Source organism: Diadema antillarum, unplaced genomic scaffold (genome assembly GCF_040938485.1).
Source record: "Diadema antillarum isolate AM-2024a unplaced genomic scaffold, OU_Dant_1.0 seq00000389_RagTag, whole genome shotgun sequence".
NCBI lineage: Eukaryota > Metazoa > Echinodermata > Echinoidea > Diadematoida > Diadematidae > Diadema > Diadema antillarum.
Window position 1 is genome coordinate 809,635 of NW_027271386.1, and position 144,179 is coordinate 953,813.

The 144,179-nt window shown below is 39.1% G+C and overlaps 3 protein-coding genes across 4 annotated transcripts in view; 2 read left to right on the forward strand and 1 right to left on the reverse strand.

The window, feature by feature from the left end:
• Nucleotides 1–23,915: 23,915 nt before the first annotated feature.
• On the forward strand, nt 23,916–25,709 carry LOC139731955 (uncharacterized). Its single transcript, XM_071642826.1, has 2 exons — nt 23,916–24,783; nt 25,444–25,709. The coding sequence occupies exons 1-2, from the start codon at nt 23,916–23,918 to the stop codon at nt 25,707–25,709; spliced, it is 1,134 nt and encodes a 377-aa protein (XP_071498927.1).
• Nucleotides 25,710–36,167: 10,458 nt separating this feature from the next.
• Nucleotides 36,168–84,041, forward strand: LOC139731956 (uncharacterized). The gene is made up of 12 exons (XM_071642827.1): nt 36,168–36,733; nt 48,406–48,605; nt 71,121–72,287; nt 73,563–75,665; nt 76,655–76,816; nt 77,541–77,636; nt 78,699–78,809; nt 79,624–79,808; nt 81,424–81,569; nt 82,163–82,392; nt 82,924–83,059; nt 83,941–84,041. Exons 2-12 carry the CDS (start codon nt 48,599–48,601, stop codon nt 84,032–84,034), a joined length of 4,437 nt encoding a protein of 1,478 aa, XP_071498928.1. The 5' UTR covers nt 36,168–36,733; nt 48,406–48,598; the 3' UTR covers nt 84,035–84,041.
• A 25,056-nt stretch (nt 84,042–109,097) lies between these two features.
• The window catches only part of LOC139731964 (regulating synaptic membrane exocytosis protein 2-like), a 207,513-nt gene continuing 172,431 nt past the window's right edge, over nt 109,098–144,179 (reverse strand). For both annotated transcript variants that reach the window (XM_071642836.1, XM_071642835.1), the window contains 4 exons: nt 115,440–115,669; nt 114,424–114,559; nt 113,478–113,695; nt 109,098–112,874 (listed from right to left, as the gene is read on the reverse strand). In XM_071642836.1, the coding sequence (XP_071498937.1) occupies nt 112,528–112,874; nt 113,478–113,695; nt 114,424–114,559; nt 115,440–115,669 (931 nt within the window). In that variant the 3' untranslated portion in view covers nt 109,098–112,527. The remainder of the gene's footprint in view (nt 112,875–113,477; nt 113,696–114,423; nt 114,560–115,439; nt 115,670–144,179) is intronic.

A 144,179-nucleotide genomic window follows, 5' to 3' on the forward strand; every position in this document is an offset into this window, starting at 1 on the left:
TTGCCAGTAATTCTGTCTTTAAGCAACCGGGTAAGGAAGCAATCAAAAATTCTGGTTTCATTCCAGGAATAATCCTAAAAATGTTGAGTTTCTTGGCAAAATCCGGAGCTGCACAACACCCGTTCTACTTGAAAAACAACAAAAACAAAAAGTGCTTTATATTTTTGCCTATTGTCAAGTGTGCATATTAAAAGCAGAAATCAGTCTGAAAAAAAAAGCTGTAATAGGCTAAGAGAGAAAGGTATATATGGAGAGAGAGAATAAACCCACATAATATTTGTCTCCATTGTTTGCCCAGCAGACTAAAAGGAACTGTACAGTATTGGTTGAGGTACGGATTCATGCTTTGAACATTCCTAAGTGAGATAATGAGAAACCTCTTATGAAATATGAAAGAGCATGTAATTTTAAGAAGGATTCAACGTTTATTTGATGAAAATTGGTTTTCAAATGGCTGAGATATCCAAAAAAGTGATAAAAATAAAAGGCGACAGGCCACGCCTTTTATTAGGATCTCTTTGTTTCACCTTGTTTTTGGATATCTCAGCCATTTCAAAACCGATTTTCATCAAATAAACTTTTGATACTCCTTAGAATTGCATGTTCTTTGAGTGGTTTCTCAATATCTCGCAAAACGTTAAAAGCTAAATCCTCACCTCGACCAGAACTGTACACACCCTTTACAGTAACAGACATTTTACTTGCCCTCAATAAAATTACTAAAAAGAAGCAATTTTCTTGACTTTCAAAAAAAAACAAAAACAGAATCAGTTCTATTACTCTATTGGTAGGCCCTACTGGACAGAGAAAAAAAAATCTTGTCCTTGGCTATTGTAAATTTTTCAGAGAAATGAAAAAAAAAAAAACTTGTTTTTAACAACATGTGATCTGGGCCCCATTTCATAAAAAAGTTGATATGATAGCAACTCTTGCTGCAATAGCAATTGTCATGGTAATGACAAGAATCCTGCTTCCTGATTGGCTGTTGCCATCCTACCAAGAGTTGCAATCCTACCATCTTTTATGAAATGGGGCCCTGATGTTTGGAAAAATGAAATTAAACATTACTTTTCCCAGAAATGTTCAACACCCAGTCTGTAAAAACTTTCACAGAAATGCTAACAGCCAAATCTTATAATAACATCAAGTAATTCCAGCAAATTCTCACACATTTTTCACATAATGTGACGAACTCCGATTTATCTACAGGTGTCTTGTTCCTTTCACTTCCCCTAGCTGTCTGTAGCGATGCAAAGTAATAAGACTGTGATATCCTCAGGAATGTAGACACAAAGGTGAGAGTTTGATGTGGGCAAACACATCAAACCTTTGATAGTGACCTATAATTGCCTACTGATCACGAATAGGAAACATCGTAGCTTTTGTGCTTTTGTGCTGATTCACTGCGAATATCAAAACTGGGTCGAGGGATGAAAAATCAACGGCCATGCCTGAGAGAAATCTCAATAGTCAAATATACCTGCATGACTGATGCCCCATGAAGCCTCTGTTTAGCTGATCATAGCTACATATCATACATCAAAGAGTGGTTTTCATTGGATTAGATCAGCAAACATATTACTGCATTCAATAGAACAGGATATTTTTTTTTAAAAAACAGTCACAAAAGAAGAGGAAGGAAATTTATTAAATCAGCAAATAAAGGAATTTACAGGAATTCCCCAACCAAGACAGAGGGCCAATTCACACACAAGCATTTAATCGACTGCAATGCAAATATCACCTTTTATTTGCTGCTGTCCACACATTGCCTAAAAAAAAATTCATTCGGTGGCAAGCAAGGCACGTAAAATCTTTTGCTGCATTGATCAACTTTCCCATGTTTGAAAAGCGGTTCAATAACCACTATCAAAATGAGTGTGCAGATGCCTTTCGGATTGCGTTTCTTGAGTTGCTACATTTAATATACTCAAAAGCTGCCAACTCTCACACATTGAGCATGAGACTCAAAGAATTCAACCAATTTTGGCTGTCTCACTCTGATTAAAACAAAATCTCACGCTAAACCCCAAAAACGGAATGTAGAGACTGTACATGACTACAAAAATATCTCTAAATTCTCTGATATTCCAAATATCGATATGCCCAAGCCCAAAATTTCAAGATTTTCCCGCGCGGGTGTAAAGCTTAACCAATAATAATCGTTTTCGGTTCGCGCGCAAAAACGAGCTATTGGATTACGATTGGTTTCTACCTATACCACGTGAACGTAGCTTGTACTTTTGGCAAGTTACAGTTACTGTATGGCTACAGTATAACGTGTGCTTTACATCGCTTTACATACACTGACTGTGTACGTAGTACGTACGTACGTACGGCCACACAGCAGGCCGCCAGGCGCTAGCGAGGTTGCTCCGCTCCCTCGCAGTGTCTCATGCGAAACTCTCACTCAAGGTTGGCAGCCCTGTATACTCTATAATCGTGAAGGCGATTGGGAAGCCCTGTCACTGCACAGCTCCACTGCGCAGTTTGACCCAGGAGGGGAGATGTGCAGTTGGCAGGTCCGAGCTATAAACAACTCTCAAAACAACTAATACCCTTTTCATAAACTCATCCTCTAATTATCCGCCTAAGAATTATGCGGACATTTCAATAAAAAATGCGTTCACAAACTCTGAAAATTATCCACACTTTTTTTTACGAGCGCCCGTTCTGAAAAAGGCAGATAATCGTCATGGTGACTGCACACGTCCTCCCTGTGACCGCACCCCGGCAATTATCCGCATAACTTTGGATTTGCGTTCACAAACTCCAAACCTGGTCCCGATGCTGCTATTATGCAGATAATAGAAGCGTCGAAAAAAAGCGGAGTAGGAGTATCTTAATAATTCTACTCTCTAAAAAAATGGAGCGAAAATGTTTACTCTTGAAGGAGTGAATATTTAACAGAAAAGAGTGAACATTTTCGCTCCACTGTTTTTTTAGAGAGTATGCCAGAGGTGCATCAGTAAATGCACTCTACATGTAGGTTTTTTTTAATCCCATAATGCAACTTGCCATAGTAGGACCATACTTGGATGCCTGCAGTCCGGTCACTCTTAATATTATGATATTTTTTTTTTTCATATTCGATCTCACAAGTTTGTCCAGCGCAGCGTATGTTTATACTGTATGTAGCATCATAGTGACACATACAGACCGATTCGGGTTCGTTGAGGGCAGCAGACAATTTGTGGCACTGGGCGCAGCCATGAGCTCATTTTGCGGTGTCCGAGCCGACCCCCCCCCCCCCCTCTCCCCCACCCCCCGGGCAACATGTTTATCGCGCACTTGTAGGTTCGCCCACTAAGCAAGCATTGGCGCACCCAGTACGAGACGCCCATTGGCTAAAACAACCATGCATCAGTTTTTCATTCCGTGTGCGGAAGGCGGTGGGGGAGAGGGGAGGGGGGGTTGGCTGAGACACCGCAGTAATGGCACTGCCCATGCCAAAAATACACATAGCGCGTCACAGAATCGGTCTATATACACACACAAAAAAAAATGACTTTTGCATTGTGAAGCAAAATGCAATAGCTCCTGTGTGTGAATACAGTACCATCTGACCAGAGAGTGCAAGTGTCTACATGTAGGTACCAGCTATCAACACAAGGTAATCTTTCTCCTCCCTTACATTAGACAAGATCCTCTTTGATCACTTTCCCAGAAGTAACATCCTCTGACACCCGCAGATGACTCCTCATCCTCCTCCATGCCCAGTGCTACATACGTACAGAAATGTTATAACCTAGCCTGGTTCCAAGGCTATTGGTTGTTTTCTTGGTTACAGCTCGTTATTCCGAAGGTTCGTTATTCCGAAGGCTCTTTATTCCTAAGATTCGTTATTCCGAAGGTTCATTGTTGCTTGAATTTCATTTACGGATTAACCAATCTTCGGAATAACGAACCTTCAGAATAACGCCACAAATTTTCGGATTAACGAACCCTTTTTCATTTTCGGATTACCGAATCTCTAGGTATAGGGAATTTGCATGTTTCGGATTAACGACCCTTCAGAATAACGCACCTTCGGAATAGCGAACCTTCGGAATAACGAACAGCACCCGTTTTCTTTTCATCTTTGATAGACTGTAAGACCCTTGAAACAGGGGGTGCAGTAAATGCGGTGAAACAGCATATTCTGCGAAGACAAAACAAGTCTATGTATGCCAACGGATGATCAGTCATCCTTTCAGGTAACAGTACAATGTTTTGTACATGTAGCAGACATGCAAAAGAAATTACTCTGGAGCATCAATGTGGTACAACAAGTAATAGTTAATATTTCTGATTTTGGACGCTCAGAACGACAAGCCCTTTTCTATGTAGTTTCTGTCTAGATCCAGATCACAACACAGTACACTTACTCATGACCAAACTAAAACACACAAACTACAACTGTAGAACATACTCTTGGTCCAATAAAAGTTGGGGAGTCCTTCAAAATCAAAAGTGTTTTTTACAACAGGCATCACAAGTATCGACACTTTTGTTCTTTTTATTTTTCTTGTTCTTTTTTATTGGTAGGTTTGTTTTGGTCAAGAAGCTGACCAGAGGCTAGGGGTGCAATATAATCAACACATGGGTGCAGTTTAATATACGATGACAAATTCAAAAGTCTTGAGTATAGGCTAATCCATTATATTCATCATCATACCACGTGGGATCAAGAGGGGTTATCACTTGGGTAATGTAAAAAGCATGGTCTACATTCAAGATAAGATTTGTTTTTAATATCAAATAAAAACTGTTTAAAATAAAGAAATCACAAACTACACTGCAAACCTGACAATCCCTTATACAAATCTGTAAAGCATGCCTCGCAAGCTTGCCGCAAGCTTGCGGATTAGCTTGCCACAAGCTTGCGGGCCAGATCTTGGCAAGCTTGCGGCAAGCTTGCGGGAAGCTTGCGGGCCAGCCTGTGGCAAGCTTGCAGCAAGCTTGCAGGGTTCCAAATATTTAAATGAGCTGCCGCAAATTTGCATACTAGCTTGCTGCAACCTTGCAGGGCTAGCTCACATACCTGCAAGCTTGCACAAAGTTTTTAGCTTGCCGCAAGCTTGCCGGCCAGCTCACTGCAAGCTTGCGGGCCAGCCTGTGGCAAGCTTGCAGCAAGCTTGCAGGGTTCCAAATATTTAAATGAGCTGCTGCAAATTTGCATACTAGCTTGCTGCAAGCTTGCAGGGCTAGCTCACATACCTGCAAGCTTGCACAAAGTTTTTAGCTTGCCGCAAGCTTGCTGGCTAGCTCGCTGCAAGCTTGCGGGCCAGTCTGTGGTAAGCTTGCGGCAAGCTTGCAGGGTTCCAAATATTCAAATGAGCAGCCGCAACCTAACATGCTAGCTTGCTGCAACCTTCCAGGGCTAGCTGACCTGCAAGCTGGCACAAAGTTTGAAACCTTGCATATTAGCTTGCCACAACCTTGCAGGGCTACTGGTAGCTGACCTGCAAATTTGCAGCCTTGTGTATTGACTTCTGGCAACCTTGCAGGGCTAGCTGACCTGCAAGCTTGCAGGGAGTTTGCAACCTTGTGTGCTATGCCACCAGTTCGCGGAATGCTTGCTGCTAAGCTTGTCGCAAGCCTTTGCAAGCTTAGTTTTTTAAAGAAATTAAGAAATTTGATTACTATAGAGCGCTCGCACAGGAGACCCGTTCGAGCACTTGAAGAGTTTGTTCGCAAAAACCGATAAGTCCATTTTTGAAGATTTTAAAGTACGGTTTCTGTTATAAAGTACAAATTATACCCTTAAAATGATATATTGGTCCTTACATATAAAGGTACATTTTTGAAGTTACGGTCAAAAGAAGCAAAAATTTCCTTATTATTCTCTTTATTTTTCTTGACCTTTAATCGCAAATATCTCCATTTGGTAAATATGGACTTATCGGTTTTTGCGAACAACTCTTCACATACATTGTATCCCCTGAACCAATCTCCCATTCCCCATCTGGATTACTTTAGGCCAGAATGTTGTATAATATGGCAACTGTCGCAGGATAAAAATCTGACGAGAAATGAGGCTGGTATATAGCACATACAAGGAATATAACATGTCATCCTATAAAAGTTTGAACAATGAGAGCACTGGCAATGAACATTTTTGGTACCTAGAATAACTCCCCATAAACCTCAATAGCAAGTTTGAACAAAATTCAACAAGAAATGTGGCTGATAGAGCATGCACAAGAAATGTGACTGGCATCTAAGTTGGAGCACTGAGGGCACCACCACCACAAGCTGTTGTGTCCTACATGTACATGTACAATGATCATTCGTTTACCGATCCTTAGCAAGTCTGAATAATTAAATCCCATAAGAATTGAGGTTACATGTAGTACCATACAGCACATACAAGAAATATGACATATCCTTAAAAGTTGGAACAATGAGGACGCTGTCAATGAAAACTTTTGTTACCGGTACCTAGAATAACCCCCTACAAAACCTCCATAGCAAGCCTGAATAAAATCTGACAAGAAATGTCGCTTCTAAATAGCTTACGAATAGAGCATATACAAGATATGTGACATGGCCTCCAAGTCGGAACACTGAAGGCGCTGTCACCACAAACTGTTATGTGTCCTTCATGTACAATGTAGATTGACCACCCGCACCTCCTTTAAAATAGCAAGTCTGAGTAAAATCCAGTGAGTAACGATCAAGTCATTGCATAAATATTTAAGCATTTTTGCAAATTTTGACATGGTCAGGGTGACCTTTGAACCTGTAAAAGCTAGAACAGTGAGGGCAGCATTATCAATACACTGTAGGTATAGGTGTATAGATTTGACTATGATACCTTTACATACCAAATTTGAAAAAAATCGGTCGAGAAACAAGGCCAGCATCACACACACAAGCAGACCCTGTTGAATTTACCTTTTCATGTATAAAGACGGAACAAGCGAGGGCACCACCACCAAAAACAATAGGCACCTTGATTTCACTATGATGCACCTTTTTGCCAAATTTGAAGAAAATCTAATAAGAAATGTGGCTGATAGAGCACACACAAGAAATGTGACATGGCATCCAAGTCGGAACACTGAGGGCGCCATCACCACAAACTGTTGTGTCCTTCATGTAGAATGACCACCCATACACCTCCTTAGCAAGTCTGAATAAAATCCGTTGAGTAACAATCAAGTTATTGCATATATAAGTACATTTGCAAATTTTGACATGATCAGAGGGTGACCTTTGACCCTGTAAAAGGTGGAACAGTGAGGGCAGCATTATCAATAGGTATACACGTAGGTGTATAGATTTGACTATGATACATTAATACATAGGCCTACCAAATTTGAAAAAAAAAATCGGTCAAGAAACAAGGCCAGCGTACGTTGCACACACAAGCAGACCCTGTTAAATTGACCTTATTTTCATGTATAAAGACAGAACAAGCGAGGGCGCCATCACCAGAAACAACAGACATCTTCGTTGTACCATAATACACCTTCATGCCAAATTTGAAGATGATCTACGAAGAACTGCAGCCAGTAGAGCGCTCTCACAAGAAAATCTCTGTGGCGGACGCGGATGCAGCGGACGCAGCGGTGCAACGAGGCCAAATCCATAGTATCCTCCGAACTCTGTTCGGGGGATACAATTAGGAAATTTAATTGAAATTTGCACAAAAGTGAAACATAAAAAAAAAAGGATGAAGTATAAATAATACACTCAAATCTGTTATACATTCATTTATTTTACTATTAAAAAAAAAAGAGAGGTATGCAGAATGTACCGGTATTGAGTTATAGGTAACAATAAAAATACCTGTTAATACACACACAAATTACAATGGGTGGGACTGTATTGCACATTTAGGGGAAGTTACTATGATTACTTTGTTAAAATGTGTAGATTATTGAGGTTTATGGGGAATGAAAATATGGTGAAGTTATTCAGCATGTTAATGCATGCAGTTAGTTATAATAGTATTAATCAATTTCATACCTTTAACAGAATTATTGTTCTTAAATCTAAGCTGCACACAGAAACAGTCAAACCGCCATTTTGAATTTCAGAGTGAACAAAGTAACTTTCTTTTTTGTAACTGAGAGGGCACCAGGCAATTTTCTCTATCAATTAACCTATAAGCTTGCGACAAGCTTGCAAAGATTTTGATTGTGGCCATACAGTTGCAGTAAGCTTGCGGTAAGGTTGCAGAATTTGCTCTAACAATTTACCCACAAGCTTTAGCTTGGGACAAGCTCACAAAGATTTTGACTGCATTTTGCATGCTTGCGAAGTTCTAACCCGCAAGCTTGCAGCAAGCATGCAAAGATTTTGATCACAGTTCACAAGCTTAAGTAAGCTTGAGGAGTTTTCTTTAACAACCTGCAAGCTTGCGACAAGCTCACAGAAATTCTGATAATGGCCTGCAAGCTTGTGGTAAGCTTGCGGAGATTCCTGCATTACTTGCAAGCTTACGGCCAGCTTGCAGAGCTGTTAGTTGTCTCACCGCAAGCTTGTCATAAGCTTGCACAGCTTTCATATGGTCTTGCAAACTTATCTGCAAGCTTGCGACACAATCTGCAAGCTTGCGATTATTTTTGCAATCATATCTGCGACCTTGCAATCGTCCACAAGCTAATGGTAAGTTGCTGCAAGCTTACCGCAAGCTTGCAGCAAGCTTACCAGGAGATGCCAAGTTTGTATCATGCTTGCAGTAAGATGGCAATAAGCATGCGCAAGCTTGCACTCTTTAATACAAGCTAATTAAGGTTGCCGCAAGCTTACCGCAAGCTTGCTGCAAGCTTGCCGCAACCTAAGATTTTTATAAGGGATAGGCCTTAGATGTTTTTCTAACCATCTTTTTTATAGTAAAAAATGTTGCATAACACTGAAAACAAACAATTCAAGATTAAACAATTTGTTGTTGATTTGCTATCTTACTATATTTTGGGGACCAAAATCACAACAATTCAAGCCTTCCATCAGTTTTGTAGTGCACAAGTAGGCCCTATATTCTGTATCAAATCCTAAACAGGTAATGCCTACAAGAAAACAGCTGAAAGCTTAGGAACAAGGCTAGAGGTATAAAAAAAAAGCATGTATACCTTTTCACACACGATCAAAGCCTTTAAAAGGTCTCAACGGACAGTGTCATCTTCAATTCTTTATGCGCAAGCCTTCAGCAAGAAGAATGGCATACAAGTAGAAGACATACACACTGTACAACACCCACACTCTACATAACACAAACACACACACACACACACACAGATACACATATGATCTAGACAAATCATGTCTAAAATATGCCTCTGGTATTATACATCATTAACATTTTCTGCCATGTGTAGGTGTATGCTCATAGCAATGCATTGTTCTTTTGTCTTGTACAACTGATCTGTAGATAGAGAAAACATGCATTTGATATTGAGGGTCTAGATGGGAAAGCAACATTAGAATTATAGAACACCCCCATTGCATTCAGCAAGGCATTGATAGCCAAAATGGAGATACAGCACTACTGAACCCTTGTACCAAGTATGTAAAGCCCAAAATAAAATCTGCAAAAAAAAGCATATACAATATATTCACATAATATCTACAGACCTGTGTCTTCAAGAAGATGTGTACCTATTAAACACAAGCTGATACAAATTTGTGAATGTTACGAATGGAGCACATGCAAGAAGGTTATGACAGGTCATCTCATATGAAGTGACTATATCTTTGGTAAAAAAAAAACAATACATAGCAACATGTAAAGGGAAAAAAAAAAGAAGATAATTCTACTGAAGTGCTGTTGTAGAAGACTAGCTAAAATAACACTCTTCAACAAAAGAAGGACATTACAAAAAAAAAAAAATTATAGACTAAACAATTAAGTTTAGTGGTACAATGGTTGTGGCTTCCAGTGAAGACCATTTCAGTTTGCATGGTATTTTTCTATGCATAAACCATATTATGCATACTAAAAGGAGCAGAAATGGCAATTTTTTATGCATGTCTTTCTTCCAGTACACCAAACAAAAGGGCTTTTTACACTTGTAAATTTTTGCTTAGCCCCGGACCAACGGTGGGGCTAAGGGGGGGCCTTAGCCCCACCGTTAGTACGGGACTATCCTTAGCCCACTTTCTGTTTACACTCGTTTTTGCCAAAGTAGGCTAGCCCCACCGATAGTACGGTACTATCTGGCCCTGCAAAATAGCAGGGGTTAGCACCGCAATTGCGGTGCCAAGCAAGTGAGTGTAAACAGAACGAAAAAATAATCCTGGGCTAAGCGACGGAGACGAAGTCCGACCCTCACTGACCAATCAGAAACGAGGTAATCAAGTGCTGCCGGTGCGTGCGTGTACGTGTACAGTACACAGCGTAATTATGAATATTCATGTAGTTTGGAAAGTCCGGGGCTAAGAAACACAAGTGTAAAAAGCCCTAAAATTCTCACCTCAGGGGATCTACTCAAAACTTCGTGAGTAATTCAAAGTCTTACTACAACAGAAGATTGGCAAGCACTCTGGGAATCTGAACTTTTGAAAATACTTAATTTTCAACCAACAATATCAGAAAAGCCAAAAAGGAAGACATTTTTACTAAAAACAAACATACAAACTAACAAAAGAGTGCATTTTCACAAGCCCAATTAAGAACATTTGATATAGGCATCATAATCAGCACATATTCTTATGTTACAGGTCCCGTTTACCTTTCTGAGAATTGATTTAAAAATGTTCAAGATATCACAATTGATATACATCATGTACACGTATGTTGTATCGTAGAACATCCTACCATTTTATATAAGAATTTTGCAATTTAGAACCTAAAATATAAGGAAATATCACTATTTTTCTCAATGACCCTGTAGGTAACTGTACACGGTTTAGTCTGAAAACATTTTCCTAATTATAACCACTTTTCACATTTTATGTAAACAATACTTAACATTGATTAAATACTACCATTTAATTCAAATTTTTACATTCGTTGTTTCTATCCGTAACTCACATTTTGGAACTATTTCAGCATTAAGTAAATGCTGGGTTTTTATATCATCTGCAAATGGTAAATTATGCCTTTAAGGATATTTTTGCATCATTTCTCATACCTCATCTAGCAGGATGCTTCATTAATGACAGCACAATGTCATTCTGATATCACTTTTAATATCAGACTCTGCATTCACATGAAATCAGATCTTGATGTTGGCAGAGTCGGTGATATGAGGAGCACAACGATCGCTGACACAGGCTCATTGGAGGCAGGAAGGAAGCTGGTGAGCCATAACAAGCTATTAGCGGTACCATAGCTCAGACAGCTTAATTTTCAACACAATCGCGCTTAAAGGTCCTGTTTACCTTTGGGAACAGTGATTTTAATAAAAAATGTTCAAGACATGACATTTGATGCAAAAATGTGTAGGTCTGTTGTACCACAAAACATCCTATCATATAACATTTTCGCAATTAAAGCCTAAAATATAAGGATAATTCTTTATTTTTCTCAATAAACCGTAACTGTAGATGGTTTAGTCTGGGAGCATTTTTATTACAACTATTGTTTACACTTTGTACATTTAACAGTACGTAACATCAATTTTACCAATTCAAATTTTTATGTTAGTTGTTTCTATCCCTAACTCACATTTTAGAACTACTTTTAAAGCACTAATGCTGGGTTTTTGTTTCATCTGCAAATGGTAAATTATGCCTTTAAAGGAGACCATAGGGCTCAACAAGACTTTTCCGTATCAAGTCATTATAGCACGGATACAATTTCTATTTGCAAAGAGAAAACCAAGAAAATTGATGGCACTTACAGAATTTGTCTTGTTCATATCAAACTTCCATATATGTGACAAGTGTTTTGATGCACATTTCAATGGTGCACTATTGCATTGAATGATTATTGGTTTTTAAATCATTGATAATTCAACTGTTTTTGTAGTAATACAGCATCACCAGCATGTCCAAAAAAAAAATCAAAGTACATATTGTCTCATGGTACCTTTTAAATGGTTGTGTCACTGTATTGGACATGAAATGGTAATCTTTTTGTTCAAATGCAAATTATGCCCTGGCCAGTCTAATATCCTAATATATCTGACTGATCATTATTTTGAAGTTATTGAACTAGGAATAACATTACGTTTTATACTTTTGTAGCAGAAAACTGACGTGTTTTTTTTTTTTTTTGTAGGCCTACATTGTACATGATCAATGGAAACTTGTGAGGTGATGACATCAGCAATTTACTCATTTGCACATCGACCGTGTGAAAACTGTTTAGGAAAAATTGGCAAAATGTCACAATTTCATAAATTCCCTCATTTTTCCCCAGACAGGAATTATTCTGCAAGCATACAAAACATAAATACAAGGGATCAGATTGTAGGTCTAAGATTATAGGCCTAAATGTCCATTTTATTATAAACTTTTTAAAATACTCTGAAAGTCATTGGTAACTTACTCTCCATGGACCATATCAATCACTGATGACACAGGTATTATGTAATTAATGTGATTCATTAGCGACACTAGATCTGAATCCCAAAGGATGATTTTTAAAACCTTCTAATTTGGCCTATTGCCACTCAAGGCATCAATCCAATCACAGTTACGAACTCAATATGAAATCGCGTTTTTTGGCAAAGGTGGCAAACTGTTTACATGTACGGCATCAATTCTGCAATATGAGACTGCGGTTCTCTGAAAATCACTTGACTCATTATCAAACTCCTTCTTGGAGTCTAGGACAGCATAGAGCTCTGCAAGCAGCATTTTTAGGGCAACATTTTAGGCCCACATCCCATCGGACAAAACATAAACAGCTGTGGACGTTGACAGGCTCATAAAAACTACATGCAGTCTGCAGTGTACAATTAAAGATTTTCATTGGATCCTATGGGAGCCACAGAATTTTTTTAAATGGACATTAAATATCTTAAAACTGCATGCGAAAGATGCATTCGAGCTCCAAATAAAGCATTAGAGGCAAGCCCAGTTTAAGAAATAAATTACATAAATTCCAAGTTTTTATAATGAAAAGTATATTCTTTGATTTGTTATGGGCCCTGACATGTTAAGAGTAAATTGTTCCCTCTGCCTTCTGAAAGAAGCAAGTCATGTGCTCAGGATTTTAATATGCTGGAAAAATTAATTTATTTTAATACAAATTCTCAGTAAGGATTATATTCTTTGCCAGGGTATGATCACCATACTGTGACATCACAACAGTTCTTATTCAGGGATGACATCACATGGATTGAAGCGCGAAATTCCCAGGGTTCTAGATGCTCTCTGGTGCTATCTAAGGCTTATTTTTTCAACATATGATAGCAATAAGTAAGAAATCCTTTCCAACGGGAGACACAAAGCCAGGGCAGGAGAAATTAAATCATAAGCGGGAGAACGGGAGATTTTGCAAAAATGGGTTTTCGGCGGGAGATCTCCCGTCGAAAACGGGAGAGTTGGAGTCTCTGATTTTACTTGTGTGTACGTACCATCAATATCTCTGCAATCACTGTATCTACGCATGTTTTTTGTATATATTGAGGTAATATTTCCTGTAAACAAATATCTGAGCTACATGCATGGTCCTACAATGTACATGCTACACGTGTGATCTTGTGCTGTAGTATACAGGCACAGAATAATTGTTGATGAACATGAAAGCTTTAAAGGGACTGTACAGTACTGGTTGAGGTAGGGATTCATGTTTTGAACATTCCTAAGTGAGATAATGAAAAGCCTTTTATGAAATATGAAAGAGCATGCAATTTTAAGAAGGATTCAATGTTTATTTGATGAAAACTGGTTTTCAAATGGCTGAGATATCCAAAAAAGGGCTAATGATAAAAGGCGACATGCCCCAACTTTATTAGTATCTCTTTGTTTCACCTTGTTTTTGGATATCTCAGCCATTTCAAAACCGATTTTCATCGAATAAACTTTTGATACCCCTTAGAACCGCATGCTCTTTGACATCTCATAGAGTGGTTTCTGAATATCTCACAAAACGTTAAAAGCTAAATCTTCACCTCGACCAGAACTGTACACACCCTTTAAATACTTCCAAAAGAAATGCATTTTAATAAATTAACTCTTGTATTATCAGTAATGAAATCCATCATGCCTATATACTCTACACAACATCTTGGATTCTTTCCCTCTAGTAAACAGCAGGTATTGTTCATTTTTGTGGATGGAAAGAATTGTTGTAATGCTTCCCTCTTTTATATGTGTAAGGGTGGGGGTGGGGAGGGGGAAAGGTAGTGGGTACTGAGCAAGTCTTCTCAGTACCAACAAAAGGGTGTACCCTCGAAGACACAATGGCCAAAGGGATTTGGGTGTGTGCTCCCCAAACGTTTGCGCTCTCCATCGTCCTATGCACGGTGTTTGTGTTCACACTTTTCACAGGGGATGTAGCATGTTACCATACTTGTAAGTTAATGCAAACATGGATACTGTCTGTTCATCTGACGGATTGACATGACAGTGCGAAAGGGTTTCTTTTACTGTCGCAAGCTACAACACTCTCATGTATCACTACCAGTACATAATTTACAAGATGGGTTTGCATACTACTGTGATTGCTTTGAAATAGAAGTCCACAATTCTTGATGGATCCAATCTGCCATGAAAAGTGCTTTAACTGAAACTTTCCCTAATAGAGTTAGAGACGAAGGAAACTAGATATTTTCCTTTAAAAATTAATCCTACACTGTATATTTTCAAGCTTCTTGTAATGAACTGTTGTGATGAAAGATCATTTTCCTATCTTTTGTCCTGTCTTCTATTAACTAAAGCACAAACCAGTATCACTGTATGCCTATCCCATTGCTATCTCTGGATAGCATATACTGCCGAGCAGTGCTCAACAGGAAAAGAGACTATATTTCTTTTTCTCTTTTTTTCCCCCCTTTTTTTTTTTGCTTTCAAGTATAATGAAAAAATCATGACAGAGTCAGTCAACGATCTTAATTCATTTGAAGACGTTGTTCGCAAAGACAAAGTCCATATTTGCCAAATGGAGATATTTGCGATTGAAGGTCAAGAAAATACAGCTAGAATAATAAGAAAATTTTTGCTTCTTTTGACCATAACTTCAAAAATGTACCTTTATATGTAGCAACCAATATATCATTTAAAAGGTATTATTTTGTACTTTATGACAGAGACTGTACTTCAAAATCTTCAAAAATGGACATATCGGTTTTTGCGAACAAACTCTTCATTTGTACAATAACTGATCAAGCTTGTTACAAGGGACACAATGGTCTTAAATTTAATTATCTTTTTCTCTTTTTTTTTCTGAGGAGCCAAAAACATATATGAGAACTAGTAATTTGATCAATGTTCTTTTGACTACATTCAAATACTTGGAATCCAACTGATGCACATAATTAGTGTTTGCTGTGGAAAAGGATAAGCGTTAATGACACAGCTGCTTGTTAGTGATCAACATTTATACTGCAACTCCAAATATGATAGTATACAAGCGTAGCTGGTCCGCCCTTTATCTGCCTTTTATTCAAAGTTTAGTCGAATGCTGATATAGAATGTAAGTTTTTTTTTTGCACACACATACAAAAAAAAAATAACAGAAACATATAACATTTATCATCCTGTCCCTGTATGCTTTCAGGGTGAGAGCAATTTAAAGGGATAGTACAGTATTGGCGGAGATGAGAATTGGGCTTTTAAGTTTTTGCAAGATACCAAGAAAACACTTACGAAATAGTAGAGAGCATACCATTTTAAGAGGAATTCAAAGTTAATTTGATGAAAATCGGGTTTGGAATGACTGAAACATCCAAAAATAAAGTAAAACAAAGCGATCGTAATAAAGTGTGGGTCCCACACTTTATTAGAATTGCTCTGTTTTGGATATCTCGGCCATTTCAAAACCAATTTTCATCAAATAAACGTTGAATTCCTCATGGAATCCCATGCTCTTTCATATTTCATAAGAGGTTTCTCATTATCTCACAAAAAAATGTTAGAAACCTGAAATTAGGTCTCAACCAAAACTCTACGATCCCTTTAAAGTCCTACAGTGGCATAGAGAGTAAACGCCATCAGCCGCTGCTTTTCTAATCATGACAAGTATCCATTACAGCCAGCTAAAAACCAGTATCACTGCACTGAAGCACAACACTACACATCTCCTCGCTAATAATGATATGTGTAGAAATAGTCCCCTCCATCCGCTGCGGCTGTTAGTGTTTGATTGGTCCTGTGTGCTGCATGTGCAATGGCTAAAGATTTCTCTTTCAACTGATCTGACATATCAAAGGCCTCACAGCTCATTTGCCCTTGGGGGTAAATACACCAACAACTCTGACTCAGAGTAAGGTCTGGCTTTGGCAAAGGGGCTCTTGGAGCCATACCAGTCTGAGGGACATCCCTAAAAAAAGAAAAAAAAGCTACACAAACAAAAAATAAAAACAAACAAACAAACAAACAAAGAACACAACCACATAAACAAACAAACAAACAAACAAAAACACAGGTTGAAGCTTACAGATCACAAACACAGTAGGTTACCTAGCTATTCTCATCACATTACATCACTCAGCAATTAAGGGAAAAGTAAAGGTGGACAATCAAATAGGAATTCACTGCAATCACCTGATAATTGATCGCATCACTATTACAAAGTCAAGTGTTGTATCATGCCATTCTGTGGGCACCACAAACAGTAGCCCGACCAGATGCCGTGCTTTGCACGGCGGCCCCGTGCGACACTTGTGTACAGCGACAGGGCTGTGTATAGTTACACAAAAAGATGCATGTGGTCACATGACTGTAACATCACTCACAAATTACTTGTCTACGAACAACTGCACAATACCCCGTCACCCGAAGCGTATAGGTATAAAGTGTGGATTAAATTTTTGTATTCACTTAATCTTTCTCGTGATTAGAGCTTGTATATTACAGATTGTATCAAAAATCAATATTTTCGAGATCACGCAAGGACGATCAAGCATGTTTTAATATTGTTATTCATTGCCTGGATTTGTTTGTGTCAAACTTCAACCCCCTCCTCCCAAACAAAAGGGAATTACAAATCATCATCTCACGACCTGGGAGGTGGGAGTTCTCTCTCCAACTTTAATGATCACAATCAAGTCATAATCCATTTCCATATCTTTTGACTTAGGAGGGGTACAAACCACACCCCGCCACACACCCATGGGGCCTACTACCACCCCGACCCACACACCCATTCTGCCACCACAGCGGCACAGGTGTACAAAAATACATAAAATACACGTAGGCCTACACACACATGTGCACGGACCACTTTCTCCCCCGAGTGTGATGTGGGGGTGTATTGGCAGTTCGTGGGCAGTGTTTCTACCACCAGCGCCCTGCCTCCGTGCAGCTCCTACGCGGAATTCGCAGTCATCACCACCACACACAGCCTAGCCTAGCAGCCAAACGTACTGGCGCATCCACCTCAACAACCAACCCACGTCACCACTGCGAGGCGCTCTGCGACGTCGAGAAGGCAAAGGTAGCGTTGTCGCACAACATTTTCTGATGCATCCACAAGGACACCAGTGGAAAAAATAACGTCTCCAATCATAATCACACTCACCTCCTTTTCCGCGGCTTCCAGCGCCATTTTTGGCCGCGTTTTTCCGCTGCCTAGCCTCCCCGCCCTTAGCCATGTTACACAGAAATCCTAACGTCTGTCCTCCAGTAGAAAGGTATTGAGTAGAAGCTGATTAATCCAAGCAGACGTTGTGCTGGGTCTCAATCTTGCTCTACGCCAGATTGAGATCTATGAGGAAGTACAGCGTGGCAAGCACAGTAGGCTAATCTCGCTGGCATAGCAATTGCATGCGTATATCCAGGGACGCGACGAAATTCCCACACGCAATCGTCAAACCGGATACATTGGTTCCGGGAAGCTCCTAGCTGGCGCTGTGGCGTATGCCGCGACTCCATGCAAGCAAAACCAGGGAGGTGGAAAATTATTCCACCTTCCTGGCAAAATGGAGGAACCACGATTTGAGATGTGATTCCGTGTCTCTCATCACCCCTCCTCCCTCTTTAACCTCCTTCTCCTCTGCTTTTGCCATCTCTATCATCTTCCTTCACATCACACCATCTTTTCTCCTCAATTCTATTGCTTTTGCCATTTCGCTATCAGCTTTCTTTACCATCGTACCATCTCTTCTTTTTCCTCCTCCTTCTCCTCCTCCTGCTCCTCCTTCTCCAGTTCCTTGTCTAATTCCTCCTAGAACTCCCTCCTTCTCCTCTTCCTTCTTCTGCTCCTCTGCTTCCGCCATCTCTGTGAACCATCTTCCTTCACCATCATAATCACCTTCGTTTCTCCCTCCTCATCTTATATAATCTCCCGTGTGTTATACTTCTCCATCATCATCTTCCACCATCTTCACCAACCATCACCTCCATCATCTGCCAAAATCATCCTCTTTTCTCCTCCTACTCCATTTCCGTCACTTCGTTTGTTTGTTTGTTTTTATTTCCGTCTTCATATAAAAATACACACATTACAAGTTGCATATACATTGCATATACGTACAGAAGGAACGGGGGATTGCCTGTTCAGTCATATTTTCAAAATATGTCTGTTCTTCCACAGGGTCCCTGTCTTCCTATTTCACATTATGTCTTCCTATTTCACATTATGCGCTATTCTCTCTGTGCTACCGTTCTCCTCCAACTCTTCCTCTTGCTCTTATCATACAATCTTCATCAGATATCCTCCTCCTCGGCCACCATTATGATCTCACATTCCTCTCATCCAATCTTCCACCACCAGTCTTTCAATTCCACTGGGGATACAGATCATCGTTTTTTTAACATAAGGAAGTCTGACTGGGACCAGGGTCCCTATACATAGTCGACTTGAATTATTTCTTAAACCCATTACGAACCCAGAAACCTGGAACAAATTTGCTCCTAATCAGATGCAAGGATTTCAGTAGCTTGTAACAGTTTGTCAGAAAAATATCCGACCAAAATGCTTCATGAAATGCCCCCCCCCCCCTGATTGTCATCATTCTATAAAGTCTATATGACAATTTCATGCAGTATCTCGTAAGAAAGAAAGAGAACGGGTCACTATCGATATCCGTAACAAACATGTGTTATTGGAAATAAAATTTCAATTGAATTGAATGAAAAATTGAATATTGTCAAGTCTCAAACGACTGATTAACGGGTTTCCGTTTGAAAGCAAAATAATCTCCTCTGTGTGCCATGATTGTAGTCATGGTGATGAGAGTCTGGAACGAATATAATACCGCTGCAGTGTTGAATGACAGTTGTCGTGTTTAATGATTTATGTCACAACTTTTCACGAAAAACACGTGACTTACCTGACAAAAGAATGGTAAGGTTTCTGTCGAGGCATTTGATAAATACAAATTCACGGGAGGGGGGCGGGAGAAAAGATATGATCAGTTCTCCTAGAGAAACCCCTCAACATACCAAAAGCTAAGATTTTCACAAATTTCACACAAACTTCATTTGCAAAAATACACATCGGTTTCTTGTTATAGTTATGGCAAATATATCACATCATTATCAGCAATAGTCTTGGCAGTATCTATATTAGTGTCAGTTATCGTCGATTAGCATCAGGAGTATCTTTATTTTTCTTTTATTTATTGCAATTCGCTTTCCCCTCATTTCCAAACATGTATCAATCTAAATGACTTAGATACAGTAGTGCATATGAATTGTAATAAAGTACTTATTATTAAACTTGATCAGATTAAACATGATTAAAGATATGCTGGTAACACCATGAATATTATTATTGTATCATTGCCATCCATACCGGAATGGCTTGATGACGAAGTATAGGTTGCTTACAGTCAGTTTTACATTAATCCATGCTGGGTGCAATTCCTGATGTATTATTCCAATTATGACGTCATGACGCAAATAAAGGGATCCAGATAGAGTACGAAGACTTTCAGTGGATCACTCTTTTTCTTTGCTATACATAGGCTCTAAATATTTGTTTGCTTTTTCTATTTCAATTTAAATTTCAATTTCAGTTTAGTTTCGCATTTCTCAAATAAAAAACATTTATGAAATATAACCAAATATGATGATACTTAATATCCAGCCTGGATGTACAATAATATATTACAAACATAAGAACATGGCGGTCCATGTGTCAGAGTTTTGATCAATGTAAAAATGCTATAGAGAAATGCGATGGAAGCCACACTTTAAAGCGAGGTTCCAACAAAAGCCTACTTATAAAGTATGAAGAACAAGATAAGGATCATGGTATAGTATGTTACAATTTAATTATTGCACAGTGTGCATTGCTTTCCCGTTGCATTATTATTTATAGCATTACATACTTTTTTTTGTTCTTCTTTCAAATTGTTTAAGAGAATTTCAAGTACAACAAGTACAAGTGTGTCACTTTATACTATGCATTTCCTTTTATTGATGGGAATAAATAAATAAATTTAATTGAACTGAAGTCAAAAGGGTGAAAGAAACTCTATGTGACATTGATATATAAAAATTACCCATTATGGGGCTTTGTCAAGCTATTGACATGATTTACTTTCAGAAATCACGAGCGAGGCACATGTTACATAATCGATAATGTCAGTAATGTGAAGTATGAACAGAGAATGTCGAGGAGGATTGAAGAATAGCTATAGATATGAATTCAGAAAAACTAGTTTAAGTTTATGCTTAAATGAATAAAGAGACTGAGATTGGATTATTTCTCTATCCAACTCATTCCAAAATTTAGGTCCTGTAGTGGTTACTGTTTTTAAAGCAGATACGGTTCGTACAGGAGAAAGATGAAAAGAATCTTTTTGTCTAGTAGTATAGGGTAAGAATGAACTTCAGTATTTTTGACAAACATCGAAGAAAACACATCAGGGAGACCACCTGAGTTTAATTGATACATAAGTGATTTAATTGATACATAAAAAAGTGCCTCGCTCGTGATTTCTGTATTATCTCCTGAACTTCCTTTGTACACATTTGGTATCTCTGCTATTGTACACTGCATCTGACTTGTACCTCGCTCGGGTGATCTCGCAACTCTCAAGAAGTCTGTGCCGCGGACATTGTTTTCTTTGTTTTTTCTTTTTCTTTTTACTTTTTGGCGTTTATATTTCTCCAATTCACAAATTGTCATTCCTTTAATTACATAACCAAGTAAGAAATAATCTCACATCCGCATCTGGGAATCTACACCCTACAAGCAATACTTCTAAGTAGATTCCTCATATTTCACATGTTTTATTGTCTTATAAGCTGTACTTGACAATTCATCCAGGCTTTTGTATTGTGATGTTTATGTTTTATGTATTTGTTGAAATGTGGAATATGGAACAATAAAAAAACAAAAACAAAAAACTTTAGCAATTGTTTAAAACTAGAATAAGTATGTAGTGATAGATACACAGATAGATAGATAGATAGGTAGGTAAATATATAGATAGATAGATAGACAGATAGATAGGTAGGTAGACAGACAGACAGATAGATAGATAGATAGATAGATAGATAGATATAGATAAATAAATGATGGCGCTAGACTAGATTAATACACTGAGTCATATCGCTTTGTTTTGATCTGTATCATCACAGCGTAACTGAAATGACAGCCGTGTTTGCAAAATAAAGTCTCCTTGTGTAGATTGCAGTTTGCTGCATTTTTTTTTCAAGCTTGAAAGAGAGCTAAAGACGGACAAGGACGTAATGCAGCGCCCACCAATAAAACCTCCCACTCAATATAAGCAATCAAAAGAATAATTCTTTATACAGACCGTCTATCAAACATGTAATGTCGTGACAGACAGTGTAGTGTGACGGACCTCTTTATCTTTGATTGAGATCAGTGACCCCGAACTGGACCAGGTTCACGTAGGTGCTATAGAGTGATATTTTGTAGACTGCACAGGACAAAATGACGCATTAACTTAACTTCAATAAGATCTGATCTGTTGGCGAAAATGAAACCACTGTGTGAACAAAATGTCACGTGATTGCAACGTCACTTTTAAAGTAGTCACGAATAGTCTTGTACATCTTAATCGTCCATTCTGATTGCTCTTTTCTTTTATTCATGTCATTTCGTTTATTATATCATAGAAGATGAAGATAAATCGATGCGATAGTACATTGCCTCTGAATAATTAACTGAACACAAACAAAATAATGATGAATGTAAGGCAACATTCTGATACAAGAATTGGTGATGATGGGGTCTAAGATAAAGCAAACTAACTACAGGTTCCCGCAATTGATGCTGCTAAGATAAGAATGAGGAAAATGAAGAGGCAAGAACAGAAGAAAGGAAATGTAGGACCTACCTATTAATCTCTTTCTGGACAAGCGACGTATTGGCTATTCATGAAATGGAATGAAAGTTTATGCAGGCATTTACTTCCTTTCCTTTACTGAGTGTGACCAAGAACAATTAAAAACGAAATATCTGGATATATATCAATAGAACAGACCATATACTTGTTTTTTTTTTTCAACAAGACGTGTAATGACAATGTATATCTGTCAACCAAATCATCATTCAATGCTACCTCAGTCCTTTGACTTTGTTTCACTTTAACTCCATTTTCCCATTGCCTCGGAAATGAACTTACATTCTCCGGCTTAAACCCGTGCCCCTCCCCCTTGCCCCTTCTTCTACACCCTCGTCCTGACCCAAGCCGGGCATTATGACGACACACTGTCACAATGCCCAATTGTCCGTTGATATTGATCTGTAGTGCAGAGGTGATCACTGGATATTCATTGGCATGCTTTGAGAGAAAACCCTGGATACCGGGCATACACCTTTGAAAACTGTGTATCGATTTGGTTCCCCTTACCCCTTGACATATCAGTGCCCTCCTGGTACTGTTTGTGAGCGCTTTAAAAGACCTATACACCTTGGCCGTCTCTGGCTAAGTATAGCTCTTCTGCAGACGACGGACGTGAATTCGTGCATTTTGTTCAGAGTTTTATGTTTTCAAACAGCAAGCCTTCTAACTCTTCTCCTCTCACAGGTAAGTCAGAGCCAGTCCAACATTGGGTCTGGCATTATGTGTTATTATTTAGCCTCTAATAGCCAATGAATAGTGGTATGCTGAGTGTAATGATGCTTTCACGCCAGAAGACTGTGTTGGCCTGTATACTGGACAGTTAAATTGACAACTCGTTGGTTTATTATCTCACAAGATTCAATGTACGATTTACAAATGTGTGTTGTTTTCTACCAGACAAGTTGAACATAATAACTTTTCTGCATATGCAGACGAATAAAAACTGAGCAATGAGTTTGTCAGATTCATTGGACTCGGACGTCATTAACTTACAGATCTTTTAATATTTAAATGCCACTACATATCACAGAGCACAAATCATCATTGTCTTCATCACCAGCATTTCAGGGCCCTGTTTTATGAAGAGTTATATAGTTGATTTCTATCATAAGTCTATGGCAGCCTGAGTGGTAAGGAAATTTTATAATCGATTATATCTATTGATAAAACGGGCCCAGAGTTGGAAAAGAATGATATTCTCGTCGAACATTGAGATAATATTTTTGACAATCTATCATTTATTGCCAATAAAAATATTTTGCATTTATCAATTGAATCACCATGGAAACAGATTGAGTTGAATTAGATTGAATTGAAAATCAAATTGAATTGTGTACCGACCCTCCATAATGTATTTTGTGTATTTTGTTATCATCTTTCAGCTTTAAGTATTGCGTGTTCCATTATTTGCAGTTTCGTATTCAATGCCATTCACCTCTCAAGCGTGTGCTACTAGTTTCGTGAATTCAACAAGATACTCTGTGTAAGCTGGTGTTTCGTATATACACTCCGTGTATCCTACACCTATACTCTGTGTATTATATTTCCTCACATTACACTTCCATGTAATCATATATATACCACATTCCGTGTATTAGGTTTAACATGGCTGTCACCGATCTCATCTTGAGTAGTTTCCGGCGATGCAGCCTTCCGCTGGTCCTGTTCCTGTACGCCGCTGGTATCGGCATGCAGTTCCCCGTCTCTCGCCGCCTGATGACCAGGCAGCTCTGTATGGAAGTGTTTTCACGAGACACCTGCGAAAACCTTGCGGACTACCCCAAGATCCAAGCCCGGGTGCAAGGTGTGTCGGCGAGCGCGCAAAACCTCCAGGGGATGTTGACGGACATCCCGGGGGCCCTTGCGATGCTGGTGCTGGGAACCCTTAGTGACAGGATCGGACGCAAACGTGTCCTCTTGGTACCCTGCTACGGCTCCTTGATTCTGGCGGTGGTCAGTATTCTGCAGTCGCTGATGACCAAGGTATCGATTCCCTTGACGGCCTTAGGGGCACTAGTCTTCGGCCTCAGCGGTGGTCTGCAGACACTGTTGATGACCATTATCAACATCATTACGGATACCACGCCGGAAGAGAAGGTAGTCCTGACCATTGGTCGCACACTTCCGGTCATGGCGTTTGGATCCCTCTGCGGGGGACTTTCGGCCGACATCCTCCCACAGTTCCTCGGACCGACCCTCGTCCTCGTCATCTTCGCCATCTCCCAAATACTCTCGATCGCCATCGTCAAGCTCTTCGTCGAAGAGAGCCTCCCACCCGTCGAGGCAGACGACAGCGAATCGGCGGCGAAGGATGGCGGGAAAAGGCGAAGCAGGATTATGACATTGCTTTCAACTCTTTGGACGCACCTCACTGAAGGATTTAGAGTCGTAAAATCCCAAAAGAGTTCACTGGCTTTCCGACAACTTGTGATCTTCCTCGTCGCCAGCATGCTGAGCAGCGCTTCAACCTCATGTAAGCAATGCATTTAATGATTATGTTGCAAAATTGTTGTGCCGTCCATGCGGATAAGTGTAAATGAGCAATTCAATACATTTGTTATCACACATGATATTGTTACCGTTTAACATTTCAAAAGTAAGAAACATAAGCAATATTGTCAAAGTATCTGCAAGGAGACAAAAGATGTAATCAACATCACACCTTAACTTACATACCTTCTATTGTTGCTTAGCTGCTATTTTAACCTCAATGGAGATTTGTATCTTTATTTTCGACTCTTATGAACGTAACAATTTTAAGGGGTTCGCTTTTGTTTTCATTTTTGGTTTTTGCACTCCTTGTCATTAAATTGTTAATCTAGGGATTAGGTCCATCTCCCTGGTTACACATCTTGAACGAAATGTCTACTGTAATCAAAAGTTAGTAGCAATTCTGAAAGAAAAAATACTTTTGATAATTAGAAATAACCATGAGAAAACAAGAATGGCATCTGTCTTGGTTGCCTATAAACCGCTGGGATGACAGTCACATCAAGGAGCGATGAATGTATGTACATGTACCTTAAAATCTTTTAAAACATCGCTGCGGGCGTTGGCATTCTGATATTCAGCGTGCATTGTTCAAATGCCGTTTATTTTTTATTCCTTTGCCATCCTTTTGCAAACTGTATAGTTGAAAACACCCTGGTCCTATTCTACACGAAGTTGCCTCCCTTTGGATGGTCAATACCAACCTACCGTGTGTATACCACGGCGAAGATGTTCTTTGGTATCATCGGCCAGGCTCTAGGGACACCAGTATTCCTGGGAATGCTGGGGAAAGCGTCGCTTAGAAACGACTTCCGCCTGCTGCAGTACGGAGCGCTCTTCGCAGCCATCGCAACCATGGTGACGGCTTTAGCGCACTCATCGTTGTATCTACTTTTCGGTAAGACATAGTTATCTATGAGAAGAGTGTTGTAGATGAACTATAGATGTTCAATAGAAGCCTGGTCCAAATGTGCGTGTATATTCTGGTGCTGTTCGTTATTCCGAAGGCTCGTTAGTCCGAAGGTTCGTTAATCCGAAACACACAAATTCCCTATACCTAGAGGTTCGTTAATCCGAAAATGAAAAAAGGGTCCGTAAATCCGAACATTTGTGGCGTTATTCCGAAGGTTCGTTATTCCGAAGGTTCGTTAATCCGAAAATGAAATAGGGTTCGCTATTCCGAAGGCTCGTTTATCCGAAAGTGAAATAGGGTTTGTTATTCCGAAGGTTCGCTAATCTGAAAATGAAATAGGGTTCGTTATTCCGAAGGTTCGTTGATTCGAAAATGAAATAGGGTCCGTAACAAACCTTCGGAATAACGAGCTTTGTTTCATTTTCGGATCAACGAACCTTCGGAATAACGAACCTTATTTCATTTTCGGATTAATGAACCTTCGGAATAACAAACCTTATCACATTTTCGGATTAACAAACCTTCGGAATAACGAATCTTCGGAATAACGAACCTTCGGAATAACGAACCTTCGGACTAAAGAACCTTCGGAATAACGAACCTTCGGACTAAAGAACCTTCGGAATAACGAACCTTCGGAATAACGAACTGTAACCGTATATTCACTCACTTTCAAAAGACAAGAGAGGGACAGTCACTGTATGTTGTTTTAATGACTAATAACAGTATAATAGATCATGGAGCCAAAGTTCATAATAGACATTGACGGAACAGGATTTTGACAATAACAAATTCAAGACATAATGCAAACTCAACTTTGGTACACGACCACATAAATGTGAAATATTTGCTTGTATCATATACATGATACATTATGAATAGACCACTAATGACTGTCAGTTGTCGATGGCGACGTTTTGCTTGGTAGATAGCCATCAGTGAAGATGGCAACCAATTATTCTGGCTAACTGTGAGTTCTTAAAATCTTGAGCAAAGTTTGAATGCATCGGAATACACATTGTCTACTGACACAGTCGATCTTTGAAAACTGTATTGTGATGAAGTAAACACTAAAGCCATAAGTTGCATCTAACAATGCCTAATGGGAATACAAATAAAATATATCATGCATCATTCTTTTCTTACCGAACCTGTCTGTCTTCCTTTGTTTCCAGCTACTTCTTTGGCGATGTTCGTTTCTCCCAGTCGAGCAGCAGGCGGGTCAGTCGTGGCGCGCATAGCCACTCCTCATCAAAAAGGTGCACGATATATCTTCGTCATGCCAACATTCCTCTCCAACATCTTAACTGTCCTTTCTTCTTTCCCTCTGATATTTCCTTTTTCCTTCCTTTCTTTGTCTCCCTCCTACTTTTCCTCTGAGCATGCCTCTCTTCGTGGAATTTTTATAGTTCTCTTGGTTCTTTTTATTCATCTTGTGTCTCTTTCTTAATCACCATCACCATCACCATACACCATCATCATCATCACCATCATTGCCATCTCTATCTCCATCAACGTCACCGTATACCATCACTATCACTATCACTATCAACATCACCATCACCGTCACCGTCACCGTCAGCATCACCCTCACCGCCGCCACAACCACCACCATCACCATTATCATCATCACCACCATCACCACCATCACCATCACCATCACCATCACCATCACCGTCATCATCATCACCACCATCACCACCACCACCACCATCACCATCATCACCGTCACCGTCAGCATCACCGTCACCGCCGCCACCACCACCACCATCACCATTATCATCATCACCATCACCACCATCACCCTCATCATCACCATCACCATCGCCATCACCATCACCATCACCATCATCAACATCACCACCATCATCACCACCACCACCACCATCACCATCATCACCGTCACTGTCAGCATCACCGTCAGCATCACCGTCACCGCAGCCACCACCATCACTATCACCATCACCATCACCATCACCATCACCATTACCATCACCATCATCATCACCACCGTCACCACCACCACCATCACCATCACCATCATCACCGTCACCGTCACTGTCAGCATCACCGTCACCGCCGCCACCACCATCACCGCCACCACCATCACCATCATCATCGTCACCGTCACCGTCAGCATCACCGTCACCGCCGCCACCACCATCATCACCATCACCATCACCGTCACCATCACCATCACCATCACCATCATTGCCATCTCCATCACCATCAACGTCACCGTCATCATCACTATCACTATCACCGTCACCGTCACCGTCACCGTCAACGCCACCCCACCACCATCATCATCATCACCACCATCACTACCACCATCATCACTATCATCATCATCACCACCAACACGACCACCACCATAATCAACATTACCATCTTCTCCTTTCTCGTGTTACTTCTCTTCGTACTGTCCTCCTCCTTGTCTCCATCTTCACTATCTTTTCCTTCTTTCATTTCACCGTCATCCTCCTCCTCATTACCTCCTCCTTCTACTTTTTTCTTCCTCTTTCATGTATCGCACTATTCTTCTTCGTATCTCGCTCCTCTTCTTCTTTATCTTGTGTGTTATTGTCTTCGTAATGATAATAAATGCATCAATACCGTCCCACGTCTTCACCCCTCTTATCCTCTTCCTCCATTTCCTCCTCTTTGTCTCCTCCTGCTTCTCTTTCCTCTTTTTTGTTGATATCTTCTTTCTTACCAAGTTACTGTACGTTGATGACGTTTACGCTTACAATAATACATAATTGATAATTATTTTGCAAGTATATCAGTCAGATATATTATGCGGCAGAGACGACTGCACAGAAAATTTTACGTAAGGAAAAATTGTTTTTGCAGTATATGTTATCTTCGTCTTAGATACCTGAAAAGTACTCAAAATATATGAAACATTGAGGCGAAAAACGCTAAGATGAAGCATTCATTGAAGTGGGGACATACTCTCAAAAGACCATCTAAGCAAAATCGCATGAAGAGTAATCTTAATCTATACATGACATGTCGTACTTTGTCTAAACCGTTAAAAAAGGCTTAAGGTTGTATTTGTATCAATCATTTCTTGATTCTGAATAGACCTAACTATTCTAATTTATGAACATGTTGCGTCCAAAACACAACATGGTTCTTCGACGTTCATATTTTCAACTCACTCCAGCATTATTTAATTTTCTAATATAGAACAGGTTGTTGTTAGATCGCGCAAGCCGACGGGAAGCCCCCCACAAGCTCCCGATGTTCATGGATAAACTTGATGAATACATTATTTTGCATGACAAAATGAGCCTATTTATCCGAAGCGATCCCACATTCATCGAACCTTCCTGGTTATTATTTTGGTACAGGTGCCGTTATGTCTTTGGGATCATGCATCATTACCCTGGCCACGCCCCTTATAGCCATGATCTACAGGACGCTGTTCGATATGACGTCATCTACCGCCCCTGCCACGGTGCTGGTGTGTATGGCACTGGTGCACGGCGTGGTATTTTGTGCGTTCAGGTAGGTGTGAATGTCTGCAATACAATGCACTGTATTTCAAAATACCCTGTGTTAGTTTGTCCCCTTTTTCACAGTCAGCAGCAACGCCATTTATGAATAAATTTTTGAGATTCCTGATGATCAACTCTGTTCTGTTCCTCAATTTGAATGATCCCGTTATGGTCATTTTTTTCATAACTTCTTTTTTTTTCTTTTTTTTTCTTTTTTGAAAAGAAGAAGCAACTGGAACTTATTGTATTCTTTAAATACAGTGCTTACATTATGATATACGTACATAATGATACATAATTATGTATGTTGATTCAAATTGCATTATCATTGGCAATAAAGTGTATGCTTGTGTCACCAATATTGATCGTAAAACTATAAACAATCTTAAAGCTTGATATGGTCTTGTTTTATGTCTGGAGATGTAAGACAAACGTAACTCTGGTGTTTTCTTCTTTTTTTTTCCTACCTTGTCTTTCTCATACAGGTACATCGTCGGCAAGACCCCCAAATCCAAGAAAGCCCTAAAGGATAAATAAAACATAATCAATTTGACTCCTTGTCATCTCCCTACTCAACGTCAGTGTCGTTATCGTCAAATCGACTGTAACGATGCCACCCAGATCCATCTGCTCTGCAATTGAATTACAAGATCATCACATTGACCTTCAACATATGTGCAAAGGTGAAATGGAATACCAAAGAGCGAGGACAAACAAAACAAAACAAAACAAAACACACACACATAGAATTCTTAGTTTTAAAGTGTCTTTCGTCGTTGCCATGGATACAAATTAGATGAGAAAATAATCAAGGTCATCGTTTCATATCTTTCTAATTGGTTTGTAGAATATATTGTATGAAAAAAAAAACCCTCACGATCTTTTCGATGGAACTGTAAGCAATCCCTCCAAACCTCAGTGGTTGGTCCTAAAGCAGCGCAAACACAAACACAAGCACACACCACACACACACACACACATAACGGTGCAAAAACATAAGTAGGACCTACTTATTTCTAATTTCCTATTTAAGGTCTTAGAAACTATACATTTAACAGACTCGGTAGACAAATTTTAAATCCATGTTAAAAACATATTTGTTTATTGAGTAGTTCTATGACTATGACTCATGTCTTACCGTCTCTGAAACTTTATACCTTCTTCTTCTTTCTCTCTTTCTTCCTTTCTTCTTCTTCCTTTCTTCTTCTTCCTTTTCTATTTTTTTCCGTAGCGCTTAGAGACATTTCATGTGATAATGCGCTATATAAATGCTGTGAATTATTATTATTATCATTATAATTGTTACAACCAATATCACGTATTCCTAGAAATGAATATAGATTTTGAATTGAGTTGCAATATGTCTCCAACGCGAAAAAAATTAATAGATACAAATATATTTTGCATACATTTTCTTTTCTTTAGCATTGCTAGATATTAGTAGTAATTATTCGTTCATAACTCCTTTTTATCTATTGTTTGTAATTTGATTAACAAATTCTATATGACTCAAATTGGAGTAGAGAGTGAGTAAGCATCCTAGATCTTTGTAAGTGTGAAGTTATGGCATATACATTTGAATACCTGAAGATAAAAACAACCGAAGTCCAAATTTGGATATCGTCTTTGGAGATCCTTTACGAAGTCATGCAAATATAGATGAACAGTCAAATGACTGTTTTATATTCAAATTTGTATAACCAACATTTCACTAAATGAAAATCTAAAATTATTAGGAAATTATTTAATGATTTCTTTTTTCCTAAATTTTGTATAGTGGACTTGGGTTGTTTTTATATTCAGGCGACATTTGATTTTCAGCGCTCAAAAGACGTGCGCTAGTTAACAAAATGAAATGCACATGGTGTTACAGTACATTGGAAATAGGTGCCTATATTTCACAGCAGTAGTTCTTAAAGCAAGTAAAACAAAAGGACAGAAATATGCATTCCATTTATAGCGTGAATTTTACCTCATGTAGACATTTACATACCGTAATTTAAGATTTTAGTATCAGAAAGTGCTGACTTCAAAGCATAGAGAACCATTTAATGACTGCTTGAAACTTTTCCCGTTTAAAATTAATTGCTGATAATGGCGTGATGAACGTCAATGTTGTGACGTGTCTAATGAACCAGAACCCCGGAAGGGCGCCATCTTGAGGTCCGCCATGGTGAAGAAGCAGCACTGGTTCACGTTAACTTGCGTCATGGTATAAGCAAGGAGGTATACTAGGCGATCTCGCCTAGTACCTCCTTGGTATAAGTTTAAAGAAGGGGTCAAGGTACATCGCACGCTGCCATCATACAATGTAGGTCGTGAAAGTATGGCGAACGATGCGGGGAGGGGAATGAGAAGGATGAAAATAATGATGACTGACGGAGAGAAAGATTAATAAAGACTAAGAAAGATTGAGAAAGATTAAGCTTAAAAAAGATGAAAGGAAGAGGGAAGAGAGAGAGAGAGAGAGAGAGAGAGAGGGTGACGGGGGGGGGGGGGGGAGGGGGATAGAAGCCACGGCATGCAATTCAAATCTAAGTGCAAGATATTATTTCATAGTAATTTGGTATTTATGGTTCACGTATACTTGCGTCATGGATCAAGATACATCACACCAATTAATAAGCCATGTGACTGGGGTACCATTTCGAGAGTTGAGAGAGAGAGAGAGAGACAGAAGAGTCGCTGTATATGAGAACAAGATATTCATTGCAATGGTAGATATTATTTATGCTATTATCAATAATTATAATGATGTAATTATAGAGAGTTTGATAGATTATATATTGTACAGAGTTTATTCGTCAGACTCACACACGTTTAAATGAAAGCAACTGTACGGATTATATGGTGTTTTTTTAATTGTCTCCCTCTGTACAAATACAATTTGTAAGATAGCAACTGGCCGAAAAGCAGTATACAGGTTCGATTCACGCTGCTTCCTTTTTTCCAACATGTTTCTTAAAAATGTTGATCAGCAGCGGTGGCGATCTTACAAATTTGATTTGTGCAGAGGGTGACCAATTGAAGAAAACTCGCACCTCTAACGTTTCTTTCATTATTCTCAAGTCTCATCAGATGATGTGTATACAAAGCAAAACAGTATTCCACACACTGTGGGGGGGGGGGGGTAATTTGATGACTCAGAACCATACAGTCGTTAATGTGTGCTTCACACATTGTGTTTTTCATGATTAGCAGTAACTAGAAAAAGAAAGAAATAAAATATTAATCCCGCTGCAAATCAGGGGTGCACGGCCTTTTGTCATTTGTTTGTTTGTTTTTTTTGGCGTCATTTCACCCTTTCCTATCTGCTCTAACAACAATACAGAGACTACACTATTTCTATCACACATAGCCGTTCAGGAGAGTTCCAAACAGTATAGCAACCTCCTTCGTCTTCAACGGAATTGATAAGTCAGTTCGTAATTAGCTCACGTGCAATGGTACCAATGACCTTTCATAACATGGTTCCTCGGTTGGTTGGTTAGGCACTTCACTCGTTTTAAATGTATCTTTGCATAACCTTGCCCAACGTAACAATTTATGGAATTCATTTCCAAAGAAAGAATAAACTTGCGTATGGACCATGCAGGTGACCAGTATAGTCTACTTGGGGAAGCATAAAGAGTTTGTTCGCAAAAACCGATAAGTCCATATTTGCCAAATGGAGATATTTGCGATTAAAGGTCAAGAAAAATAAAGAGAATAATATAAAAAAAAATTGCTTCTTTTGACCATCAGGCTGACTATAACTTCAAAAATGTACCTTTATATGTAGTGACCAATATATCATTTAAAAGGTGTTATTTGGTACTTTATGACAGACACCGTACTTCAAAATCTATTGACTTATCGGTTTTTGCGAACAAACTCTTCATATCCATTTCGTTGAAGTTTTGCAGTGCATGCTTTAACAAGCTTTTTCTGTCAATCTTGCAAAATACCAGACTTGCTGTCTGGTGGATGCGCTTACAAGCATCATTTACAAGGATAAAATGAATAATCATTGCATCACAGATGTTTATCTCAGTGAATTTAAAAACTATCATTCCTTTACTTCGGTGCAAATTACCTTTTTCTGTCATGCGCAAAGTGGAACTAAAACTGGCTTACTCTGTAGGCCTATAAAACATCATTAGTGATTGAATCTAATACAATGATATCAATATCACGCTGTGTGCTACCCTCACTACTGCACTACTGAAAACTGCACAACAATGATGTAAAAGTGACAGAACTATAAAGAATTTTAGATAGGAGCTTTTACAAAATTTTAATTTTTCTTTATCATCAACAGACCACTATAGACCCTATTCCAAGTACTATGTGTATGTACGTCAGTATCAGGTCAAAGGACTTTCCAACTTTTCATGACTCAGATCAATGATTTGTTACATTCCTTTGATATCTTTCATTTCCATCGTTCTATACATCGTAAAGTGACGTCACGAAGGATATTGAAAAATTCCAAGCCAAAGAGGGCAGCATGCATGTACTATACAAACCTTTAAAAATCCACAATCTTTGAAAACTCTACTTGCCTGATTTTACTCAAACCTCCAGCAAGGTTTCTTTTTTTTTTCTTGTATTTTTTTTCTTTCCGTATTCGCTGAGTTTCCCTGAAATGTCTCGAGGGGAATCTTTGTCGTGCTGCCATGCTAAAACTATTTCCTCGCCGATACATAGGCCTACATTTGATAGAATTTCTCTTGCAAGTTCATGGTATTATTCTCACGGTGCGTTGCTAGGCATTATATTGTTGCAAAGCAATCTTCTTTAATTGCTGTCGAACAAGTTTCCCATATCTTTGCGGTCCTACTACTCCCGTAGCCGTTCAGATGTTGTTTGTTGTTTTGCTTTGCTTTGTTCTATTTTGGTTTTCTTTTAAAAGGAAAGAAACCGAAAGTAGGCAGGCAACATTTGATGCGACCAGATGCGATGAAGATCGTTGCACATAGCGTACTGCTTTCAAATACTCTTACGTTATTAAGATGCTGGCTCGCTCGGTAGCCACATAAATTAGCACATTTTAATGAACAGTGGATATTTTGTCCGATGGTTGCATCAATCAACCTTATAATTTTATGGCCTCTGTATCATGAAAGCTTTAAATAAATTTCGATATGATCAACTACGCGATCGACACCCGGTTCCTATATAGGCTTTCGGTTAATCAAAGTCACAAAAAAAAAGTATATCAAGTAGGTGCTAGGGCCTAAATATAAGGCAATGCATTACCCAAAATGAAATATGAGAGTGATTTCAATATGATGTAAAAAAACCCAAAAAACAAAACAGAAGCATTAGGCCCTATTGACACCTTAGAGGGATGGTATAATACTGGCGGAGGTGAAGATTCAGCTTTTAACTTTTTGCGAGATACTGAGAAACCACTTTATGAAATGGTAAAGACCGTATTCCCATTCTATAAGAGGAATTTAATTTCTTTAATGAAAAATCGGTTTTGAAATGGTTGAGATATCCAAAAACAAACTAACAAAGCAATCTTAATAAAAGGTATAGGTCCAACTTTATGTTAGGATCGCTTTCTTTTGGATATCTCAGCCATTTTAAAACCAATTTTTATCAAATAAACTCTGAATACGGTTTTAGAATTCTCTTTCATATTCTAAAAGAATTGTCTCATTATCTCAAAAAATCATCATAAAAATCCACTGGAAACCTGAAGCCCCATCTCGACCGAAACTGCATCATCACTTTAACACTTTATCTAAGAAAAGAACCACCTATTGATTGCTACGTGTATTCTCTTATTATTAAACAGCGTCCTATTGTAATAAAGCTAGGATATTTCTTCGATAATATCTCTAGTAGGCCTACATTGTTCTTTCTCGCGTCACTCTCTCTCTCCCCCCCCCCCCCCCCCCCCTCTCTCTCTCTCTCCCTCGGCATACTTCCGACGAGATCGCTGTTTATGCTAAACGTTTTTGTCTGTTTTGTTTGTTCCGTTCTGTTCTCGAACTGTTATGTTAGTTTTGTCTCATCTCGTAGTCAACTGTCTGTTGTACTGTTACTCCTTTTCAGTCCCGTTTCATGTTTTTTTTTAACGTGTGTACATATGTCTGTCTTGTGTTTCTATAGTGGGCTTCCAGACCTTCTCTTTACTTCTAATTGATGTTTTTCGTCTGAGGGGCCCACATCCTACAAGACTTGTCTTTTTAGTGGGTCCCTCCATTTTTCGAATTATCCACAATGTTTACTTACTTCAAATCACTTGTGTTTTATGATAATGTGTAATTATTGCAAGGTGCTACAAATATCATTGTATATTCTTTTCATCCTACATAGTTTTACGCACCTGATTTTCTGTTACCAAAAAAAGAAGTGATGTTTATATGTTCTTGTCGAAAAATGAAATAAAACATTGAATTGAATTGAATTGAACAGCAGATTTCGATAAAATGACGTCTTATGCGTACTTTTGTGCATTCATAGCATACGCTTGTCTGAAGGTACCGAAAAATTCACTCGTTTTGCTGAGTTTCACAGAAACGATCGCGATTAGATTAACTATTATGAATAGGAATTACACTCAAACGCACCGTCCCACCGAACAAGGGTCATTGTTCAAAGAGAGAGAAAAAGATTTGCATAAGCGGAGCATATGGGGATTTTCCCCTCTACTTATTCTATCATTACCAGTCGCGATGTTGATTCTACTAGTCTTACCATCCAGCTGTTTCAAAGTTAAAGCCCAATCGATAAGCGTTGATGAAGTTTGACATGTCACTACTCATACTAGCTAGTAGTTCGGCGCCTGGAAGCTAAATATTTGGACTTTTCATCGCCGCTGACAAAATCAAACAAGGAGAGAACAAAACGAAAAGTGCAACAATTTAGTGCTCAAAAGGTTGTCGGCTATGCCTATGACAGGTACAATTTACATCCTTGAACACGATCGAACAAAGTTCGTCGCTATTTTAAACAACAAGTTTAAACAAACAATACAACAACTGCACTTTTCTTTGATTCTCCGCATTCGTAGCAAGAACTGCTCTATACGAATCATGATCAATGTAATGACGGCTGTGTGATTCCCCTCGTTTTTTTTACCTTTCGTTGTACATGTATTATCAAGCGGCGCCGAGTACACAAAACAAAAAGTGTCCCAAAGTTCTCGGGAGCACCACCTCTCTACTGTGCGCTGAAGCTTGACAAAATCTTTTGAAGAGGCAGCGGTGAGTTGTGCATTCGGAATGCTCGTCACACATACAAATAACTACTGCACGTACTCGAAAATAGTGAAGAAAGAGTTTGTGTTCAGTGCCCATTGCAGAAACGGAAGTAATATTGCATTAACTTTGCTATGGAGAGTGCAGTTTTCGCCAGCTATCTTTAGCGAGCATCGCGTATCGCTCACTTGGGATTAATTAATCACAGTCCAGGCGGCGACGGAATCACCCGAAACTTCCCGTGGACAAACTTTTCTACCGACACCCCACCGCCGCCTCTCTGAACAACGCACTGCAGAAACTCTTTTTCCACCAATTGTAAGTACATGTAGATGACAAGAAAAGGAAAATTGTACACGGAACTGTTTTATGTGAACATGCGTTTGTCTACAAAAACGTTTCCTGAGACAGGTCTACATCACGGTTTCGAACCATGAATGAATTATCGTACTAATTTACGGCCGTGTAAAGGAAGGCAGTGATCAACACGCAAGCACTGTGACATTTGGATGGAAGCAAAGTTGCATACTGTGTCATTCAGTGTGTACAACATTATAACCGTCTTTCTTTAATTATATATATCTTGTGATGAATCAGAAACTTGTGATCAAAACTCCATTGTGGTTTTGATAATGATAGGCCTAATGCATAGACCTCTAGTTTAGACTATTAGTATGAAACAGAGAAATATCACAGTGTGGTCTACTAGTCTAGTATAGTATTTCAAATCATTGATAAAGCACATATCAATATTCAGTCTGCGTCATATGGTCCACCTGCATGTACAAAGAGGTTACAAACTTTGCTATGCATAGTGTTACAGGCTCTTTTCAAAGCCATTTTTGAATGGGCTAGACACATTCACCAATAGCAAGAATTGCATACTGGTAGAGTGGTAGTAGTATTATGTACATTACTAAATTTGAGGAAGAAATAGATGTATAGATGTACATGTTTAGCAAATATACCATAATATATAACAGAATAAATTATATTGTATAGTCACCTTATCAACTATGGCAAATTCTATAAAAGTTTACAATTAGTATGTTCTCTTGTTTATAGGGATTGGCTTGTGGCACCAGTTTGGGTTGAGGTTGGAGGTAGAGTTTACACTGTGATAATAGTAGGCCTACGCTATAGACCTATAAAGATATATGTCCTTGGTGGGTTTTCTGTAAGTAACAGCTCTGCTTATATCTTCCATAGTATTCCAAATTGACAGAATGTTTGGGGAAAAATCTGAAAAGGTGCTGTAAGGGAGAGGTTTTACCCTAACTTATAAAACTCTTTCAACAAGTACACTTGGGACATGCAGGAATGGTTGGCCATTCACTAGCTAGCATGAATTAAGAAAATTGTGGAATTTTATGATATGACCCAAATATATTCTGAAAAGCATGCAGTGCTTGTGGTTGGAAATTCAAATATGCAAACTGCACTGTAGGTGTGGTGCTGATGTCATCATTTAAAGTTCTCCCATAGGTGTGCAAACAAAGAATACAAACAAATCATAATTTGGGTGATAATCCTGGATGTAATCCCATTCCCCCTCAAGGTCATTGTTGCTAGGCTGTTGCTAAGCGGTTGCTAGGATACAATGTTTAGGTGCAAATGACACAGAATATTCCAGTTGATTTTGCATCAAAAAATTGAATTTAATAAAGATATGTCTCTATGGCTGGTGGTCTCTATGGATGGTTGCTGCCATTTTGCAGTTGGTCAGACCAAGTAAAAGTACAAAATCCAACACTATCTCTCCTTTTGTCCTATTGTAATGAAACTCCTTCCACTTTGTATAAATTTGATTTTTTTTTTCTAATTTTCAAATTCAACTTGAACAGGGAGTGAGGGTTAACATGACAATGGGTCTTAACATCAAAAGTGAGACCTTTTCAGACCAAATAACATCTGAAAGAAAATACAAATGGTACAGAGTCCTGTAATAAATGTGTTTTAAAAGATCTTCCCTAATGTGTTATTTCACCTTGAAAATGATAACCTCTGTATCAGCTTGTGAAAATTCTAGGGTGGGATGGTAACCAGTGGCGGATCCAGGGAGGAGCGCTCTGGGTGCGCGCCCCCTTTATTTTTTGTTAAAACAGCATGCGCCCCCCTTTATTTTTGTTGAAACAAAAGAAATTTAAAAAATGGGGGAGGGGTGCATGCGCCCCCCTTTAATTCTGTAAAGGTGCTCCCTCTTTATGGAATTCCTGGATCTGCCCCTGGTAACAATTCTTTATAAGGGACTATCACCCACTGTACAGAATCACAGTGAAACTGGTCAAGATTGCTGTATTCTATAGAAAGTTTTCCAAATTATGCACTGGTTTACCCCCCCCCCCCCCCCCACACACACACACACACTGCTTTTGTAATGCTGTATCACAGGAACTTTGTAAATGTAACAACTATGTCCCTGTCATTAGCAGAAATAAATGAGTGAAGAGTAAAGGTGATTTTATATGTGGATATGGTTGTGCAGAAATAACAGAACACAGTGAAATTTAAGAAAAAGTTGGACAATCCCTTCTAAAGTTCTGGGAATTATCAAGGAAATTATCCATGTGTCATCATTACTGGATACATGTAGGCTACAATGTAATTTGTGATGTCATTGTTGTTGATCCATTTGAAGGAAATGCAGTGAGAATTCCACAAAATGTCATTTCTTATTAAGAGCCTACATTCCACTGACATACTGTACATTCAGGGCAATGCCTCCCCCCCCCCCCCCCCCCTCCTGCACCTTCTGAAGGAGGAATTGTATGCCGGTTGGATTGTTATAATGGTACAAAATCAACCTGTATATGTGGCATTTTCTACCTATCTTATTTAATTCCACTATACAGTAAATTCACAAGTTGTTACAGCCTCCATACAATGATAGCACACGGGTATATCCAAAACTGCGTAGATATAAACATTCAGATATTGACTTTTGAAGATACAATTATCCATTGTATTGTCTGATTTCTACCAAACTTCAATGACATGTTCTACATGTACGTTTTTAATATAAGGTAGTGTATTCACTAAGTTAACATTTATTTGTGATAAATTTCCTTTGAAATTCATTGATTATGGCCACTCCTCTCAGCAGTGGCTACTTAACTTAGTTACTGTGAAAGACAACTGCACTGCACTTTAAAGGGAAAATCCAGTCCAAATATACATGTAAGTTAGTCTGATAAAAAAGAGTAAAATCTTAGGAGTTCAACGGTAGAAATTTGACTGAAATCGGATGAAAAATAAGGAAGTTAAGACATTTTGAAGTTTTGCTAATTTCTGCAAAACAGTTCTTGTACAGTGGATATGAATAATGCAAATGAGTGAGCTAACCATGTCATAACCTCACAATTTTCCAGTGATCATGTACAAAAAATGATGGAAATCCAATGTTTCTGTCATTGAAGTTTGAAACAGGATGTTATTCCTGGTTGAATAACTTTAGAATAGTGATCAGTTAGATATACAAGGATTTGAGCCTCGGGCATAATTGTATTTGAATGAAAAAACTGGAAATTTCAAAATTTCATGTACAAACTATTGGTAAGCTGTGAGGGAATGACATGCTCACTTTGCCATTTGCATATATTCATATTTACTGTTCAAGACCTGTTTCCTGAAAAATTAGCGAAACTTCAAAATGTCGTTCCACCTGATTTCAATCAAAATTTTACAGTTGAACTCATAATATTTTATTCTTTCTTATCAGACTAACTTATATTTGGACTGGATTTCCCCTTTGATATGCCAATAACATTTCCCATTTTAGGTTTATTTGTTCACAGTTTGATTACAAAACAAGGTAAGCACCATTATATTTAATAAACATTTTAAGATAAAGTCCATCATCAGTTAGAGCAGTTCAGGGGTGATCCCTAACAAAAAAGTCCTGTGGTACTCCCTGTGGTACTTGTCGGTACCACACAATGTACCACACACTTGTAATGTTACCACAGGAACTGTGTGGTACTGTACCACAGGCTTGTAGGGTACTCCCTGTAGTACATTGTCAGTACCACACAATGTACCACATAAATAAATGTTACCACAGGAACTGTGTGGTACTGTTTTACAGGCTCATATGGTACTCCCTGTGGTACTGGTTGGTACCACACAATGTACCACACAAATATATGTTAACACAGGAACTGTGTGGTACTGTGTCACAGGATCGTGTGGTACTCTGGGATGTACCACAGGGCAGTACCACAGAACATTACCACAGGAAAGTTCCACAGGACAGTACCACAAGACAGTATACACACAAATTGTCCTGTGGTATTTTGGGATGTATACCACACAATAGTACCACAGGACAGTACCACATGAATTGTCCTGTGGTATTTTGGGACATACCACAGGAGAGTACACCAGGAAAGTACCACAGGATAGTCCCACAGGACAGTACCACACGACTTGTTCTGTGGTATTTTAGGACGTACCACAGGACAGTACCACAGGGCAGTTCCACAGGACAGTACCACAGGAAAGTACCACAGGATAGTACCACAGGACAGTACCACAGGAATTGTCCTGTGGTATTTTGGGACGTACCACAGGACAGTACCACAGGATAGTACCACAGGACAGTACCTCACGACTTGTCCTGTGGTATTTTGGGACGTACCACAGGACAGTACCACAGGGCAGTACCACAGGACAGTACCACAGGACAGTACCACAGGAAAGTACCACAGGATAGTACCACAGGACAGTACCACACGACTTGTCCTGTGGTATTTTGGGACGTACCACAGGGCAGTACCACAGGACAGTACCACAGGAAAGTACCACAGGACAGTACCACACGACTCGTCCTGTGGTATTTTGGGACGTACCACAGGACAGTACCACAGGGCAGTACCACAGGAAAGTACCACAGGAAAGTACCACAGGACAGTACCACACGACTCGTCCTGTGGTATTTTGGGACGTACCACAGGACAGTACCACAGGGCAGTACCACAGGAAAGTACCACAGGAAAGTACCACAGGACAGTACCACAGGGCAGTACCACAGGAAAATACCACAGGAAAGTACCACAGGACAGTACCACACGACTTGTCCTGTGGTATTTTGGGACATACCACAGGACAGTACCACAGGAATTGTCCTGTGGTATTTTGGGACATACCACAGGACAGTACCACAGGAATTGTCCTGTGGTATTTTGGGACATACCACAGGACAGTACCACAGGACAGTACCACAGGATATTACCACAGGACAATACCTCACGACTTGTCCTGTGGTATTTTGGGACGTACCACAGGACAGTACCACAGGGCAGTACCACAGGACAATACCACAGGGCAGTACCACAGGACAGTACCACAGGAAAGTACCTCAGGATAGTACCACAGGACAGTACCACACGACTTGTCCTGTGGTATTTTGGGACGTACCACAGGGCAGTACCACAGGACAGTACCACAGGATAGTACCACAGTACAGTACCACACGACTTGTCCTGTGGTATTTTGGGACGTACCACTGGACAGTACCACAGGATAGTACCACAGGACAGTACCACACGACTTGTCCTGTGGTATTTTGGGACGTACCACAGGACAGTACCACAGGGCAGTACCACAGGGCAGTACCACAGGACAATACCACAGGAAAGTACCACAGGATAGTACCACAGGACAGTACCACATGACTTGTCCTGTGGTATTTTGGGACGTACCACAGGACAGTACCACACGAATTGTCCTGTGGAATTTTGGGACGTACCACAGGACAGTACGACAGGAATTCCTGTGGTAATTTTCGATGTATACCACAGGAGAGTACCACAGGAACTGTCCAAAATCCCACGGGAAAATCATAATATGGTGCTATTCCACACAGAAGTACCACACAGCAAATTAAATTCGTAAATACCACAGAAAAATGCTACAGGATATTCTTTTTTTTTCTTAACATTTTATACCAGAGGACTATCACATCAGGAGAATATCAAACAGCAGGACCACACAGGAGTACCACACAGGAAAATTGTAAGGCAGAATCAACTGAAATTTATAACAAAAATACAAACAAAAAAGCACATATTAATATTCCTCAATTAATTGATAGATGAGTTATGCTGTGAATTATAACAATTGATTTGCCATTACTTATCCTGTCCTATACTCCTACAGTATTACCTATTTAGTGAAAGTGCTGATGTAAAGCATGAGAAATTTCATAAGGACTTCTGTGGTACTCCTGTGGTACTCCTGTGGTACTCCTGTGGTACAAATTTTTACATAGCTCATGAATATTCATAAAAAGCACTCTAGATTTTAGAAAAACTAATACATATATGACTTAAAAAGTCAAAGCATTAATGATGGAACTTACTTTGAACTTTATGAAAGATTGTCTAATTATGTTATGTTATTCCCAATATCATAGATATTGTTATGAAAGTGTAATTTCATATCTTGATAATAAAGTATAATCGAGTTAGTAACCATGCCTTAATGCTTTACGGATAGGCGGCCATATATATATGTACTGAGAGGGTCGATGGCTACCTAGGAATAGAATATGACTATATAGATCTATTATAGGACTAGATTGGCACTTGGCCATTAGACTCTCGTTTGAGGTTATATGTTAGGAGTAGGACAGGTTATTAAGTAGGGCCATGTTTGTCCTAAAATCCATCACTCACCTATCAGAAATATTCCTTGAAATGTGGCTAAAAGTCTCCCAGATTTTTTTTTTTCGATCTATCCTGTGTGGTACTCTCCTGTGGTACCATGGAAATGCTGTGTGGTACTGCCCTGTGGTAATGCTGTGTGGTAATGATCGACCTGTGGTACTGTCCTGTGGTACTGTCCTGTGGTACTGTCCCAAAATACCACAGGACAGTTCCTGTGGTACTGTTCTGTGGTACTAGTCCTGTGGTACTGCCCTGTGGTACGTTCCAAAATACCACAGGAATTCCTGTGGTACTGCCCTGTGGTACGTCCCAAAATACCACAGGAATTCCTGTGGTACTGTCCTGTGGTACTGTTCTGTGCATGGTACCGGTCCTGTGGTACTTTCCTGTGGTACTGCCCTGTGGTACGTCCCAAAATACCACAGGAATTCCTGTGGTACTGTCCTGTGGTATGTCCCAAAATACCACAGGACAATTCCTGTGGTACTGTCCTGTGGTACTGTCCTGTGGTACTTTCCTGTGGTACTGTCCTGTGGTACCGTCCTGTGGTAATTACCACAGGAGTACCACAGGACTTTTTCGTAAGGGATACAACTTTCCCAGTGATACCGAACTACTTTTTACCTAACAAGTAATATTCCTGTAGATGTTATTAAACATATCCCATTTTCTTATCATTTTCTTTGTTTTCAGCGGCCTTCATCACAGATATCTCAAAATAACAAGAATGGAGTTAAAGGGATCGTATAGTTTTGGTTGAGACCTAATTTCAGGTTTCTAACATTTTTTGGTGAGATAATGAGAAACCTCTTACGAAATATGAAAGGGCATGTAATTCTATGAGGAATTCAATGTTTATTTGATGAAAAGTGGTTTTGAAATGGCTGAGATATCCAAAAAAGAGCAATTCTAATAAAGTGTGGGACCCGCACTTTACTACGAACGCTTTGTTTTACTTTGTTTTTGGATGTTTCAGTCATTCCAAACCTGATCTTCATCACATAAACTTTGAATTACTCTTAAAATGGTATGCTCTGTATTATATCATACATGTAAGTGTTTTCTTCGTACCAGTATCTCGCAAAAAGTTAATAGCCCAATTCTCATCTCCACCAATACTGTACCATCCCTTTAACTCGTTCTGTGATCACAGTCTTCATGTTCCACCATGTCAAGCAGGATTCAATATTTTCCCCTTTTGTGAAACATATAATAGTTCCTTCTCTCCTTCTGGCCTTGTGGACATTTTCAGGAGATTTCATATTCACAGACTTATGTGTGCTTGCCCATAACAAAGGAGCATTTATTGAGAATATATAACCATTCACCCATGGTTCATCTTCCAGTGAAAAAAAAGCATTCTGATGCCCTGATCAAAGGAAGGTTCTAAAGCTTTCAGGTAAAATTTGCCTCAAATCCAGCCGTCCCGAGCATGAGTCCCCCCCCCCCCCCCCCCAACAGAACATGAAATTTGTTTTCAAAACCCTTCCCAATATACCCCTACCCTTTGTACCTAGAAACCACATAATATTGAACTTTGCACAGGAGCTTTTCTAATTAGTCATTTATGTGTGTGATCCTGTCACAGTATGATGAATAGACTCATGTTACCAATTCTTTATTTCTGCAAAAATCTCTTTGTTTCTCTGTTTTTGCTAATGTAGAATGAGGCACAACAAATGCTCCACCTTGTTCAGTTTCTCCCTCCAGGGTTTTATAAGGACAGAAACTTTAAGATTCACTGATTGGTTTTAATCACTGTGATGACCTAAATTGGCAACTACCCTAGTAGCGTTTGACACAGAAATTCATTTTCATTCCCATGGTTTCAAGTTCAAATTCTGCTGGAGTCATAGATTGCTGATAGGCCTATTTACTTATATCAAATTTGCTGGCACATTCCATCCAGTTTTTGAGCATATAGTGGTACAATGCACATTATGTGTGGTGTATTGTTTTAATAATGTTACGTTGGCATCAACTTGAATTTAGCAATCACTGAATGAGGAAACCTTTTATTTTCTTTCCTGTTTCTGCCGTTCATGCAATCTCCTGCTTTTAAAAGAATCTTCAATGAATGTCTTGTGCATTTTTGCTTAAGCGTGTTCGAGAATATTGTGACCCAGTGTGTTATTAGGTGAAAAGTGTTAGGACAGAGAATTTGTCGACTTAATGATAAAACATGTCCTACATGTGCATACAGCCACTATGATGTGACTGAGTCTATTGCAACATCACAGAACACTTGTGGGAGATTGATCGACATTGAGTTCCTGAATTGCAGTGACACCAATAATGTTTGTACCATGCATCAAGAGAGTTTCACTGATCTGTTTGTCGGCAATATGTCAAAGTGGCTATGACTGCAGTAACAGTGATGCCTGTGGCTGGATACATCAATTATGAAAGAATCAAAACCATGCCAGGAAATACAATATCTATTGACCAATATATCTTCATGCATTTCCTTCTCAATTCAATGAACTTATGACTCGACAGAAAGTCTAGTTAATTGCCTTTAATGTTCTCTGTCTCAAGCAACTATATGCACATTTTTTTTTTAAACACAAGAATGGAATGGAAATTGAAAGTATTTTCAGCTTGTAAACCCAGACTATAGGAGTTGGAAACCACTTAGAAATGCCCCTAAAGAGAGAGATAGATAGAGAAAGATAAAGAGGGAATGACCATGCTCTACTTTATGTTCTTTCCTGTCCCTGTGAAATAAGAAAGAACAAATCAAATAAAGTGTGCAAGTTGCATGAAGACTAATGATAGCACAGAAGTAAATGGGAATATAAGCTTGGCTTGGTTAAATGCATGTGTAGTACTGCCAAAAACATACAAGGTAAATCATATGAACTATGTAAAATGAAAAAGAAAAATAATTCATGATTAATGTCTGTAATGTGAGGCAAAAAAACACCCCAACAAAACAATTGCATAATTAATTCTCATCAGTATAACTGATTCCTTACTGATCTTGTGAACCTACCACTTGCAATCACATATCTCATAGGAACAATGGGATGCTTATTATGTCAAATACTTATTAAGATGCACAAAGCGTGGATCTGTCACAAACAACTGTCTGTCCTTGGGAGCAGTTTGTAACCTGTTAAGGATGGTTTGATCAGGGAGGTGGGATTGCTTTAACACGCATTTCCCGTAGATGCTTCCCTGAGTATACTCGGGACTTGTCCTCAGTGGGTTAAACAGGGAGGTGGGCTCACCCTCCTCTTTTGAAGTAAAATCTGCGTTTAATGGCAGTATACATGCCATTATAATTGAGATCTAATGCAGAGAACGCACACTCAATGATTTTACAATAGCTGAATATTAAAAAGTATGATGTTACTTGCATAAAATGTGCATCACGCTATCAAATTAAAGACTCTTTCGATCTACCACTCATATTCGATATAACCACACGTGTAGTATCAATTTGGTTTAGGAATTTGCACAGTGCGGATTTGCAGATTCCACTCCCTGATATTTGTTGTGCTTTTTGTAGGCAAATGTCAAACATGGGGCGAAGCTTCATATCTTTTAAAATCACAGCTCACTGCAGGTTTTATTTGCCTCTTCTAATGTACTTTGAATGCCATAGAAAGAGGAAGTGATTGCATATTTACATCATGCAACAGCACTGACATATATGTTCCCTTGGAATTAAAGGACAAGTGCACCTTCATATACATGTGGATTAAGTGAATGCAGCAATATTAGTAGAACACATTGCAGTGAAAGTTTGGGGAAAATCAGACAATCTGTTCAAAAGTTATGAATTTTTAAAGTATCTGTGCAGTCACTGCTGGATGAGAAACGGTGTACTACAGTGTATGATGTCACATGTGTAGAACGATATACATGTAAGGAAAATATAAAGAGAATTTCACAAAATTTTATTTTTTGAAAAAAGTACACATTTCCTCAATTTGTCACTGATGCATGTTAAGGGTAATATTATTCCCCCTGCCCTCTGAAAGAGGCATGTCAAGTGTTCTTTTATTATGCAAGAAAAGTGAAAATATGTTGAATTTCCTTTAGATGTACATTATATCGTTCTACACATGTGACAAGCTGTAGTAGTCTTCTCATCCAGCAGTGACAGCAGAAACTTCAAAAATTCATAACTTTTGAACGGATTGTCAGATTTTCCTCAAATTCTCGCTGATGTGTTCTAATTGCTGCATTCACTCAATCTACATGTCTATAAGGTGAACTTGTCCTTTAAGATACATTCATATACTGTACTGTATATAATATGTACACGTACGTAGTATACTCCAATCTGATTAGTCGACATTAAAGCTAATGACGATCAAGCTTTGCAAATGTGAGGGCGATTTTGTCCTGCAGAAGATATCAATAAAGCATTTGATGTGTTTGACCGATTTCATTTGATTTTATTTGCCTTCATGTATTCAAATATTGACTTAAACCGGAGCTTTACTGTCAGGCCAAAGTATGCTGTTTGAATGGGGCAAATTGACTTCAGTGACATGTGCAACCTTTGGAATGAATTAAGTCAGGTTTCGGTGAAATCCCCCCCCCCAAAAAAAAAAAAAACAAACAAACAAACAAAAAAACAAAAACAAAAACAAAAAAAACAAAAAAAACAAAAAAAACAAAAAAAACAGAACAAAACATCAATCTGTGAAACCAACTGCAGGACACATACAAAGTAGTTGCATGCTATTTGCAGCATCTAAAAATTATCACTTTTCTCTGCATTTCAAAAAAGTCTCTCTTGCAGTTGCCATTCCAGTGCAGTGATGAAGTGGAGGATGAAGAAGAAGAATATAAGAAGGAGGAGAAGAGGAAGGAGATGATAACAAGATGAAGAAAAGGATGGAGAGAAAGAAGAAAGAGAAGGGGTGAAAGTCTTCATGCGAAGAAAAGGTTTCGAGTCTGTTCAAGTTTTGAGTTTTGCCCCGTATGTAAAAGGCTGCATTTATCTAACTTGACAGAGAGAATCACGTTTCAAAACGCAATTGGAATGATGTTTGCGAACGTGGTTTGAAACGGCATTGCATTTACCTACTCGCAGAAAGGTGATCATGGTCTCAAACGTATTTCATAATGCCCTTTGAATGGCATTTTAAAACAGTGTTCCTAAATGCGTTTGAAAACACAGATGCATTTATCTATGTAACCCCAGAAAATGCCTCAAACATGTTTAGGATGGTGATTCTGCCTCAGAAAATTTTTAGATAAATGCACCCTAAGACAATACATGTACCTGACTCCTTCCTCTGTGAAATACATAAATGCCCAGCCTATTGTAAAGTGTGAATGTTTCTCTCTCTTTTCTTATCGCAGGCTAATTCCTGAAGTTGTGAACTTTTCCTGGTAGCTGCTTATCACTATGACACTACACAACTGACTGCACAACTCTGAAGGCGTGATACAGCCCTACAGAAGCTGTTTGTCAGTGCTTCCATGGTGTCAAACTACTGAAAAATTCAGAGGGCTTTGATGTTTCAGTGATCCAAGTGGAGGGAGAGATTCAGCGATGAACGGTAGGTGGAATAGTTATCATTCTCAATGTTTACAGCTGCAATATTTTTGTATTCCAATTTGGTTGCAGTGATAAACCATTTGTACAAAGACCTTTGCCTAGATACATTCTGTTGACTTGTAGTGAGAAGACATTTGGTGAAAACCTTGATTAAGATTTAGGTCATTTGCTGTAAAGTTTCCTGGTTCCATGGCACAATTTCCTGGAATGATTGCAAGTGACGTTGGAGTGGTGTGGTTCACAGTTTAGAAGATTGTGCTCTGAGAAGAAAGTTGCATGGCTGGCATGTGATTCTTCTGAAGAGTTCCTTCTTTGAAAAATGAATTCAAAATAGGGAAGAGTATTGTCCAGTTTTATAGGGTGATGGACGTAGCACTGGTGGCATGTTAATTGCAGTTAAACTTTGAATAAAAAAAAAGAAGTATATGCACTATAAGAAAACCTGCAAAACACTTTGATGACTGCATTCATCATTGACGTCATTTTTTTATGAATACATAAAGGAATCTAAATTTTGAAAATGTTCTTACTTTGGTCTGATCTTGTGGCATGCTCAGTGTTTTATTTGATTTTGATGTGTTCAGCTGAGCTAAACTGCACATGAGGACGATTTCTCCTTTAATTTTCTGATAATTGACTATTTGTATATATATTACATCACATACTGAGTATCTCTCTCATGGTGTCTGGAAAGGAGACTATTAGTATGCCACACCCCCTTTTTCCGGAGTGAGAAGGGAGGAGACCCACTTTCTCCTACTCTTCTCTGTGGTAGATCCATTCTACCCCCCTTGTTTAGACTTGTTTTCCAGACCCCATATCAGCTTACTAGACATACCTGTGGAGAGTCTTTAACAGACTTTTCTTTTCCCCCCCAGTGGCAGAAAAAAAAAGGGGGGGGGGTGTTGAAATAAAAGAAAGGAAAATAAAAAATGAAAGGGGTGCCTGCACCCCCTTTATTCTTTATTATTTTTCACTCCCCACCTCCCCCCCCCCCTTTCCGGAATTCCTGGATCCACCCCCTGTTTCCAACCCTCTCCTTGGATTGGAACATCTTCAAATTTGCTTTGCGAAGGATTCATCAGATTGTAATGAATGAAGAATTAAACTCATAAAGAATTCATATTTTTCTCCTTTATATATTATTCTTCTCATGGGTTTCAGGAATACGATAATACATCGGTTCAGTTTTAAACATGATTGCCCATCACTTTTGTGGATACTGTCTATTTTTCATCCACCTCTTCTATCATTACTGTTATTCTCTTCTTCATCATCATCATCATCTTATTTCTTTCCAGTACTTTTGGTGATGTTTGTCTGTTTGTTGGTCCACCTTCAATTTGATAGGACAGTCAATGGGATATCAGTCATGCCTGGCAACATTGTCACCCCCTGTGAGTGTGAGAATTCAGGAAAGTGTACGTGGCGGGCTAGACTACATCTCTGATTTTGCAGACACCAAAAATATCCAGCCCCAGGTATGAGGGGGGGGGGACTTCATCATGGACACCACCCACTCACTGGCACACACAGCCACACACACAAACCAAACATGCATCTACATTGTATAGCACTCCCAACAAGCAGGAGCTGGCCTCAGCATCAGTCCACAAACAAAGCCTGCCCCTGCACCACTCTCACTTCACTGATACCTATCTTTACACTAGCCAACCCCTGCCCTGTTTCATCAGGGGTGGCTAATTTCCCCCACCTCCCTGTTCCACGTACCACCAAAACCAGGCTTATGGTATGATATTAGCAGGAGAGATGGCCGATCTGTGAACGTTGATGTGAAAGGGACGTACGGAAACCCTGCTGCTACAGTCTGGTCAGCGTGTCTTATTTTAGATTTTTACTCCCCTCTTTTGGAAGCAGAAGGATGGTGGAAGCTCCCTTGTGACAGTTTATCCTAGGAGTTTTATCACGCACAGTTTATCAACAAGCTGCCAGCCAGCAGCGAGTGAGCGAAAGAACTTTACCAACACACCACACTACTGGAGTGTCCTACTCAAGCTCTGGTGTCTGGTTTTGAGCAATTTGAGGAGCTAGGAGCGTGAGTGGATAGTGTGTGCTTGTCAACTTGTACAACTAAACCTCTTGGGACAATATTGAGTTTCTCTCACTTCCCTGCATGGTAGCAGGTATCATCTGCTTACAGAATTTTGGATCTTCTCTTGTCGGACAGGTATGTATGAACTTCAGAGTTGCCAAGTTTCCCTGATTGTGCAGGAGGTTCACTGAAAATTGTTGTAAATCTCTCTTCAATGTTCTGGCAAGAGAAGTTAATTACAAAGCCTCCATGGATTGGGAGCTATGATTGCCCTCTGAGGTGCGTGTAAGAAAACACCAGGGAGGTGGAAACACCCTTACCTAGCTTCGTGGTTAACAAAAAGATTGGTCTGTATCTTGTCGTTGGGGATATATGTTCCGTGGAGACTCTGTCATGGAATCCCCTCCAGTTAAAGTAAAACAAAAATGATTTAAAAAAAAAAAAAAAACTCCTGACAGACAGATTTGTCTATCCAGCTCTCGGGTCACCGCTGGTTGACTGAAAAATCAGTGTGGGCCTATGTTGTTGGGAACATGTTCCGTGGAGACTACGTCTAGCTTTACGGATCAATCTCTCTTTTCAGAGGAGGAGAACCATCAAAGTCTGAAAATCTTGTTAAACTTCTATGAAATGTGCTTCTAAGTCTAAGGAGAATTTACCTTAGGGGGAAAATTGAATGAAAGTGCGTGGAAAGAACTTCTAGGCTTTGAAAGATATATTGAGCTGAATATAAAAAATAGTGAGAATGTTGTAAGTACTTAATGCAATAGGTAGTACATAAACCTGGTGTCCTTTCAACATCAGAAATTAGTTGTGGGTGTCATAAAACAGTAATGATCCCCTGTCATTTTTTAGCATTATTATAGTTTATTTTTTTTTTGTACTTGCTGTGTTTCCTTCTCTCCAATCCAAAGAAATGCTATCTCACCAGGCTGTTCCCAAATGACAGATCAAAAACTCTTTGTTTGAAGACAGTGAAAGCCAGTATACACTATCTCTCTGTGATCAATAAAAGAAATCACTTCCAGTACGTTGTGTATCCAAGGCAAGCAAGTAGGTCTACCCTTTAAAGGGATGGTACAGTATTGGTGGAGATGAGAATTGGGCTTTTAACTTTTTGCAAGATACCAAGAAAACACTTGATATAGCACAGAGCATACCATTTTAAGAGGAATTCAAAGTTTATTTGATGAAAATTGGGTTTAGGATTACTGAAACACCCAAAAACAAAGTAAAACAAAGCGATCGCAATAAGGTGTGGGTCCCACACTTTATTAGCTTTATTAGAATCACTCTTTTTTGGATATCGCAGCCATTTCAAAACCAATTTTCGTCAAATAAACGTTGAATTCCTCAAAGAACTACATGCTCTCTCATATTTCATAAGAGGTTTCTCATTATCTCACCAAAAGATTTTAGAAACCTGAAATTAGGTCTCAACCAAAACTGTACGATCCCTTTAATAACAGTTTGACTTTCGAGGATGACTGTTCCACCTTTGTATCCTGGTGTGACATTTTATGTCATAATGATTAAAGCATGTTGACATTCAAGAGGTTAAATCATTTCTTTATATGCCATCAGACTTTGCTCAGATACTATTTTAGTAGTTTACAACTTTTATGTCATTTATACTGTCATTTATAGCACCTTTCTCACTGATTATATTGTGTGGTGTTAGAGTTCAGGTTATTATATCTTTTCTGAATCCTCCCAATTTCTGCAAGTTATTTTTTTCATTTTTTTTTTTTGATTGGCATGCAAAATGTGAAAGGCAGGACTCTTTGAATAACAGCTCTGGTTTTCATTTGGAGATCAAGAATAGATAGATACACTGTAAAAACATCGGTGTTAGATTTAACACCACGGGTGTTAAATCTAACACCGATCAAACTTCAATAAAGGACCACACCCACAGGTGTTCAAAATGCACTGTGATGGTGTTGAAAAGTGTTCACCTGACACTTCGTGGTGTTAATTTGACACTGTACCTGGTGTTATTTTGACACTGTACTGGTGTTAATTAAAAAATGACACCACATGGTGTTGATTTGATATTTGTTGGTGTTAATATCAATGGTTTAATACCCGTCCAGCTTCAATAAGAGACCACACCAGCTGGTGTTACTGTGGTGTAAATTTATTTTCATTTTTTCAAAAATCTAGTATTTCAATGTAAAATTCTTGATCGTCTAGTTTAAATTAAAAATCAACAAGAAGTGCAGTTACTAAGAAACTCTTCAAAAAACAGTTTAAAATTGGGAAATGACACCAGGAGGTGTTAATTTAACACCATAAATGAGCACCGAAAATTGAACACCAGCTCGGTGTTCACTATTTAAACACCGGACTTTTTGCAGTGTATCCTGGTGTGACATTTTATGTCATAATGATTAAAGCATGTTGACATTCAAGAGGTTAAATCATTTCTTTATATGCCATCAGACTTTGCTCAGATACTATTTTAGTAGTTTACAACTTTAATATAATTCATACTGTCATTTATAGCACCTTTCTCACTGATCATAGTGTATGGTGTTAGAATTCAGGTTATTATATCTTTTCTTAATCCTCCCAATTTCTGCAAGTTATTTTTTTCATTTTTTTTTTAAATTGGCATGCAAAATGTGAAAGGCAGGACTGTTTGAATAACAGGTCTGGTTTTCATTTGGAGATCAAGAATAGATAGATATGTACAGTCCCATAAAAGTGATCAATACAGAATGATTCAGTAGTCAATTGAAGTGAAATGTTCATGTGGAATGTAGAAAGAAAACTTTAGTGTATAAACTCCTTGTCCCTCCACACTTGTGACTACATCAGTAAGGTTTTGTAAAGTCTGTTCTTTTATCTACATTGTATGTAGACCTACACTTCTGTATTTCAACACCCATACAATGTACCTGCACTTGTTTCATGTCAGATTTAACATTTACAACATTTTCAAATCAATTGAAACACGTAAACCAACAAGAAGAAATGTACCTTTGTTGTGTATGTTTATTCAAAGGTGTTGCATACTTTGTGGTCACCACTGGAACCATTGTATTTGAAAAATATTGCATGCATGACGTTTTAATTCATATTTGACAGCAAAAGAAGTCCGTTCAAACAGGGAACTCCCCCACAATATTCTTACCACAAACTAGTGTAATAATAAAACAACAACAAGTCCAAACTGTTTGCTGACCTTGATACAATAGTTGCTCCCAATCATAACAAAGGTAGATTTCTATGTTTTCAAATGTATTTTTATGGAATATAATTGCCATGTTGTCTTACATGTGATAATGAATCACAAAATGAGATGTCTAATATAACTTTCTACGACAATTATTTTTATTATGAGAGGTTAATTTCAATCACTGAATCAGGAGCCACAATGACAGAAGGAAAATTCATCATTATTCCTCTTTAACCCTTTTTATGCCAGGGACTTTGAATGGTTAGATAGATCTATGTATGCCTCCAAGGCTATGAGATTAGGCCCGTGCACACACAACGAAAATCGAAATTACAATCGCGATCCAAATTTCGATTTTTTTTTCCGACCGTTCATACACAAGGAAAAATCGCACTTCGCAGCAAGGAAAGAACGATCAGAGGCCAAATTGCGACTGCGCGAAACTTGCATGACCGAAGACTGACCCCGCGGTCCTAATAATGTTGACGTTCACGCGCTACGAATGATGGGATTAAAAATACCGATTTCCGAATTTCGATCGCGCTCACACACACGACGCTAGGCAAAATAATTGCGATTATTCTGAAAAATCGCACTAATAGTGCGAGTTGGATCGCGACTAGGATCGCGAAAATTAGTGAAATTTTTCTGTCCACACAGGAAAAAATTTCGAAATTTTGATCGCGATAAGAAAATCGATTTTTAAATCTCACTTTTTCCCTTGTGTGTGAACGGGCCTATTTTCTGTAACAATTGGCACTCAAAGTAACGAAGGGTTAAGAAGCTAAGTTTAAATAAAGGACAAGTTCACCTTCATATACATAAGGATTGAGAGAATGCAGCAATATTAGTAGAACACATCAGTGAAAGTTTGAGGAAAAACGGACAATCCGTTCAAAAGTTACAAATATTTTAAGTATTTGCGCAGTCACTGCTGGAAGAGAAGACTACAGTGTATGATGTCACATGCGTACAACTATATAAGGAAAATAAAAAGAGAATTTCACAAAACTTTACTTTTTGAATAAAGTGCACATTTCTTCGACTTGCTACTGACGTATGTTAAGGGTAATATTATTCCCCCTGCCTTCTGAAAGAGAGAAGTGAGAGTGTTCTTTTGTTATGCGAGAAAAATGGAAATATGTTGAATTTTCTTTATTCTTTCTTTATATCGTTGTACTCATGTGACATCACAAGCTATAGTAGTCTTTTCATCCAGCCGTGACTGAGCAGAAATTTCAAAAATTCATAACTTTTTAACGGATTGTCCAATTTTGCTCAAACTTTCACTGATGTGTTCTACTAATATTGCTGTATTCACTCAACCCACATGTCTATGAAGGTGAACTTGTCCTTTAAAGGTAGGGGATACCTTTTACAGACCTCCCAAAATGCAGCAAAACATTAAATATGAACCTCAGGAGACTTGCTTAGTCCACTGCTTAGAAATTTGGAAGTCAACAGTTATCTAAAATTTGAATAATGCACAAAACTCAACTTCTCAGTAGTTCTGTGTGTCAGCCACACTTAAGCCTTTTTGTTGCATTCTTCTGTATTTGTGATCTATAAACACAAATCTAAAAGTACAAGAGCTGATGTAATAACATATAGAGTGTGTGGCAAGAATGTATATAGAAATGTTAGTAAGTGTTGATGAACTTTCTTCACAAAATATACATGATGGACACACATGCAGTACATGGGTCTGCAAAGGTAGCCTAGTAATGTACTGGAATTTACGGTGAGCCCCGAAAACAATTCAATTCAAAATCTAACGGTCAAAAAAATGTACTAAATGTTACCTTCCACTCTCAATACTTTATGGGAGTTTCTAATATGATACTCTCTTCAACATACCACTGTATTTATACAACTCTTCATTTAAGGCGTGCAAATGGGATTCCCTACCTTTAAGGATTCCCTGTTGTAGAGGTAATAATATCAAATTGTGATTGTGTTGCTGGGGGCAACATTTTAGCATGTTATAGACCGATATTTCATGAATTGTATGCATTGTAGGTCAACTCGTTCACAAAATCAAACCACTTTGAAATTTATGGCATATGTTCAGTAATAGAAACAGGTGGACTGACCGGGACCAAGTAGCTTATTTAATATTGCCTTAGGTCCTTATGGAAAAGAAAAACAAATTTGAATACTATAGTTACGTTTAGACGACAAGCCTTAACCTCGAGGATTCGTCGTGTGGACGCAGGTCGAAGTTAGGGGGCAAGAGCTTAACCTCAAGGTTTCCTAACCTTGAGGTAAGGGATTTGTGTCTGAACGTAACTATTAACAGGATGGTCCACAACTTGAAATTTGAGCATGTTGCAAGCTCAGAATCTCAGAACATTGCAGAAATTGTATGAGCGCGGAGTGCACATCACGAACATGTAGTAAGCAATATTATTTGCAGCTTATCTATCTTTGTGATGCTTACATTCAATGTTCTCTCTCATGGTTTGCACACAAATATCACCAGATAGTTTGATGTTTTTGATATGTTTTGCACATGTGTTCCACATGTTTGAATACATGTTTGAATACATCTTCTATTGAGCTTACATCGCAAATTCTTGAGCATGTTGAACAGCATGTTGCTGGCTTTTTAGATTGTTGCACAAGAACTTGAGCATGTTGCAGCGACATGCTGAAACCCCTTGTGCTGTGGACCTTATCGCTTGATTACACGGCCACCACCTCACACTCAGTAGGTCTATGAGAACATAAATATTTACCACACTGTGGCTGTTATACTGCCCACACTTTCAATTACGTCACAGGTACACAGGTTTTCCTCCAGCTGTAAGAACTCCATGCATTACCCGCCCACTTTTCTCATTCCACACACGGTGATGTCATCAGCTTGGAACACAAACCTTGACATTCAAACAAATTCTGAAAGCACTGCCCACTTTTTCCCAGTGAGAGAAGCCGCATTCATACGCACCTGAAATGGATGGTTTTTGACAGTATTAGCCTTTTGTTTTTGTTATGCGATGAAATAACTGTTTGATTAGCTCTTCTTGTTTGTGGACACTCGCACAAAAAAAGGGGGGTGAAGCTTGGGTCTCTTGCTGAAATGTCCACATGGGCAAGTGGGAAGATATGATTTGTACGGTATGTCCTGCAACATAACAATGGTATAGGACCTAGGCCTATAGTCCCATGTAACTCCTGCAGTGTAACTATCACCACACTTCTTTTCTTTGGGGGCATTCTCTGGTCTTGAGTTTCTGTGGATTAAACAAAGAAAACACATGAAAGAGAGAGAGGCAGGTTTAAAGACACTCAGTCGTGGCGAGTGGTTTGTGCGGCACGGAGACGAACGCAACACGCTGCCTCCCCCATTGTGTATCAAATGTAGTGACCCCCGAATGAGAATAGCGCTGACTCAATGGGTCAGCGAAAATACGGTAGGCTACAAGAGAGCTCCCTGTGCTTATCTCCTAACCCAAAATGGCTGTCCCGAGAGCTTCCGAATGGACGCACACTCTCAGTGCGCATGCGCATGAAGAGAGGCCAAAAGAGCCACGCGTCTTCTGGCCTCTCTCCTCCAATCACCGCAGCTCGCGGTGACAATATTTGTGTATGATGCGTACACACACACGCACACACACACACACACACACACACACGCCGCAGCGTCTTCTGGCCTCTCTCCTCCAATCACCGCAGCTCGCGGTGACAATGTTTGTGTATGATGCGTACACACACACGCACACACACACACTTGTCTCAGTGGTAGCATTGTCCCACACGTTTATGGATATAGCACCGAGTCTGCCATTGCGCAATTGCACGCACAAACTTCGGTCGTTCGGAGTTTACGTACCATTAGGGATGGCGATCGGCTGCCTTTAACAAAAAATAATGCATAGGCCTACCTGTGTCTGCAAACACAGACTAGCCTTGTGTTTCCTGTGGGACCATGGGATTTGGCAAGAGGAGTTTCACACTTACACAGAACAGATTAGTCAATGTGATTTTTAAGGAACATTGCATGCTACTTCAGATACATAAATTTTGTCTTAATGCAAAATTTGATCATGATTCTTCCAAGTAAGTTCATAAAATCCCGTCGGGGCAAATCCAAAATCTTGTGAAACCCCTCCCACGTGGCGTACGATGAAAATTATTACTCACAACTTTGTTTATTGTTAACATGCATTGTAGGCCCTACTCATCAGCTTGTAGAATACATCTGACTCATTTTACTTCAGTGAACATGGTTGTACTTCCAAAACCCAAACACATGTTGTAGAAATGCTAATGGGAAATGTGAAAATTACCAACGAGTCTGCTTGTAAGTGTGAAACCTTCTCCTGGTAGGTTGTGGGCTGTTGTGGGACCAGAACTAAACATAAACACTCTTTTATCACCTCCCCTTTCACATCCACCCCTTGGTGAGCACTTATTCATGGGAGATGCTGTATTGTGTGTGGTCTGTGTTTTACCAGGGAGGTGGACTTGGAGAGAGATTCCACCTCCCTGGTTTTACCATGTAGGCTACAGGCAGTATGGAGTTCACTCTGTAAACTACAAAGCTGTATATTTTCACAACATACAATTGTAGATAACAAGGTTTATTGGTCATTGCCAACAGTGTTTAGCTAGCCACTGCCAACAATGTTTAACTAGCCACTGTCAACAATGAAGGACAGTTAATGTGTTTGCCACTGAAGGTAGCATTGGTAGTGACCAAGGCCCTTTTAATAAGTTTGGCATTCACCTGAGAAGGTCAACACCCCTGAAATAATAAGGGTAAAGGAATTAATGGGCAGTTGGTTTATTGGTAGTTCTCTGTCTCTGTCTATCTGTACTATACCAAATAAGCTATTTTTTGTATGGATTGGATCAAATGATTTGTGATCCTTCAGCAGGAATTTGTGCCAAGCAAAATTTCTGAAAATTAGTTTTTTTCCTCTTTCTCTCTTTAGTATGAAAGACAATATAGGCTAGTTCCAAAACACCTGAAAATTATCCTCTGTAAAAATCAATATTGTGCAATACTACCACCCCCCCCCCCCCCCTCTTTCCGCTGGCACTGTTCATGATCCCCATACCCTCTATAGATCAAGTTCACATGACTGGGAGCATTAATGTCCCCATCTCACAGGCAATTTACACCAGCACAAGGACATCAAGGCCCGAATTCACGAAGGTGGTTTAAATTTAAACCATGGTACAAATTTAGACCATGGTCTAAAATAAGCGTTAAATAGGCGTACCAATACTTGCGTGCATCAATGCACGTTTTTTTTACTGGATGGCTGTTAGCGTACGCAATCTGTCAATCATAAATGCGCAGAAGAAATATACGTAAACCATGGTTTAAATTTAGACCACCTTCGTGAATTCGGGCCCAAGGGTCCTGTTTACCTTTGGGAGCAGTGATTTAAAAAATGTTCAACATGTCACGTTTGATGCATAGGTCGGTTGTATCACAAAACATCCTACCATATATCATATTTGCAATAAAGCCTAAAATACAAGGAGATATCACTATTTTTCTCATTAAACCATAACTGTCGACGGTTTAGTCTGGGAAATTTTTTATTGTATTGTTCACATTTTGTATGTTTAACATCATTTAACATCGATTATACTTGTTCAAATTTTTACATTGGTTGTTTCTATTCCCCACTCACATTTTAGACCTATTTTGAAGCACTAATGCTGTGTTTTTGTTTCATCTGCAAATGGTAAATTATGCCTTTAAACTGCTAGCGAGGTGGGATAAACACCACTTATTTTGAGTGTGAAAGACGACTAAAGTTTTGTGGTGTCTTAGCCCTCTATAAATCAACTTCGCGCCACTGGGGAAAAGCGATTTCCCATCTCACATGCAATTTACACCAGATCGAAAAGAAGCCATGCCATGTGTTGCCATACCATGTTCAAGTTTAAGTTTATCTTGGAAGTAAAAATCAAAGATAATGTGTCCATTTAGAAACCCTGAATCATACGTATTTTCACTTGATCTCAATAGACACATGCTGCATAAGGCATGATCATGTTATGATTAATATTTTCAGTCAAAGTCAATAGAGTATTGCTTGTATAGAAGCCTTGTTCACACTTTATAGGGAATGAATCCTTTGACCATGATTTATTAATAATTCAAGTTTGTGTTTGTCTTCATCAAATTGATAGGTCCCTATGGACTTATCATAGACTGAATATCTGAATCTGAAATATTTGGGCATGCAACCCTCCTCGCTCTGAAATGTGAAACTGCAAAATGTGCGAAGACTTCCTCAATCGTGTGTACGGATGATAATTCTAATAGTAATTTTATTTGTAATTGTAATTCTGCATTGCAATCATTTTTCTTGACCTATAAGAAAACAGCTATAGGTTGTTGTTGTTGTTTTTTTGCCACTGCCTTGAATTCATTTGTAGTAGCTGTACGACATATCCAGAGGATATGAAGAGTTTGTTCGCAAAAACCGATAAGTCCATTTTTGACGATTTTGAAGTACAGTCTCAGTCATAAAGTACAAAATAATACCTTTTAAATGATATATTGGTCACTACATATAAAGGTACATTTTTGAAGTTATGGTCAAAAGAAGCAAAAATTTTCTTATTATTCTCTTTATTTTTCTTGACCTTTAATCGCAAATATCTCCATTTGTCAAATATGGACTTATCGGTTTTTGCGAACAAACTCTTCATATATATGCTAGGGTCAACATTGATATTTGACAATAACTTCCACAATTTGGCTGTCTCTTCTCATGATGCTGACTCCAAGACGTTTCCTGCATTCAATTCTTAAAAGGAAGATAAACCCCAAGAGCAATGTGGATTGAGTGAAAGCAGCAACATTAGTAGAACACATCAGTGAAAGTTTGAAGAAAATCGGACAATCGATGCAAAAGTTATGAATTTTTAAAGTTTTCGTGATGGATTCGTATGCAATCTCTTCAGATGGACACGTTGTTGCAATAAAAGAACAAAGAAATCCTCGGTTTAACGTGATGTGGGTTCTTTATTCTGTTACACAGCATTATCAGCGATATGTAACTGTGCATACTGCAAACTTGCGCTTGCTAGTGTGATATATTCAACAACTGTGTTGGAATGAGTGGTTCCTGTAAGATACAAGCAAGAAGAAAATTATCCATATAACACGCCATACAAATCAGTATACTCTATTTCAGCTCTACACAGAAATAGTAAGACGATAATGAATATTTTCTTTCTTTCCTGATAACGTAATTAAGGCCAGAATATTTAAACAACGTTTATATCTATTCTAACTAACTCATGAGAATGGCTGTGTTATCTATAATCATGAGTATTGCTGTTATGTATCTGGTATAATCTACAAGCAGGATAAACATAATAAACTTTCAATATTCTAAGTCAGACAAATCATCGTCGGTTAATAACCTATTTAACACAATCAATATATGTCTTGAATCTTATGATTGTAAACGCTCAATGCCACATCTCACATCAATGTCACTATAGGACGTCCTGTCACAAATTGTGCATTAATAACAACGAGCATTAGATTCTCCCTAGCAACCTTCTTGTGGTCTTAAATGAGACTATCAAAGAATCTACAGCTAGACATATCACTATAACTTCAACTTTAATATCCCTCCGCGTGCATGAACTTCGTGCGTGGAGCGTTCCTAACACAAATACCTTAATGATATACATACGCGAAAGGATATAATCCAACTTTTACGTTTCAACGTGAGCAATACATAATACCAGAAAATCCGTTTGAAACTCCACGGATTCACATTCACAATACTATCATGTCGGACCGTCCTCCGATAGGGAGAGGTCTTTACAAAGACCGTCCAAAACGTTCAACGTATTCTCATTAACACTTTCCACACCGCGGACCATGCACCACGCACGCTACACTGAACGTTAATGCAATTGAACAATGCACGGAACAAAAGACGCTAATACGTAGTACAGCGTATACGGCGATGACCTTGACCTTGACCTTGAACATACATAACCTTATTTCTCATTTACGGTTTTTCCTCTTATAGTCTTAACTCCCTGACCATGGAAGCTTTGTTTGTTCCTTAAATGATGCACAAATCATAAAGAAACGATTTATGACATACCTTGGATTGTTGGACTTCATCACATTGTCCAAGAAACCCAAACTGTAAGCAAACTGCTGTGGCCAACTGCTGAGCAAACTGCTGCTCTTGTGGAAGGACTGACCGGAACTCTTTGCTAACAATCTATAATTCAGACCCTAATTTTGAGACTCGTACTATATTGTATCATTCCATGACAGTTTTGGTGTTGGAACCGCTGGATGAGGAGACTACTAGAGGTTATGACGTATGAATGGACAACAATACCAAGAAAATATAAAGAAAATTCTACAAAAATCCATTTTTCATGAAAATTACAAATTCCATCAACTTGATATTGACATATGTTAAAGGACAAGTTCACCTTCATAAACATAAGGATTGAGAGAATGCAACAAAATTAGTAGAACACATCAGTGAAAGTTTGAGGAAAATTGGACAATCGATGCAAAAGTTATGAATTTTTAAAATTTTTGTGTTGGAACCGCTGGCTGAGGAGACTACTACAGCTTGTGAGTCATATGCGTACAACAGTATAAAGAAAATATAAAGAAAATTCAACATATTTTCACTTTTTTCGCATAATAAAAGAGCACTTGACTTGCCTCTTTCTAAAGGCAGGGGGAATAATATTACCCATAACTGCCAGTCGGTAACGAGTCGGGGAATGTGTACTTTTTTCATAAGATGAAATTTTGTGAAATTCTCTTTATATTTTCCTTATATTGTTGTACGCATGTGACATCTAAGTTTTTCACACACTGCAGTAGTCTTCTCATCCAGCGGTTACTGCACAAAAACTTCAAAAATTCATAACTTTTGAACGGATTGTCAGATTTTCCTCAAACTTTCAATGATGTGTTCTACTAATATTGCTACATTCTCTCAATCCTTATGTTTATGAAGGTGAACTTGTCCTTTAAGGGTAGCAATTATTCCCCCTGCTTTCTGAAAGAGGTTGGTGCATTGCTCTTTCATAATTCTAGAAAAGTGAATTTTTGTTGAATTTCCTTTATATTTTCTTTGTATTGTTGTCCACTCATACGTCATATCCTCTAGTAGTCTCCTCATCCAGCGGTTCCAACACCAAAACTTTAAAAATTCATAACTTTTGCATCGATTGTCCGATTTTCCTCAAACTTTCACTGATGTGTTCTACTAATGTTGCTGCCTTTACTCAATCCACATTGCTCTTTGGGTTTACCTTCCCTTTAATGCTACTTGCCAAAAGATAGATGACCATTTCCATTTAGGCAGCCATGAATGCTTAGATTAGATCTATATCAATGACTAAATGGCCTTTGATTGCGACTGATTAAATGAATGGTGACAACAACAGATTGAAGTCTAGAAGCCAGACTGGTGGTGTCAAATAAGGTCAGATGCTCAACTTTTCAAGGACACCTACCTGAATATCAACACAGACTGTTCATTGAGAATCGTAGTCTATTCCTTTCAGACTGCATGTATGATATTTTGCTAATGTGGCACCTGTGAAACTATAGTCGTATATGTGCTACATTAAAGATAGAGGAAGAAATATTTTGAGAGACTGTGAGAATCATCCTATTTCTTTAGTTGTATGAATTTGTGGTTTTCTTGTACTGTAAAGTCTGGGCATTCAGTTATTAGGCATTTTGATAATTGGGTATGCTTGATCTGATGACATTATGTGAAATCTACAGGAAATTTGATTGGATGTGGTTTGTCACAGAATGTGATAAGTTTATATATCAAATCTGGTTTTACCTTTTTAAAAGTTATCTAGAACACTTTTTTTTGTGGTCCAAATTTAGGGAACCTACATTTTCTAGAATTTAAAGATTTGCTGCACGAGAAACCCTGTAGACCTAGAATATGCTCCTCACTTTAGTTCTGGTAGCTTTGCAGTGAAAGTTGGTGTTTATACAATTGTAGTTGGAAAAAAAATCCTAGTAGGTAAGTGTGTAGAAAGTTGGCCAATTTGATAATTCCTTCATATTATTTGCTCTTTAGTTTTGTATCCTCTTCTTTGTTGAGACTCTACCGAGGCACATTAGTAAAATAACCTAATAGACACAAAACTTCTTTTCTTGGTAAACACTTTTCCAGAGGATGTACTTTCTGTTTTAATGAGGAATGTTATTCCATGTTTGTGCTGAATGACTGTCTGGGAATTTGGTGATGTATAAACATGGCTGTAGGGTAAAGGCACCCTTCACCATTTGCAGATGAAACAAAAACCCAGCTTTAGTGCTTCAAAATAGTTCTAAAATGTGAGCTAGGGATATAGAATCAACCAGTGTAAAAATGTTTATAATCAGTGTAATCAGTGTTAGGTGTTGTTAAAGGTACAAAATGTGAACTATAGTTTTCTTGAAATTATTTTCCAGAATATTACTGTCTACAGTTATGGTTTATTGAGAAAAATAGTGATATATCCTGACATTTTAGGCTTTAATGCTACATTTTTAAATGGTAGAATGTTTTGTGAAATAACTGACCTACACCTACATGTATGAATCTAATGTGATAATGAATGTTTTTGTTTTGTTTTTTGTTTTTTGTTTTTTTAATCACTGAACTCCCATTGGTAGGCCTATACAGTGGCTTGAAGTGTCCTGGGCATGCTTTCTGAGAAGATCCAGAAGTTCGAAGAAATACTTTGGTCCTACAGACTCACCTCCTGTTTAGACGCAAGCCAGTTTATATACCAAAACTTGATAAAGACATGATGTACAAAGAATCATCATATAGCCGACAGATCTTTCAGACGCTATTAAATTTCGAGTTCTTGTTCGAATGATGCTCTGACCATTGTTTCGCTATACGTCGTTTCATTATACGTTGTTTTGTTAGTCAGCATTCAGACATAATGAAGTTCATCGTTCAGCTATACCATTTTGGTATAGAGCACTATACCGTTCTAGTATAGATTTTTTTTTCTTTGCGTCTGAACACCCTGTCACTGTACAGACAGAGAGAGATAGAGGTAGATGGATAGATAGATAGATTAGATAGGTAGATAGATAGATAGGTAGTTAATTATATAGATAGATAGAGACATAGGCCTACATACATACATTAGAGGGAGAGAAAGAGGAAGGGAAGGAGAGGAGCACTTGATCCAGTAGCAAATAATTCAGACTTGCCTTTGCAGTACTGACGTAAAAATTCTTTAAAATATTTTGTCATGAAATAGACAAGTAAATAGGAAAGAAACAAAACAACTTTTTCATGAATTGGTACTTTGAAGGAATGAAAATTCTGTCCTGTATATTATTGTCAGAAGAAATTCATTTTATCTTTTTCAAATATTACCCTCAAGTTATAGGCCTACTGGATGAAAAGTTGGTGTTCACACCTGTTCGGCAGAGATTAATGTGGCTTAATTCTTATGCTGAAAGCAGCTTAACCTAAACTCTCTCATGGGACTTGAAAAAACAGATGTAGGCCATGCAGCTTACTCTAGTTTTGTATTCATCTTATATAGTTTGACAGGAGACCTCTATCCTACCAAGGGGTCAGTTTCGGTTGCATCAAGAAGCTCCTTGGTTATATTGGCTGACCAATGCCACTAGCATTTCTTAGTGACAGTGTGACCCAGCAGTGACCTTGACGAAGACAGAAAGTAGATCAGGTCCAAGTTGCATGTGGACAATAGCCACATTTACACAGACAAAAAATAGTGGGGTAATGATTGCATTCCAAATAACAAGATTTCATTTATTTATTTTTTTGATGGCCAGTCAGATGGACAGAATTATCCTGCTTGTTGCAAATCACAATAGTTTGTCTTCCAAACTGCATTTGTCCAAACTCTATCAAAATGGCGATCATTGCTCCCTGTGTTTGTGCGGTTTAGACCGTAATGCAAATCCAAAAATTTGTAAGCTGGTAATTAGCCTACATGTATTAAAGTGTAAAACTAGTTTTTGTGGGCTCCTTTTTTTTTGTATATCTGTGCAGTGGGAGTTTTTGAGTACTAGTACCTCACACGACTGCCGGGATGTAATTATGAGTCTTTTGTTTCCTGTGTATAAACTATCGTCAAAGCAGGAGAAATTTCTTCTTTCACCTGAAAATGTCATTGAACTTGTGTACAGCTAAGTTGCTTTTCATAGTGGATTGGGCTAAGGGAAAGAGTGTTTGGGCTGTAATTCCTCTCCATGTCTTTAAATTGTCTTGGGAGTGAAATAGATGTTTTCTCTGTTAACCCATTGAGGACAGTTTGATTTTGCTACAACACGCATTTCACATAGACACCTGCCCAAGTATACTCGGGACTCATCCTCAATGGGTTAATACTGTGGTATTTTGAATTTCATGACTACTTCTGCTTAGCCTTCATGAGTAATTAGTACCGAGGCCCCAGCAGAACTTTTCTTCACAAAGCAAACAGCTCCACTTATTAGGTGATCCGAGTATCCTCTCGGATCACCTTCTGTATCTGTACTGAATCTTTCTTCTTTCTTTGTTTCTTTCTTTATTTCTCCTCAAAAGTTGTGCAGAGGTTAGCTCAGAAAGTGCATTGCCTCTCAATGTCAAACTTACACCATATATGTATCATGTCGCAAAGACGACAGCGCAAGTAAAATCATAGTGATCAGTCGACCGTGACGTCACTATGACGTCATTATATGAAAACACATTTTCATTCATATCTCATTAATGGAATGGACATTTTCAATGAAATTTACGTCACATATATTTCAAGTCAAGCACATTTTACTCATATTATCAAAATTCATATTTATTATTAAAACGTGCGCGTACGCGCGCGTTGAAATATTTGTATGCTTCAATCGAGCTCGAAATCTTTTTGCACACGTTTCAGACCATTTAGAGCATTTTTTGAAAAATTGAAAAAATTGGACGGACGCGTACGCGCGCGCACATATACGCACGCACAGGTTATATGGAATAGAAATTTCCCGTTTTTTCACATTTATCATATGCCTGAAATGTCAAGGAATATTTCTTCCAAGTTTCAAGTCAATCCGACTCAATATGACGTCATACGGGCCCGTCAAAGTTGAAATTCCGCGCGCGCGTCAATGGCGATATACAATGCAACAATGCCAAAAAACCGCCAATTTTAAATCCGATTTTACTCGTCAGGATGGACGGTGACCTCCCATTTTCTTTACATATTTTGAAAGCTGATGAGTTGTACATATCATTTCATGGGTTGGCGATACTGAAAAAAATGATTAAAAGATATCAAATTTCTTAATAAAGTAAAAAAAGTAAATTTTCAAAATGACGTCATCAAATTTCAAGTTCACTCGAGCGTATCTCGCTTATCCTTTGCCAATTTTCACCCAGTTTTCAGTATGTTGTAGCTTATTAAATGTACTTTCATATTTATAATAACAAAAATTTGATTGGATGACGTCATCACCTCGTAAAAATGGATTGAAAGCATCCTTGTAAAATTTGACCAGTTTACGTGTTATCTCTATGGGAGAGCAGTTTTTCTGGAAGTGAAAATTGACATGACTATCTTTTTCGAGCACTAGCACACTTATGCTTCGGTGAATTTCTCCCAGATTTCGATATGTTGTAGCTGAGACTTTGGGCTATCGTAAGTGTGCCCTTCATTTTTTCATACGGTGTCGGAATTACGTCCAAAAACGTGGTTGAAATTAAAGCTTATCTTCGATGTATTTTCATATTAATTTCCTTTTGCAACTTTCTTTGCAATAGCTCAAGAAAAACAAGCCCTATCTACCCAAAATTTCGCACATGTTTAGTTCATGTTACGTACATCATTTCATAAAATAACAATTACTTGATCGGATACAATCTTCGGTATGTAAATTAGGGTCAAAGGTCATAAATGGTTCATCCTGTATCTAAGTGAATACATGTCCTATCTCTCCCATATTTTGCACACGCAAAGATCATGTTACAAGAATCATTTCACAAAATAACCACTCTTTGCTCAGATGTCATCTTGTCTGTGCAAAGTGAGGTCAAAAGGTCATATGTACTTCTTTCTGTTTCTTCGTTATGACGTGTTATCTCTATGGGAGGGAATTTTTCTAGATGTGAAAATTGACATGATTGTCTTTATCGAGCACTAGCTCAATTACCCTTTGGTGAATTTTTCTCAGATTTTAATATGTTGTAACTTAGACTTTGCGCTATCGTTACGTGCCCTTTGTTTTTTCATATGATGTCGGGATCATGTTAAAATACTTGGTTGAAAGTAAGCTTATCTTCGATGTATTGAGATATTTCTATGTTTCTGCAACTTTCTTTGCAATAACTCAAGAAAAACAGCCCCTATCACCCCCATATTTTGCACATGTTTAGCTCATGTCACGTACATTATTTCATAAAATAACAACTACTTGATCGGACAATATCTTGGGTATGTAAATTAGGGTCAAAGGTCACATATGTTTCATCCTGTATCTTGGTGAATACATGTCTTATCTTTCCCATATTTTGCACACGCAAAGATCATGTTACAAGAATCATTTCACAAAATAACCATTTTTTGCTCAGATGCCATCTAGGTTGTGCAAAGTGGGGTCAAAGGTCATATGTACTTGTTGCTGTATCTTCGTTATAGTGTATACAGATTTGGTACCAAAGATGGCAGATATGACGACCTTTTCTAAATGAGAATCCAAACATCACACGGCCAATGTCTCTGAACACAGATGAAACCTGTCATGGTCATGCCTATTGCGATCAGGACTTGAATCATTGATTAAAAAAAAAATCGGATCACCTTAATTTGTCAGTGATGACAAATTACAATCTCTAGTTCCTTTGAAGTTTTGTTATGTGAGTAGTCTCACATACAAGCCCTGGTTTCAAGTTGACATTGTAAGATCATAATCACGCAGTCAGCCTTGGACATGATTCATAATGAGGTCTAGCCTGTGAGACTACTTTTAAGACGTTGTCCCCACTAATGTTGATGCTTAGGTAAACCATGAAAGTGGGAAGTGGCTAGTGTAATATAATTTTGTAATGGGATAATTTCTCATTGAGACCAGATCTGGAATTAGAAATCCCCAGTGGAACTTTGAGGTTGATTAGACGCACATTCCTGACATACCTCATCAATCAAATCACACTGCAGAATGGGTGTGTTTGTGGTGGTGGATGGCTGCAAAGTCTGCAAAGCCTTTTTTACACTTGTGTTTCTTAACCCTGTACTTTCTCTGACCCAGGACTATCGTTAGTCCCGTACCAATTTTTTCAGCTTTTTACACTCGCCAATTAGTCCCGTACTAAGCTCTTGTCCAGAGCTAAGGAGAAAATTGACCTTTTTACACTCGTATTTCCTAGACCGGTACTTTCCAAACCACATGAATATTCATGATTACGCTGTGTACTGTACACGTACACGCAAGCACCGGCAGCACTTGATTACCTCGTTTCTGATTGGTCAGTGAGGGTCGGACTTCGTTTCCGTCGCTTAGCCCAGGATTATTTTTTCGTTCTGTTTACACTCACTTGCTTGGCACCGCAATTGCGGTGCTAACCTGCTATTTTGCAGGGCCAGATCGTACGGGATTATCGGTGGGGCTAGCCCACTTTGGTAAAAACGAGTATAAACAGAAAGTGGGCTAAGGATAGTCCCATACCAACGGTGGGGCTAAGGCCCCCCCTTAGCCCCACCGTTGGTACGGGACTAAGCAAAAATTTACAAGTGTAAAAGGCCCTCAAGTGTATCTGTCATATCGATACTGGAACATACCTAGCTTCACTTCCAGGCTCTGTTATTTTTCTTCATATCACCCTCATGTGTCATTATCATGTGGTGTACCTCATGATCTAGATAGCCAAGTCTTTAAATTCTGTCTTTTTTTTTTACCTACACCGGTAAAAAGCATGAAAAAAAAAATGTCAGTGGTGGCAGAGCAAATTGCCAGTAAATATAACTCGGTCTGTCTTGGCATGACTTGGATCATTTTCCTAACCCTCAAATAAAAGAAAGAAAAGATATCTCAGTTGCCAAACTTTGTGACATACGTTCCAATTAGGTTTCTCTTTCTTGTTATACATTTATCATATCTTTTTATAACATCTTGATTCTTTATCATTTCTCATACTTTCACAATTTTCCTGCCCGTACATATTGACAAGAGGTTGACAAAGTATATAGGATATGATACCTTACTTGCCAAATTTTGTGAAATATATTCCAATTAGGTTTCTTTTTCTTGGTATGTATTGAGTCGTATTACTTTATAACATCTAGTTTCTATATCATTTCTCATACTTTAACAATTTTTCAGCCCGTCCATATTGACAAGAGGTTGACACCTGAAAAATGCACACTCAGATATGAATAAGCAATACTGGATAAACAATGAAAGACTATCACTCTGTGAAATTGAATTTGGAATATAGACCTGCTTCAAACCACTGTTTTCTTGAGAACCTGACCTACTTTTGAAATGCTAGTTTTGTGGTGCAAAATCAGTAAAACTCTCTCATTGACAATGAGGAAGTCCATATTACTGTTTGATAGGAAGGAAGATTTATGCTAATTTAACATCATGTCCACAAACAGACCTTGTCCTTTCAACCTCTCTTGCCTTGTAACTGATGAAGGAGAGGAGAACATCTGAGTCCTTAGCTGGAGATAAAGTCTAAAAGTCAATAGCTTCATGACCTTTGCCCAGATACATTGTCCGTGTTTCCAGCTGAATGTTCAATGTCAGATTGAATAAGGGACTGTAGCTGTATAAATGCATTTTGCATGAAATGTCACAACATTTCTTTCTACTTGTTCTACCTCAGGTTGTGATGTCTTCTGGATCTAATTTAGGTATGATATATCCCATAAAAAGTGTCAACACTGTGTTGGATCTTTTGTCTTGTCCTTCTGAATCCTCTCATCTTTTATCACGTGAAGGATGCTCAAGTTTTGTTTTGTTTTGTTTTGTTTACATTTAGCCACTTGACTTCTGATTACATTAATGATATCTTATTGTCATACCTCATCCCCCACTTGTTCTAGATGTGCTTGAGCATGAACAGCTGGGAGATGTGGAGGTATCCATAAAAGGTAGGATGTGCTCGATTTAGCCATACATGTTCCGGTCACATCATAGAGCTCTATTCATGTGTTAACCAACTTGCATCATCCAGCTTGCCCGGTATGTCACACCAGAGAAGAGCTGTTGAGTGTTTTTGCTCTTTCTGTTGACTGATTTGTCTGCATCTTTTCCCCGTCTCTTCTCTCAGGAGCAGCAGGCCAAGGAGGTGGAGGAGGAGGTCCTGCTGTCTCCACCCCTCCCAAGCCAGCGCCCAAGCCCAAACCCTTGTCCAGGATACCATCAGGTTCCATCACTCCCCCAGTAGTCTCCAAGGTGCCTCCGAGCCCATCAACAAAGCCCACTGTCCCGGGGAAGCAGAAGCAACCTCCACCTGTTCTGACGAAGCCCAAGCCAGGATCGGTGCCAGTGCCTCCTTCGCCGAAGCCAGAAGGAGCGATTGTGTCCCCAAAGCCCAAGGTGCCCCCACCATCGTTGAGCCCCAAGCCAAAACTGCCTCCAGCCAAGCCACAGTCACCAAAATCACCCCTGGCCACTTCCCAGGCTGGGCTGACAAATGGAGGATCACCACCACCGGTGAAACCAAAGGTTCACAAGCCTCCAGTCAAGCGGAAGTCGTGGATTACTTCTCCACAGCAGTCCTTTGAGTCGCCAAACTGTCCTCCCGAAGTTAAAGCAAAGCCAGACTTGAGTAAGGATCACAGTAATGAGCAAAATGGTGAAATTGACAGAGATGGCACATGTTTAAGTGATAACAAAGTTGAAGCTGCTCCAGTTGTTAAGCCAAGGACATCAGTCACAGCTGATATAGCACAAACAATCACCAAGGACATTAGTCCAGCTGAAGAAGCTGGTGCAGCATTAGGTAATGTAAGTTCACCTGAACGTGAAAGTGCAGGTAAGACACTAAGTGAAGAGGAATCAGTGAGTCAAACACCTCAATTAACTGAGAATACAGACTTGGCTGTTGGAGACGGTGCAATCTCAAGCAGTGACAGTCCGCAGGTTCCAGAACCATCACAGGAATCTGTGCCACAAGCACCTCCAAGGGACATCTTGAAAAGCAGTCCAAGTTCAGCAGTCTCAGAGGACACAACAAACTCGGCAGATCAGGACCATCCTGATCCAGTGGCCCTACCTTCACTTCCCCTTCCAGGCCAAAGCAGCAGACCTGGAGGCACTGAACCAGGTGGAGCTGATGCTGTTTCTGCAGAGGACACTGTGGAAGACTCCTTGACACCCAGATCTGAGGAATCCTCCGGAGATCTCCTGGAGACAGAGTCTAGTCTCACTCGAGGAGGGTCAGTGGCCAGCACCATCTCTGTGGCCTCTTCTGTGGACTCGTATGACGTTTTAGGTAAGTTATGCTTGAGAACCTTTTCCATGTTTGAAAGCATTGCATTTCAATATCAGTCACTGGCCTCTGCCAGGAAGTGTCCCAAGATATTTATGTTTTCAGGTTGTCTTTCTTTCCGTCCTTCCATCTTTCATAGACTGCCCATCTTCTCATCCTTCTGTCTATCCATCTTTCCATCTTTTCATCCATAATTGATTGTGTGGACAGCATTACTTTAAGATTTGTTTGAGATATCCTAATGAAACTTGGCACAATATATACATGTACATATGAGTGGGCAAAGTTGTGTCTATCAATTGTGCACATGCTCAAGATTAAAGATCAAATGTCAAAGTGAAGTTCTTAAATTTTCACTATTTCCCCAGTATCGATGCAATGCCCAAAGGTATTTACTTGAAGCTTAGCATAGACAAGTCTTACCAGATAAAGATTTCTCTAGGGAAAAATTTGGGCCATATTGGTTAAGGTGTTAAAATGTAACAATTTCCATATTTTGAAAATCGCTCAAAGTATTGGCATAAAGATCTATGTTACCAGTTAGAGATTACTTGAAGGATTGTGGCAATGGGGTCATAGGGCAAGGGTGAAAATGCTCAAACTCCTAAATAATTGCTCTTTTAAACAATTTTGCCATCCATCCAAATGAAACCTAGTTCAAGGAAAGTGAACACTCAACACATTTTTTACAAACATGTCATTTCAATTATTTGTGAATTTGTATGTGAAACTATTGGCTCACATTGTCAAGAGGTACTATTATAGACTTAGTGGGAGAACCATGCAATATGGTGGAGGCATACCAGTTGCCATAGAAACATTTCTAGTTTTATTCTGTTCTCCAGAATCAGCCTTTTAAACATTGTTCCCACTTTACGTAGAACTGTTAGCCTACCACAGTCGAGCAGGAAGGAGATGTAGCACACAAAAACAGTACTTTGTAGATCCATTTCAAATACCACAGTAACGTGCTTCATTAAGAATGAAAAGTTTCCTATTTTTGTAACTGTATAGCCTTTGAAATTCATGCAGGAGTTGGTTGTGGTATTTAAATTCTAGTTTTGGAACAAATACTAACTTTCCCTGTTTCTGTCTACAGCCTAATAGTAGACACTTTCCTGAGATTTATACCCCAAAATATACTTTGATGTGTTGCTCAGCTTGAGACACCAGTCAATTTTGTAACAACCTTAAAAGTGGTAGTAAGATACTAGATTTTCTAATAGATGGTGGTACTGATTCAATCTCTCCCATTGTTCCTCTATATCTATCATGAAGGTTATAGTAAGTCTGCCAGTTCATTCAAGAGTCAGAGGTCTTCGCACTCCGTCCGTAGCGTGGGCAGCAGCAGGCGAGGGTCAGACAGTGAAGACGAGTGCGGCACATTTGACATCAACCCCGAGATACCAGAGGAGGAGGAGGAGGAGGACGGGGAGGAAGAAGCAGAGGGCCCAGAGAGCCAGGAAGGAGGAGATGAAATTCGTGGAGTGTCGATTCAAGAGAGGGAATCGGTGCAATCCAAGGCTTCCCTGAGCAACGAGGAAGAGACGCAGGACAGCACTCCTCAACCTCCGGCTCCTCCACCAAGGCACAGTTTAACTCTTGACAATGCCAGCAAGCATGTGCTTCTCAGGTCTGTAGAGAAAGATTCAGTGTCAGGTGATGATGAGCAGCTGAGAGTCTCCGAAACTCTGGAGTCTTGTGATGATCAGTTCAAGAACATATGTGGTACAGCTGACCCTTTGACAGAATCATTCACTAAAGCTCATGCTGGAGAAGGGCAAGTGTCCCAGACGAGCAGTGAACCTCTAATCGCTGAGAGAGAAAACTCTGTCTGCCTTGCGATTGGCAGTGATACATCATTTCAAATCAACGGCGTTGTTAGTGACAGACTCGGCATCGATGACAGTGCAGAACCAGTTGGAGAGGATACAAACAAGTCTGAGGAAAATTTATCAGGGACACAAGAGGCAGAAGAGAGGGAAGTTAGAGAAGCAGTAGACAAGGAAGAAGATCCAGGAGAAGGGGAAGAATTTGACGAGATGGGAAAGCGGATATTTTCTTTCTCGAGGAAGAAGAAGAAGAATGCACTAAAGTACTCCGCTGGTGAGTTCCATGAGCAGTATGAGACATCCAGGAAAGGTGGAACATCGCAAGATGACACCAAGAGTAAAGATGTGAAGCAGAAGCTGAAAAAAGGGAAGAAATCAGAACCAGAAGTAGACGATATTCGTGATGAAGTTAAGGAGGAAATCTTTGATGAGGAAAGGCCCTGCAAGCCACCAAGACTGCGCCCCTCAGCCACAGCGGAAGAGCTTGAAGTTGGACGATCATCTGTGTCAGATGCGTCCACCAGCCCACTCCCAGGAGAAAGGGAGAGTCCTCGCCCTCATCCCCCACGTCCCGCTCCAAGGTTATCCCTCACAAACATCAATGTCACAGATGACAGTAAAGATTCCTCCAAAGATACTGCTCCAGTTCCTTCACCAAGAAAAAGTTTGTCATCAAGAAGTACTTCAACCAGTGAGATCTCTCTGCCAACCAGTGTTCTCCCTGGTGATAGAGCTAGTGTGGTTGGGGATGAAGTTTTCCATGAGGAGCAACCCGTGATGGCCGGAAGCGTAGGTGCAATTGTGACCAGGGTGGATACGGATGGTGAGGAAGAGATGGTCATTGGTGGCTTGCCATCAAGTGCAACACAGACTGCCTTTGCTGATCAGGATTCAGTCACCAGTTCCTCGGCAGCTGCCACAGAGGTGGAAGAAGCATCCAGTGCTCAGGTCAATCAGACCTTCCACCACTTTGCTACAATTGAGCCAGTTGTAGGTAATGTGCCAGAGGCAAGTCATCCAGCCATTGAGGCAGAGACCGAGACCAAATCAGCAACTCCAGTGTATTCAGATTCCTTGATGACCAGTGACAATCCATCCATCTCCATCAGTAATGCTGAATCGGAGCCCCGCCCTGATGATGCAGAATGTGGCGAGCGGCCTCCTGACCATCCGACAGAGAGTGCGTGGAATGAGATGGCCGCAGTCAAGGTCGGTGTGACAAGCATGCCGGAACCTCTTGTGCCTGAATTCACTCACATTGAAGGTGATTCCTCGACTTCCAGTACAGCGTCGTCAGTAATTTACGGTCCTGCCGCAGAACCCCTGGCTGAATCCTTGGCCAGTGCAGGCGATCAAAGTGAGAAAAACATTGATGTGGGAGATGCAGAAGATGAGGATGAAGACGATGATGATGAAGATGAGGAATTGGATGACACCAATCTGTATGACCAGATAGATATCTATGATGACAGCTACAAGAAGAAGGACTGGAAGTACCGCGAATCCGCCGAGGAGCTGTCATATGCAGCTCAGCCAGTTCCTGAAAATGGTGAGTTCACTTCTTTGTATAGGGGGAAGTTTCCCCAAGCATAGATGAAGATTCAGAGATTGGAAGAAATTTTGCAAACATTCTTTGATAATTTGAGAAAAATTGGACAATTACCTCCAACGCTTATGAATATTAATGACTTTTGCTCAATCAAATAAGGCAATGATTTACAATGATTACATTACAGATTTGACCAATAACAGAATAAGGAAGTCTGCTTTAGGGTCCATTAAAAGTTGTATACTGCAACGCAACCTGACAAGAGAATATAAACAGCTCCGTGATTTACGACATCACTTTGCTCAATTAAATGCATGTGACTTGCCAGTATCTTTGAGGTTGCTCCCTGAACCATTCCTAATGTGATGAGTGATTGTTGGCAACCCTGCTGAGATGCAGAACTGTGAAATTGGCCCCTCATAACACCAGTCATTGCTCCTTAACTATAATTATGCCATGATGTAAATCCCATGTGTGCCACATTATTCTGAGACACCAACATAGTCATGTTTTGAAGAAACAGTCTGCTTTTCAACTCTCTGTATAAAGTTAAATAATTTTTGTTACCCAAGACATGTAATGAGCAAAGTTGTAAAGAAATGCCAAGCTTTGCTTTGATTTACTATCACAAATTTATGATTGTGTTCCTTTCAACTGACCAGTATAGCTACATTATGGAAGAGGCATTTCTTTTGCACACAATACAATGCCAGAAACTTAGAATTTACTTGCAAATCCAGTAGGGGACATGGCTTGATCGCCAATCATCACATGAAATCAAGCTACCTGTGGCAGGAATGGAATCACAAGAAACACTATCATTGTACAGTAGCATTTGGCGATTTATTGATCCATTTGGATGGCTTTGTGTGTTTGAGCAGAATATGCAAAGTTGCATGCCGTCGACTGAGTCGGGCATGCGAACGTGGCACGTAAAGAGTAAACAGGAAACATTTGGTGACCCGTCTCTTGTTTTTCGGCTCAAACAGATGCAGAAGCAGCCGAGGCCAAAGACACGATCAGCGAGATCTCGGGATCGTCGAACTCCACCACCGCATCGGAGCTGGAGTTCCGCGCCAGCTTTGGGTCACGCCCACACCGCATCCAGAGAAGAACAGGCTCAGAGGACTTTGTCAGACTCTCCAAAATAAGTGAGTCCTTTGGAGCTCATCCGATGAGTTTACATAGCTTTGAATTTTGATTTTGATTTCCTCATTCCCTCTCCCAAAAATCATCCAGAATAGTAGCCATGCCCTAAAAGTTCTTCATCCAAGCTGTGGTATTCGGTGCGTACTTAAGTCAAGACTGTGCTAAATGTGACATACAAGAAGGAGAAGTTGGTCTTAAATCAAGCTGTTTGGGATAATTACTAGAACTGCAAAGTCAGATTCCTGATTTTACAGGAGAAACGATGACAAATTAGATATCTCTTCATATCTGAACAAGAAACTATGAAAGTCTCCCTAAATTGGGAATCCTTGTTTTCCGTGTAAATGCATCTGACACACAAGTATGGTTATCTCTCTGATTGCTGTTGGTAGTCTCCTTGACTGTTAACCCGTTGAGGACAGTTTGATTTTGCTACAACACGCATTTCCCATAGACGCTTGCCCAAGTATCCTTGGGACTCGTCCTACATTGTAAATGGGTTTAATGTGAACATTTTGACAATCCTTTGTGTATGATGATGATGATGAAGATGATGATAGTGATGATAGTGATGATGATGGTGATGATGTTGCTAGTGATGGGGATGATGATGGTAATGATGTTGATGATAATGATGATGATGATAATGGCGATGGTGAAGGTGATGATTATGATGATGATGGTGATGATGGCAATGATAATGATGATGTTTTGCTTACCTCTAAGGTCGAGAGCGCACTGTGACACTCTACAGACAAGATGGCACATACGGTTTGAGAATACAGAAGAGTAAACCTGTGGTAATCACCAACCTGGATCCAGGTGAGAGTGATTCAGCAGTCAAGGGAATTTCACAAAAATTCATTTTTCTTGAATATTCAAAGCCACTATAGCTAGCTCTTCCCAGAAGGCATAGAAAATGACATTTCCAAAATGACATTGACACATCTCAGTAACAGGTCAGGAGAATAATTATGCACTTTTGATGTTTGAAAAAAATATGTGTGAAATTCTCTTTATGTTTCCTCCGTATTATTGCACTGTTGTAATAAATAGCATGAATTATTGTAGAGTTTCCAGTTGTACCAAGCTTTGTATTTCATCTATTTCTCATGAATACATTTTCACAGTAAATTCTATGTTTTGTTATAATAGCCTTGCTATTAAGTTAATACAGAGCTACCAGTTATGTCTTTATAGTAATCACTATATTCATTCTGAAAAACAGAATAAGGACATCTTTCTTTTTTAAGAGAAATGTTTTCACTATTTTCTGAAATTCAGTTTAGTGTGCTGCAGTGAGCAATTTTCCCTCTGAAATACTGAAATGATGTTTGCATTAATATTATCTCCCCCCCCCCCCCCTGTATATCAGTATTTTTGTTGGTTTGTTTGTTTGTCTGCAGAGTTTGACTGCCCTGTATCATTTCAAAAATCTGTATCAAGTTTCGTAGTGATTGTGCACCTTAAAGGGATTGTATAGTATTGGTGGAGATGAGGATTGGGCTTTTAACTTCATGCAAGATACCAAGATACCCCTTATGAAATTATACAGAGCATACCATTCTAAGAGGAATTCCAAGCTTATATGATGAAATTCGGTGTTGGAACGGCTGAGATATCCAAAAACAAAGTAACACAAAGCGATCCTAATAAACGGTGGGTCCCACCTTTTATTAGGATTGCTGTCTGTTTTAGATATCTCAGCCATTTCAAAATCAATTTTCATCAAATAAACATTGAATCCCTCTTAAAATTACATGCTCTTTCATATTTCATGAGAGCTTTCTCATTATCTCACCAAAAAATGTTAGAAACCTGAAGTTAGGTCTCAACCAAAACTGTACAATCCCTTTACAGCTGGTTGTTATAATTTGCCAACAGGTGGTCCTGGTGAGAATGCAGGATTAAAGGTGGGTGACATGATCGTTCGGGTCAACGGCAAGGATGTGAGGCAGGCCAAGCATTCCGAAGTGGTTAAGCTCGCTTCAGAAGGTGAGAATTTCACCGAGCATAAAGTCAAAATCAGTCAAGAATTGATGTTGTTCTCAATTTCCTTACAGTGTGATGCTTTTGTTGAAATGTAAATCATTGCATCTTGCATCATTTTTATCATTGAATTTTCTGTTGTTTGTATTTTTAGACTTTGAGTTTGAATTTGTATGTCTGTGAATGCAGAAATATACCAAACCATACCAATAAATCATTAGCCGCATTCACACGCACGAGATAGCGGGTTACCAATTATGCTCAAAAACTTAGTTTTTTGCAACCATTCAGATGCTCCAAATTAGCAGGTTAGTGAACGTGCTCAGAAGCTATACTTTTTTTGCAACTGTTTACACGTACAAAAATAACTCACTAATTTGCTATCGACATATATGTAACTGCCAAACTTGCAAACTTGGGCAAGCAGTACACCCCACTGCCTGCGCTTTTCTTTGCCCATTTTTTTTTTTTTTTTTTGCGCTTCACGAGTGGTATGGTTTGCGTGCTGTTGTTGTGGTGCACTAAAGAGGTTATGGACCACTTCGTGGAATGCATGATGCTGTGATGTGTGCAGTGAATGATGGAATACAGTAACTCGAGTCTATTTGGTTGACTGTTCACATGTACCCGCGAGGCAAATTAGTCCCCTAATTTAGAAATAAGAGCATTTTTTTAACATCATGCTCATGATCGCGCTAATTTTGGGGTTTTTTTTTTGTGTCCACTCGTGCAAAAAACTCACGTTCGTAAGCGGCTAACAAAACTTGAGTTTTGTAAGCCGCTAATTTGTGTACGTGTCAATCTCTCTATTGTTTGACAGCTGAGGAGCCCCTGGTTCTCGTCGTCGGTACAGTGGTGTGTAACAGCCTGAACTTTGCCGGAGACAAGATTATCATGAGTGGCTTCATGCACAGACAAGCCTCCACAGGTGTGATCAAGCAGTGGCGTCGACGCTGGTTCGTCCTCAAACACGACAACTGCCTCTACTACTACAAGACGGAGACGGTTAGTGGCCGGCTGATGATGACAGCCACCAGGGGCAATCTATTTACTCCTTAGGTCTTCCAGGGACTGTGGAGTTGTGTTCTCAGCATTACGTAACAGGCTGCTGGATGTTATAGCTATAGAAGTTCATAAATGTATAATATCCTAATGCAGCCAGGAGTGTTGCAAAATGTTAATCACTGTTCAAGATCGGAGTGATAGTATTTTGGATATTCACAGAGTTCATCATAAGACGTATTACTGATAAGACAAGTGAAAAAGCCGACAGCAACTTCATGTTGGCTGAAATCTCTTGTGATGGAAAGAACAAACATGCAGAATTTTGCTTTTGTATATTTATTGTATCATGTATGTTTCATGCTCAAATATAAGAATTGAGAACTTTGCATATCATTGACTTACAGATTGCAGGATCAACTGAGCTGATATTGACTATCGGTTCCAAAGTCTATTATTCAAATAACGAAAAAGAATATTATTACAATAAATTTCAGTTTTGCTAGGTGTAGGCCTACTTGGTTCTGTAGAAGGGTTTAAAAAAAAGAAAGAAAAAGAAAATTATATGTTTTTTTTTCATGTCTTGACAGTAGAATATAAAAGCATACATGATTTTGGAGGGACCTTTACAAATTAAGGTGCACTTTCGGATAATGCACAATGTATCTCTCCATACTCACTTCACTACAGGAAGCCTCTGTGATTATTGTATGTGAATGTAAGCAGCGTTAGAATATTAATGAGATTCAGTGAATGAATGCAAGCATTGTAGTATTTAGTTTCTTTTCAATTCATTTTGCCATATATATTCGAAACTTGCATTTTGTAGGCCTACTGGTTAGGAGTGGGTTTTTTTTTTTTTTGGTACTGACCACATCAAAGTATATTACCTCATCTTATGTAACATGTGTACCTGTTTCATGTTTCATGATTTTGTCTGTATTCTCATACTCCAAAAGGGGTTTGAAAGAGTCCATAAATCAACTCAATTCAACTCAAGTCTGCTCATCACAACACAATGCAACACAACACAACACAACTCAACACAACACAACACAACACAACACAACACAACACAACACAACACAACACAACACAACACAACTCAACTCAACTCAACTCAACTCAACTCAACTCAATTCATCTCAACACAACCAAACTCAATCAGCTCAACTCATAAATCAACTCAATTCAACTCAAGTCTGCTCATCACAACACAATGCAACACAACACAACACAACACAACTCAACACAACACAACACAACACAACACAACACAACACAACACAACTCAACACAACACAACACAACACAACACAACACAACACAACACAACACAACACAACACAACACAACACAACACAACACAACACAACACAACACAACACAACACAACTCAACTCAACTCAACTCAACTCAACTCAACTCAATTCATCTCAACACAACCAAACTCAATCAGCTCAACTCATCTCAACACAACTCAACTCAACTCAGCTTATTCAACTCCATGTCACCTAATTCACCTCAACAAAATTCAACACAACTCAGCTTGTGCTAACTCAACTCAGTTCGATCCTCTATCTCTACAATGCGTATTTGTTTGTATTTGCATTACCAGGACATCCTGCCGCAAGGAGCCATTGTGTTGCAGAACTACACCGTTACCAAGGCTAGGGATGCGGGCAAACAGTTCTCCTTCAAGCTGACCAAGGTCGGGGCTCGCACTCACTACTTCTACACCAGCAGTGACGAAGAGATGAGCAGGTGATTTGGGAGGGTTGAAAGAGAGCTGCCAAGTCTTCCTGATTCTGCATACCCCCCCCCCCCCCCCATTAAAATATATTTCTCTTAAAAGGGAAGTACATCGTGAAAGTTGGTGTGCATGAATATAAGCAGAAATATGAAAGAAACAGGACACTGAAAGTTTGAGCTGATTCTGATCAAAACTAAAAAACACAAGAAGTTTGCAGTTCATTTTGTGGTTTGCAGTTTCAATATATGGTCAAACTGCAAGTGCTAAAGTGAATGCAGCCATAACTTGGAGCTCATTAGAAAATATGATTACCAGGGCATGATCAGTCGTCAAGGTACATTCTGCTACCCACAGAGCTGAGTGGGAAGTACTCTTGTGGAATAAAAGTTGTGTTCTACAAGCGAAATCATTCAATATTTTTGGTCTCAAAATACTGCAAACAGCTTGTCATCCTGGCCAGCCTGGTAAGTTTCTTGGTAGACCCTTTCAATGTATTGCAGGCAGATTCCAATCGATAAAAGATGAATTCTGAGCCCTTCTTATACTCTGTTTTGTCTTTAACGTCAACTTCTTTGGCCTTTTTCTTACTTCTCCCCTCAATCAGGTGGGGAAAGGCCATCAGTGAGGCGGCCAACCCTGAAAGGAAGTCGGACATCTGGCTGGACATCAGCACCCACAACGTCAGCCTACCAGCCCTCTCCATCAAGGAACCCGAGTGCCAGGGCATCCTCACCAAGTGGAACAGCAAGATGCGTAACCCGCGGCGACGGTATTGCATCCTCAAGGACGCCTGCCTCTACTACTACAAGGACATGAATGCTCTTCAGGCTCAGGGTAAGGTGATGTTCCTCCATGAAGCAGGATTTATTACCATCACTTTCATCCTATTGGTGGCAAGTGACAATTATAAGATGAGATGCTTTTATAGTATGCCACACATTCTACAAGCACCGTACCTTGAGAATCAGAATGTGATGATGTAAGAATCACAGTGAAGGAATGAAAAATATGGTGGTATAATCCTTTTGGATGAAGCAATTTGAGCATTCCTACTTTTAATAGAGATAATGTGCGTCACATAATGAGCAAATACAGCACTCCACGGCCCCATTTCATTAAAAAAATGTTATGATAGCACCTCTTGCTGGATTGGCAAATTCCTATAGCAACAGCCAATCAGGAAGCTGGATTCTTGTTGTTACCATGACAATTGACATTCCAGCAAGAGTTGCTATGGTATCAACTTTTTATGAAATGGGCCCTGATGTGCCCATCAGTATACAAAGCACAGTTTACAAGTAGGTAACTAGTTAGTGAGGTTATACTGGTGTACTCACACCAGCACTCGAAATCATTTGTCTCTAGGTGTGGTCCATCTCCATGGTTACAGTCTCCAGGAGATGGAGCTCAAGGGCAAGAAATTTGCTTTCACTCTGAAGCCGCCTTCAAGTGATCTCAGGGAGTTCTACTTCTGTGCCGACCACGAGACGGACAGGAAAAGGTGAGTTTGTTTTATACAAGACAGCAACTTCTTGTCAGAAAATATAATGAAGACTCATAGATAGAACTCATCATCTTTGATTGACATCCATGGCCATTGTTTACACAGCACAGTCATACTATTATCAATGATAGTTAATATTTATGATGGGCAAATTAGCTCCTATCTCCGAGTTACATTCACATCTTTCATCGACAGTAGGACTAGTACTAGTCCAACTACTAGCTACTCTTGATGATAAAGTGCAATGCGTCTTGTCCAATCACCCGTACACCCCCCCCCCCCCCCCCCCCCCATTTCATGCATAAGGTGCATTCGTGTGAAAGTGTTTAGTTTTTGGTGCAGTGCTTTTGGGTATTGCTGTCATTAAAGTTGGCTAACTTAGAATTAATTTAAGTCATGGCAGCTCTGTGCAAACCTTACAAATAAAATCTCCCAGTGGAAGTGACATTTTTCAATGTGAATACAACAATATCATATCCTGGTTTGCTGAAGGGCATAAAACATTTAATTGTCTTTCTCCAAAATGGAAAATTTTGTTCTCTATTTTGGGGAAAGACAATTAAATGTTCAATTAAAAAATTTTCATGAAGCATTTTATCTGACAAAGTTGTCAGACAAATATGCTCTCAGCCAATCAGATACAAGAATTTCAGTAGCTTGTAACAGTTTGTCAGAAAAATATCCGACCAAAATGCTTCATGAAATGCCCCCCCTGATCATCATCTCAATGATGAAATTCACAATGTTGATCATGTTTATTGTCACAATAGAGTGATATTACTACTGTCAGGATTGTAAACATTGCCCGTATCAATATTTAGTGCTTGTTGTCGCTCTTACTCAACTCTTTGCCCTGTCTCTGTGTTAATGTTTATCAGGTGGGTCGCAGCGCTGGCCTCATCAATCGGACGCTGGATACAGACAAACGTACCAGATGATGGTGAGGACGACACGGTGGAGATGATTATATGAAGAAGAGTTCCATGAATATGTGGTATTCCGCGGCTACAAAGAGACAAAGTGGATTCATTTGAAAATAGTGTGTGAATGTTTTAACAGACTGCCCCCCCCCAAAAAAAAGGAGGTAATACTCTGTAAAATGGCTATTTTTTAAAGGAAGTTCCAGTTGTGGCAAATGTCACATTCGTGCAGTTACCACGGCAACTGATCACTGCGGCCTGACTGATTGTTGCCTGGGCAGTGCCATATTCAGAGAAATTGTTGCTGGCTACTGTTTTCGTAAAACATTTGATTTTTTAAAAATAGTCTGCTGGTGGGGGGGGGGGGGGGGGGGGTGGGGGATTTTGTCTTCTTTTTTTCCTCCAGATTACCAACCTCGCTCTTAATTGTGCTGGGTGTGAGTTATTGCCATATTTGAGTCTGGTGGTAGGGAAGCTAGACTTTACACCTCCTATAGTAGTGACCTTCTGCATCTCAACAAGTGGAAGCTTGTTTCATGCTCTATAATCACATGCATATTTTGTTATGCGAGTGATTATACTCTTTGCTGTCAGTTTTGTCAACAAAACTAGAAGATCAGTTCGCAGGAGAAAATGCCTGACATCTATTATTGTTGACATCAACGTTTTTAGTAACAAATATATTTCTGAAATAATGCACTTCAGTTTGAATGCTTTATAAACAACTCTTTGATAATTTCACAGTATTGACCTTGGTATTGACAGAAGAAAAGAATATAATGATTTTGCAGAAATGCTTTCCATGAGCACTATTCACAAGCTTTACTAAATGTTGAAAGTTGCCACCGTGAAACTACCAACCAAATTATGAAGGAGTTTGATCACATGCTTTATTCTATCAATATAAAACAAAGTACTTTGGCTTGTGGCCTATTTTTTCGAGAATTCTTGAAAGCATGTTGCTTGAAATGCAGTGTTGTATCACGTTAATGTTGTGAATCAATGGGCATATCACGGAACTAATTGAGAATGTATTCTTTTCCGTACTCCTTTCGTTCCCTTAGTGTGGGACTATGGAGGGAAACTATCAAAATTGAAAGTATTTTACAGTCGCTGTCTGTCTTGAGCCATGCAGAGTACTGTGCATTTTTTACACTGTATAGGAATGTTAGCAGGCAATGGGCTGTTAGTTTTTATTCATAGCTGAAGGACGATTAGGAACTTACAGTGTAAGTTTTGCATAGTGTCAACTTGGTCTGAATAGCCATTGCTCGCTAAACACTTGAACAACTCAGTGGGGGTATCTAGCCTTGTCTAGAGTGCATGTTTACCGCTAGTGTACATCAAGTCCTGTGGCAAAGATTCAACACTTAAGGTATCAAAATTGGGATAGCTTACATGAATATTTTCAAAGCTTTTGTAATATTTGGTTCAGGAAATGTGGTACCAGATAAGGCCTGCACCCTTTTGAGAAGTTGATGTTGCCTTTTGTTCCACAGTAATCCATTACAACAGAGTAATATACTGCATTGGAAGTGGTGCATGCTCTTAAAAAAATGGAGGCTTCAGTATGATTACTGGATTCTATTGAAAAGTTGATACATACTTGTGCCATTTACTCTTTGTGCTGAATGTAACTCTATGTTTTCATGTGGGATTAGCACCTGGTTTGTCAGTAAGAAGTCATATTTAATCCATTATCTCCCAAATATGTAGATCCTAGGTTTATTGATATACATTGTAGCTCACATGGGTGCTGCATGCAATGGGTTACCATTCCATCTTTTCATATGACATATTTATTTTTTTTTGTGTGTGGCATGAAGTCACTCACAGGTACCAAATGGAGGGCATTTTGAATCTTTTATTTTGTATCCTCAAACAATTACAACATTCACTGTTCAAGGAACCAAACCAAACAAAATCTGTGACTATTTTGACAATCACAAGGAACCTTGTTAACACTTCCACATTATTCATGTGTGTGTATGTCTGTTTATGAGACCAACGGTCCAAACTGATAATTTATATTCACACTGAAAGCACAATCATGAACTGCAAGAGTCTCGAGGCAAGTCTCCTAGAGACAGACATGCAGGCATATTTGAAATAAAATTCCATGGTAACATGAAAATTGTGCTGGACAATCAGAGATTGTGGTCCTGATTTTTTTTTCTTTTGAGTAGGAGAAATGTGTTTTTCTCTGCTTATCAATTTGTTATAATTACACTCTCTCACTCTCCTTGGTATTTAAAAAGATGAAAAGACAAAAGTTGGCACTTTCTGTTTTGGCAGACTGTGATTTGTGCACTCGGCATGAAATCTATTGTGTCTGTGAAAATGTGCACGAAAATTGCCATTCAAGTAAGATATGAAGAGTTTGTTTGCAAAAACCAATAAGTCCATATTTGCCAAATGGAGATATTTGCGATTAAAGGTCAAGAAAAATAAAGAGAATAATAAGAAAATTTTTGCTTCTTTTGACCATAACTTCAAAAATATACCTTTATATGTAATGACCAATATATCATTTAAAAGGTATTGTTTTGTACTTAATGACAGAGATCGTACTTCAAAATCTTCAAAAATGGACTTATCGGTTTTTGCAAACAAACCCTTCATATATTTAGTAAGGGCTACTGTATAAAACATACTTGATTAGCCAGTCTAATTTTTCTTGGATCAGGGGCCCGTTTCATAAAACTTGTCATCAGTGACAACTGTCACATTTCTATGACAAATTTGCTCTCAGCCAATCAGATGCAAGGATTTCAGTAGCTTGTCACATCTATGACAACTTGTCACTGATGACAAGTTTTATGAAACGGGCCCCTGGATTTCCTGACAATTTCACGAGTTGCTAAATCTGCAGTCAAGGAGCACAACAGTGGATGGAGAAATCGGTATCGATCATTTGCTCATTTTAAGGAAGGAGTACATGTGTCCATTCCCACAATAGGTGTGCCAATATTTAAATTATTGTGTACTGCATATTTTACCTACGTGTAAGATTACATGTCACATTCATGTAGGGATTAGAGTTGATATTATCCCATGTTGTTGAATTCGGGAATAAAACCTCTTTTTTATTTGTAGAAATAAAACCCCACAAAATATATGATGCATACTGTACAGTACGTGAAGACGATGGCGGTCATTTCTTGAGTAGGGCTTACATTCTTAGTAAAGTCTTTGAATGTAATGTCTTGATGAATATGCACCCTGTATGAAATACAATGTAGTTCAATGATGAGAAGTACAGGAAACTGACCCCCAAACAGTCAGGTTTTTGGAAGCACACTGCATTCATATAATGCATTGCTTTACAAACTTATGTACAAAACTATTTGTTCACATGATTTCATTTGTTATCCCCAGCTGCATCTATATGAAAGTATATGACATTGTAGTTTTCATGTATGTGGTATGTTTAACTGTACATCTTGATGTCAGGCTGCTAATGTTCTAGTATTGAGATGTCAAAGATGAAATGTTCATGTCTGTAAAAAAAAAAAATGTTTATGATAACCATGTAATAAATGTATGCCAACTCTGAATAGTGTATTCATATGATATTCCAGTACTATATACATCATGTAGTAAACTTGTGTAATACTTGTCTAGTAGATAGGATAGTCATAATACAGTGTATGTACAGTACTTATACTTCATGTACCATTATTTGTAGAGCATAGTTAATGTTATATTCATCCTTACAGTAAAACAGATCTGGCCTTTATCTCATTTTTATCGTAGGCTTCGTGGTAAAACATGCAGTACTATAAATGAAGGGTATATTGGTGTATTAACATATGACATATGCAATTGCTGTAAAATGAAAGGTATTACAAACTTCGTCTTGACATACATATGAACTTTGACACTGTGATAATAAGTGCAAGAACTATTTTGAATAGTGTACATGGTATTCTTCTTCTCCCTCGATTCCTGTCCCTCTCACACCACCTTGAGATTGGTGTCATTGTTTGAGATCAGGTGATATGTCGAGAATTGCGCAGAATAGTACACAGTCTACTTTGCCTTGAGAGTTACTGGTTAAAAACTATGGGCAGAGGAAACTCAAAAATAATGCCATTCACTGAGGGGCACAGTCACACTGTGAGTAGTACTTATGGAGACACTGAGGCCCATGGTTTATCCAGAAACTAGAAATTAGGCAGAGTATATTTGTTTTACATCTGGGATCAAAATTTAAAACAAAAGAAGGGGGTAAGTTGTAAGGTGGATGCAATTTTCTACTTGGACGGATCCTACAGTGACCGCATCAAGTAGGGCGTGATGTCACAATTGTTGTATATTTGTGCCAGTTCACAAAGTTACTGACGAAGCAGGAGGCTATGTCAGAATTGTTTTGTTAGAAATTGTTACATTTCACAGAGTGACCTTAATGGTATGAAGCAATGTGCAATGACAGAATTTGCTTTGTGATGTCATAATTGCTTTGTTAGAAATTGTTACATTTTACAGAGTGACTGCATAAAGCAGCGCACTATGTCAGAATTGCTTTGTGATGTCACAATGTCTTCATGACATCACTTCACAAAAAGTGTACTATTTGGAATATGTCATAAGCAGTGACATTATTTGACAGATATAATGGATAGTATACAATGGAGTGCAAAATACATGTAATCATAACATAAAGCCCTGATCTGCTCAGTCATGAGATTCCTATATAGCAACAGATATGCAATTAATGGTTAGGTTTTCTTATGTGAAAATGTAAGCCCTGGAGTTGCTTGATCCTATCAAGAAATTTTGTTCGACCCACTCTGTAGATGTACTTTAAACCTAGGAAATTGTCATGTTGTTTTTGTTTTGTTTTTGGCATTTAAGTTATCCATTGCCAGCATATTATACAATGTACTTTTCCAGTTAGATGTGTTATGGGTATATGACCTCTTTTTGAGAGTGCTGTATTTATGAGCTAGGATGTTGGAGCAGAAACTCTAACACATGCTTCTTCAAGATGAGTTGTAAGTTTGTTACAATAGAATCTAAAGCCAATGCCTCGTATATCTTCCAGTTTTAACAAAACTCTATGTTTGTACTATTATATGTATGTTATAATCAAAGATAGATTTACTTGAGCTGCAAAATAAAAGCCACATCTTGAAAAGAAAAAAAAAATGAGGCCCCATCTCATGCATCAAAGTAGAATCCAGATCCAGTAACACTAAAGTAAACAGACCGGGTATCCCAAATTAGTGTAGCATATTATGTACCATTGCTAGATAGCAAAACATATCTGATTATACAATTACTAAGGGTATTTTAGGTATTTAAACAAGCAACTGGCTGATTATAGAGCTGATATATATTGCTATGCACATTAATGCTTTCTATCAAAAAGAAGCAATTCTGAAAGAAAAATTAATGCTGCCTTTGCTCATCCGTGGAATTTCTTACATGCTTTGTTTCCCTTCTGCTTTTATGTGTAGTTATCATTTTTTGTTTGAATGTAACCATATTTATATGCTTGCCATACACAGTGACCATTGTCAGTTATTAAGATATGGTCACCAGCTTATGATGTCACTGCAACCTGTCTATGTAAAGAGAATTAAGAGAAGTACATAATTTTCTAAGAGACATCTGCTAGGCATGATACAGTTGTAATCCTAAGTGTATACATACAGTGGACGCTGTATTGGGACAAATAAATAACCTCAAATCTGCTAAAAAAATGTGTAACTATATAATGATGTGGTTTCTTGAGCTAATTATGTGTGTGTGTGTGTGTGTGTGTGTGTGTGTGTGTGTGATGTGTTTGCATTTGCATTCATAGATATGCAGACAGTTTAATGACCCCACATGAAAGTAATTATAAATAAGTACTACATTATCAAATAAAATCAGTTCAAATCAAATCGGGGGGGGGGGGGGGGGGGCGTTTCATCAACGAGTTCGTCGGCGGTTTTCACCAACAAATTTGCTATCAGCCAATCAGATGCAGGGATTTCAGTAGCTTTTAACAGTTGTCAGTATAAATCACTGACAAAAAGTTTCATGAAACGGTCCCCTGGATCAAATCAAAGTTTTCTGATAATGTCAATCCATGTCAAATGGATTCAGCATAAATCACAAGTCGGGATGATAATTATGATTTGTGTGTTTTTTTATTTGGAATGATATGACTCTAAATATCTGTAGATGAGTCTTTAAAGAACTAACTGTAGTATAAGAGTTTGAATGCAAAAACAGGTTAATGACATTTTCAACATTTTCATGGTAAGATCATCATCAAACAGAAAAATTACTTTTCTCAATGATACTGCACTTAATAGATAATGAATGTTTTTTTTTAAGATATTGAAATCATCAAATATTTTAATCATTTTTAGCATAAAGCTTCGATCTCAAATACACATAATTTGATTATAATACATATATGTACCGTATATAGGCCTATAGAAAACATAAAAATTACGTTTTTATATTATATACTATAAAATGAATTTTCGCGGGCATTTTAATTTCGCGAATTTCGCGAGCGCCAAGATTCGCAAAATTAAAATGCATGTGAAAGTTCTTTTCTACACTATATGCATTGAAAGCCACTGGCAGTTTGCGAAAATTTCATGCCACAAAAAAGGCCGTCGGCTCCAATTCACGAAAAATTGATGCCGCGAATATATCATGTTTTAAAGTAGACATGCTACCTATTCTATCAAGCACACAATAAATAATATGTGAGTGTTCTTTAAGCACTGATTATTGTGTCAAATACAGTATGTCAATTTTCACCCGTTCAATATCAAGCATTTGGTCAAGTAAGATGACTGGCAAAAGTTTGTTTTTGTTTTAGATTGTCAACATACAATCACAAAATGTATTCCATGGCACAAAATGCAAACAAATTCCATGTACCAAACATTCCACAGTTACAGCATGCATCACAAAAACAACAAAATTTCAAGTTCAATATTACTAAGAATGACCAGAAACGAGCACAACGTTTTGATGGATCAAGTAGGACATGAGACAGGTTCACATTTATTTCTTTTTAAACAGCTGTATCAACACATCTACTGTTGCTCTTGGTCAAAATGGAATAATTATCACAATCCAGATACCTTGTGTTTCCGTGGACAGGTACATATACAAATCCACAGCTCTATATAATTGAATGGTAGCCTTTTCAAAGTCAGTTGTAGAATACTTATATACCTAGAAATCTTCCTCAACGAATCAATGTGTATTTTTATTCCTATTGTGTAGCTTTTCACAGCTTGTAGCAGATGCATAGGGCCCTGTCCCATGAAATGTTATGTTAAAATGGTGACTTTGAATATACTGAATAATTACCACTGTAAAATTAACATTATGAAATATTGTAAATTGACTGGTTGTTTCTATGGCACTTACTGCTACAGATAAAGGCATCAGTTACTATTGGGAGCAGTGATTTTAAAAAATGTTCAAGTTATCACATTTGATGCACATGTGTAGGTAAGTTGTATCACAAAACATCCTACCATATACAAATTTTACCAAACAAAAAACAAAACAAAAAAAAAACACAAAAAAACCACACAAAAAACCACAAACCTAAAATACGTACCGATATATGGAGATATCACAATTTTTCTCAATGACCCACAGCTGTAGACAGTTTATTCTAGAATCAATTTTACTGTAACTTCACATTGATTACATTGATTAACATTTTTACAGTGGCTGTTTCTATCTCTAACTCAATTTTTAGAACTATTCTGAAGCACTTTTAAAAAGCTGGGATTTTGTTTCATCTTTCTGCAAAATAATGGTAAATAATCCCATCAGATGATAATTAATTTAGTTCCATCTTCTGCGCTGCTCAGATTGTCGACCCATAATCAGTTCATGATAAGACCGCCAAATATGATTTGTTTAAATAGTTGTTTTTAGGAACGATGAGGGAAAAATTACATGTTTACATAGGCCTTAGGATCGCAAACACTGAGTCAGAATATAATGGGTTGACGACAGCCTTCAGTTCACGGTACCGGTATGTTTGGCAACGCTGATAACGCCCTCTACAGGCCAGTGTTTATTTCGAGTGCGTTCATTAGTCTAAATAGTCGCAAATGTTCGTAATCGTACACTCCGATGGTATTGTGAATATATATGGCGTAAAAGAAAACTGGCGGCTACATTATATCATATCAACGCGAAGCTAAGTCTCGGGGCATTATATTGATATAAAACTGTCCACTGATATCAATGAATATTCTTGACATGATTGTGATTGAATAACTAATAATATTCCTCATGTTTGTATGTTAATAATCTAACATCAGCTTCAAAGATTATCCCAAAAAGAAGAAAGATTACATACAGCAGTATTCATAAACACAATAGTTGTAATCGTTTTCAATGCTCGGATCGTGATGCAAAACATATTGTTACAATCAGAAACTGAAGCGCGCCTACAACACATTCTGCACGCATATATATATATATATATATATATATATATATATATTTAATAGGTCGTGGTCGCCCAATACACTGCACTCCCGTTATAACGAACACGGTCCATAATGCAAATATCGTTACAACGAAGTAATAATTCAGGTCCCATATTTATTATTGATAACATATCTCTCTGTAGGACCTACTTAATTGTTGCGTTGTAAAGAAATTTCGATATGTTTAACTGAAAAAGCCACGGGTCCTCCCCTAACTTTGTGACCTATCAGAGAAAAGGAGTAACATAAGATATATTTCAAATCTCTCTCTCTCTCTCTCTCTCTTTTACCAGAGGTTGCAGAATGATAACGCGTAACATTGCACATCTGGGCCCCATTTCATAAAATATGTTAGCATAGCAACTCTTGATGGAATGGCAACTTCCCATACCAACAGCCAATCAGGAAGCTGGATTCTGGTCGTTACCGTGACAACTGACATTCAGGCAAGAGTTGCTATCATATCAACTTTTTATGAAATCGGGCCCTGGTCACACTTAAGGTCCCGGTTGTAACAAAATGACCCTTGTGATTATAAAAGCAGACATGTTATGGTTAAACAAGACTCCGTCGAAGAACTTGTATCCATGTAAGGATGAAGATGGCCCAGGGTTCCCTGAGATCACAAGCAGTGGTCGTACGTCGCCGTCACATACACAGTGCCACATGTTCTTGTCTAAACCCGGAGGTGCTGTACATAACCAGTAACATGAACGTGGTGAGGTTGCCGATGGGGTTAGTCCTGGACCAGCTTTATGTGTACAGATTCTAATAGGAGTTGGACTTGGCGCCAAAATGTTCGTTGTCCGGCTTGATATAGTACCCACAAGTCTCCCGGAGAGCTCCGGAAGATGCTGTTGATAGATCAATTCCCGAGTAAAATGCAGCAATTCGCAATTAACATTGGATGTCCAGTTCGATTTAGCACATAAAAACACTATTTTCATATATTCCTTAATTTCCTTTCAAGTAGTTTACGTTAACATCAGTCCTGCATCTTTTAGTTGCCCTCTATTTGCTTTTTCATTGTAATCTTCCTATGATAATTATTTCAAAATTTTCCTGCTATTTATTATCTATTTCTCTTAAACGGTGTTCTCCATCTTATTCTCTTTTATCCTCAATATTCATTTTGATCACTAATTAAATGCCTTAACGTCAATAGTTCGAAATGCATCTAGTTCGTGCATCCCTTTTGCAACCCTAAAAATGAGATTCCCTTCATAAAGTGGTATATTTTGGAGGTAAGTAATTCAGACATTTCCTCAGAATAATTAAACTGGAAACTTCTATGTGATGGAGAGGGAAATTTCCGGTTAACTTATTCGGACCATGAAAAAAAAACAAACACAAAAAACGTTATTCTCGGTGCAAAAGGTGATCATTATTCCAGAGTGACATGGGATCAGTGTCTTACTTCTTTGAAAAAAAAACCCAGCAATAACAAACAAACAAACAAAAAAAACTTTGAAGTGTATTACTAGTAAGATTTCATACACGATGTCGAAAGGCATTATTCTTCAACCATGCAAAATTTCGTGACGTTTGTAAGGGGATATACGACCTTTAAAGAGCAGGCATGAACGTTTAAGTGCGGTAGAAGTCCTCCTTAAAGAGCGGGCATGAACGTTTGAGCTGACACTCTCCGTGTCCTCCTCAAGAAGTGCGATGACTCGGAGCTGATGTGACGTAAACCTCCCACAATGCATCTGGTGTGGACTCAACTGGCGTTTGAGCTCAGACTGCGAAAAGTCCAGCACAAAATGAATCGAGGGGGTTTATGTCTTTTCTTTCTTTCCTTTCCACTGTAATGGCAGAATGGTCGCTTCATTAAACACAATTATCATGTTGGGAGCTATCCAGGAATAAGCAAATAAAAACTTGTGCTTCTCTTATACAGACTGTCGAAAAGTCCAGATCAAAAGCTCTTGCTTTTATCTTTACCCCTTTCACCTAAAGGGATTCTTTCCTTTTTTGGTGGGGAGGTGGGATATGTTACATCGGGTTAGTTACTTAGATTAGTTAGAGTAAATATATTTCACTATGACTACAAAAGGCATAACATGCGTTGATGAACACTATCAACAGCCTGATCAAAATATATGAAAATATTGCTTCTAAAATTGCCTTTTCTGTACGAGTACGGCTGCATTGCTTTCTTGCTTGACGTTTCCACGTTTCTGGTTTATTAGTTTACATTAGGCTATTATATTCCGTAAATGAATTGCTTCGGTTTTCACGTTACTTTCGTTGTTGTGAGTGGTATAGAAAGCTTAACGGTGCACCACGCATTTTTCTTTATCATGCATGTGGCGCTAAAAAGGGCTTTCCCACTCCGAACGTTTCGCCAAGCATGTTCTTGCAGTTTTCAAGAGAATGGCAAGAACATGCTTGCCGAAACGTCGGGAGTGGGTAGACCCTTTTCAGGGCCACATACATACTCAAGAATTAATACGTGGTTCACCGTCAAGTCGTCTACCATTCAACGTATACCGCCACGGAAACCTTTAAAGATTTCGTTGTTTTGTCACAGTTTCAATAATACAATAGGTTCTTTCGAAATGTAACAAATATTATTTAATTTTACTTTTTTCTAGCATAATGAAAGAACACTAATTGCCCTATACTTCTTTCAAAAAGTAGGGGAATATGTTATCTAACATCTATCAATGACATGTTGAGGTAATTAAATTGTATGGAATTCTTTTTATATTTTCTTTATCTTATTGTTGCCCTGGAGTGACGTCACGAACTGTATAGTTTTCTCATGCAGCGATAGCGGCACCGAAACTTTAAAATTCATATAACTGTTTAACAGATTGTCAGATTTGCCTAAAACTTTGCTTTGTTCTGCTGGTAGTGCTGCATTTTCTTTAAGTGGCGACATGAGAGACCCTTCAACTTGTTGATACAATGCTTAGGTTGGTACAAATTGCTGGATGGTGCATGCTAACTTTACGTGAGAAGTTTTGAATTATTGTAGGGAGTAAATACTGCCCTTCGGGCTGTTTGTGAGAGAAGTTTTAGATTATTGTAGGAGTATTCTGAAGTTACAACGGGAAAACCAGTTGATACTTACCAGCTTATTGGGCGTTGCCTCATTGGCATCGAGTCGGAGTTGAGTGCGGATTGCGGGAATTGCAAAAAATAAATGGTCAGATTTACATGACGAAATTAAAGTCCACGGGGCCAATTTTCTCATAACAACAATTTTACTGTTCGCATGTTGTAGATTATTATACTGATTAACTGTTTGTTTTTTACATTGGTTGTTCCTATCCCTAACTTACATTTTAAAACTATTTTGAAGTACTAAAGCTGTATGGTTGTTTGTTTTATCTGCAAATCGTAAATAATGCCTTTAAGTCTAATCCTTACCTATGGTACGACCGCTTCAACGATGAACTCGAATCCAGGAACCTCTTGATTGATAATCCATGGTATTTCATTGACCGAGCCACAAACAGCTAACCTAAGCTGTTTATGCGTATGGCATTGAATCACTGATAAAGGCCAAAAAACATGCAGGGGCGTCGATCGGGGGGGGGGGGGGGCATTTCTGTGAATGTTTGTTTTCCTTACTAAAATTTCTTACTAAAATCCCCCCCCCAAAAAAAAAATAAAAAGTCACCAAAAGCGTGCACCAGATTGCAGAATTTCAGGGCTAATACAAAAATGCAAAAGCTCCGTCGTGTAGGAGGGGGCTATCCCCTCCCACACCCCCCCCCCCGTCAACCTCGACACACCGTAGTATAATCCTATACACATTGATGACGCACACGCGGAACAAGAGCTGAGATACCGCGAGTTAGTCATTCACATTTCTGAGAATAATTTTGTTTTTCTTACTTTGTTGATAGGAGGAAAAAATCCAAAATTTTCACCAAAAGTGTGCACCAGATCGCTGAATTTCAGGTCTAAAATGCAATAGTTCCGTCGAGTGGGAGGGGGCGCTATGCCGTACCACAGCCTCCTCCCCCGTCAACTTCCATACAACGACGCACATGCAGTGCACGCCGAACAAGAGCTGAGATATAGCGAGTTAGTCATTCACATTTCTGAGAATATTTCTTTTTCTCACTTTCTTGCTAGGGGAAAACAAATCCAAGAATTGCATATCTGGCGATAAAACGCCACAGGTTCTTTTTTTTTTTTTGGGGGGGGGGGGGGGTTCTTTGTTTTCATTTTCTCTGTGAACGGTTTACAGGTATATGCCTTTACATATGGCTAAGACTTCACACGCGCATTGTCTAGCAACTGCTTAGCGACGCCTTTAGCAATTAGGACCTATAGACTGTCCTTGATAATGATTCAAATATCATTGTAACATGCTGTTTAGGACAGCACTTGTCTCTGATGAAAACAACAACAAGAAGAAAATCAATCATCCAGAACGGTCGCGATCGGGGCCTAAATGAAATCAGTCTGAAAACGGGAAAGTTGAAGAATTTAATGTTTCGCACGGTTTTGTGAGTTGTTGTTGTTGTTGTTGTTTTTAATCAGACAGTGAAATTGGTTACCTCAATTACTATTTACATAAAAAGAGATGGTGATCAAAGATTGCAAAGAGCGTGCTTCTGTGAAATTTGATGACGATGTCGGTGTCTCAAAAAAAAACCAACAACAACCTGTCAGCAGCCTGCTCATACAGTATTCTTCATCAAATTTCTGTATTTTGTGACTGTAATTAAGTATACAACACACCATGCATGTGGCTAGATTATCATGGTAGTGTTGCGACTTTTACTATAGCATTAATAATGCTATTGATAATAAATCTTACAGTCATCAGATATACATTTTGAGGCGATGACAACAAGGGTTATTTGTTTTATAATCTAATTTGCATAATGTAGTTGCAACTGATATTGCTTTTGTGTGAACACAGATCATGTCAAACATAAAAACTGCAATATTTCCTAATTACTCTCGCATTTTCACGAAACTTCTACCGTTCTGCTTGATTTTTCCTGACGTTGAATCGTCTTAAACAGGATTTGCAACAAGATTTCATCACGGGAGGGCGGAAGAGATCGTCAGGGACAGATTTAGTCTGTCTCTTTCGAGATGGCGGACGATCTCCAGACGAAAGACGAGATTGAGCTGGTGAGAGGGAAGGAGAAGAAGAGTGCGAAGAACGAGGAAGAGGTTGTCGACTTTTTAACGTATCTTTTCCAGTCTTCCTGATGGCTTCCTGTAAATCTTCGACAGCGAACTGGTTGACGATTTTCGACATTGGGATCACCAAGTGGTCTCCCTCGAAATGGGCGTAGAATCGCGGGGGGAAGCGCATCCACGCGAACCGCTTTGGCTCCAAGATGTATACCACCTGGAGGTCGGGCAGGGAGCGTCTCTCGGCGAACTCGAGGTCGGGTATCGCCCGCCTCACGATCCGATCGATGACGCGGTGTTCGCGCTCCGACATGGCGGGGTCCTTTGCAATGTGCACTGTCAGACGCTCGCGCGAATTCTCGGTTCGCTGAGTGGTGGGATCGCGGTGTGATGCCCGCCGCCGCGGCGGGGTGCTCCCGCCTGATGGACAGACGACTTTTTCGTCAGTCTCGATGGACTCACCTGAAGGAATACTTACCTGACACTGGATCACATTCCTCGGAGAGGGCGCCATAGATGTTCGAGGCGGTACCTATAAGTATTTGAAAATTGTAGGCCTATATCTATGATTGTACTATAACACCTCTCTATGCACGGTGACATTTTTGGAAATGTAAATCTTAAAGGTAAATCAATAGGGGCCTAATAATAAAAGTAATAACAATATTACAGTTACAATAGTAATAATAAGGTACATTTCTATAACAAATTCACAAAATTTATTCATGTTATGTTAGACTTGGCAATAGTAATATCAAGCCTTCGAACAAAGTTAGTAATCTTGGTGTTGTTTATGATGCAAATCTGACGTTCAAAGACCACATTTCATACAAGTATCCCAATCTGTAAGATTTCATTTGCGTAACCTGGGCTCAATTCGGAGATATTTAACTAGATCAGCAGCAGAAAAACTGGTGCATGCTCTTATTTCGTCTCGTCTAGATTTCTGCAATTCTCTATTTTGCAGCCTTCCACAAAAAGAACTCAGGAAACTGCAACGTCTTCAGAATTGTGCCGCTAGATTACTTACTTTCAAGAAGAAAACTGTGCATACTACCCCAATACTTCGGTCCCTACACTGGCTTCCTGTAGAAAAACGTATTAACTTCAAGATTCTTCTTCTTGTTTACCGTACATTGCACAAATTTGCCCCTGTCTACTTTCAAAATACTCTTCATCTTCACTAACCACCACGTAATCTCCGTTCATCAAACTCGCTAAAATTACAGGTACCTCGAATCAAGCATAATTGGGGGGATCGGGCTTTTTCATATGGGCCCAAAATTATGGAGTGGCCTACCAAAATCTCTTAGAGAAGCATCTTCCATTGATGGTTTCAAGAAGAATCTCAAGAAATATATTTTCAATTTAAATTGACAATATACGTATATAGGCCTATTGTTTGTTGGTTTATTGTCTTATTATTTTTTGTGATACTGTCGTAACGTGACACAATATGTACTCTGTTCTATAGCGCCTTGAGTATCTTTTTTAGGTAGAAATGTGCTCTTTATAAGAGTCTCACTATTAAAACTATATCAGCATTTCTTCTTCAGATATCAACGAATTGATTAGTGGACAAAGAAAACGGAATTTCCAGAGTGATCATGGGACATAAAAGCCATCATTAATAGAGTGTTATGATGGAATTACGTGACCAAAGCAACCATAAGCACAGTTTGTCTATTATTCATGACCATTCTCATTAATCATCACATGTTCGATAGAATTAATCATCGCTCGTTCGATAGAATTGTGCACCATTCTATCGAACGAGCGAAACAAACTGTGAATCTACTGTTTTTAATGAAATTGGCGTTAGCAAAGGCATTGAAAAACAAACTAACAATCAGAATGATGCAGAAAGCCAATACGCCAACGCATTCACGGAATCGGCTTAGGCCCTATTCAGTTAAAATAAACACCTATCCCACATACTGCGCACCTTCGGACTGCCTTTCAAATTTCAGTCAATAAGCATACAGGCTGAAATTTTTTTTAATTTCCTTACATCTTGGGTAAATTACAGAATACCGGCAGCCAATCACGGAGAGCGCAAATCGCTCTGAAAAGAGCGTAATTACGCTTGCCGATAGCAACCATCTGAAATATTAATCCGATCTGCGATACGGTCCGTGATTCGGCTGTCGACGATTGCATTTGTTTACGTGTGTTTTCTTTGCTCTGTGCGATGAGAAGTGTGGTATCTTACGTTGTTCTCGGGGGTTTCGGGGGTGTCCCCCGAATAATGTAGTTCTAGATCCTGACGGTGCTAGTCTAGATTAGCCGTTAAAATTTACCCGAATTTAAGATGAATACTCACGTTTTTAGGAGTTGAGGATAGTCCGTATCCTAGAAATCGATAGCAATTTAGGTGAGACTAGAAAACAATCACTTATCTAATTGCTGGTGCTAGCTTACAGTAGAGCTTACGCACTGTGTGGGTGCTCTTGACAGCCCACCATGTTGACTCTATGCAGTCGTACAACAGTACCTACACACAACAGCTTATGATGCGTACGTGTGCAGTGGTAGCGCGTATTGAGTCTGCAGAACGCGCGCATGTTTACTAGCACAGTGTACAATACGTATAGCAGTTGAGTGCGCACATGTCTCTTGACAATACGCGTATACGCGCTGCCTTGCCAAACTAGTGTGAAGTGTGATTGATCGTGAATGACTTGTGTCGAAAAGAGATGAAGGAAGGAGGATGTCAGCTGTGATGACGTCATCACGTTTAAAATAGTTCCGTCAAAATCGGCTCAATTTTCTTTATCGACGATTTACTCGAGATATCTTGATTTAGAGCAGTTTTCCTCCGAAACCACTCAATTTTCATAAAAATTGTGTGGTCATGCTACTTTTTGACGGCCGTTCCGTTCCCGGGCTTTTTGGGGGTCCCAGACGACGGGAAAGACGAATTTCAGCCCTTCGGGCTGAAATTCATCTCTAAGGGAGAGCCGCCGGAGGCGGGGCCTTCGGCCCCGCCTCCGGCGGCTCTTATACGCACCAATATGCTAATTTATATGACGCAAAACCGGTATTCTGTAATTTCCCCACAAAGTGAATAAATCATGTAACGTGTGTGGGCAATTGTAATGTCTGGGTGTCTGTGCGTTGTTTTTTTTTTCTCTCACTCTCTCGCTTGACTTTCAAAATCAGCCTCCCCAGGCGCAAGTGACGTGTCTAACGACCTTCTGTTGTAGAGAACGTATCGGTAGGAATTCTGGCTGACTTACCAGGTAACATGATTAAAATTGTCTACTCAAATGATTTTGAGTAGGCCTAGACAAGTTCACCGCGGTAGCCTTACGAAAGAGCCCCGAGCATTTTCTTCATGTATGAGTGAAGTTTCTAATATGTTTCTTAGATTTTGAAATAAGGGTATTTTCAAATGCACTTCCAGAGTATTATCCAAAACAGATATATCCATGCACATTATATCATTGTGAGATATTTCTTGGGATTTGATTTGCTGAAAATAGGCCCTAATCAGAATAGAATATTAAACAAATTGCTACGTATGAAAAGATAAAATTACCGTTTGTTTGTGCAATTATCGAAGTAGTTCCCGTGTCCCCTACACACGCACACGCGCACGCATAGATCTACACACAACTTTGACCTACCTTTTCAAAATCAATGTCCATTGTAAAGTAGCGTCTGATTCTCCGAATGTAATTATCAGCGGGTCTTGGAATGCAGATCGAAATGAATCCAGGCGAGGATATCCACTGTGTCTAGCCTGTCAGCTTTCCAAAAACACTCTGTAATGATAGGCCTCCTAGAGCGAGCGGCCGGACGACAAGAAGTAATGCGTTGCTAGGATTTTCGTTGCCAAGCAATAAACGCGCGCTGTCATATTGCGCGTAAACTATGCGCTTGCGCGTAGATCATAAACAATGACGAAACAATTAGTCCTCCCTGATGGCACATTTTTCGTTTTACACCATAGCCTGGCGGACGTACGTTGGTTTCACTCTACAAATTTAGTGTTCTTGTTTTTATGACATACGCAAAAATTCGATTTTTTCTTTCCTTTTAAAATTCCTTTTCATAGAAGAACAAACAAACAAACAAATGCACATACACATAACGTCGGACACAGACACCTCGCAGTATTTACTCATTATAACTCCTCATATTCTGTACACACAACAACGCGCCCTAAGGCCTGTCCCCCGATCTTTTATTAAACCATGTCCAAAACGAAATGACGATAATTATCATCATGACTCTGAGGGGATTTCGGACGTATTCTATCTTTACGAAAAAATGTTTAACCAGATCAGTCACGTTGGAAAGAACATTGTATTTATAAAACAAATAACACGCAGAACAAGATTTGATTATCCAGATGGCTATTTGCTACGTGTAATGTTACTTTAAATCCAATATTGGGCAAAGTCTTGGTAATTGGGTATTTTTTTTTGTCAGGTTTTTTCCATGTCATTTCACCGATACCTACTTTTTTCCCTTCCATGAGTTACATTTATAGAAAACGTTATAAATAGATATTAAACGTTCCAAAAACCAAACCTTACCTCTACCCAGCCGTTGTCCATTTATTTATTTGTTTTTGGGTTTGTAATGATCTGATGAAGCATAAAAAAAATCAAAGAATTCCATTGAATTCACAGGAGCATCACGCCTTATGACAATACAGCGTCCATCGGTGTGCTTCTGTCTTTGTTCATGCGTCTCATTCAGCTTTAGATTGCGTGCACGCGAAGCGAACGGAAATTGCGTCATAATAACTGTGACTTAAGAGTTTGATTGAAAAAACCCCAACAAAACCAAAACAAAACAAAACAAAAAAGAAAAGAAAAGAAAAGAAAACAAAACAAAACAAGATGCCATAATACTCTCTTCCAAGACCGTGCTCGCTTACTTGGTAAATCTATTTTCAGATAGAAATCGACAAGTGAGATTTTCAAAGACTTTCACATCACGGGAGTACTCTGACATCGGTAACACATTTGCTCCTGCGACAAATATTCCTCCGCCGTCCGGTTTTATCTTCTCCAAGGACTTAGAGTTATATAGGGTTAGGGTTGTGATAGGGTTTTAGATTTAGTTTCATGTGAGGATTAGGATTAGGGTTAGGGTTATGTTTGTGTGTAGATTTTATGTTTGGCTTTATAGCGTGCAGATATCTTATGGGAGCAAATACTTGTCGCAGGAGCATTTATGTCAAGGCACCTCTGACATCACCCCTATACAACCACATTATTTGTGATGTGTGGTGTGACTTGCCTAACTGTTGACATGAACCTCTGATTGCTACACACACACACACACACACACACACACACACACTTATAAATACACATACATAAATATAAACACCTACCCAGTCGAATATAACATTCACACATACAAGCACCTGTTAGATCCATCCTTAAAGATATAAAACATATACCCTATACATGTATCCACATGCCAAATGTAAACTGATAGACATGAATATTCATATACACAATCCAGTGTGCTGTTGATATGAACCACTGACACACACACACACACACACACACACACACACACACACACTTACACATAGACAAACATGAATGAATATGCACACAAACACAACAACACTCATAAATGCAAACACAACTTTCTTCCATCTATATTGATATAAAACATATTCCCTTGAATATGTCCATAAAACAATAAAAATGAATTCATATAAAAATACATCCTATTCTACCCGAAAAGACCATATTGACTACAAACTAAATCGATTATACCTTTGAGGTGTATATAATACACACAAATTTCTGCATACAAATAAACTTGTCATTTTCTGATTATGTCATCCATATAAACCCAAAACATATTCGTACACACCAATCACCCAAACACAATAACACCAACAGTCAGAACAAGGCAAGCGCAAGACATTTCCTTTTCTTCATTATAGGGAGTCAAACATTTTAATAAGTCATAATATTAATAAGAACAACAACAAACAAAAAATGGAATATCTGAAATTAATGACAAATGATAAGTAAGTGGTAAATTACGGATACAGTTTGATACATCAAAAACAAAATATTTGGAGAATAATCTTGATGTAACTCAGTGTGAGGTCTGTGCAGAACGTTATTACAGTCACTTCTGCTAGTGTTGTTTGAGAAAGTAAACAAATGGTTTTTCGCTTGTTTACATCAATGATGGTTATACACAGTCAATGAAAGTCAATGAAATTAGCATATCATATCAGATTTTTTTTTTGTCTTGTATCATCCATTACATTCATTTATACATGAGAACAATTAATGAAATTAACTTACTCGACTAGCACTGGTATTGAAACAAACCAATCCACTAAAGAGAGAGAGCTTATTATACTGTCTGTCCACTACTCCTGTTCATTTCCACAGAGTGGATTTCGAAAAAACAAAAGGAATAAAAAAGAAGCAAGATATCCTCTATAATACTCTTAAAATGTCATCGTCAAAGATTAATTCCACCGACAAAACAATGTTCACAATTTGGTCCCATGGGATATAGAAAGCCAACCATAGTTATTTTTTTCTCTCTTTTTTTTTCTTTTTTTTTTTTGACTGTGGTAGGCCACACTGACACACTGGAAAAAAAGAACTGCTGAGATTTTGTCCTACTTCTGAAGCATCTGGCTACAGCTTGGCAGCAAAATAGCAATGACAAACAAACAAAATAATGAAGATGGCCAACCAGCAATGAGTTGGGCAAAAGCCAGCAACTCTGTGAATCTATCTACCTGTGAAACTTTGCGACACGGCTAGAAGCGTTTTACTCGCCAGCGACTGGATCCCAACAATATCCACATTTCCTCAACATTGCAAAATAATCCCAGTCTGTGGTACTTTGAAGAACAACATAAGACAATTGAACTCTGCTTTGATAAACATGCTTGAGCTACCATGCATCCTGAAACTTGGTTTCGACAATATTGTAAAATACAGCAGCTACATGATTTGTTGGAGACGTTCACCCCTTGAATTTTCCAAAACATTCAGAAGTGTGGGAAAAACTGTCCAAATTTCACCTACTACACTACAGCAATCACAAAGGTATACCTCCTCAAATGGTAAGATTGAAGCTCAGTTCTGTTAGCTGCACTTAGGTATTGCATAATATCTGAGCCACACGAGTGACCAAAATGAAAAGAAATTCTGCAAAAGGTGGGGGATCTGATTAAAAAAATTACTTCAAGGGTACCTTAGTGACAATGCACAGACGCAAGCTGTAGAAAAGAATTTGCGAGCAGCACACATGCAAAATGCATATCATAATCTCCTTACTGCTCAAATAAAGTAACTTTAAATGTCCCTGATCACTCCAGATCTCCCATTTAATCATGCACCATCGTAATTGTATTGTGCTATGCCGATGAACATGACATTATGGTATAACATAGGATGCAGGTCTGTTGTATGCTCACAAATTCATACGTCACAGTGGGTGCATCAGTAATATACAAGAACTCGTAGCAATTAAATGACATAGAATTGGTAGTTGCTCGTACTTTTTTTTTTTCTCTTTACCAAACACAGAATCTCTATTTGTGTGTGTGGGTGTTGGGTGTGCATTGTTTTTACGAGGGAAAGGACAACTTGTTTATTCTCCCATGAAGTAATAGAGAGAGGATCCGGGATAGATATGCTCTACAAGACATTCTAAGTCTGAAATATGAAATATGCATTCGCACTGTCCAAGTGGATCCAGACTTGAAGACTGTGGCACGAAAGGAAAGAAGATTGCCTTTTTGGCTCATCAGATTTCTCTGTGTCCTTGTCAGGTGTTTGGGAGAATAAGTATTCATTATTTGGAAGACCAATCAAAAATCTCTCTTGCCATGATCACTGAGAATTAGAAGATCTGGAATTTATGGAGTAATCATCAAAGTGATCACAAAATTGACACGGCTCATATTACCTATGTTTTTGATAACTTTTAGACTTTGTGCGTCGAAACATATATATGTATATATATATTTTTTTTCCAGATGAGCCTCATCGGAGTTTATCTGAGCCAGTGAATGAGAGAGTCTTTTACATGCTCTGTACATTTGAAAAGCTACAAGCACCATTAAAGAAGAAGTATGAAAGCTGGTGCCTACCTCATAGATACTCTGCATGCATGTTGTACTTTGGAATGTCTCTTCGGGTCTCTGACACTATATGCAATTTATCTTATAAAAAAAAAATGACGCAACAGCAGCAAAGAAACCGTTATTGGAAATTACTGTAAACCATAAAGGATGGCTAAAGACTCAATACCAGTCGTCCAGAGCAACATCCCATCTGGTAATCATCTATCCCCATGGCAACCGTCTCCCAACACATATCTCCACAACATATTATGCCTTTGCAGTGCACCTACGCTCTTGGAAGCTGTTATGCAAACTACACACAAGCCTTTTTTTTCTTATCAGTTTTTTTTTTTCATAAGCTTCGGCACGGTTTTCAGCTGCAATTAATTACCGCATTCCTCCTGTAGCAGGAGGTTCGGCAGATGAAGAAGTCTCTACCAACCAATCATACTTAAAGACCATGCCTATTATTCATTCCTCTCCCAGCATTTTTGTTTTTTGTTTTTGTTTGTTTGTTTGTTTGCATTTTTTTTTCTATACAGTTTCAAAGAAATTGATGTACACTTTTTTTTTTCACATAGTGTCTGTTCAGCTTTCTTTACACACTCCATCTGTTACGCAATCATTGGCCGTGAAGCTTTTTGCGGGGGGTTACTTGAAATTTTCCCCCACTACATATGCACTAGCATGAAGTAAGGGAAGGCGAGTGACATTGGTATCTAGACTAGCCGATGCATGCACATGCTGACAGGTTGATATTTCTCGGTGAGAACTCATAAAGTATTTGCATGAAGACTGAGAGTTAAAAAAATGTCTGCCATTTTTGCTTTTCAGTCTTAGAAATGGCACACTAAATGCAGCCCAGAGATATTTGTTTTTGTTTTTTTGTCTTTCTAGATACCAATATGTCAGTGGACATAGGTCATAGATACACATACTCACATTAAAACATTGAAACTAACAATAAATAGGTACCAACCCATTTTTTTTACTAATATAAGATGTCATACATAAGTTCTGATATAAATACATACATAAATACATTATACCTGATACATAGTTTTACATATAAATACACACATGATGGAATAATGCAATATTCAATTGTAACATATACATTTATTGTCATAATTTGGGAATTCTTAAATGATAATGAATAAACAACATGTTTTTGTCTAGCTTTGTTTCAATCCATAAATGAAATACACTTGATATCATCATCAAAAAAGTAGTAAATAGTTCATAATATCCATTACATATTTGCATATTCTTCATATATAATACTTGTATATATCAGTTGAGAGTCAGAGGATATTGTACAGTCCACAGCTGAATTTTATGCTGGAAAAGAGCTATACAATATGCCTACATTTTAACCTACATACGCTACAGCTTGCGGCTACTTTTTAAACGGAACACTATACTACGGACAGCTAGTCTCACAAGTTGTATCGAGTAGGTTTATACTCATACAATATAAGCATTATCGCGCTAGAGCTAATCTGACCTGACGTACCAATCCGTTTGGTTGCCAAAGTGTGCCATTGTTCATGATGAGACCAAAAACTGACATATTCATTCACCAGTAAAATACAGATATGCATACTGAGTATCAAAGGGTTAGCCTAATATAATAATATGTATTCTCCAGAGATATATTATACTTTAGCATAGTAAACTGCCTATATCTTGTTCATATATACACATGTCAAGACAATCGGACACAAACACAGTGCTCATAGCTTACAATATGTCAGCAGTTAACAAATAAATAATACATGAATTGAAAATCCTCCGTATGTCATTGTGTTCACGTCTACATATTAGCATCTTCTCTCCACAAACACACAAACCCTTTCACTCACCAGCTTCTCTCACACACACTCTCTCTCTCTCTCTCTTCTCTTGTTGCTCATAGTATACACTCCATCCCCATATACAAGTATCTATGTTTAAGAAGGTAAGAAAATCTGGAATACAAATGACAAATAGATTGGAAAAATGCATGCTAAAAAGTTTATATGCAAATGCGTTTCTATCTCCCCTCTTTTTGGTCTTTTTCCATTTTGCTTTTTTTTTCCTTCTTCGTGTGTGAGTGTGTGTGTGTGTGGAATGTAAAGAACATTTGTTTTCTCAAAAAAGGGAATACATTCTACACCTATTTGTACCTCCTAGGTTTTGAAATTGTTGAATTGTAATGCCGTCGAGGCAAAAGGAAGCAAGTACATAATATCAACATATCTCACTTTATCATTTACACTCACACTCTCACACGAGAAAACTGTACAGAACAATCCGACGTACAGAACAATCCGACGTTTTGATACTAACTTCCTTTTGCCAATGTAAGGCACCGCAGGTGGTGAATGAACATGGCTGCAAAATTTTAGATTTCTTAAAGGGACAAAATACATTTCGTGGTCAGCTACCCAAGAATTGTAGGGGGGGGGGGTGGGGCAAAACCTAGGAGATGTCCAAGTTCTGATGTTCATTCAAGCTTAGCACAAGCAGTCTACGCACGACCAATCAGTAACCAGGATGCCACGCACTGACCAAAATGATCACTCCCTCGTTGCTAGGAGCGGAGTCTATCTGTGATGCTAAATCCAAATCTTCGGACATGTTTCTGTTCCGCTGAAAGTCAGAAAATCAAGGCCCAGAAAAAACATTAATTTCTTGCCTTTCCTTTGATCATTTAGCTTCGATATTTCGGCAGATGATAGACGATACATCAGACTACAAAATTATGGCAAAAACAGAAATCCTACCGTTTTGACCGATTTTGACGATCTGACTTCAAACTCGATTTTCTCTGCTCAGGTTTCAGCAACTTTAAGATCCTTTTGTTGAGGCGGGTCACATATGCAATTGGTAACACATCAATATGACTGAGATGACCATTTTGAGGACCCCCCTAAGCTAGAAATGATTAACCCGCTGCAGAAACAAATCAGTGGGATTTTCCACATGCTTGTCCAAATCCCTTAACGCATCTTCAAATAATCTTTTTTTGCTCATTATTCTGATTCAAAATACATCTTTCACAAAGAATATATATACATATATATGTTTATCCCCCCTTGGGTTCTCAAGAATGCAAGTCCAGATTTACTCAAAGTTCATGAGATAATGGAGTGTCCTAGACAGTAAGTAACATTAAGATGTGGTTGCAATTCTTGATTATTTTTTTTTAAGGTCAACTGGGCTTGGGTAGCTTCCCTTATTTTTTAGAGTTTCAAGAACAGTTCCTCGAAAAATGATGAGCTGGAGTTACCTAGTGCATCATGTTTTGCTAATTTTGTCCAATTCTAAGTATCAACCTAATCCCCTTCTTCTACCCCCCTTGGACCCCCCCCCCCCCCCCCCACTCCTTAGTTTGTCTTTCTTTATGGTAGTTAATTGCAGTCCAATGACCCAACTCTAAATGCAGCAAACTGTGCTGGCTCCAATGTATATCAGACGCCCTTGGTCTCACGTGCGCATGTTTCTCTTTCTCTCTCTCTCTCTTTGGTAGAATACATTGATTTTATATAACTACTGCGCCTAAGTCTGTTGAAGACATGTACGTCACAGATAAATCGAAAAAGAAAAACACGTTGTTCGTACAAGATTCCCAGTCTTGTACACAGAAAGCCACTTTTGCAAATACTCAACTTCACATACAATGATCTTCCTCATATTCTTCTTCTTGTTTTTTTTTTAATAAATAGAACAATTTTCAGAAAAAATACCACATGTCTTTGCACATATTAGCACAGTTTGAATTTTTTCCAACAAAATAGACACTTAGTGATTTAGAATTGGTATATGACTGTAATATTTTCATTAGATACACTGAAAAAAAAAATCTGATAGAATGGCATGCTATGTTTCTCATGAAAGAAAAAAAAGAACCATTCTGAAGCACTATAAGCATTTATCTATCAGCTCCATAGCAATTGACCTACTTGATACTTATATTTACATATAACATTGAGATATATATATCATATACATATATATATATTTACACATTGTAGTTTTCATGATGGTCTTATTGCGTTGGAAATGTCCATTGTGGAAATACAAAGCCAGATTTCTAGGAACACCAAGAAACACACCGTCCTAACAGCTCTAACCGCCTACCATCACGAGCGAGCGTAGGGGATGAAGTCTGCTATCCGACACTCTTTCTGCCGCTAACCACGAGACTGCGACACTCTACAGCTTGCTACGTACGATGGAAGGAGAAATAAACTTCCTACGCTCTGTACTAACATCCATTATCGGTCTGAGACCTAGCGTACTGCCATCTACTCTACGTTCCATAGAATCTCGTTTTGCGATGCGTAGCGCACACCGTCACAGACACGAGCACTCTTCAACTTCTTCTCTTCTCCGTTTCACATGATTAGATTCTTGGGTTTCCAGCACCCACATGCAATATTTCTTGTCACTCACGAAAGAAGAAGTTGAAAAAAAATTCAAGTTTAATGCCTCTTTGAACCCCATACAACACAGGATTAGACTGCCCTGTTTAGTTTACCTACTTGCATATGAGGAAATATTCCAAATGTGGGAGGGGTTCTACAAATTACTTGATCATAGTCCCACCAATCAAAGTTCATGTAAATGTTTCTTCCAAAGGCATAGCATACAAATCATCCCACAATATAAGTCTGAGACATCATGACCATCAGTTATTTCCTTTGATATATATCGTTTACGTTAATACCTTAAATGTTCAAAGGAATGCACTTTTGAAGAATGTAACTTACAGAATAACTCAATGTGTAACATACGTGATTATGGATCATATTTTAACTACTTTTTTCTACTCTCTTTTTAATGTAGAAAACATAAATGGTAGAAAAAGGAGTATACATTTTCGATAGAAAAAACAAACAAACGAACAGCCGACAACATTGCGGTATAATAAGCTTTCTTAATGGTCGTCTCAACCGGTATGCACAGATTCTCAAACATATTCACAAGAATGGAAAGGGGAGTAGGAATGTTAATATATACTGGTAAAAGGTAGATGGTAGGCTCCTCTGCACATATGACTGGAATATTTGAAGGTGATTTTTTCCCCCCTGTTACTTTATCCTTTCTATAAAGCATATGTGGTTTCTGCATGCCTCTGCCAGAACACATCCCGTGTCGTTTACGTCCTCGATTGACCCCAACAAATTTTGGACACAAAATCAAACTTGTGGTGGCTGCAACAAAATCAGAAATATAGGAATATCCAAGAGTTTTTACACTTTTAAATTATATATCCAGAGAGACTGCCACTCATGATGCACCCAGCATGGTATGATAGAAATGACCTCAACATCTTTTCGCATTCTTTTTTTGTGGCTCTGTACTACTGTCAAGTTAGGAATGGAAAGTGTGCATTATTAGTTTTATAAAGCTCAAAGAACAAAGTGTACATGACGGCTTCAGAGAGATATTTCTATACTTGAATTTTTTAGTCAAGCCATTGGCTCCGAAGTTTGAAGTTCTCTACTGAAGAGGGACCGCTGTGATTAACAAGTGCATTAATGGTGTGATTCGGACTTCTCCTGCACTATCATAAGAGTAATGTTCCCACTGACAAAATTTGATGCCATGACAACCAACTGAGAATGACCACTGGTTGGCCAAAAAAGACCTGCCGGACCATAGGATGGTCACTGCCTAGCACTATAACACTTTAGTGAACCTCAAAAGTAGAATAATTACTTATGATATACCAAAACAAGACTGAAAAATCTAAATATTCAGATGTACTGGTGAACCAATCTCTGACCGCCTCTCTGGATCACATGTCCCCCTATGAGGCCATTGATTGTGGGGGCTATGTATAATACCTCTTATTTTGCTGGTGCCGAGGTTTTACAATTTTTTTTCCATTTTCCGACTGTTGGGTACTTGAGGCACTTTACTGGTATTTGATACCAAGAGGTATTGTGACATGCAGCGAAACACATTTACTGTTACAAGATCCTATCTCCTGCACCTCCAAAAGTCCTTTCAAGACAGGAAAAGACATTTCTGGAGCGACCCTTCAAGCTAATCTTATTGCAAATGTTCCCCTACTGTAGTTTTTACTATTATGTTTTTTTTCCCCCCTCTTTGAAATTGTGCAATCATTACATAGGTAGGCAGTATTATGCATATTTTCATTTTTTATCTTGTTCCAAAGATGACTGTAATCTGGGAGACATGGTTACATGCTGCACCTCAACCCAGCCAGTGTCTGGGATGGTCTTAGCTGTTGCCCCCACGGGATGACAGCCTCTAAACACGGTCAAAAAACTTGTCATCCCTGCAACAGTAATTAATGTGCTGTATGAAGCAACCTCAAGAGATTAAAACTTTAGGACTGTTTGGGAACCTGTTAAGACTTGTGATTGATCTAGACAGGAGTAAGAATGAGAGAGGACAGTTCATGTTTGGGGGCAACTTTTCCCACTCCTTGGGCAAATTTCCTCCCACATTTGCACACTTCTACTCTCGAGGCAAGGCTGCAAGAATTTGATGATGCCTCATTACGTACGTACGAGCTCTGGTGCTGGGAATGTCACTCCGCAGTCGATGCCCTCGAGCCGACCACAGAACCAAACGACAACCTCCAAACTCTTGAACATCTCAGCAGGAGAACCTCCTGTGCTGCCCCCATCCAACAAAACTTGAAATGAATGATGAAAAGAAAAGATGACAGGAACCGCCACGCCTTGCCCTTATTCCAGTGACGCTTCCTTTCTCTTGTCGCTCTTCCCCGTCGTCCTCGATTCATTCACTACCAACGAACCAAATCTGTCGGGGAAAGTTAAACAGCAGCAAACGGACTATGCCAAGAGGGATCAGACCCAACCCTCGACCCCTTCTTTCCTACCACAGGGAGGGGGCTCACTTTGCACTGACCAGCGACGCCATGGAGCCCTCCAGCGAGGAGATGGAGCCCCGGTGGTGTATGTCCACCACAGAGGACGTGTTGAAGAGCTTGTACCAGCCCATAACCTGATGCGAGAGGTCCAACTCATCCAAGAGGATCTGTGCCACGCCCATGAAGACCTTACGCTCCAGGCGGCCGTAGTCGCCCCAGACGGTCAGCTGCAGGACCTTGCCCCGGTAGTCCTCCTCTATGAACTTGAGTGTCTGCTGGTAGAGTGGGTCCAGCGTTCGTCGCGCCGTCTTGGTCTTCAGCTTTGCCGCGCAACGCTTTCCCTCCATCAGATACACCTTCACATAAGGAGCTGGGAGGAGGAAGAGACAACACACAATAAAGTGAGAAGTGGAATATGGGTGGAAGAAGATGGGTGGGGCAAGATGGGTGAAGGAAGATGGGAGAGGGAAGATGGGCGGGGCAAGATGGGTGGGGGAAGATGGAAGAGGGAAGATGGGTGGGGCAAGATGGGTGGGGGAAATGGGTGAAGGAGGATGGTAGGATAAAATGGGCAGAGGAAGATGGATTGAAGAAGATGGGTTAAGAAAGATTGGTAGAGGAAGATGGGTGAAGGAGGATAGACATGGTTAGGGGAACAGGGTAGGGATCATTACATTGTCATACAGTATCAGTAATATTCACTTTGTATCAGATGAATATTAAAAAAAAAATATGAAAGTGATGAACACAATTTCACAGCCACTAGCATACTCTACTCGCTTGGAGCAAATCTCAGCTCAATTTTATTTCACTCTAAAACTCTGTTAACTGACCGTTCGGATGAGATATGTATGAGATTTGTGAAACACATGAATATGCAAATATATTAATGTCACATATTCATGTATACACATGCATGCATTGTGATGCATATACAAAGAAATATAGAGGGAAAGATATATCTCCAATTTACCTGGTGCTATCTTGGTGCCAGGTTTGGCCATAAGGCCCCTGGCCCGGATGACCTCAACTTCCAGGCTGCCCCGCTTGTCCACCAGACTGAGTTGGATGTCCCCCATGCAGGGCGAGCCCAGGGCCTGCCGCCCCACCAGCTGGGAGGGGCCCAGTCCGTCCAGGAAGTCGGTAAACTGGCCCTCGCCTCCAAATCGGAAGTTGGCTGGGAGCCACAACCTGACATTACCCAAATGAAAAAACCAGAACAATACAATGATACAAAATGAGAACATGTTATCTTATGGAGATATGAAGTTCCTATTCATATAGTGCATTGATTTCAAGGTGTATTAAATATAAACACACACATAATTTTCTTATTGCTTATTTCTGTAAAATGTCTGCAATCCAGCCTGTGGGCTGCAATGGACATTACTCAATAAAATACCCTTTCAATAACAATAACAATAATAAAATATCTATCTTTCTGTCTGTCTGTCTCTCTCTCTATATATAAATACATGTGTGTGTGTGTGCGTGAGTGTGTGTGTGTGCCATTTCTTTACTATTTTCTGTTTTAGATTTTTAATTCAAATCTTTAATTTCTTTTTTGGTTTCTCAGCTAATTTGAGACTATTTCACATTATGTTTGAACTAGGATCTTTGAGTTTGATATAATGGGGTCACTTTCAAGGTTTTATTTGAGTGCATGGGAGAAGTTGTATGTGAGCATAGCACTAGAATGTACACTACTATAACAAATATGTCACGCATTCCAACAGATTGGAATTAACTCTTGGCTTTTGTTTACTTCTCTTGTTTTTTTCATCTCTCATTAAAGTCGATGAGTGAAGAAACTATGCATATAACCTTTGACCCTTGAGTCAACACGTGACCATAAACTCCTTTTGACCCTTCGACCCTCGTATGGATGAGGACTGTGTGGAGTGGCAAGCCGTACTCACCCACTAGAGCTATCACTGCCGAAGCTGCAGACGCTTCCGTCGTTGCTCTCTCGACTGGCTTGCTTCTGCAGCCGATCTCTCATCTCCATGGGAAGCACCTCCTCGCTGCGCTGGATGCTGGCCCGCGGCTTCTTGCCTGCATGGGAATGAGAGAATGGGATATCGTCAGGTGAACTTTCACCTTCCCAACCCATCATATGGGATGGGCTTCGAACAAAGCCTCACTCAAAACTCACACGTTTCACCAGGCATTCAACTGCTAACTCTCTTGGAGGAGTCTGCAACTTTGAATGTTTCTACACAGATATATGACACTATACAAATGCTGAGAATCATCATTATCATCATCATCACCATCACCACCATCATCATCATCATCATCACCATCACCATCATCATCATCATCATCATCACCATCACCATCATCATCATCATCATCATCATCACCATCACCATCATCATCACCATCATCATCACCATCATCATCACCATCATCATCACCATCACCACCATCATCCACCATCACCACCATCATCATCACATGCTGGGCTATTCTAGGGGCTCTGATACAGTGGGATGCAGTTATTTCGTCCAGATGGATATTATTTGTATTGAATGGACATTACTGATTAGAATCCACACATCTTTTTTCCTATTATACAAACAGACCAAAATGCCCACCTTTCAAGTGGATTTTTCATTTCCGATTTTTTTAATATCATTATGTTGCCTACATATTTTTCATTGTTGTATGGCTACTTTATAACTTTTAAAATACTAGTTATTAAATTATTACCAGAATGTAATTTCTCTTTCTACATTGTTCATTTATCAGTTATGTAAGCATGTTTTATTTTGTTGATTGGACATAAACTTTGTTGAACTGATTAGAAATTGAATCACTGACATGCAGCCTTCTGCATAATATTCAAGATGGATGGGGGTTGGGGAGTGGTTGGAGGAGTTGGATTGGGCAGAGGGGATGGGGTGGGCGTGGTCCCCTTCTCGCATCTCACCTGCCAGGTTGGAGGTGCTGTTGCTCTTCTTGGAGAGACCGACCAGAGAGGCAACCTTGGCGATGCTGCCCCGCCTCTTCTTCCCCTCGAAGCTGCTCTGCTCGGCGGCCGAGTCCGAGATGCTGCCCTCGTTCTTCTCGTACATGTACATATCGGTGCTGCTCGTGCTGCGGTTGAGGGGCTTGCGCTGCGGGGCGGGGTGGTGTTCTTGCATCTTGGCTGTGAAGGCACTGTACACATAAAAACAACAAGAATAAATGCAAATACATTTACTATATACCTTCAGTGAATAGCGATTTTGTTTTCATTTGATTCTGAATTTGATTTGAATCTGAACTCTTAGAAAGTTCCAATGTAACACACTCACTTTTGATTTCAATTGTTCAAAATTTCAGATTCAATTATGAATATATAACAAATGTAAGTTAACAATGGACAAAGCTAAATATTTCTAACATTAAACTTGAGAGTAGCATGATATGCAAATTATAATTTCTGTCAAAATACTGAATGCAAATCTAATATTTGTATAACAGTAACTGTATTCAATTAACCCGTTGAGGACGAGTCCCAAGTATATTTGGGCAGGTGTCTATGGGAAATGCATGTTATAGCAAAATCAAACCGTCCTCAACGGGTTAACGTAATGCAATATTACTATACTCAGCTACTTGCATGATTTGCATGACTTGTTCAAATATCAATTCAATATTCTCAAGCATAGATTTAATGTCAAAGATTTTACACATATACACAAATGCACACAAATTCATATTTATGTTAAACCAACATGAAGTCATAAAACACATACACATACTCATACATGCACATACCCCACAGAAACACAATCCACTTCTGCTCTCAATAGCTTTTTTTTTTGCACACATTTAGTAAATTCGTCATAGTCAAGTTTGTGAATCAAGTAGTGTCTTAAATAAAAACACAACAAAAATCTGATGCCCAGGGAAGGTTCACCCCTGGAAATATGATACACTTAACCCATTGAGGACGGGCTGATTTTGCTACAACACGCGTTTCCCATAGACCCTTGCCTGAGTATACTCGGGACTTGTCCTCAACGGGTTAAAAACAGTCTGAAAAAAAAAGCAACTTCAAATATCAAAGCAACAGGTTCAAGAAAAACTAAAGGCTCAAAAAGATTTCGATCTAGTACACATTGGTGCTTTTTCTAATATTTCAACGAGCAAGAATATTCTGCCACAGAACTTTAGGTCATTCCTAGGTGAGATATGTAACTGCCCCATTTTTACAAATTATTAAAAAACAAACACACAATCTGTGATTTGCAAGATGGAATTGTGAGACTAGGCAGCCTACAGAAACTGCCTCCCCGGGTTTGATCAGCATTCGAGGTGCAAATATTTGATGAGGCATTGTTCGGCATATTCGTGACAACGTCACAACAAGTGTTTCGGCAATCAATAGAACAAGGGCGGTGCAATGGTACGTTGGTGTTTGGTTATTTCTTTTCTTTTTCCTGCCCTGTAAATCTGCCATGGACACGTGGCATGAGGAGATGGCGGAGTTTCCCAGAAAATCCCACCCAGTTTGTTTTGTAATGCCAGCACAGCTGTCCAACAGGTGTCTAGGATATTCCTCTTGTTATTAACCCTTTCCCTCTCATTCTCATGTCCATAGAGCAGGCATTCTGCCAGCATCGAGAATCATTGACTTAAGGAATCAACATATGAAAACATCAAAAAAAGAACCCTGGGCAAAGTTCAGGAATTCTTTCCTTCCTAAAGAGAGAATTCAAAGATGAAAAGCATGTCATGTTGCTAGGTGTTTGATGAATCATTGTTTGTTTGTCTGTTTTTTAGCAGTTTATACTTCATGGAGCAACGGGAGTATGCTGTGATTAGGAAATGCAATTTTGTTAATAGTTCTTGTTAATGTGGGATGAACTGGACTCAATGCAGCCTGCTCTATTTGCAAGAAAAGGAAAAAAAAACACCTTGCAGATTAAAAGATACCAATCCAAAATCTAAGAGTATATCAAAAACCTAATAAAACTGCCCACATACCCAACCCTTCCACCCCCCCCCCCCCTTCCCCATTAGCCCAGATCCCAAATCCTGTTTTGGAAAAGAGAACATCAGAAATCCCATCAAATGGATAAGGAAGAAACAGTAAACTGTACTTGGCTAGAGTGTACTTGGACTGGTGTAATCTTCAGCATATTCAATTCAATTCAATTCAATTCAATTCAATTCCATTCAATTCAATATACAGACAGTCATATTTCATACACACATACACACAATGATCCTTCCCCATCAGTAAAAGAGAGCTGATTATTAACATATTAATAAATCAACATATCTGGATTCCTGGAAAGGGGGACTTTTCATCGATGCATGCTGATATAACAAGCCAGGAATTCATCCTCTCGCTACTTTAATAAATAAAGAGACAACTTTTTTTTTTTTTTGGTGCCATCATCCACACAAATATCAATTCACCACTCCGGACATGCAATATTTTCCCCCGCTGCAATAACAAATCATCTTAGATGCATCGAGAAATTTAATGAGGCAAAAATACGGGGGAGGGGCGGGGAAATTGAGGGGGGGTAGAAGGCAGGGAAAGGTGGAAAATGTAATTACGAGCTGATCTGGGAAAATGCATTGAAGTGGAAAGAAAGGAAAGTTAAAGCCCCATTTCTCTTCCCCCATGTAATCCTACCAATCCGGAACAAATAATTTCCGCCGCATGCTAATCTGTTGGCCGGCCCTCGGATTTTCCCTGAAAACGAATTGTGATACCGTGAATTCTCTTAGATCATCTATAATTCATAATCGCTCATGTGGGAGTCTTTAAAGGTATACATGATAGGAAAATAGACAAACTCTGCTTCTATGTCACAGAGGGAATTGGAATCAATCTAAAATGATGGGTGTTTCTCATTACATCAGCAATGTTGCCATAAATTATATCTATCATTAGACTTTTTTCCCACATGTACAGTTACATACTCATCAAAAACGTTGCCAAATATATATTACATCTCAAACACAAATACTCTGAACACTTTTAGCTTCGAATTTGGAAGATGTCCACCAAAACTGAAGGCATCAACAAAAGGTGTGTAAGTCCATCGAGCTGATAAACGCTTACTTCTGACATTGACAAACTCAGGCACTTATTCTACCTTTAGTGACCCTCACAGAAACCATTTTGCCACTGCATCAAGCAGAACTAAGTACCAACGCCTTTACGGCAACTACTCAACGCAAACATCTTCCCTCTCTGACCAACAAGCAATTTTTTTTTCCTTTCACGTGAGCTAGCTCAGGTGTGATCGCATCAGATCACACGCCGGTAATTGAAAATTCTGGAATGTCGTGGAATCTAAGTCACAAGCATCCTGAGTGGTGGCGCTTTCCAAGGACTGAGTAATGAAGCGGGGAGACAGTCTGACACATCATACAGGCAGTTTAAAATCAGTGCTTCTCTGAACGATTAATTACGGCAGTGAAATGATTTATTGGCACCATCCTTTAGAAGCTCCAAGTGGGCAACGGTGGGTTATCATAGTAACCTTGTGATACAATTACAAGCTAAAGTCACCATTGACAAATATAGCTGTAATGTGCCCGGAAGTGTGATTAACGATCGTTCACAATTAAACCCGCGGGAAGGACGTACGGCAAACCAATCGTGGTCCTGCCACTCCTTTGCCGGAAACTCTCAAAATATCTAGCATAATTCTTATGCTGCATTTAATAGGTTAAGGTCTAATCATCACCATATAAAACAAATGAAATAAGAGAGAGAGAGGGGGGGAGGGGAATAAAGAGAAATAAAAGAAATATAAACGAATAATAGAGTACTTGTCTGGGAAGTAAAGAGATAGGTGAATATAAAATCCTTTTTGAAATACTACACATTATATCAAGAGAAAACATTAGGAGCCATGGAGATATATGTACACTGCTCTGCTATGTGTATGCACACACAAACACACACACACAGGCACATTCACATAAATTAACATAAATACACATACAGACACACTTATACTTGTATATTATTGTAGGTAATGCATATGCATTAATATAATGAGACAGACAGATAGATAGATAGACAGATAGGTAGATAGACAGATAGATAGACAGACAGACAGATAGATATACAGACAGATAGATAGATAGACAGACAGATACATGTAGATAGATAGATAGATAGATAGATAGATAGATAGACAGAATGTGATAGACGGATAGATAGATAGACAGATAGACAGATAGATAGACAGATAGATTGACAGATAGATAGATAAATAGATAGACAGATAGAGAGAGTGAGAAAGAGAGAGCGAGAGAGAGAGAGAGAGAGGGAGAGAGAGAGGGAGGGAGAGAGAGAGAGAGAGAGAGAGAGAATGAAAGACTGAGGTGATTTGAGGCGATATTGTCCCAAAATACATCACTAGCATCGATGGGACAGATTAACTCATCCACTTAATGGTGCGTGGGCGTCAGGAAATGTAGGCGGCTGTAAGCCTCAAAAAACACTGTAGTACATGAAGCCTTGCTGATAGTGAGTGCCCATCCAAAAACAATTAAACGACAATGACAAAAACAGCAACAACCTGAGCACATTTTTTTTTTGGCAAATATCAAAGGTATTATGACGTCACAAGTCAAATTCTCTGTCTAGTTTTCCCCCTTGCATGTAAAAATAGCCTCCAAGTGTCAGTAACCTTTGTTGGGTCTAAAAAGAAATAAGCCAAAACCACTCAAAGTAAGTGGGTGGACTGAAAAAAGATATCAGCTGGTTTAGGGTGACAATTGCTTGCAAACATTATACATATATTCAGTTAACTCGAAGGTGTTAAGTTAAGGTGAATTAAGAAATGTTTTATTCACACTCGATCACGTAGGCTGACTTTCAAAATACAGATGAGTGCTCATCTTTCCATAACAAGTTTTACATGAATGCCTGTTTTACCTGCCACTGGCGAAGCCATATTAATGCAGTTAGACACAAAATTACTTGCCAAATACAATTTGTATGCTTTTCTTACCCTACGGATGCATTTACATGCACACATATACACACAAATATTATATTACAGTTGCACACACACACACACACACACACAAGTAACATAAAACTTGACATAAGACCAGCATAGGATGTGATTGATATTACTCAGATTGTGTCACTGACAAAAGATTACATTCATGAGCCTTGCACTTACAGTCAGACTAAACAGTGGCACCAAATGGAATTGAAAATGCACCAATGCTTAATTCTAACTCAAATACATCAGAAGAAAACAATCAAATTAAAAAAAAGATAAAGTACACTTTAGGGAACTCAAGGGATACTTAAAAAAATGTAGTATCCTCACTCCTCCTTTCTCAAAATATTCCCAGAAATCATGTCACGACTCGCATAACTTCTCCTCAGAACTTGCAAACTGATATAATATTACGACCGAGCATGACTGCCAAAAGTTGCAAATTATGATTCACGTCTTCTTGTGGTTTGCCCCGTCGAGAATGAGTAACGAGTGAAGACTGCAGATGCCATGGAAACTGTCTGCAAGCCATTAATTATGATTCAGTTATTTCTGGGAGGTTTGCGCTGTCCCATGAATAGAGAATGAAGGAAGACCACGAGATTGACTGTATGAAAGCTGGGCAAGGAATCTGCGACAAAATTTGTCTTCTACCAGCATAGAAATATCCATACTAATGCTGAGCGATGAACGAACATAAAAACAGACTGAGAAAAAAAGAAATACCAGTAATATAAACTGCAGAATGGAAACACTATTATAAAAGGTCATTTCCTTGACAAAAACAAAACAAAAAACAAACATATTAAAAAAGCGGTAGGGGAAGAAAACTAGGCAAATCAATTTGGAAAAGATATGAACAAAGTTATCACCAGTCTCTTCGGGCAAGATTTTTTACTCTTTATCGAAAATATACTTACACGATAGCCGCGATAAAGGCAGGCATATTTGCTGTCTTTCCTTCTCCACCAAAGTTTCCAGCAAAAAAAATATCAGATATGAAATGCGACAACTGCAAGATTCTTCCCAATCTCTCAGAGGAAATCACCGTCTTGATAATGCTGATGAAGCGTAGACAGGCAGTCACCACGCGTGTTTCGCCGTTTGTTTGTTTTATTAATTGGAGTGCACAAAAATACTGATAATTTTCTCTCTTTTGTCTTTTGCTACAGAAAGTGAAGGCACGGGATTTCGCTTCGTTGTGACACTGACACGACAGCCAGCTGTGTGTATTAGTGTCGTTCCAGCAACGGCGACGGCGGAGGGGAAATCGCGTCGAGCTCGAGCGACTGAGTGGAAGGTTGGTGTTTGTGTGTGTGCCGGCAACAATTGGACGGAGTCTTATATACACCGAGAGGAGGGAGAGGGGGAGAGCTGCTGTATGTTATGGGCTTCCGTGGGTGTGAATACACTGTGTGTGCCATGGCTCTGTCTGTGGCGCAGCTCGCATTCTGATTGGCTGACGAATCTGCAATGCCTTTTTTCCCCCTCCCTTTTTCTTCCCCATCTCATTCTCTCCTCACTTCCACGTATTCGGCTCATCTCTCTGCATGGTGGCTGTGAATTCATTACAAAAACTCTGAACATATGTATTTCTCTCTCCCTTATACTCTCCCCTCAAATCTCATATCGCAACTATAAATTGCTGTCTTACACTCATTCACGCATTTCACATCATTTTTCATTTCAAACGCAATGGACAACCCCTATACATCAAAATCATACTTCTCATATCTTTTTTCTCTCTTTTCCCTGTCTCTTTTCATATCCTTATTTTCCTAGCTGGCAGGAACAATTATATCTTCAATCTCTTTTTAGAAGAATTACGGCATGTAAATCTGCTCTGTAGGTTATCTATTATTTCCTCCCTGTGTCGTCTCTGTTATTTTCTTGTTTTATTCCCTCTTGTCATTGCTTTTAATAGCTTCAGCCTTAACTCCAAACTTGTCGAACATATTTTGGTGGATTAATTGATTAATTGAGGCCAATTTAGGCCATTCATTCAGCAAAATGGAACACACAAACATATAATAGTGGCATATATAATAGTGGTGTTTACAATGCGAGCCAGGCAGCCTTGAAAGCATCCTGTGTTTGTATATCCATAGTCAAGAAGGACTGACTGTGTGTGTGGTCTCTTTTCACTGGTTGTTTTTTTTTAATGCATTTTCTCTTTCTGCCTTTACTTTCTTTCCTTCCTCATCCTCACCCCCTCCCCCCTCCACCCAGCAATCGACCTTTTACCAGGTTGTTTTTGTTTTCAAGTAAAAAAACAACAACAACCGAACTGCCTGAGTAAAATTTTGTATTATGTGAAATTTTGTCAACATAGGGAAACACTTGGACGGGGTCCACCCCACCCCAACAGGACAAGGGGGGGGGGGGGGGGACAAGGACAATTGAGAGCGTGAGATGGATGAAAATGCCAGATGGATAAATCCTAGTATCATCACACATCAACGAGTGCATTAGTGGCCTTAATGTTGCCATTTTTTTTCTAAACTAGCGATGACACATCGCATAGGAGTGCAGTCTGATATTAATAATACTGATGTAGTGGCTCCGAAAAAAACATCGCACAGAACGGGCAAAAATGATGAAACAAATCAACTGCTATACATTCTCCCTAGCTGTCGTCTAATTGCCCATCTGTTTTTTTTTCTCGGCGGTATCATACATATTTCACTGAAATAAAAAGTGAATCACCTTGCTTTCATGAAATGTCACTTTGGTAAATCAACTAGTACAGAGGTTCATATTTGACCTTTATGGAGTGTTTATGCAAAGCATTTACCTTCGGTACCTCGAACATAACTGACGATCTGGTACAAATAGGTATCAAAGGCAAAGCTGTGAATCAAACCATTCATTATACCTAGGGAAAGTATCACTTCCAATCCACATGTACTGCAGGTGGCATTCGATGAAAAGAACTGCCAATGGATCCACCATTACCTATACCTATTGAATAGGCATATCTCTATATTTCTCTATCTATTGCTGTATCTCTCTTCTCTCTATATATATGCATACGTATATGTTTCTATTTTCTATCTCTTTCTATCTGTCTCTATCTCTATATACCCACTATTTCTAATCTATATCTATTTCTATTACAGCTATATGTATCTCTCTCTCACTCTCCATATCTCTCTCTCTCTCTCTCTCTCTCTCTCTCTCTCTCTCTCTATATATATATATATATATATATATATATATATCTGTCTCCCTATCTGTCTCTCTAGCTTTCTCTATCTCTCTGCTTCTACAGCTATATTTGTCTACCTCTATCTATCTATCTATCTATCTATCTATCTATCTATCTATTTATTTATCTATCTATCTATCTATCTATCTATCTATCTACCTATCTATCTATCTATCTACCTATCTATCTATCTATCTATCTACCTACCTATCCACCTATCTATCTACCTACCTATCTATCTATCTATCTACCTATCTATCTATCTATCTACCTATCTATCTATCTATCTATCTATTTATTTATCTATTTATCTATCTATCTACTTATCTATTTATCTATCTATCTACCTACATACCTACCTATCTATCTATTTGCCTGTATGCACGTGTGTGTGTGTGTGTGTGGGGGGGGGGGGGAGGTAGGGTAGTCATGGAAGTGATTATCATCATAGATTACTCAAGACTGCATACTGTGCATGCAGTGATTCCCCCGCCCCGACTTTTACAAGTTGCCTGACATATTCCCAAAATCAACAACTCACAAATATATTGCCTCCTGTATGTCTTATATTGTCTCAAAAGGGGGAAACCAAAAAAACAAAAATCCTGAGAACGGATAATACTTCTTTCTCACATTGTTACTGTGGTTCTTAAATGCAAATTCAAACACTCATGTAGTTGTCTCTAAAAAGTTAAATTTGTGGTTATCATACTCCAGTAATATATCCCAGTGACAGCTCCAATGCCGTTTTTTAGGAAAACATGTGAAACTTCAGGATTCTATAACTTTCTGTTTCCATGTGGAAAGTCAATGGCTCTTCTATCATCCAGGGCCCCATTTCATAAAAAAGGTGATATGATAGCAACTCTTGCTGGAATGGCAATTGTCATGGTAACAACAAGAATCCAGCTTCCTGATTGGCTGTTGCTATTGGAAGTTGTCATTCCAGCAAGAGTTGTTATCCTAACATCTTTTATGAAATGGAGCCCAGATTTGATCACTTTTTCTCTCATTGTAATTATAATCTCCAACATGGACTAGCGTGGTCCTTAAATGATAAACAAAACAAAACAAAGTAAAGGAAAGCAAAACAAAACAAAACAAAACAAAACTAAACTAAACAAAACAGGAAGAGAGAATGAAGACCACCAATAGTGCATAACCGTAAACAACAGATGTTTAATTCCAGAAAAGCAACAATAAAAAACAAAAAAGAAGAGAGATTCCGTCACAGGTGTTGACAGGAAATGACAAACAAACAATCAAGCTCCACGAAATCATCCCCCGAAATAATTAACAAACAAATGCGCACATGGGAACATGAAAGAGACGAACCACTATTACGTCAGCCTTTTACCAATCCTAATGTCTGTCTGCACGTTATCTAACACACGCTACGCCGTGCATACTGTAAAAGTCACAAACAAAACGACCGCAGATTTGCTCTACCTTAACCAACTGTGGGGACTGTGGCTAAATATAACGTGGTCGCAAAAGAAAATGTTATGATTACAAAGAAACAGACACTGCTGGCATCTCAATAACCATTTTTCTTTCTGTCTTTATCAAGTGCCCGATGTTGCTGCCAGATGCCGTGTAGCTATATTTGAGGAATTGATTTTTTACGCAAGCCTGACTGGGAGGCCACTGTCCGCAAAGAGGCAGAAGGCTACGAAACGTCTGCACGTTTACTTTTGCTTCTCCTTTTTTCATTTCTTCCCACAACGAGCTGGGGAGAGATGCGTATCGGCAATTTTTTTGTCCCTCGCTTCTCTGCTCGCAGAGAATTCCTCATGTCTTCTGACAGGCTATTGTCAAACATAGGCATGAATAACATGAAGAGAGAGAGAGCACTGCGTGAAAAAAATGCAAACAAATCATGGAGATTAACAAAGTATTTCCTATCAAATTGTTGGTAATTCTGGCAATGAATATAATTATTGAAAATACAAACAAAATCATAGCACACTGCTTGATGACAAGACCGCTCTTGCAACTGATTGACAAATTGACCTACATCGACGTAAATAAGCACTGAATTGATCAGTGTTTTAGTAGTAGCCATGATAAAAAATCATGGGCGTACATACTCGAGCAGGATTCGAACCCACGACCTCCTGATCACCGGACAGGCGTCATCTCCACTAGACCACCGAGCTTTCGCCCGACAGCAAGTGTTGGTTCTAATCCTTATAGCATGCAGCGGGTACTGCTTTGTTATTCAAATTTATGAAGTTCTTCCGTCGAGATGTTTTCATTGCAACTGATTGACAAATTGACCTACATCGACGTAAATAAGCACTGAATTGATCAGTGTTTTAGTAGTAGCCATGATAAAAAATCATGGGCGTACATACTCGAGCAGGATTCGAACCCACGACCTCCTGATCACCGGACAGGCGTCATCTCCACTAGACCACCGAGCTTTCGCCCGACAGCAAGTGTTGGTTCTAATCCTTATAGCATGCAGCGGGTACTGCTTTGTTATTCAAATTTATGAAGTTCTTCCGTCGAGATGTTTTCATTGCAACTGATTGACAAATTGACCTACATCGACACCGCTCTTACGGGATAAAAGTTTGTACCTTCCTATTTATCAACCAAAGACTCTACATTTTTCTGGCCTTGGGGGAAATGAACCAATTCTGAGTTGACAACATAATTAACTCAGCTCATTTGTGACTGTACATCACAAAACCAAGAAAAAGTTGCACACCCTGATTTTGTGTGAGGCGTATCCGGGCAATTACCCCGAGAGGGCAATTACCCCCCGGCTAAATACTGGTTAGTGGTAAGCTTAGAGTAACGATTAGGGTTAGGGTTAGGGTAAGGGTTAGGAGTTTGAGTTAGGGATAGGATTAGGTTCAGGATTAGGATTAGGATTAGGGCCAGGGGAAGGGTGCGGGGTAATTGCCCAGGGGGTAATTGCCCTAGACCCGTGTGAGGGCTCAAAATAGGTGAAATGGGTGAACTCAGCCAATCCTCAGTCTTTTTTAATAAATTTTCTGGAAGAGAAATTATTTTGCTATGTCATTCTATAGTTTGGTTTGCTAAAATGTATGGCAAATAGTGTTTTCAGCTCCAGTTTTTACAGAACATTATCTTCATTAGAATTGTGTGATTAGGTATGTCTTTGAGACCTCTTTTCATTTAATAAAATCTGTTTCGCACACTGGTCACTTTTAACTCTGATAGCTTTTGAAGAGACAGCCTACTGTATTCAAAGTTGGTATCAGTCATAAACAGAATATACTTTAAATAAGTGTGGAAAACGTCAGCTTGATCTTATGATACCTTCACATTTACTAATAAAAATGTAGTAAGGTTGCCTACCGCACTACAAGCCAATTCATCTGATTCCATTTTATTTCTGATTCCACTTTGAATTGCAATCATTAATGGAGATATTTCATTAATTTGCCAATATATATATAGTTTGTTTGGTTGTCAAAGTTGATTGGGAGGATTTATTTTCACTTTCATTCTCATCCTATTTTTCTTAAATGTTAGGTTTCTTCTTTCTCACAGCTTCTGTCAAACTTATGAAAAGCAGAAATTGAAGAAAAAAAGAGAGAAATATATGAGTGTTTCTTAAAGGATGATTGCTAAGACACTACTATGAAAAAAAAAAATCTATGAAGTGCCAATCCGTTAAGAGACCTTTAACTCGTTGATGGACTGATTTTGCTATAACATGCATTTCCCATAGACACCTGCCTAAGTATACTCGGCACTCGTCTTCAATGGGTTAAGTATTATAGAGACCTTCACTATCACACAAGGAACTACAGTCTATGGCAGGTGCAGTGTGAACCTTTAGGGGAGCGGCGAAAAGATGCCGCTTTATTGTGACACTTTCAGCCGAATATGCAAAACTCTTCACCCATGCTGGCTGCAGACATTTGACTCTCCTTTCAAATCTTTGGATACGACTTGTGAAACACAAAATTGTCACCTCACTTGCAACCGAACCAGTCTTTGGTTGCTATTCCTTTTCTTCTCCCAGCTTTTCAGTGATAGATTCTTTCACTCTTTAACCTTGGCCAATCCACTGTGTAGGATGAAATGGGTTAGAGTGCCCTGATTTTGACAAGCAGGATATATACTTTCAAACAGCTGAAGAAAAAAAAGAAATTGATTTTTGTATATCTGATATCTGAAAGCAGAAAGAGAGCAAACTGTTTTCCACTGACCTTGAGATAGTTCTATGACTGTCTGTAGGTATTGCATAGATACATACAATTGTGCAGATTAAAAAAATTCTAGATGCTACTGCAGTTGCTGGTCACAGAACATTACAATGTGGCATATACACACATACACAAACACACATACAAACCTGCAGACATAGGTTGACATGCAAAAGGTGGTCGCGTTAACCCTCACGACTGTTGGCAGCTTATTTGTGTACAAAATCAATGCCAGTATTGATTTGGCGGCCGCAAGAGGGCTAAGAATACACAGCTGTCTACATGCAGTCGTGTGTGTGTGTGTGTGTGTGTGTGTGTGTGTGTGTGTGTGTGTGTGTGTGTGTGCATGTGCGTATGTGTGGGATCGCCCATGGAGGAAAAAGCGTGACATTAATCATTCGCACGACTTCCTCTGCCGCGAGATGATCTGCATGCATTCGATGTATCGGAAAACTTAAATCGAGGATTTCACTTTGGCACCATTATCAATCTTGCCGCCGAAAGACGTACAGCACGTGTCTGCGCACATGCTGGAGGGGAAGCAAAATTGCCGACATTAAGATCCCCTGGATGACCTTTTCCAAACCACTCACTCTCTCTCTCTCTTTATCACTTCGAGTGCAATGGGGGCCATATCGATGAAGATATAGGCTTGGTATTAAACGCAAGATAGGAAGGGTGTGGCTGAAATTGAGATGGAGAAATGTTTACGTTCTTCCTTCGACATCTGCTGCCATGGTTGAAAAAAATGTTGAAGAAAAAAGAAAGAGAGGATAAAAAAATGACCCATCTGTGAGCTCAACTAGAGGGGTGTGGTCCAAAGCCCATCATGGTCCCGACCCTCCCTTTATCCAACCCCCTAACCTTTCCCCCATTCCTGCACCCCTCCAACTTACCATCTCCGATCCTACCCTTTTCCAATTAACTTGTTTCGATGTTTTCATTAACTTTCGTTTGTCATTTGTTATTAACAAAAGACATTGAAATGCACCATTTCTTAAGTGAAACACAGACCTAACTAGCCTGTTTACATACTTGTTTTTGTATTCAAATGAATTTTGGGCTGGAATATTTCAAGGTTTGTTTTTGCAGGTCAATCCAAGTAATCTATAAAAAAGAAGAAAACAGTAGAAAGATTCAAGCGGCATGAAAAATATTGTAGCATATACAGCATGTGTTTAGATATTCTTTTTGCCACGTAAGTGACGATTATGGTACAATTACTCAAAACACCAAAAGTTAACATGTGTTTGCATTGCTTTGCATTGCACAGGTCCTTTATCCAGTAAAGTGTTACAGATGATGTAAGAAGAGCAGTGCCCAGGGGCTGGATTCTAATGAGTCGACTTTTGTCTTCAAAACAATAAAACTCGATCATCCGACATTCACATCCATGCACTCCTGTGCAACTCATGCATCACAAATCAGAACTGTCCATGATCAGGGTCGGTATAGTGAGGCCAATGAATATTTAGAGAACGACAATAAAACCATGAAAAATTTCACAGAGAATATGATTATTATGGAAACATGAACTGTAAGATTGAATAAGTAAGCACCACATGTGCTCTTCGGTGAATACCGATAAAGAATTTGAATGTTAGATAAACGGACCTGTGAATCCAGCACCCTGATGCAGCTTCACCTTGCCCCGGTGCAACTAGTTCTGAATAGTAAAGAATAGACACCTATTAATCCATCGAGGACGAGCTGATTTTGCTACAACACGCATTTCCTATAGACACCTGCCTGAGTATACTCGGGACTCGACCTAAAAGGGTTAATAGACATCGAAGTATTCTTTGTTACATTGTATGGATGAGGCGGCACTTTGCATCAACATGAAGCTCGGCTGTGTTCGGTAGATTTTGAGACATTAACCTTCAGCTACGTTTCCTCCCCCCTCCTCCAAACTAACGTAGAGGAAATCGTCTTCCCTGTGGCCAGTGGAAGATGACAGATTTACTGGAGCAGAGAATTTGGCGGTATTGTATTCCTCCGGGGCTCTCAAGCTCATTAATCAACCCATCACCAGCTGGCGCTCAAAAGAGCCTCGTTGGCCCTCCCTGCCGTGTGCATCAAGCGACACGTGCTTCTCCACGCGTTCGCAGCCAAAAACTTGGCGAGGCGTTTTCAATTACCCCTCTTATTCACTCAATTTTTTTTTCTGTGTTTGTATACCATACACATACAGTAAAAGAAGTGTGTTTATCTTTCAAATACGTATGCTTCGTCCGTCATGCACGAAGGGTGGCCACGTGAAGGCAATAATTTATGATTGACCGTCGGACAGGGGGAGTGTTCATGTTGCCTTTAAATTGCCTAAAAGCTCCGATTACAACCACCACATGGCGGCAATGGTAAACACTCCGCACAAACACGAGACGTCATTGGAAGGTACAGTAGCCGCCAGGCATATGGGAATATGAGGACATATAACGAGCACGTGTATTAGCACTCCCCAGTCTCTCATTTTTCAGACATATCTGTCAGTATTTCTGTCTGTTTGTATTTCAAGCTCAATATTTGACATCATTCAGTTATTATACAGAGAGTGAGACTGTTGAAGACGCTCCACTTATGAAAAAATAAGTCAAAGACTTTCACATTAAATATATGAACAATCTCGCAATTTTAACCATTAGATGAATTAAGGCACCGCGAATGTGCGGCCGTTGTAATCGGAGCCTGTAGACACTTTAAAGGCAACGGGAATACGCTCCGGTCTGACGGTCAATCATGAATTATTGTCCATGCGTGGCCACACGTCATGCATGATGGATAGGTGAAGCATACGCATGAAAAGATAAACATGCCTCTTTATCGTGTGTGTGTGTGTGTGTATATATATACAGAAAAATTAAAAATGAAAGAAGGTAATTGAAACTGGCCGGCAATTTTCTGGCTGCGATCGCGTTGAGAAGCACGTGTCGCTGATGCAGGGGCGGATCCAGGAATTCTGTGGTAAAGGGGGAGCGCATTTACAAAATTAAGAGAGGGGGCACATGCACCCCACCCCAATTTTTTCTTTTTTTTTCTTTTGATTTAACAAAAAATAAATGGGGGGGGGGAACCCTCCATCAGCCACTGCTGATGTAATGTCAGTAGTGGTCAAAGTGACCCAAATTATATATATCTTTTTATTTTCTTTTTTCGCTGATGATATCTATAAACCTATATGGTTTTAAAATAATGTAACTTTAATACAGTGGCATGGGGAGCTTCCAAATAAGAGGGAAAGACAATTCAATGGGTGATGCATACTGAACCCCCTGGGCACTTTGCAAACCAGAGTTATACCGGTTTGGTATCTGCTGGCACAATATTTGCAGTCCACAATGTTCCTGCTATATCTCGGTGATGGCACATTCATGAACAATCGCTTATCATCTCAAAAGCGGAGTCTGGCAACAGAAAGGCAAGCGGGGACCATGTGTACAGTCAAGATTGATTACAACTTGGCCCCTCGTGCAACATCATCCTAATTTTGCATGAACTCTTCGATATATATCTCTTTTTACCTTTCGGTCACATAACCCCACCACTCGCTGCCTCTAAATATGGAGCATGCGGTATTCTGAAGCAGTGCTAGCGGAAGTGGATGAAATCAAGCGTGACCAATGGAGTAAGGTGATGCCTTCCAGAATTACATGCATTCTTGATCAGAATTGGACCGCAACTGAATTCTATTATAGGAGAGGTGGTGTCCATCTCATAGTAGAAGAAACCTGGGAGAGGAAAGGAACGTTTCCTAGAGTAATACTACCACACTCACAACAAGAATGTGAAATGCAGAGCATCTTTCTGGTGTGTGTTTTCTTTTTTTGCCGAGTATCGGCCCGGTTTCATTACAGTAAATATAGCTCTGTATGATTTCAAATTTTATGCACACATGATACATCCTCGAGAGGCAGAAGTTATACACCGATATTCACGTGGGGATTACTTCGCGATAGGGTTGAGTCTGATATGCAAATCCTATGCAGTGCATATCCAAGAGACCGATACATCAGCCTTAATGAAAAGTGAACGTATGAGAGGATCGGTCCAAATTGAGTGTCCAAAGCATTGGATGCAGAGCTGCTGTTCAGTTGTTGAGTGCTGAATTCATTTGCATGTCATACTGAAAACTTGGAAGGAGCGGCCTCATGTTGTGTACATTGCCACTTTTGCACACCTTGTAAGATAAGTTCTATGGTGCCTGACTTTGCAATACGTTATGCAAGCAAACCTAAATTCTAAAAAGCTGGCTGCAATTGCAAAATGTTGTTTTTATTTCTTCTTTTTTGTGTGCAAGGCATTTGTGCAACAAATTAATATTGTTACATGTGAAATACGGCACCAGTCTTTCAATCGTTAAGATAACAGTAAATTTACATTTCAAGAGCAGATATTCTCTGAATTCTACTTTTTTTCCCCGTCAATCCTGAGTGTCAGTATGAAAAATTTTGTACAAGTCAGCCATTCTTTAAAAAAGATGTTAAACATGGAAATATCTTTTTCTTTTTCTCAGAGAGAGAGAGAGAGAGAGAGAGTTAGGGAAAGGGAAATTCTTGAAAAAAAAGTGTAGGACAAGGTCACACACTTTTCACACACTTCAAAGGCATGATCATAACAGAAGAAAAAGAAAAAAAAAAGGTATTTTAAATAGCTGTGCCTCTATTTGTTTGTACTTAAATACAAACCAATTAATCAAACTGGTTTTACTTAAGTGAAATTCTTTTCATTGTCTTTACGGCTTTGGATGGGTTAATGATTAATCTACTGCACCTGACTGCACCTGGAGTATTAACACAAAAGGCACCCAACAAACAAGAAACTTGGAAGCAGATATATAGGGAATTTACAATGTAGCAACTGAAATATTCGGATTCCATCTACAGACGATGCTTTTAATAACTGCCTTATTCTTCCGAGCAACCATTGGGTGATATTTTCAGAGCTAGTTCTAAAAAAAGAAGGCAGGAAAAAATTGCTGATCTCATTTCAGTCAATAATAATTTAAAATGTTTTTTTTTTCTTTCATTTTAGCAATGCATACAAGCAGATTACATTCAGGTAACATCGGGTGACAATTTAAAATGTTCTTTGTTCAGCCTGTGAAAAAGCCACTGCTAAATTCAACACTGATAATGGATGCGGATGTAACAACTACTGCTCTCTGATATCCAGGGTTCACTAATTAAAATATGAAGAGTTTGAATGCAAAATGGGCTAAGCACTGTTTTTAAAACATTTTAAAGTAAGTCAAATTTAGATCAAGCAAAATAAAACCTTTCTAGGGATCTTACCCCACTTGTAATTTAACAAGAGACCCGCGGGTCTAGCGCTCACCTGAGTATCGCAAGTTCACCTTTCACGCAGTCACTAATCTAAATTAAAATTTGACCAGGCATTCTCAAGTAGAAGATGAAAATGTACAATAAGGGCCCAATTTTTTTAAGATTCCTTAATTTGGGGGGATTGGGGCCCCCTGGGGCCCTCTGGGTGGGGCATGGTGCATATTTTGATAAATTGAGATCCTGACCCCCTAGGGATGCTACCTGTCAAGTTTGACAAAAATCCATCATGAGGTTTTCAGGAAGAAGATGAAAATGTACAATTCAGGCCCCCATTTGGACCCTTCCAACCACCCCCCCCCCCCCTACCCAAGAGGGGCACCCCTGGATCTGTTATGAACAAACTTGAAACTACAGTCATTAATGTACTCACTCATGATATTATCTCAGCTCTATAACTTCTGATTCTAGAGATTTATAAAGATTCCTTCATTTGGGGGGTTTGGGACCCCTGGGGGCCCCCTGGGTTGGGCATGGTGCCCATTTTAACAAATTGAGATCCTAACCCCCTAGGGATGCTACCTGCCAAGTTTGGTGAAAATGGGTCATGGGGTTTTCAAGAAGAAGATAAAAATGTACAATTTAGGCCCCATTAGGACCCCTCCTCACCCCCTCCCCTGGGTCCCAAGGGGGGCACCCCTGATTCTGCCATGAACAAACTTGAAACTACAGTCATCAATGTACTAACTCATAGTATTAACTTAGCTCTATCACTTCTGGTTCTAGAGAAGAAGATTTTTGCGGATTCCTTAATTTTGGGGGGTTTGGGCCCCCTGGGGGCTCCCTAGGTGGGGCATGGTGCCCATTTTAACAAATTGAGTTCCTAACCCCCTAGGGATGCTACCTGCCAAGTTTGGTGAAAATGGGTCATGGGGTTCTCAAGAAGAAGATGAAAATGTACAATTTAGGCCCCATTAGAACCCTTCCCCACCCCCCTCCCCTGGGTCCCAAGGGGGGCACCCCTGATTCTGCCATGAACAAACTTGAAACTACAGTCATCAATGTACTAACTCATAGTATTAACTTAGCTCTATCACTTCTGGTTCTAGAGAAGAAGATTTTTACAGATTCCTTAATTTTGGGGGGTTTGGGCCCCCCTGGGGGCCCCCTGGGTGGGGCATGGTGCCCATTTTAACAAATTGAGTTCCTAACCCCCTAGGGATGCTACCTGCCAAGTTTGATGAAAATTGGTCTTGGGGTTTTCAAGAAGAAGATGAAAATGTAAAAAGTTTACGCACGACGCACGACGGACGACGGACGACGGACGACGGACGACGGACGACGCACGACGCACGACGGACGCCGGACGAAGGGCGATCGCAATAGCTCACTTGAGCCTTTGGTTCAGGTGAGCTAACAAGGAATAAGCACATAGTTACGATTACAAAATATCCCATATTTTCTAATCTTTTTTTTTTTTTTCGTTTTGAAGCAGCTTTGATTGCAAAAATCTCAAGTCAACAAGAATAGAGTAAACTCATTTTGCAATCGAGTTCTTCATGCAAATGATGAGACTGCCTTTAAGTACAAGACAGAGGGAGAGAATTGACACACAAAGAATCTGCAAGGATATCAAAGGGTACAAAACACTTCAACTGTGCTAAATATAGAAAGCCATTGACTCGAGATGGCTACACCATAAATAACCTGGTGCTTCAAAAAAACCAAGAGTATGCCCGTGGAGTTTGCGCTTTCGAGGACCCATTGTTTGTGGACCTACTAATGTACAAGGTGTATAAAGCCCACTACACATTACATGATCCTATCGATCAAACATTTAACTCTGGAAGCAAGACAGGTCATGTGACTTGATGCCACACACTTGGCGATCAGACCACAAGGCCAGGCTTATGACTGTTACTGGTATCAGTACATATCACGTAAAGCAGGATTGGCTGAAAGTCCATGACCGTTTGTGAAAATGTGGCATGCCAAATCTTTGCAGTTGGCACTGCGCACCCAAGCTGCATGCCTGAAAACTTGCCCAGCTGGCGACGTCACACTTCCGGCTGCGATGTTGTACAACCAGCGAATCATGGCAAAGTCGTATAGTGTGCGATGGGCATAAGATGTAGATTTTTGGTCATAAAAAACCCCCACAATTGCACGTTTAGCATGCATGGAATTAAAAGTAGACCTAAGTGTCCACAACTACTGTATGCTAAAAAAAAAAGGGTGAAACTCAAGCACTCTCTCTCTCAATCAAAATGGAACTGATGGAGTCAGCGAAAAAGTTGTGAGAATCTAATCCATCTTCCCAACTATGATGGAGGAGACTGTCATCTGGCCTGTTGCCATGGGAACGGATGACTGATCAGCCATATATCAGGGTTAAATGAGATTGAAAGCCTGACACTTGGCCGATGACGGATTGCGAGGAGGACTGCGTAGTGTGTTTGTTCAAGACCAGTGTCCTCTCTGAGTGCCCAAAGTGGTGATTTCATGACGGTCATTCTCCTGCACCAACACGTGCTCCATCTGCTGCCATGTCCTCACACACACACACACACACACACACACACATACACACACACATATCAGTGGTGGATCCAGAGGGGGGCACATCGGGCGCGTGCCCCCCTTTGATTTTGCAAAGGCACCTCCCCTCTTTACAGAATTCCTGGATCCGCCCCTGCACATACATACATACACACACACACACACACACACACACACACAGAACGGCTTCACAAAATATTGTCACCTGCCCGGAAGGACGACGATATGTCGTGAAAGTCGTTGTGAAGAAAGTCTGCCTAATGCAATATACAGTAGGCACCAATGGATACACTGTAAAACCCCCAAATAAAAAAAAAAAAATTGTGGCATGAAACTTTTGCGAATATGAGCCAATGGCCTTCTTTGCTGTATGAAACTTTTGCAAATTGTTGATCATGAAATATTATGATTACTTGTATACTACAATGTGTAGACAAACACTTTTACACGCATTTTGCTTTCGCAGATCTTCTTTCGAAATTCACACAAGTTTCATGAGCAGAAAAATATTGGGTTTTAAAGTATGTATATCAATGTCATGGATTGACACTAACCTCTTGCTTTCTTCTTCTCTGGTGCTCAATTCCGGCCACTAAAATCATCACATTTAAAATGTTTGTGGCCTGAAAAAGAAATGTGGTGGTGGTAAATGAAAAAAAAAAAAATAGAACAATCTATTTTGAATCTCAGGTGATCAACTGAGCTACCGAAAGATATGCCCTTTGAAATTTTGCTGGCCAGACACTGATTTTCAGTGGCCCTGGGCCACCAATCATAACTAGTGATGCCTCAAATGCTAACAGATCTCCAGTTCATAGCATGTTCGGGACTGCTTGATGAAACATCGAGTAGTAGAGTGGTTCTTTTTGTGGTTTGCATAGAACCAATATTGTACAGTGGGAAATTGGGTTAAAAGAAAAAAAAACCAGTTGTCTGTAAAGTTTGCACAGAAGCACCATTCTAACATGTTTCCACCTGATGAAAAAGTTCTTCTAACTCACTGAGATTGTTCTTCATAAACCTTTTGTTCTCATATACTTTATTTTCACTGAACTCATTTCTCTTCCTCTCGCTAAGTATTTCCGTTTTGACATTTCTTTCTTTTTCCTTTTTATATTTCTTCTCCTCATTTCCTTCACAATCTTATCTTTTTCATCTCCCTCTTTTTTTTTTCTCTCTCTCTTCCTTTCTCAAGTCTCTGTATGTCTACTCCACCAATCTAAAAAAAAGTCTTTAAAAATTTCATTTTAGTCTCCATAATGATATCATTCCTCTCTCCCTCTTTCTCTTCTCTCCCCCCGTCTGTCATCCATGACGTCAATTCGAAACGCATCGATCATACACAGCTTGGGCAGAAGTCAAAAATGAAAGAAACAAAGAAAACAACACTGAAACAAGGCACTAAGCTGAGTCCTCCTGTTGCTATACATCACTTGGTCTGAGATTGCAGCTGGTACGAGGCATTGAACTCTACGTGAAACACTATGCAGTGGAGGGGGGGGGGAGGAGAAGAAGGGGGAGGAGAAGAGAGGATGGGAAAAAGAAGAGAAAACGAGAAAGTAAAGAGAAAGGAAGAGGAAGGTGAGAAAATCCAATCTGTTGCATCACCATAACCAAGGAGGTTGAGATAGAAAAATAAGAGAGAACTGGAAAGAGAGAGAGAGAGAATGGGAGAGATGGGGGGAGGTGGAGGGGGGGGGGCGAGGGGGGGGGGTGAGGGAGGATAGAAAACCCAATATGTTGCACCACTGTGACCAAAGAGGTAAGAGTGACGTGAGGTGGGGGGGGGGGGATAGAGAATTAAATCCGTAGCACCACCGCAAACCAGAATGACCCCAAAATTTGACACCTCCCGGCCACTTGTTGGGAATCTTCGAATCACCCAAAGAGGTTCTAAAGGGCATAGTTATCTAGCACACAGGTGAAAAACAAGCAAACCTCAGAACTTAAAGGCACGACAGAACCCCTACGTGGGAAGCATTACCTGTTTATCTGTTTTCAACAAACAGAAGTGGGATGACCTTTTCGAAATGAGGAAAGCTGATTTGCATGCAAGTGTCATTTTGTCTGGAAAAGACATTTATCTAGCAAACTAAATGATCCTCACACAGAATCAGCCACTCAGGGAAGCAGAGATGATAATGTGCCTGGGTAACTGATAAACAACTTGACACATGAAATAGCAGCAGACTATACCTACAATTATCTCTCTCTCGGTTCACTTTTCAAAGCAGATCATAGAGGTATTGGGATTGAAGGACCGGAACAAGCTAAAGTAATGCCATTTTACAATCTAAATTCATCACTTCTATATCATTGCAACTCTGATTGTTCAAATAATAATAATGGGCATTATGGTCTGGGTGGTCAATCTAGATCATGGACAATTGCACCCAACAGTCCAAGCATTCAAACAGCATGATTATAAAAGATTGAGAAGTGGATTACGAGATATAATTGCTTACTACTGGGAGACTCTGAGACAGAGGACTATACTACCAGTATCTTTAACCCATTAAAGACGAGTCCCGGGTATACTCGGGACCCATTAAAGACGAGTCCCGAGTATACTCGGGCAGGTGTCCATGAGAAATCACTCCGTCCTCAAAGGGTTAACAAACATTGATCTCGATATACAGTTGGGACGGAGAGAGGAGTGTAAGAGCGGGGTGGGGTGGGGTGGGGCTTGGAGGGGTGGAGGTACGACCTGTCAAAAGGCCCCATACAAGGCAGATTATGTCCAGGGATGCACCCCTCCCCCTTCCATGCACCCCATCATCTCCCGGGACCGTTTTAACAAACACCCTAAGAGGGGGCTTGAGTGTCTTCACATCTTCACTAGATAGATCCCTTGTCCCAGATTTCTCCGTTTGTTGTTCTCGCTGTTGTTGCCTTTTTTTCTCTTCTGTCGACCTTTGTTCACTGGGAGGAGGTGGGCAGTCCCTCTTGTTTGAAGAATCTGTCCAGGCTCAAAAACATTGTGACTGTGATTTTAACCCATTGAAGACGGGTCTCGAGTATACTCAGGCAGGTGTCTATGGGAAATGCGTGTTGTACAACAAAAAATCAGCCCGTCCTCAATGGGTTAAAGAGAATGCCGGAGTGGTAACTTATAGAATGAAATACATTGTTCTGTAAATGATTTATGACTGTTCTAACTTACATGTTTTACTCTTGTTCAAGTTTTTGAATGGGCTAATAGTTCACTGACTGCTCATTCTGCCAACAAGGCAACTCTGATGATTCCCATGCTACTAAAGTTATAAGACAGAAAGAGTGGAATAAGAGGGAGATACAAATTAACTATACTGTCTGCATTTTATTGGATGTGGGCATTTCCAAGGTATAAGGGTACATTTCAGGGATGTCAGGTTATTGTCTGTTTCCAATATGCTTTACCCCCAATACACTATGATCTTTGAGAAAACTTTATTGAGAGACAACTTTGCCCCCAAAATTGCTTCAAACAAGAAATATATTAGAATTTATGCCAAAATGAAAATTTTGGGGCGAACGTACGTTACGCTGGACTGAAATCTGCGTACTAACATATGAAGGTCATATAATGAATGCTTATCTAAAATTTGTTCTTTTGCAAATGAAGGTCCTATTATTGATTAGAAAAGATAAAAACAACTCTTAAATTTGATTGAACAATGTGTCATATAACATTTCTAGACTTAATGTTGAACATATGTTAAGTGGACTGACAAAACTATAACATAATTGTCAGTCCAGCGTAACGTATGTCTCCCCAAAATTTTCATTTCGGCATAAATTCTAATATATTCCTTTTTTAAAGCAATTTGGGAGCAAAGTTATCTGTCATTTAAGTGTTCTCAAAGTTCATATTGAATTGGGGGTAATGCCCACTGGAAGCAGAAAATAACCTGACATCTCTGAAATGTACCCTTTTACCTTGGAAATAACCACGCAAAAAAAAAAATTGTTGCTCAGGGGAATGGTTTCTGTATTTTCCTGTTTATCAACAGATGACTAATTACCATGTTTGTTTAGCCTTTTTACTCAATCACTTTCATCTAACCATTTTTTTTTCCCCTCAATGTCTGCTTGTTTTAATATTTCATATTTTTTGTGTCCTTGGTGTACATTAAGTAGTCTGTACCTCGTCAATTCAGTCCTTGCACTTCAGAGCATGAATGTCATAATCACGAACCATTTACGTAAGAAGGTATTAGCCATGCAAACTGTTTGCTTTAGGGCATATAACCACACCGACTTCTAACGCTTTATCAGTGATTTAAATATCATATGTCAAAATTGCAAAAAAAACACTGCTCCCACTCATAAGATTCACAGTTCACACAGGTGCAAAAAGCATGCTTGTGTAAAAACTGTTGTGGTGTTTTTGTAGCATTAAGTAACCTGCACACTTTATGCACTCAATGGTGAAGAATATTGATGTATTAGCAAGGCAATATCAAAGATGCCATTTTCTTCTCATTTTCAACTTCTTATGTTCCACATTTTTATATTCCTATTCCCATCTGATGATACAAAGATATTTGTCATGTTTACTATCCTATCTCATTTCAACTCCTCCAGAAGCCTGGCTCCCATTGCATCCGGAGAGTGCCAAGCCATGCCAGCTGCAGCGGTTCATGATTTAGGTGTCTTCTTAGACAACAATCTTCAAATGAATCGACATGTCAACAATATCTGCTGTAGTACCTCCTTCGTCGTGAGAAAAAATAGGAAAGATCCGAAACCCTTCTTGGCAAGTGAACAGCAGAGGTCCTAGTACATGCGTTCGGTGACTTCTGTCTTTGACCATTCCAACAGCTTACTAATTGGCCTTCCAGACAAGGAGATTAGTACAAAGGGATCCAGAACTCTGTAGCCCGTCTGGTAGTCAATCATAAGAAGCATGATCATATGTGACCCTGCACCACAAAACCAACAAAAAGTCGCCATGCATGGATTTTTAGTTAAGGACAGATTCTAAAAGGGCAGACTCTAAGCTTTAAAATGATGTATAACTCAGTTCAATGGACACTCCTAACCTATCTAAATACAGGAAAGAAAACGCTCACTCTGGAAAAGTGTGAACAGAGAAAAGAGGCTCTGAAGTGCAGGGTCTATCTGTCTATTCAAGCGTTTAATCTTTACCAAACCGTGCTAGCTGTGTGATGAATGGGACAAAAAACAGGATGTAAACCACTGGAGCAACAACAATGAAGGGATTATCAAATTAGATTGAAATTAAGCACATTCTATCAAAACATTCTGTCCATGATTCATGCAATTTTTCAAAGAAGTAGTGTTATTATTTCAAAAGTTATCAGACTTGAAAGTGAAGAGTTTGCAAAGGGTTATCAAGAAATGAAAAGAGGCCTATAAGACATACCTGATCTCACTACTGTACAAAAAAAAAGGGTTGTAGAAAAACTACTGAAAATGCACTTTCCCATTCATTTTATGATCCCAAACTGAAGATTAATGTAGAAGAAGAATAGCTCTTTCAGAAAATATGGAAAACTCAAAATTAACTTGGTTGACCCGTTTCACCTTTCTTGAGTCCTCACGTGAAATCAAGGGGTGCGACTTTTTGTTCGTTTTGTGGTGCACGGTCACATATAACACATACCAATGCTCGCTGAGCTTCATTGGCCCCCCTATTCAATACTGGATCCAATACAAAGTCATTCTGCTCATCTACAAGGCTAAATGCAATACGTCACCCGACAACATACTGAATTGGCCATTCCCAGTGGCGGATCCAGAGGGGGGCACTCCGGGCACATGCCCCCTCTTTACTTTTTTGGTAAAACAAAAGAAATCGAGAGAAAAAAAAATTGGGGGGGGGGTGCGTGCGCCCCCCCCCCCCCATTAATTTTGCAAGGGCGCCTCCCCTTTATGGAATTCCTGGATCCGCCCCTGATTCCATATATATCTGCCTCTCAGTATCTGCTTCAAGTTAACACAGAGATAACACAGACCAGAGATATGGTGAAAGGACTTTTGCTTAACTGTGCAGGTCCAGTCCTTTGCAATTCCCCCTCACCCCCACTAAGGTGTGCATATGCACACTGAGCGCGCGCTTGAGACACAGCATGCAACTAGCTGCTGATGAGGTACTAGTAGACTGTTAGACACGACAGAAAGGTTCCTTCATTACTGGGAAATATGGAATATTTTCAGCATGTGTGCATGGGCGGAAATGAGTTACTTGGTAGAGGTCTGTGCTCTCTAAGTGTTTTTCTAGTTGATAGTATGTATTTAACAGTATGTAAGTTGCATAAAATGACAACAAATAGATTCATTACATATCTACCTATCTATTTATCTATATCTATCTACCTATCTATCTATGTATATTTATCTATCTATCTACTATCTATCTATTCATCTATCCACCTATCTATCTATCTATCTATCTATCTATCTATCTATCTATTTATCTGTATATCTACATACAATGTGTGAGTATTTGTCCTTACATCACAGGATCTATGAACTGCCTCACAAAAGATAAAAATCTGGTCGGTATATCTGCTCCTCCATCAATCTCTTCAAAGTGCGCGTCGAATGAGGTGAATGAGAATCCTTCATCCGGCAGAAAATAACTGTGACCTTAATCAGCAGAAAGTACTGACAATGATCCTCAATCATTCAGCTGTTTTTATGGGCCATTACTACCACTTGCAAAACAGAAATGAAACAAACATAAAAGTGACTATTAAAGGTGAGAATAATAAAGAGGTCTTATGTGAGTCTGTTTTTCACCTTACTGTTTGTTTTGCTTCCTAATATGGGGAAAATGGAACTTGTGGAAGCTGAGAAAGTGAAAACTTAGAAGTTTTCAGGGCAATTCAGGCTACAAAAAAAAAAAAAATCAGAATGAGCACTTTGCTGTCCGGTCCGGTGTGAGTAAGTGAGAGAGAGAGAGAGAGAGAGAGAGAGAAGGAGAGCATGCAATAAGAACAGGCCTTAAAAACGAGGTGCAGGACAGACAATATTCAGCAAAATATTGACTGCCTGCACCGACAATTACTCCGTGGCAGATATTTGTTGTGTAATTGTGAGGTGTCAGCTTGATGCCTCACCAGATGGCAGAGTCTGACCCATGAATTATGATTTATCTTTCTCTTCTATTCCATGTATATGAATATATATATATATATGTATATACATACATAAATGAGTATATATGTATATATATATATATATATATATATATATATATATATACATACATATATTGCACAACATTATGTTGTGCAATATACAGTACACCTCACCTTAGATCTTTTGCTGTTCCTTGAATGGGGTCTGGTATTGTCTTAGTTCTTTTTTTTTGAGAGAGAGATAACAATATTAATATATTCATATTTATTATATTTATCATTATATATCTTATATACTGTACATGTATATATATATATATATATATATATATATATATAGCATTCATTCCCATATTCCAACTTTTATCGATCGACCACTATGTGTTATATGTTTACAGTATTCTATGTATGTCTCCTAGTTGGACATCATATATTATTCAATTTTGTTACATTTGATGTATTTTTTATCATTCATTAAGAAATATGAAAATAAATAAAATGAAATGGAAATGAAAATATGCATATATATATATATATATATATATATATGAATATATATATATATATGTATATATATATATCTATATATATATATATATATATATATATATATATATATTCATGGATAATGTATTATGTATCCATATATTATGTGGAAGGAGAAGAACCCTAGCTGATTTTTGCTCAGAGATGAACCCACATGGTACTGTGTTTCATCGAGAAGGCAGAGTGCATTGTCCACGAGGAGCACATGCAACTCGTGTGAACAAAGCCCACATGGCTTTCCATGCGGGAGATGAAAACACCTCTTCCACACCGCCGACAATTGTATCAGTTGGTGAAAAGCCGATGGACCCATTGAATCTGCAAAGGATCGACATTGGTCAACATCGGTCGACATATCAAATGCATAATATGCTGACAGTGATGAATGCACACAATTGAGGAGTTCGGGAGAATAAGATGTTTGATTAATGCTCCATGCTCAGGTGCTTCTACTCCTACAATTAAAGTTATGAAACGGCTTTCATTGAATTTGTTAATGGCTCTCATCTTTCTTCTCTATTCTCTCTCTCACTGGGTTAACAAAACCCCACGACTAGTGCAAACCAGTAATGGTGGGCATTATGAGTACCGTCCATTCATTCTATCCAAACACACTCGGTCGTGAATTGGCGGCGATGTTTCTGTCCTTCCCTTTCAGCTGTCAGCGGCGTCGCTGGCCAGTCGCGGACGCAGCAGAGAAAGTATCAGACAGCAACGGAACAAAGAAGCACAGCTTTTGAGCTCTGCCACAACCAGGGAGAAATAAAGGGTAATGGTATGTGACAATACAACAACATCACCGTCTCCATGGGAGTTGAATGAA

Coding starts and splice junctions, on each gene's coding strand:
- LOC139731955 (XM_071642826.1), top strand. CDS start 23,916: ATGGCTGTCACCGATCTCATCTTGAGTAGTTTCCGGCGATGCAGCCTT. Junction 24,784..25,443: donor GAGCAGCGCTTCAACCTCAT/GTAAGCAATGCA, acceptor CAAACTGTATAG/TTGAAAACACCCTGGTCCTA.
- LOC139731956 (XM_071642827.1), top strand. Junction 75,666..76,654: donor TCAGCCAGTTCCTGAAAATG/GTGAGTTCACTT, acceptor CGGCTCAAACAG/ATGCAGAAGCAGCCGAGGCC. Junction 82,393..82,923: donor GAATGCTCTTCAGGCTCAGG/GTAAGGTGATGT, acceptor ATTTGTCTCTAG/GTGTGGTCCATCTCCATGGT.